The 144179-nt window shown below is 34.1% G+C and overlaps 5 protein-coding genes across 11 annotated transcripts; 2 read left to right on the plus strand and 3 right to left on the minus strand.

The window, feature by feature from the left end:
* Positions 1-4857: 4857 nt before the first annotated feature.
* Positions 4858-17232, minus strand: LOC132564469 (E3 UFM1-protein ligase 1-like). Its single transcript, XM_060229120.1, has 16 exons — positions 17156-17232; positions 15396-15668; positions 14761-14875; positions 13793-13923; positions 12850-12908; positions 11868-12014; positions 11103-11278; positions 10589-10759; positions 9952-10087; positions 9379-9625; positions 8813-8979; positions 8145-8275; positions 7154-7234; positions 6632-6723; positions 6011-6222; positions 4858-5436 (listed from the first exon to the last, which is right to left on the minus strand). The coding sequence occupies exons 1-16, from the start codon at positions 17230-17232 to the stop codon at positions 5285-5287; spliced, it is 2367 nt and encodes a 788-aa protein (XP_060085103.1). The 3' UTR covers positions 4858-5284.
* A 5329-nt stretch (positions 17233-22561) lies between these two features.
* LOC132564464 (trophoblast glycoprotein-like) lies at positions 22562-28098 on the minus strand. The gene has a single exon (XM_060229116.1). It carries the CDS (start codon positions 27845-27847, stop codon positions 26663-26665), a length of 1185 nt encoding a protein of 394 aa, XP_060085099.1. The 5' UTR covers positions 27848-28098; the 3' UTR covers positions 22562-26662.
* A 3026-nt stretch (positions 28099-31124) lies between these two features.
* Positions 31125-44305, plus strand: LOC132564471 (uncharacterized). Of its 3 annotated transcripts, none has more exons than XM_060229123.1 (8): positions 31125-31191; positions 33573-34707; positions 35160-35220; positions 35903-36090; positions 36418-37691; positions 38650-38758; positions 38988-39157; positions 40297-44305. In XM_060229123.1, the coding sequence occupies exons 2-8, from the start codon at positions 33588-33590 to the stop codon at positions 42145-42147; spliced, it is 4773 nt and encodes a 1590-aa protein (XP_060085106.1). In that variant the 5' UTR covers positions 31125-31191; positions 33573-33587; the 3' UTR covers positions 42148-44305. The 3 variants fall into 3 exon arrangements, with proteins under 3 accessions (XP_060085106.1, XP_060085108.1, XP_060085107.1); XM_060229125.1 differs by having other exon boundaries at positions 38653-38758; XM_060229124.1 differs by lacking the exon at positions 31125-31191 and adding an exon at positions 31552-31631.
* Positions 44306-47170: 2865 nt separating this feature from the next.
* Positions 47171-106966, minus strand: LOC132564461 (intermembrane lipid transfer protein VPS13D-like). Its single transcript, XM_060229114.1, has 75 exons — positions 106870-106966; positions 106129-106206; positions 105302-105414; positions 105071-105148; positions 104595-104687; positions 104130-104246; positions 103689-103814; positions 103113-103163; positions 102618-102859; positions 101463-101631; positions 101230-101331; positions 100342-100609; positions 99448-99588; positions 98846-99021; positions 98271-98434; positions 97737-97858; positions 97128-97219; positions 96805-96973; positions 96448-96577; positions 95971-96105; positions 95643-95733; positions 95187-95350; positions 94559-94671; positions 93805-93970; positions 93451-93626; positions 92619-92801; positions 89684-89835; positions 88939-89083; positions 86506-88336; positions 85993-86140; positions 84401-84569; positions 82859-83117; positions 82448-82628; positions 81248-82093; positions 80368-80607; positions 79552-79783; positions 78958-79185; positions 78082-78233; positions 77735-77833; positions 77079-77318; positions 76563-76698; positions 75849-76021; positions 74906-75105; positions 73578-73642; positions 73325-73418; positions 72562-72711; positions 72019-72154; positions 71463-71603; positions 70826-71000; positions 69965-70169; positions 69062-69260; positions 68684-68863; positions 68213-68379; positions 68033-68086; positions 67483-67626; positions 64464-64608; positions 63586-63764; positions 63131-63327; positions 62248-62404; positions 61427-61502; positions 60653-60874; positions 60435-60498; positions 59760-59920; positions 59345-59464; positions 58517-58666; positions 57930-58076; positions 57288-57436; positions 56923-57104; positions 56579-56652; positions 56108-56275; positions 55441-55644; positions 53870-54123; positions 53255-53418; positions 52736-52851; positions 47171-52196 (listed from the first exon to the last, which is right to left on the minus strand). The coding sequence occupies exons 1-75, from the start codon at positions 106964-106966 to the stop codon at positions 52107-52109; spliced, it is 13716 nt and encodes a 4571-aa protein (XP_060085097.1). The 3' UTR covers positions 47171-52106.
* Positions 106967-109372: 2406 nt separating this feature from the next.
* Positions 109373-138019, plus strand: LOC132564470 (polyphosphoinositide phosphatase-like). 5 transcript variants are annotated; one of them, XR_009554883.1, is made up of 25 exons: positions 109373-109456; positions 110443-110541; positions 110837-110966; positions 112152-112317; positions 113705-113755; positions 114165-114379; positions 115278-115406; positions 117009-117109; positions 117652-117814; positions 118144-118241; positions 118628-118761; positions 119635-119745; positions 120410-120545; positions 121349-121407; positions 122058-122224; positions 122805-122946; positions 124107-124165; positions 125111-125252; positions 125545-125619; positions 126473-126644; positions 129462-129553; positions 130547-130648; positions 131681-131961; positions 136337-136481; positions 137750-138019. XR_009554883.1 is itself a non-coding variant. In XM_060229121.1 (23 exons), exons 1-23 carry the CDS (start codon positions 109400-109402, stop codon positions 131856-131858), a joined length of 2778 nt encoding a protein of 925 aa, XP_060085104.1. In that variant the 5' UTR covers positions 109373-109399; the 3' UTR covers positions 131859-134062. The 5 variants fall into 5 exon arrangements, 1 of the variants encoding a protein (XP_060085104.1); XR_009554882.1 differs by having other exon boundaries at positions 136337-136438; XR_009554881.1 differs by lacking the exons at positions 136337-136481; positions 137750-138019 and adding an exon at positions 132413-134062.
* Positions 138020-144179: the final 6160 nt, after the last annotated feature.

A 144179-nucleotide genomic window follows, 5' to 3' on the forward strand; every position in this document is an offset into this window, starting at 1 on the left:
GACACACGCACATGGATGTTAATCCTGACATTACAGCGTTCGTTACAGTTAATTTGCTAAAGCCCTAAACGATAATGAAACGGATTAGAAAGTATGTACAAAAATGATTACTGAATACCACCAGGAAAATGGCGACGGTACTTTTTTCCTCCATTAAAAATTCTATAAATCTATGTTCTATGATACGCTACTTCCCTGTCTAAGCAACCATTAGCATTAAAATGGACCTGTTGTCTTAAAGATTGTACAAAAAGACACACAAGTTAATAGCACCTTTTAATGGTTTATAGTTATTTCAAGTAGTCAAATAATGATTTAAACTGCATCATGCAGTTTACCCTGCGTTTCTTTATCCCTAGAGTATATATCATTGTGTCATGGACAACAGTTAGAAATAGCTACTTAATCACAGTTCCCAAGTTTGATAATTTAGATAGAAGTGCTTTATTTCAACATATTGGGGATATAATTTATGTATAATTTTACAGCTGCTGATACAGACCTCTACAATTTATAAACTGGGGTTCGGCTACAGGTAAATCGGCAATGGTCTTTTACAGTCACTAAGATAGATAATCCATTAATGAAGGTAAGAAACTGAACAGGTGTTGAAAGACATCCGAAAATGATCGATATGGGTGAGGTGACACCCCAGACTGGGGTGAGTGTAATGGGGATGTCTTTTGCCTAGAAACTACAGGAGGGCTGACACATCTAAACTCTGTATGGAGAAAAACAGTGAGACTGTCATTATACTTATGGCATAATCAGACTACAAGTAAATAATTAATCTGAATTTGTTATATAATAAACAGAATCTCGAACTTGCGTCATTGCTAGATGTGTTCTTGTGGAGTTTTGAAATATATTTTGAGTATCGCCAAACTTTCTGTTTGTGAGTCGCAATCCTGATTTTTACAATTTATTTGATATGTATCTCTTCGTCACCTTTTCCTTATTTGGCATAACAAATTACTTTTTTCTTCTTATATAAAAAGTTCTCTATTTGCTGATGTCTGTGCTACTGTTTGCTAATGTCTGTGCTACTTCATGATAACATATTTTTTTAGAATCATTTGTCAAGTCGATCTCAGAAATTCTCCCATAAATTAAAGGTTTGGGTCTTTCATGTGATTATGTAAGATATGTAACAAACTTCCGAAAGTTGCTAGGGTTGACTCAGTGATATGAAACAGCTGTATGATGTTAATAAATCATTATTCAACTCTACTTTAACTAACTCTAAATTATTAAAAGGCCAAGTACTATTAACTTTCGTTTCTTTTGTACAATCTTTAAGATAACGGTTGGTAGACACTGCTGGTGTACTCCAAGTCCCCGAGGTTAACCTTCAAATAGTGGCACGGTTCTGAATATACACAAAGTACTTTGTCAAATTTTGCAGATGTCAATCCAAAACAGGCACGATTTGGAGAACACTCTGACTAAGGTTCAATAACTCTGCGTTATCAGGACGTCGTTGGGGGTCTAGAGGTAGGACTTCAGTAATAGTTTTTGCAATTATTCGTGAAGCTTTATATCATAGAAATCCCGTTACCTACTATCAATATTTCATCACTGTAAGGCGCCTGCTGGTAGTACACGATTCACATGCTTAAAAAGTTCAATTCAGGCCTGTTGCAAAATAAACTAAATAAAATTAAAGGTTTAATTTTCATAACTAATTCTTTCATTGTTTCATAAAGATGAAATTGGATTAAAAACCAAATAGTATCAGGACTTGTAAACATGTTGTCTCCAGATCAGAACATTATAAGGCGAGTACGTTCCTATTGCACCCATGCGTGGCACCGTGTTAATCAAAATTGGCGACCTAATGACGAGATGGACTGCTGACAAACCAATGGCCAAGGTAAATTCAGATAATTGTTATACTTTGTAGTCATCAAATTATTTGTCAAAAACCACTTAACATTTGTGATTCATTATTTTACACAGTCCAGGTCATATAAAAAATGAACAAAATATAAGCCTCATCTAAAGTGTTGCTAATTTCGCATGAAATGATGTTAATATCAAATGTCACTGCACACGGGACACGGCAACATATATTATGCGCGTTGGACTTTTTTTTCTAATTGGTACTGAGTTCATAACTAGTTAACCAAGGTCAGTATGTCATTCCATCTCCACCCCAACCCTGGCGGCGCCATCATCTCGTTTTTGTTGATCACGCATCAGTATATATATAGAATTGTACGAAAGCCACACATATGAATATCACCTTTTAATACAAATTTTGAGTTAGGGTAGACCAAAAACAAAGCAATTAACTGCATCATACAGCTGTTTTTTTTGTCCTAGGACTGTCAGAAATACTGATGACCTATAGTTTAAACCAAAGAGGTGACTGAGGAAAATCGCAAGAAATATCAAAATCTAGACGGGGTGGTGCACTAGACCCATAATTCGTGCGTAAATTTCATATATCTGATAATTTAAGAAGAGTAAAACTGTCTATATATAGTATCAATGTGAGTATAACTGTCTATATATAGTATCAATGTTAGGGTATAACTGTCTATATATAGTATCAATGTGAGTATAACTGTCTATATATAGTATCAATGTTTAGTATAACTGTCTATATATAGTATCAGTGTTAGGGTATAACTGTCTATATATAGTATCAATGTTAGAGTATAAGTGTCTATATATAGTATCAATGTTAGGGTATAACTGTCTATATATAGTATCAATGTGAGTATAACTGTCTATATATAGTATCAATGTTAGGGTATAACTGTCTATATATAGTATCAGTGTTAGAGTATAACTGTCTATATATAGTATCAATGTTAGGGTATAACTGTCTATATATAGTATCAATATTAGAGTATAACTGTCTATATATAATATCAATGTTAGAGTATAACTGTCTATATATAGTATCAATGTGAGTATAACTGTCTATATATAGTATCAATGTTAGAGTATAACTGTCTATATATAGTATCAGTGTTAGGGTATAACTGTCTATATATAGTATCAATGTTAGAGTATAAGTGTCTATATATAGTATCAATGTTAGGGTATAACTGTCTATATATAGTATCAATGTGAGTATAACTGTCTATATATAGTATCAATGTTAGGGTATAACTGTCTATATATAGTATCAGTGTTAGAGTATAACTGTCTATATATAGTATCAATGTTAGGGTATAACTGTCTATATATAGTATCAATATTAGAGTATAACTGTCTATATATAGTATCAATGTTAGAGTATAACTGTCTATATATAGTATCAATGTGAGTATAACTGTCTATATATAGTATCAATGTTAGGGTATAACTGTCTATATATAGTATCAGTGTTAGAGTATAACTGTCTATATATAGTATCAATGTTAGGGTATAACTGTCTATATATAGTATCAATATTAGAGTATAACTGTCTATATATAGTATCAATGTTAGAGTATAACTGTCTATATATAGTATCAATGTGAGTATAACTGTCTATATATAGTATCAATGTTAGAGTATAACTGTCTATATATAGTATATGTTAGGGTATAACTGTCTATATATAGTATCAATGTTAGAGTATAAATGTCTATATATAGTATCAATGTTAGGGTATAACTGTCTATATATAGTATCAATGTGAGTATAACTGTCCATATGTAGTATCAATGTTAGGGTATAACTGTCTATATAGTATCAATGTTAGGGTATAACTGTCTATATATAGTATGAATGTTAGGGTATAACTGTCTATAAATAGTATCAGTGTTTGGGTATAACTGTCTATATATAGTATCAATGTTAGGGTATAACTGTCTATATATAGTATCAATGTTAGGGTATAACTGTCTATATATAGTATCAATGTGAGTACAACTGTCCATATGTAGTATCAATGTTAGGGTATAACTGTCTATATATAGTATCAATGTTAGGGTATAATTGTCTATATATAGTATCAATGTTAGAGTATAACTGTCTATATATATAGTATCAGTGTGAGTATAACTGTCTATATATAGTATCAATGCGAGTATAACTGTCTATATAGTATCAATGTGAGTATAACTGTCTATATAGTATCAATGTGAGTATAACTGTCTATATATAGTATCAATGTTAGAGTATAACTGTCTATATATAGTATCAATGTTAGGGTATAACTGTCTATATATAGTATCAATGTTAGAGTATAATTGTCTATATATAGTATCAATGTTAGAGTATAACTGTCTATATATAGTATCAATGTTAGAGTATAACTGTCTATATATAGTATCAATGTTAGAGTATAACTGTCAATATATTGTAATAAACAGATACACGACAATGTAGTAATGTCATATACATTTATTTTCTGATATGATAAAAAGATGCACCCAAAAAACATGTCTGTTTTGTGCAAGGATGTTCTGGCTTCATTGAATTAATACATGCTTTCTTGACCAAGATACCTTGTGTTGGTCTTATTTGCATTTACCTGAAGCTAATTGATACAAATTTTGCCGAATATTTACAGAAATTCAAGAATATATCAGCAAATTTATGAAAATTAATGTTCATTGAAAAAATTATCATGTTTTCTTTACTAATAAGTTAATAATCTCTATTTATCCGTGAAGTAGAAATGGAACATTGTATCCTGTACCTAAACATTTCGGTTCCTTGGTTACTTCATTTCAGTTTCCTCCCAGAGTAAAACCCTTTGTGCACCACAATCTTGGCCAACAAGAGTGATTAATACAAGTTTGTATTCATTTTCCAATTGTTGTAAAATATATCAACTCTATAGAAAACTTTTAAAATCAGGAACTTATTTGAAACATCAAATCAGGCTACAAAATAAACAAACCATCCATGTATGTGCCATGTAGATCCTCCTGAATATACTGCAAAGCCTACAGATACATAAAAACAAAAAAGTCATTAACCTAAACAGGTATTGTGTCCTTTTCTTATAATAATTGCAGAAAAAATCATTTCAACACTATAGTGTCATTGAAGAAAATAAGCTTTATTTCCAGATAATTTATTCTTTCGTGTAACCTATTACATTTCTGTATACAATACTTATACATCATGTTGTCATTAGGGGTGCATAAATCATTTTCAAATACAACTTCAAAAGATTACCTCCACATATAATAAACATAAATTAAGGTGCTTTGTGCATATCTTCATTATCTTAAGGACTGTATATACTTATATGTTATCTTTATTCCCATTTGAATTCTATTAATTTTGCACAAATCCACTTTAAAACCAACACAACCATTATAAAGATAAAATTTTATGAGGTCGTATCACTCTGTGTTGTCGTTTTCTTTGCCTTTGAGGCAATGTCTTTCACTTTAGGGAGTAAATCTTGCATTTCCGTGGTTAGTTTAGCTTTCTCTTCTTCTTTATCATCACCTTGTAGTTTCAAATGTTTAACCACTAAATCTGAAAGAAGATGAACCCAAAAAAAAATCTTAAGAAGATGTGCAATGATTTTGTATTAAACTCATTCTGGTCATGATTACCTACAGTTCAACAAAATTCACATCAACAGTTAAAATCTACAAGTCAAATCTAGATATGTTAAATACCTCTGCTATGTTATTTGACCAATATTTGTAAAGAAAAAAAGAATTGATTTAAACAGACTACAACAATACAAACATAAGTGCTAGCATGCTTGGCACTGGTCACTTGTCTGATGTAGGTGACAGTGTTGTTATTGACACATTACACTTGAGACTTTTACTGGTTGTGCCATAAGTACTACTACTTTCTATGAAGGTTAACTATGTGATGATTCAAGAATTGACAGCTTGTTGAACACCAACATATTAGCATACAACTGCCTCGGAAAAATATCACAATCGGATAAAAGTTTCTTAGCGATTGTTCAGTGATAACACTCTCTCAATCACTGAAATCTCACACATAAATTTCAGAGAGATTGTATGTCATGAAGCCGACTTAACCCCTATTGAAATAAAAATAGATAACTGCCTTGCTGTTTGATACGTACCTTGAAGACTAACAAATATTTTATGTTGTTCTTCGTCCATGTGATCTTTGAGAAAGAGGATGATCTGTGGGACAGACTTGCCAGGGGCATGGATCAGACACTGGGTATAGGCCTGGAAGAGTAAGACTACAGCCAGATGGAGGGTCATGGCAGGATCTGATTCCTGATTCATCTGCTCTAGTAATACTTGTCGGTGGTTAAACACCAGCTGTCTGTAAATACCAGAAATATCAAATACAAAACTGATATACATGTATTGTAAATTGTACAAAGTAGGTAAAATTTGGTGATTTTTTCTATATTACAGATGTTATTTCATCAAAATGTTCCTATAGTAATTCATTCCTTCCCAGTTCCTTAAAATATTCCAGTAACATTCCTGGACCTGGAATATCCTTGATTTAAATCAGATTATCATATAGCCATCATTAGAGACCTGTTTGTTTATATCAAAAAAAGAAAGAACAGGTTGTCTATCTTTAGTCTTAAACTTCCAACATAAATCCTGTGGACAAAGGGATTTATAGCAGTGCATTGAGATAATATATGTTGACATGGACATGGATAGGCCTATAACCAGAATGGTCTTAATGGTGGCAAGATAATGATTTATGGTTTTACCTCTCCTTCCTTTTATCTGGTTTCTTCAAATTAATGCCTAAATATTCAGGTCCACAGAATTTGTCGAGGAGAGAAAAGAAGTCCTCAAGGCTCTGGAAATTAAGAATGTCAGAGTTGTCACATATCTGCAAGACTAACGTAAAATGTAGCAGAGAAAGTATACAAATATACCTAATCAGTGGCAGGAACTGACAATCATTTATATTATAATCATAATGCCTTAGTAAAAATACAGACAGGTAAATTCTGATAATATTCTTTCAGCTATCAAGTTTTGAACTGAAGCCTCCAGTTTATTTCAGTAAATTTGGGAATCTCCAGGTTTAAATTTTGGAACTAAACTGTAGATTTTTGAAAAGAGAATTTTATCATTTTCATATATATATATACTGTAATTCTGGTAAGGTTTTCAAGCACAAACAAGAGTAAATCGATTATCATATCCAATAATCCTCTGTTACAGTTTTGAAGTTTTAATATCTTGACAGCAATCCAACATCAGCTGTTCCACAGAAGACTTACCTTGCCGCTTAAGGAGGCATGGAACTTGACAAGCTGAGGTTGAATACTGTCTGGCAATTGGCTGATAATTTTCGCTCGAACCTAAAACAAGATGAATACATTCACATAGCTGCATTTTCATACAAATCAGATATCATTTTGTCTGTTCCATTGCCATTTACCATCAGAAAACATGATTTTTTATATCACTTTGCCAAGTTGACATCACATTCTTGAATATTCAGTTATGTTGGGAGAAGTGAGCAAGTCATTATTTGTAAATGTTCATATCAATGATTGTATATCTTTACATAGGGCTCTCATGCAATTTATAATAACTCCGTTTAAATGATGGTTGCCATGGTGACCATTTCCAATGAGATGAAGATTCTAATTTCAGACCGGTTCTAATTTCTGTAAAGACTATTTGTGGCAATTACACATCATTAGTGGAGGTCCTGTCTGAACATGACACGATTCAGAATTTACTTAATGTATCCTTTAAAACTTCAACATTTTCGCTTCTTTTCTATTCTTTTCTATTATATGAAATTTGAAAATTCTCTTACTGCCAAATCCAAGATGGTTGCCTGTCACCGGTTTTCTGATCATTTCGAAACATAAAAAATATCCATAATTATGGACAAAGGGAAACCTACATACAGAATTTGAGAGAAATCTTTCTAGTTTTTGTCAAGAAATAGTGATATTTTAGAGTCAAAATTAAAGATGGCTGCCTATATTTTTCTTAATAGACCAAAAATGATGCATGCAACCAACATATAATTTGAGAAATATCTGTTGTGAACTTCTAAAGAAATAGCAATAACAAACAAATCCAAAGACAAATGGACACAAAAAGAGAGAACAAGAAGGACATTATACATCAGACATAGGATGATTTGAATAGCCCATCATCTCATGATTGGGCTAAAAAACTAATATAACTTTTACACTAAGCAAACAATCCACATGTGTAGGTGTATTGAACATCGTTTCATCTAAAACTTACTTCAGGAGTAATTTCTGATTCATCTTGAACAGACACCATGTGATCAATCGCCAAAGTGTTGACGACCATATTGGCTATGTCACTGCAGAGGGTTTTCAGGATGTGTTTAATAAGCTGTGTCTGGCCCTCATCTACAAAAGTAATATCTTGATTAATTTACAACTACAGTTTTATATTTAAGGGTATATCATACATAATTTGAAACTGAATCTCTTTCCCAAAGACTTCACTCCTGCAATCCACTTTGGTTAAGGAAAAGATCTTGAATGAGGCTGGCTAAGTAATAGAAAATTTTACAAAGTTAAAAGGTCCACAAATGCCTTTCAGAGTACTAATGGCTGACCATCGACAGTTTTTCAGTTCAGCTTAGGCCTGTAAATAAATTTCAAGAAATACCAATTATTGTGTATGTGTGTTAAGGATGTATTGATTTCTTGTTTAATTTGGATCAATCTCAGACATTTCAACTGGTTAAAGAGAAATCAACCTCAGTTGCAAGTATTAATGAAAACAATATTTACTGGAATTTAAATATGAATGATGATAAATGATGAAGAATTTTGTGAATAGAAAATATTAACATTATATTATGAATATAAATACACAATTCAAGGTTCTTGTATGATATAATTATCTTTTTTCATTTTACTTTTTACAAATTTTCAAACCTTGAAAGAGAATGATTCCCTTTTCGAACAGTTTACAATTAGTCCAAAGACCAGACAACTTCTCTTGCAAATCTCCATGTGTCTTTTTACGACTGGCCCCTGATAGTGAACCAGACTGTGAGAGAAATATGGACTTCGCCAGCTCATGAAACTGTTTAGTTAAAGGCCTGAAAAATCAAGTTTTCTTTAAATAAGCACAAAAAGTAATATAGATGACAATTTTAATATATTTTCAATTAGAGATGAAATACAAGAAAAGATATAAAAATGCTTTGTCTTCCAAATTTCTGGAATTATTGTAAAACCAGAGAGTGAACCCCTTATCCTATTTAAACACACATGAATCTGCTGACCCTGACTTTATAATGAAAACTTAAAAAAATTCTATTTTCTATAGTTAAGGTTGTCTTTTAAACTGGTCCAATTTTCAGATTTAGTGAAAAATTGATGCAAAAAGGTTGTATTTTTTAAGGACGTCATGTCCTTTTTCACAAATTTTCAAGGCAGAACCCCTCCTAAATAATGCACTTAACAGTATTCATGTGTGATATACCGTGGATATCTACCTATGCAGATGCTGAGCTATCTCAGTAAGAAACTCGTCTGGACAATCCCGTAATTCTGTCTGCTTTCTTAAAACATCCTCCATTTCCTCTATTGCCATGAAAGAGGATTCCATTTGCTTTCCTTTTCCTCCTGTGTCGTCATCATCAGAACCCTCATGCGTGTCACCTCGTCCTCTAGCCCCTTTCTTTTTCAGTGATTTGGTTTTTACTTCACGGCCCTGTGTTCCTCCCCCACTCTTTGTACTACCTACAATAGCATTGAATACTGTCTAAAACACATACATTATATAGTACTTCACAAATTGTAACAATAAATATCATCAGTTTTTTCTAAGATAACATAGTTGCACAGAAAAACAATATCTTACTACCTAGGTTTATCTTTCTTTTGTCTCTCTTTTTTCATTTATTGAAAGGTGGGTTGGGGGAGTACTGTAAGATTTCTTTGACATAAAATTTAAATTCTTATTATCATAATATAAAGAATAAATAATGCCTGAATAATTCTCTGGATTCTAAAAACAGATGTTATGAGCTTTACACAAAAGAGTGTGAAAATTCTTTATTATTTACTTTGAGCTTTCTTCTTTCTCTGATCTTTCCTCTCCTCACGGCCAGTCCCTCCATCATCCATTCCCGACAATCGAGCAGAGGACTTTTTACCAGAATCACTGGTATCTTTGAACACATTCGGATTTTTTCGGGATTCCTACAGAACAAAATGAAGAAGTTTTCAAACATTTTTGATCCAATATTCTTTCCCCGTTAAAAACAAACAATAAAATTTCACTGGATTATCTGTCTTCAAAGAATTGAAGAAGCTTGTATAAAATGAATGACTGCTCATAAGAAGGCTGGTACTGATAGGAAATGCATAAGAAACAGATTTGACACAAGCAAATGTGCTGTATATTTGAACAAAATAAAACATTTAATTTCACACCTGTTTAATGTTGAGATTGATAAGATATGGTGAAGTACAGAAGTATAGTTTCATGTAACAAAATACTGTCATCAGCCAAAAAAAACCCTTTCTCGTAATAAGCCCGCTTAAATCTATCGCAGTTTCAATAGATATGACAACAATTTCTATATCATTGTCCAGTAATTAGTAACTTTCCTAATTTGCTAATTCAGAATTTGGGAAGTGAATACCAATTTTGACATTTCTTTCTTTTTTGATTGTGAAACTGTCAAAATCTTGCCCAACCTGTTCAGCTCTGGATGCAACAATGTCCTTGAATTTTTCAGCAAAGCCTGTGATGAATTGTTGACTGGACACTATGGTGTCACAGCTGACCACCACTGATGTTATCCGTTTTGTACACTCAGTCAACAGCTGGTTAGCATCTTTCTCACTGAATATGGACGGAAGTAGAGGCTGAAAACAAAATGTATCATCAATACTTAATTTTATGTTTTGATAAAAGAGACAAGGCTTACAGTAGTAGAAACATGTATGGATTATGTGATATACAGAATTTATTCCTGACACAGAAGCTTGTCCTTACAATACTTGACCAAGACTCCCTTGTCACCCTATGGTAATGATCCAGAACCTGGACATGAAGTTGTATATATAACCTATATAAACACTTGAGCATGAACCCAAACTTTCTGTTTGATAAAAAAAGTTGATCTTTATTGAATGTGTGATACACTTTACCATTTTTCTATCCTTGAGGATTTCTTGAGCACAGATTTGCAACTTTTGTACAACATACCATGATGTTGACCCAGGAATTGTCCTGAAGAGCTTCCTCCACACTAGCTTCGATCTGTTCCTTGATCCCTACACCAGCACAGCAGGTGCTTAGATATGTCAGAGGCTCAGATTTAAACCTTTTCTTGATGAAACTTTTAGGGTCGGAGATTCCAAGGCGAGATAAAGAATCATATTCTATAGAAAAAGAAATTTACAAAACATATATCAGACAGTTATGTCTGCTCAGTCTTAAATTTGCTTTAAAAGACGTAAATACAGTTTCTTAAATAAAAATTACTCTCTTTGGTGAGCAAAAAATTTAAAATGAAAATGTTAAGATACTTTTTATTACAATACTGAGAAAAGCAACATTTTGATAGGTTTAAATAAATAAAAAAAAAAGGACAAAATTTTGTAGCACCATTTTCAATACATGAGGCATTATGATTGTTCATGTTATGCCATCAAAATCAATTTCTGACTGGTGCAGCTCAGGAAAAAACACACTCCTGGAATAATACTCTCTAGTGACGTACATTAATAAATATAAGATTGGTGAATTCACTATATAGACAAAAACTTGTATCTACTTTTGAACATCAAACTTTAGCCCAGTGTTGGTTTTCACCCAATTGACAAAAGGGTCAACATGTGAAATAGAAAATGCAATGAAAGTTTCCCCTGGTAAATTAACAAGAACATGGCGCCGAGACAAATATCACAGGTCTATGTGATCAATATCTTTAATAAAATGTCATACAATTTTCATTTACATTCTTCTTACCTAGATAGCCATTTTGTTTGTAGAAGGAATCAACCCACTGGTTCTGAGTCTTTGTATAGATCTCAGGGATGTAAGCAGCGTTTTCCTGTCTGACTCCACTAATGGTCCCTGCCAGTCGCCCTGTACTAACTAACTCCTCCAAGATACCTACAAAAAACATGGTATTACCTTTACTTCATATGTAAAGTATAAGTGAAATGCCAAAGATCACATATGTCCACACCCAAGAGATATATAGGTGGACTTATATAGAAGTACATAAATAGAACATTTCCTACACTGATTAAGGTTAAACCTATAGCTTGTCTGGTTAAAGTACAGATTTTCAAAACACACTGTGTACTTAATGTAATGCTCTATATCTTAATCGAATTGTGTTTAGATATAAACAACATAATGAAAAATTTCAAAGATTTCTTTTCAAAAACACTAAATTGTAATGAAAAAATTATACAGTGGAATAGAATAAAAATCCTAATCATCAAAAATCGTGATACAATATCGATATGTATATAGAATAATGGGAAACAAGAACAAAATATTTGAGGGATATTTCAGTAAAACATCTATCTGCACCAGGACTTGAGGTTTTGTTTAGGGGCACCTGCCATAGAATTTAATTATTTGCTAAGAACTATAAACAGCAGTCATTTATTTACGGAGTCCACGGGTCAAGTAGATGATTTAGTGGAATATCAGTTCTTTATTTTTTATAGAGTTATATAATATTAGACAGATATAATAATAACTCATTCACATCCACAACATGTGAAGTTCCAAGTAATAGGAAATACTTATGTCATAACAGAAGGTAATTTTCTCTTTATTCACAAACTCATTAATGATTTGTTTGTTACTTAAAAACTTGATGAAAGATGTCATTTGACAACAGCACTTTCCATCAACAAGAAAAGAGACATGTACACATATCTAACGTAACTAAAGCCAATATCTCATTCACCATAAAGATACAGATACATACTGAAGAAGAGTCTGTCCTGAAATCTGTATCTATGTAGTATTGTACCGACTGTGGTTGGTCTGCAACAAAATCATCCATGTCATTATCAAACAGCACATGTGAGACATTACATATGATTTCATGTTATACATCTCAATCGCCTTAACATTACCCATTTATCACATAACACTCAACATTTTTGTATGGGTGTGGCCTTGGATAGTGATCAAGCTTTCAAATGAGAGACCATCTTATATCTATACCTTATTTATCTTGTTTAAGACATGCAAGATAAACCTTTGTCCTGTGCGTAGGAACAAAGGAGACAGAATATGATAATTTGTACCAGTGGGAATACATGTATTAGTACAAGCGCTATCTAGTATAAAACATTCAATAGAGTGTGTTATTTTTCATTTCTGTTTCTTTGCAATTCTCTTGCTTATGACTGATGAGCAACAGCCTCAATGAGTATCAATGTTCTGAGGGATATTGATATGTAAACTGTATCTTGTACAGTTTTCCATACCAGAATGAAGTCTGAAGTCTACCAGTGATGCTTCAACATTGTAAAAACACATAGAATTTTATCACTACCTTTTCTTGCAGAAAAAACAAAGCTGAAATGGTGAAATTCAAACATTAACTCCGAAATTATCATTTGCATAAACTTCATAGAAGGATTAAAATACTGTCAAAATATACATTTTGTCCTAAAAATATTGTGTTAAGCATGATTACACTAATACAGCAACAGTTTCTGTACAATGTTAATATAGCAATTAACTAGTGTGAATGCGGAAATTCATCATTGTGTTTATTTGTTAAGGGATAGGGTTATCAATATTGCGTTAAAATTTGATTGCATCAAAATCAGCAATTTGCAGTAAATGGGGAAAAAAATGTAATTTTTTTATCCTATTAAACTGATAACATTTATAAGAAACTATGACCTTGAACCAACCTTGTAATAGCACTAAATGCTCCTCTGATACGAGATTTCATTCTTGTGATGAAGGCATCAGTGAATATGACATCTGGATCATACGTATCCACTTTCCCTTTGATGATTCTACCCATTCGTTCATGTATATGCTGTAAATTATAAACAGAGAAAATAAGCTTCTGTTGGATAATGATTTATACAAAAACAGACATACAACAGACTTAATATTCTACTCTATTATGTTTATTCTGCGGTAAACCCAGACAGACAACAAATTATTCATGACTTAAAACTCTTAATTGGGGACATAGGCTTATAAATATAGGTAATGATATAAAATCTGGCCCAAGCTTTATGAATCTTCCTTAACTTTCCTATGGGCAATATTAAGTTCAGAAAAATTCCTCAAGTTAAGGAAGATTCGTGAAACTGTTTACGCTAAACATTTGATTAGTTAGAACAACATTAATTAAACATTGTTGAACCTGTTCAAATTATACAAAATTATGCTCATGAAAAAAAATTAGAGTTTAAACCTTCAGGGTCAACATTGACATTGCCCAAATAAGTTCACAACAAAATGCTTCCAGGGAAGTTGGGGGGGGGGGGGGTATAAGTTATAAAATAATTATCTTCTGAACACACATACTGTAATACAATACATGTTTATCTATTGTTTAGAAATAACAGATTTGATTTTGATCTTCATAACTTTGAATACCATGACGAAGAAACCAGCTCATAAGCATACCTACATAAAGAGGGTTGTAACTGTCACTTAGCAGAAAATTATTGTTTTTATTGAAAAAGTCTGTATGTCAGAACTACCAGTTTGTTTCAACTGATTAGAAATTTACTGTAGTTGAGAATTTTACTGACTGCAAAGTCAAATTGATTTAGGCAGGTTTATTACAAGGCTTATCATCAGATAAATATGGGAAATTTCAATATTCTCAATGCTGACAACATATGACATAAATACCAACCTCAGATAGGAAATCAGCAGGAAGATCATACAAGGTTGTCAGTTCTGCTATGGTCACATGACCTTGATCCTGGAGTTTGTCGTTCACTTCCTCAGCTAGGTTGTCAAGATAACTTCTACAAATGAAACAACAAAACAACATTTTCAGGGCTCAAATACAGGTAAATGTTTCTGGCAATAATGACCTAACATATCCAAACTTCTACCAATGCTGTACAGATGCAAGTATACAAATGTGTTGATGGGCAGAAATTGGAAGAAACATATCCAGCATTGGACAAGCAAACACACTTCCATTTTCTTATATTGTCAATGCTTTACAAAGAGAAGTATAAGAACATGTCATTTTTGAAAAAATGCCATTACTTACTTTGAAAGTTTTTTAAAATTTTATTTTTTATTAAGATTCAATTCATAAAAAGTTTCATAGTGCAAGTGTTTTCAACAAATCAGTTTAGAAAATGCTTTCAACAACTGCTCAGTCTTTTATGTTTTAGGTGTTTCTTTGCTGGGTAAGGCTTTATATGTACAAACCATTATCAGATAAAGTTGTGTACTACAGATGGTTATATAGTCCACATGGTGTGACACTTAACTCAAACATCAGGTACTTTAAAAGATTGATAAACACTGTACCTGGACACAAGCTGACCAAGGACCATCGACAAATTATGGTCATGTTTGATGATCTCGTTGACTTGGGTTTCCACATGTCTGAAGTCAACATTCAGGATTTGCTGTAGTTCTGACAAATTGATTCTTCCACCATGAACCATAACTTCATCCTTGATTTCTTTAGCCAGCTCCTGAGGAGTGAGGTATTCTTTGCCATCGATTGTATATATCACTTCAATCAAGTTCAACTCTACCAGTTTGTTAACAATCTCCACAACATTTCTTTCTGAGAGTCTAAAAAGTAAAGAGGAAAGAAGAAAAAAGCAAATTTAATCAAACAATGGATTCCTTAATTAAATATGCATTAGAGATAAACAGATTTTTATTTATGTTTTTCAGTTACCACCGGTAGTTGTTATAAGGAAACATCATTCATTATTACTATCAGCTGTTTTCAGAGTTATCCTTTGGTTAAAATATTTGTATCAGGAGTCATATTTATGGGAATGGATAATATCTCAAATTGATTATTCTGGATATTTTTGCCTGAAAAAAATGAATTTAGGTTACACCCTCTGGTTCCTTTCAGAATGAACCTAAATACACATTCAGATTAACACCAACATCATATCTGCCTTCAAACACAGAAACATGTCTAACTGAATTGGGCTAGAGCTTTAGGCTCCCAGTTTTGAGACAGTATCATCCTGGTGAGTGATCAGAATTTTTTTCACTTAAATGCATATTAGGCAACTGCCTCCCAGGGAATATACCTTACCTAATATGTTGTTTAAGAATAACAGCATGTTGTGTCATAGTTTTAAGAATTGCTTTACTATGATAAATTTGATACATGATAATCATGATTTGATATATTTGCTTAAAATCAAATATATCATTTTGTTCAAGGATATGTTTAATGTAAACACAATGTGAAATGGTTTACTGGACAGCTGATGCATGTTTTCAGTTAAGGTTTGTTAACTAACTAATGTTAATGTAAGAAAATAAGTCACATGTTTAAGATGAAACAATAGCTATAAATAACTGATTTTTTTAATAAAATGAACTAATCTTTGCTATGATTATCATTTAATAGATAGCATGATTGAATGTCTACACTGGCCTCTAGTTCACATTCACTGCTTGCAAAACAGACTTATTATGATCTACAAAATAATATATGGCCTTCTTGCACTTCATCCTGAAAATCTCCTCCCTATTGGCTTACTCACTCATACAAGCCATCACAACCCATATGCTGTCAGACACATACAAATCTTCGCTGCAGATAGCTATACCCCCACCCCCCTTTAAAATCGCTTGTCATAGCATTTCCTTGAGGGTTGGCCTAGTGGCCTCTCTATGTCGCAACTTTTATATCATAAGACAGATACATATATATAATGAACGGGGTGGACTTATTGGAATGGGAAAGTTTCAATATTACCATTATAGACCGATATCCATATTTTACATATTGCACAACAAATCATCATCATTACATTATTAAAAACATGTTTATTTTATTGTTACTATTTTCTGTCTGTCAATAGTTTTCCATCTTTGTATCCTCACATTGTTCCGGACATGTAAAATTGAAGAAATCCTGCCATGATGGTGCATGATATATAATGCGCAAGCATTTTCCTATTTATTTTTCCCAAATCATGACCGACACAATTTTTCGTAACTGTACATAATATATACTGTTGTGTGTATTGACAATTGGCAAGCGGCGAAAATAAAAATAATAAAGAGTAAATAGAACTATTTCTTACTTCTGTTTTGCACTTGTTAGTTGTGCTCGCTGAAAATCTGCTTGCAGACGTTTCACTTCTTGCCACAAGTCAGCCATGTTGACACTTTCTGCTGAAGAGTTCTGATAGGGGCAGGTAACTGCGTTCAGAACACGATGAGAAATGGGTTTCGAAGAGGATGTCGTTGTAAAGAATGATATGTGGAATTAAAATTGACGCGATGGTCGCAACCCACGATGGACATACTACGTGCCTTTGCATGACTTATTTGATACTTATTCAAACAAGAAAATCGTTATCAAATGATAGAATTTTTCACAAGATGGTAATAAATCTGTTGTAACAAGTACAATCCGACACGGTAGAATTCTTATGTGCGAACACAACCGAAAATGCATAAAATTTACAATGAAATCGTCGCAGCTTTCATTTATATAACTAATCTGTTGAAAAAAAGAATGAAATGCAAAAAAGAATAGAAAACTGATCTAAGCAGTATGAAAAATGAATGTTCCGACCGCTCCTTGCAACCAAACCAGAATCTGATCGGTTGAAGAACTAAATTGTTCATATTGCTGTCCAATGTGCTTTCTATCAAGACTGACATTTCAAGGTCTCTAAAATCTCAATTACATACATATACCACTTCTCAAGTATCTTCTTCGTAATGATTCCAGTCTAGGTACACTTTAACTACTGCGTTGGTGTGAACTAAGTAAATTGTAAAACGTATTTTAGCAGATAACAAATAAGAATTATGAAATATATTGAAATTTCGAGCTTTCTGATGTTTGAAAGGTTTATTTATATACAAACTGAGGAAAGAGTTTTTGTACAGACTGGTATATTCTTTATTAAAATTGGGAACACCAGGGAGCACGTGTAGTAGAAATGACGATATCCCAGTGCATTTTATTCTGATAAAAGAGACAAAAAAAAAAAAAAAATTAAAAATTCTTCACGTTCATTACTACTGTCAAGATATATTTGGTACTAAACATGATTAGTGAAGAACAAAATTTAATGATCGCCCAAATTTGAAGTCGGTAGTATTAATTATTCAACTTTCTCGTGTCACATTCACATACTCAAGAAAAAAGAAAGAAAATATTACAATGCACTTTATTTAAAAAAAAATGGATGAACTAGACTGTAACAGAAATGCAATGATTAACACACGACATATTTGGAAAGGACTTGGAAAGCAAGATTAGGGCCCGTATTCATGAAATCGTTGTCATGCTCAAGCATGCATTTTGTGCTCAAGCCTTATGTCTTGTTTAAGTTAAAGATTAATAAATAAGACTGATTTTGCTGAAGTTTTATAAACAATTTTGAAAGGAATTAAAGTCAAAACTATATTCAAGGTTTAGATTTGACATTTGTATTATTATATATTATTTAGGTTAATTATAAAAAGGTTTGCTTGAGCACAAAATCAATGCTTGAGCATAAGAACGGTTTCATGAATACGGGCCCTGGTGTTCCCGAAACATAAGCGTCTTTCTCAATAAAAGTCAATCCACGAAATGGAACGTTCTCAAAACGCGAACCAGATTAAAACAATGAAACTTCATTACTTATTGTCACAAAAAGGAAGAAATATATCCAAGAATATTTCCCCGTCTCTATCAATTTGCAAGCACATCTAAAATTCCTGTATTACATTCACTTTACTGTAGAAATAACTACAACATATAAACATCACTGGTTGGAGAAGCAGGCTGTCACTATACAGAAAGGGGATGTCGACATGGTTTTCACATAGCTTAATGATAAGATTAACAGACTGCAACATGTAAATAACATCGGTTTGGGAAGCAGGATATAACTACATAGAAAGGAAAATCCAGGACACGTATGGGAATCGAATGGACTGTCCCTGTTGGTTTCGTTGTGAGCAAAGGTAGGATAATCCATCGCGGAATATAAGATTCATTTTAGTAGGAAAGACCTCAGACAACCGGAATTTCGGGACCTAGTGAAGCGTGCGTTTAAAATAGCATACAATACATTCAACATAAAACTTAGGAGACCTGCAATAAAATTCAGTGCATGTTAACATCCATCATCATAGGAAAGTGAAGGTTATACATCACATGCTTTTAACAGCCCACTGCACAGAGCTAGTCTCCATTCACAGACAAACATGATCAAACGGTGTAATGGGCTGTTGTATGTGTTTCCTGTCATCTAAACATAACAGAAATGTGTGGAAGGAAAGTAAAAATTGTTCGTTTCCATTCCCGACTTCCAAACAAAACACATGATTGTGTGCAAATACACCAGCGGATAAGCCCAAGGTCCCTGGTCTGGTATACGTAGTAACTGGATGTTATCGTCATTACTAGTACAACAACACTGTATAATATCACGGAGACGCCAGTTGTATGTTACCAACTGTGTACATTAATTCTTTTTAAAAAATTAAGCAACTTTATCCCTTTACTGCTAGTGTCAAGTAGTTTTTTAAAAATTTTTTATCTTTATCCCTTTGAGGGTGTTTATTCTTATTCATTGGTTGAAACCTTGCATATTTTCTCTATTTCCTTACAGGATATGTAAATTTATGTACATGATACTGAAATGCCATAACATGTACACGGTGTAGTATGACATCCAACCAAATCACGTTTGAAGCAGTATGACATATAGAAAATGACCTAAATTGTACTTTGTGTGTCTAAACACCTAGCTGTGGATACAGTGATTTCACTTTCACTCTCTCCACCACTGGAACATATCATGGTGAAATTGCAGGTTCCATATGTGACACCTTGTGGACAAGACGAAAAGACTAATTTGATTCTATGATGTACATCAAACGAATCCCGAGGTTGCATAACGTTATATAGTAGTGGCTTTGAGGTTTGGTATCGCTCCTTTGTAATCTTCAAAGGGAACGTATCAGCTTGTGATTGGTCAGTTATTTTCTCTTGGAACCAACCAAATTACTTAGTTTGTGCCTTCCATTTTGCCATTTTTATTGTAACCCCTTGAATATCGACAATGTGTACATCTCTTTATTTGTAATCCTTCTTTCAAAATGCGTCTATACGTCACGTGATTACAGAAAACAAAGTGAATTGAGAATGTATGTGTTTTGAATGTGCGGGTCCCTATGTAGGGTAAAACACAGAATCTTTCTTCATTATTTCCTAAATGTTATTATAACGAGGGTCAATTTGCCTGTAGCCTAGTCAACCGAGCACATGGTTACTGTCAAATGCCGTTTACTTTAACTATGTACACGAACTGGACAATACAAGTGTCATGTTTGACCTTTCAATCTAATTTGTGTCCTAAGGCCGGATCGGATCAATTGTTTGTGAATAAAATAATTTGTATAGGGTCCGTATTCACAGCATTATAAAATATCTGGTAGGAAATGTGTATAAAGAGACAGCCGAAGCATATGATTTTTCAGTTTCATTCACTCCGAGTACCAAGAAGTATTTGATCGGGATCGAGTATCAACCCTAGCATAGGATTCTGACGACAGAAGTGTAAAAATCCTTATTAGAAAACAACTGTAACTTGATAGTACAACCATAAGGCAAAAACAAAAAACAAAAACAAAAAAAAGATCCATGTATGAACATCTGCTTAATAGACGACATCGATCCGTTATGTAATTCTAGAGAAATCGAAGTTATCAGGTTCTCAAAAAGCGAACCAAGTTAATACAATAAGCAAACTAGGCAAAAAGATATAACACAGGGAAATGGGATTCCTGCAATTACGCATCGATATTTTTAACACAGCGGAAACACAATATCCATGCTTTATTATCATTAGTATGAACACATTTCGAAATTAGTTTAAATATTTTATGAATATCTGGATCAATTACTTCACAGCCAACCGATCTTGGTGAAATAGATCAACCAACAGGGACTTGTCACACAGACCATGGGCTGGAAATTTATGACAAGGCCCTGTGATCATTCCAGTTTAATGGCAAGTGCGTTGTTTACTTACATATTCCATCTTCCGTGACGTGATTGTAAGTCAGCCACGATATAAACTGCCTCGTCTATTATATAGCCTCTGACGATATCCAATTACCAGCCACCCACAAAATATTATAAACTACATATGTATCCTGGGTGTATTAGAAGCATGAATTTAATAACGTGTTGCTATCGGAGCTCAGTGAGAATTCGATGAATCACACTTTTAAAATCGGAGTAAATCAAACAGTTTCCATACCCCAAGCCTTCAAGCGTGTTCCGATAAAGTTACATACAATGTGTGTCTACCTGAATCGTCACAGCAATGCGTAAGTTAGCATTCTTCTTCGTTGGAATACAGGAACTTTTGCAACGAATGAATATTTGGTGTAGTAGTCAGTTTTAATATGTGGCGTCTGTTTCGGAGAGGAACACTAACAAGACCTACATAGGCATTTTTGTTCGATATCTGACGATATTTGAAAAATATGTTAGCTGAAAATAAAAAGGAAACCCCCTCCTCTCTCTCTCTCTCGTTGAAAGAAAATGATATGGCAATGTGTATATTATAAATTTCTAACTTTTAATTCTTCTCAATGTCATCATGTGACTATTGTTATATATAAATTTGTGATGTATTATTTTGAAACAAGTCATTTATAAGTTGGTAAAACTTGGTGACTCATCCCTTTGTCATTATATGCCAATAAAATATGTTCAAACTTAACTATAGGAATGCAGACGACGTCCGTGACATCTGGTACATAAATGTTCTTTGAAAATGGCTTAACAAAGTTAAGTTCAGCAAGTATATTACATAAGACAAGTGAAAAATACAGACTGATACAGCTAGGCTAAACTTAAACTGAAGCACTCGTCAGTGATCCACGGGACCCATGAGGCAAAAACCCGTATAGATGGAGAGGTGCAGTAACCTTATACAAATTTCATTATTGGATGATTTCAAAGGAGGTGGCATTTATCAGGCAGTCGTAAATGTATTAGTTTTATTGCTATCATAAGCTTCAGCTTTCATATACGAAATACAATATACAAATATTTAGACAATACATGCATACCCAATTTTAAAATGGATTTATTACGATACGTTTTAACCCAGATTTCCAATTTGTGGCGGTTAGTGTTTCTCGTAAAGCTCTGGATGACATGCTGTAGGCCTCCCGTATGTTGTTCAGTGAAGTAACTACCAGCTACTACAAGGAAGTTCCGCCAATAATGACAATGCTGTTTAATGGACAGTAAACCCAGAAAACAAACCTGGAAAATGCATTTATCTATTTTTCTTCTCTGAGTTAATGTGATAATGATAATAAAGAAATTATTTTTCGTCACTTCAGTATGGTATGAAAGAGGATGCAATCAGAAAACATCAGGCAAATCTAAATAACTTTTTCTATGAGTTATTTGAATATACGAGTTAACTGAAATGAACAAATAAAACAGCAAGACACAATGAAAATGCATGACAGAGTTTTAATACAGTGATTGGGAAATGGTAATACAGTTGCACTGATACGTTTCACTGTAAAACTTCAATAGATTGTCACTAGTTTCTTGTTTATATATCACTAACGTTTATTAAGAAGCCAAGCCTTTATTAAATTTAACAAACTCGTTATAATGAAGTTCGATATAACGCTATATAAACATATCTCAACGAATATCAACCGTTTTCTTTACAATCTCTATGAAACGTGACAAATTCTGGAAGCAATAACGAAATCATAATGCTAACATACAAAAATGCATATATACATGTACAGTCAAACCTCTCTATAAAGGCTACTTAAGTGAGCAGATGAAACTGACCTTTATACACAAGTAGCCTTTATATAGATGTTCAGTTACTATAAAATGAATCCCATAGGAAACCAAAGAAGAGGTATATATACAGACAGGTTTGACCCTGTTTATATAAAGGAAATAACTGAACGAGATATCACCCCAAAATGGCACAAATAATAAAAAATAAATGTAATATAATATACGTGAAAAAACAATAAGATCCTCAGGTACACAACCATGGAATGAAGAATATGTGTAAAGGGAAGAATAATTTTGGTAAATACCGATTTCAATAAACAAAAACGGGCAGGTCACAAAAAAATCAAATCTATCTAAAAAGAGAAAAATAACAACTCATGTACGTTGCAATATACACTTATATACAAAACATCATTGTCTCAAAAATCATAACCATTTTTTTATTAAATATATTTCATTCGTAATGATATCGACAACTTTCCGGCAACTTTCGGATTTCATTCCCGATGATTGCCGGAAATCTTTCCCGACCCGTCATAACAACCGGTGTCATAATATGAAAAGTGATGTTGGTGCCCATAGTCAGTCCAGAATGTCCCATTGGTCATTGACTTAAGAATATATTCTTGATTACTATCACAGGCACTTTGCGCCGATCTACAACCCCATGGTCCGGTTTTCCATGGTTTCATGGGATTTGGATTTGTGCTAAGACCCTTTTAGAGTAAAGGTTAATCGTTGAAATTAATCCATAACTAACTTATAGGTATAGGCTGTCCTCATAATCCACAGCCATGAGCAAGAGGGAAATTATGTTCAGCGCACCACCGTGCTAGTCACAAAAGCTCTGCGATGCATCTGAACAAGCTCATCTTTGGTCTTGTTATAGTCCCACTCGAGTCTCTTGAACGATCAGACACATTAATGTAGCACCAATTTGACTTGGATTACCGTACCGAAAAAGAAATTCATTTCATTTTCTTCTTTGTCTAGTTCAAATTTCACCGTTTTTACACCACGGTACATGTCAGACTGCATCCTCGGCATCAGGAGAAAATCGCATTGTTAAATAATCCGCAACTGTCCGATTTCACCTGGCGCCGAGGACAGTCAGACGGCAATAGTTCGACACAATCTGACCACATTGTTATCGGATAGTCTACAGAATTACGTCGTACTTATCTTTAAATCACAATCCATGATCAAACAAAAATACGAACACGTTTGTTTAATTATTAGATCATTATGGGTATATAATATTATAGGTATGGAACTTATCTCATTTATGTACAAATAATCCAACCCCCATAAAGTACTTCACTAAACAAACACGTCCGGTCTCTCACCTGGCTATTGTTGTAGGGTTATTCGACATATGGCAGATCATTCTGAATAGGTCACGTATGTTTAAGTATTTCAAGTAGGTATACATATCTATATATAAATAACTTCAGGGATCCCGTCCTTCACAAAATACTTCACCAGCGACATGTTGGTAGAATCATGGATTTAGATGGTATAACCCACTTTGAAATGTCACAATATATAAAATGTAACATACTATTTTCGTATCGGGCTGCGGGCCAATTATTGTGTAAAATATAATACTTTGGTGTAATATTTCATTGTCACTGTAGCTAGCTGTAGACAGGTCACAGCTGAGCTCTATAATAGATAGCATGTTGGACGAGGGGTTCGGTGATATCGTGTAATTTCGAGAAAACGTCTTTTTACAACAGAATTGTTAATTTCGCTGTAGAATTTGAAGTTGCCCGAGTACCGTTTAAATCCGACACTGAAATGATACGTTATATACCAAACCACATAGACAAGTCACAATTGTATAGAATCCATGCATGCGATCCGACCCATTTTATACATATTCTTTTGTAAAGTGTCCTTCTGAAAAAAGGTCTATTAAAAGGTCTTGACATATATTCTAAACAGGTATACATGCCATGGTCTGTCGTATCAAAATTATATAACATACATACGGAATATGAGGCTGTAAATCTATGTAAACTCCCTGTTTATATAGTTATCGTCACAGATAATGGTGGTAATTCATTTTCCTACACGATGGGCTGGTATACAAACGTACAACAGCCATATCTATCGGGAAAAAACTGTGACCAGTGTGTGTGACTTTTGTCGTTAGCGGTCTGATGATGATATGGCATTAATATCACAGTGAATGCCATATTTTACACGTATAAACACCATGCCGCGAAAAATAATAGTCTGTGTTCAAGGGCGCAGTATAAACGGGACTTGGTTATCCGATTCAAAATCAAACTGATATTACACAGCATGCAATAGTGTGATGTTTAATTATAATAGTTCACAATTTTGGATTGCCCAAACCAAATCAACATCGCTTGCTTGCAGCACTAGTTTCAACCATTTATAGTAGGTATACATAATTTCCACATTCCTATCCTATGCATCAGCAAATTACTTTAATTCCGGGACATTAACTGAACAACCTTGTAAACATTTGTACATTCTGTTGCAGTATGTAATAACATTAAAACAATAGCTGAACCTTCAAACTTAACATGTATGCTTTTAAAGACCGCCTTCATTTTTTTAGTAGATCGTCAGAGTTGGTCCGACAGATTAACAGGGCTTGGCTCAGATATCTGTTTAACACGGGAATGGCTCTTTAGCAGGAGACAGTGTATTGATCTGTGTGATAGCGGGTTTCCGACAGATTTAAAGATAGTACGGTACGTAGAGTGTACGAAGAGTTTTAAATTTCGCACAGCACTATAGCCCACCCACACCTGGTGGTCTAGTCACCACCAGCAGGAATGAAAAATAACACGACCTACTTAAATGCACCTATATACCAAATAAACACTACCTGCATTTTATATACAAATACATACATACACAGGGAATGTCTCCCCAGCATTCAGGTAACTATTTTCATTTCACTGAAAACTCCAAACAATTGAACGATAAACTTGAGGAAAAGGAATAAAGATATGATCTTACTTTTTCAATATTAGACCGATCCTATCTTAGCGACATTTGATTATAAGAAGACTTTCAGAACCTGTACTCTATAGGTCTAGCATGCCATTTCCCCAACACAACATATAAAATACAAAACTGATATTTGTCGAGATATAAGCTGATTATATTAAATAATATATCAAGGATTTGTGTGAAACCACCGACACGCAACGTCTACAACACCGATTTAATCTCTCGGTTCTCTCGACATATAAAGCCAACTAATCTATTATCGAGCCCATAAATCTATCACAAAATCCTTAAACGCGACTTTTAACCACGACTCTCACGTTTACAGATTATACAAGTATTTTTCTTTTCCGACTTGATGCCGGATGTACAAATCACGTGATATAAAAATGTGTATCAAAATATACGTAACTATAAACTTTTGCATAATAATATGCTGAAAACACATTGTAGCACCACTCAAAACACTGCATTAAGTATGATCATATTCCAATAAAAACATGTTCCGTTGGGCACGTAATACTGCAAGTATCTTGGCTTAATTCACAATATATTCACATCATTCCCGCTACGAAAACGTAACATGTTGCTACCAAAAGCACTATCCTGCTATATCTGTAAATTACGTCACGGACAATGACGTGCGTTTCCATTTGACGCTTCTATCGCGTATCCACTTCTGGGAACTGCAACGACCGGAATGTTTCGCTTAAAAAAAGCATGCAGTTTATCCATCTATTAATTGTGAAGCGAGATTTTTGAATTTTGCAATGATTTCAACTAAAATAACGTCGTTTTCTCAAACATCGACGTTACTATTGTTCACTGAAGCGTAACTGAATTGCACATCTTTTGCGAAATAAGATTTTTTAAGCCCCAAATATGCCGACTTGATTGCATCACGTTTCATTATGGCAATACCCACGACAACACAGCCAATGATGGCAAGAAGAATGCCGACAACGATGACACCTGGGTTGGCCACCTGCGCAGACGCCATCGCAACGCACACCAAGTCACTGTTCGGAATATCCCACAAGTTTTTCCCAAGGTTCTGCCCATCGTGGCAAGTCATGTTTTGCTTGCCCCTGATATTAACATCAGTATTCCTGAGCCATTTGGTAAATTCCACCAAATGACAATCACAATCCCACTGATTCCCGCGAAAATCGACGGTAAATCTGTTATTGTTTTTGTAAAGTTGGTCGAACATACGAATCGAGTTCAATGACACTTTGATGAAGCTATTGTCTCTTAGATTGATAAGCTGCAGTTTCGTCAAGTTTCCGAAACAAGGATCGAACACCAATGTTCCCAAATTGTTAGAGTGCAAGTCTAAAATTCGAAGACTCTTTGTGACCTGACACAACGTTGATGTCGCGTCTGACGTAAATGTCCACAAATCGTTTTTCCCCAGGTAAATCTCCTCTAAGGCGGATAAATGTGAGTTATTAAAAACGGCAGAAAGGCGTCTCATATGACGTTTGCCAGAATAGTGGTCCTTCATTGAATCTGTCAACATAAGTGTCTTGAGATTTGGAATACCAGAGAAGATAGCGGTATGGTTCAAGTTACTTACGGTCCAGTTATTTTGAGACAGGTCCAAGTATTGTACATTTGGAACACAGTGGAACGCCTGGCCATGAATTTTTTGGATATTGTTGTGTCTTAGAACAATACTTTTTAACAAAGGGTGGCTTTTAGAGGAATCACCAGCACATTTTCCGAACGAATTTTTAAATAATTCTGTTATGTTGCCTCCGGACACCGTCAAGTGGGTCGTGGTATCCTGAATAAAGTCTGGCAATTCACTGAAAAAAGTCTGGTCGAGTCTTGTCGTCTCCAGTGGTGAACTACTGTGACAATGAATAGAGGTTTCGTTGCAATTACATTCTTCGAGTTCAGGACATGCTACCAAAATAGCCGATGCACGGTTGACAAAGCTGACCAGCAAAAGACACAAATGAAGGAGTATGGAATTCATCGTTACGGTCTGGTGGTTAGTCTATTGCTGAATGTCCAGCTACAAAAAATGCTGAAAGCTCACCTGTACATGTAACACCTGCGATTCATGAATGGGACATCCTTCACAAGTGAAATAAATAATTCCAAAACTTCTCTGAAACATTCACGTTATAAGACAATATTTCAAGTGTCGCTCGAATTTGTTGCAATTCTTTGTCTTCTTCTCCAACGTAAAATAATTCACACTGAGTCACCGCACGTCGCCCTAAGCCTCTGGAGTCAGAAACTTTAGAAACTTTGTCGAAGCGGTGCATGAGTAAAATAAATCCGAAAAAAAGGTCCGGGCCTGATAAATGTTATTTACGATATCGATGTCGTTGACGCATTCAGGCATGTGGTTTATTTGGGCAATATATTCACTGTGTTAAAAGGAGCATAATGTAAATATGTTGTAAATGGAATATTCCCATCACAGAAGACTAAAGGAAACCGCCTGCATGATTTTATACCACAGAGGCGTGACACAAATTCCTAACGCACACCCCATATCACAAGGACTTGACACGAATGCCAAACCCACGGTCGTTATATATTTGTATGTATTATCGTCACTATAATACATATACATGAACCATGGATTGGTAATTCGTGCAGAATCCACGTGTTTCGTGACAGTATAATAATAACAGATTTATTAACAGAGTTGACTGTTAGACTACTACAACTACGGGTATCGAACACAATTTCTTTACTCTTGGTTTTATTTTTTTTTATTTTTACAAAAAAAAAAAAAAAAACATTACACAAACAATCAAGCTTTCTACGAACATTATTACATGTAATATCACAACAAGTAACCAAATGCCGTTGACAACTTCAGAGGGAACACCAGGCGTGTGTTTTCTGATACGTTCTCGCGTAACACAAGTAATGAAAAGTTTTTTCACACAACGTGTCCATGTTGTTAAAGTGGCGCCGTAGTGAAAAAAATAGTGAAATGTTTTTTTTTCCAATGCGTGCACACAAAATAGAAAAAAAGGTAACTGGAACTATGAATGTCGTGCAATTTACTGCCTCTTAAAATAGTGCCCGCGGCAACTAACGACCTTTGTATAAATATTATTCAGTCATAGACCAGCATGTTCCGCTATTGATCTTTTTCAAGCGAGACGATAAATGTGTGCATGTGTATATCATCTAATGTACAATTATAGTAAAGCAAAAGTAAAAGGTCGGGTTTGACAGGTCAAATTTAGAGCCGAGTCACCAATTGAATATTAGACGGCATGAAATGATTTTCAGTTTATGGTCGATTCATTTAATCCACCGGTTTTTACAATCGATTTCAGGTAGTAAATTCAATATTGATTTAATAAACTCGTTTGTGTAGGTTTGTTTGTCGGAGTTATTGCCCCTAGAACAGCCAGGGTCTATTTGAGGGTGAGCTGGTAGCTACCTCGCTGAACTATATACGAGAGGCTCGTCACCTGTCCAAATCAGTTAATTAACGTGTTTTGTCCAAGGACGCAACACTGCCAACACGAACTGACCAATTTGTCAGCTTTCTGAGAAACACAAACCATCATTGGTAGGGAGTGTCGAACCACGCACCTCGGAGGCCAACGTTATAAGCGTCTTAGATATCGCGGCTCCTTTATTTTAAACTGACATTGCATTTCCCGAAACTTTCCGGACGGCGATTGCTAACCCGGATCGAAGGAAATATGTATTTTTATTATTCAATATGGCCGTAACGATCATTGCACGATCGCTCAATATCAAGATTATGCCTGATTTTGACATGACGGAATGTAAATCAATGTGTGTCTGACCACCTAACATCATTATGTCGATTAAATAAATGTTTGGTTTGGTAAAAATAACCTTAACTTTTGAATCGACAAAGAAGAAACATACAAGAAATTTCCTTTCCGGTCTGGTAATTCTTCAAAATGTTGACTTTCCAAAAAGCTAATGTCTTTTTCAGGCTATTGGAAAACAAATAATTGATTTAGAGAGACAATTAACTAACAAATATTACCATTTCTAATAAAAGATGACACAGTTCATGAAAAAAGACATGTGAACCAATGTGATTCAATCGTGGTCAGTACATTTCTTGAAAAAAACGTAAAAATATTTAGAAAATAAAACATTAAAATATATATACATATTTTTAAATCTAATCAAACACCTTTACCGTTATGACAAATACGCGATGTCAAAAGGTGGGTTTTTTTTTTACCAAGATGTAAGAAACTAGGTATCGGATTAAAATGAGAGCTGACGATTTCAGCTAGTTTATTATAACGCGTATTTACGTAATACGTAAACATGAATTGGTCGATATCTCCCAGAATTATCGACATTTATATGTCAATTTTTAAACGTGCTATGTAAATATATATGCTTTGATATCAAGTTTGAATCGACGCGTTATCAAGCAATCTGTTGTAAATTTTTACTCCCCTTCCCACCTCTGGAATATCAAATTACAGATCGATGTTGACAGCGTCAATTCAGCATTCCACAGCATCCATATGAGGTTAAAGATATCTTTCTTTACGTTGTAGATTAATTTCTAGTGCAGGATAGACATCTTCAAGACATACATTTCTGTTAAATTATTCCAGATATGCTACATTTCTTGATTTTCTCGATAACTATCTCATAGATTGTCTGTAAAACTGTTCACATTTTTCACTGATACTTCTTTGTACTATTTAGAAAAAAAACAAAAAGCTTTTGCACTGTCTGTGTAGAGTGGCAAGTGATGCCTATATATTTTCTCAACTCTTACGTTTTGGGTGCAGGAAATATGGGGACAGGCTACACTTCGGTACATGTATATTCCTATATAAATGTAATTCACATACATTTCATACCGAATACAAATGTCTACGTGTCGATAAAATTAAGCCTATCTCTTTTTACCATTAAAGTTACATAGTACACTACACAATCTCGTACTCGTAGTGACCGGACATTTTCAGACCGGAACTAAATACTGTGTCTATTAATTTACATTAACGCCGGTAGGAAGAAAATATTTCTCAAATATTATAATCAAACTACGTTAAACCTCATAACTGAACACGGATTAAACATCATAAGTAAGAAGTAAGGACGACCTTTAACTATAATGAAATTTAACAAAACATTTTCATTTTCTCAATAACATTTTAACCAATCATATTCGTCCTTTCACTTCACTTCACAACTAACTGAACAGCACAGCGATTCCCGCGTCACTTAATGAAGATAACAAGTTCAACGGTTAATATACCGTAATGTAGTTGGTTTAATATTTATCAGAATATAAGGAAATTCACAGACGAAAGGCTGTTAGTGAAAATTATATGGGTAGGTACTACGGCGTCTGCTTCGCAGTGTCAATCTCCTTACATGGAAAGCACAATCAGTCGTCCATATTGAATTTTCTTCCTCCCCACAGAAGATTTCCGCACCGACCAACAAGTTTACATTTCGACAAAATAGTGCTATCACTTCATTTTAAACAATTTAACCATCTTGTTACGTTCAATAAAACTTTGTTGTGGATGAGCATTGGTTTAAGCGAAAAGGCGATTTCAACTGGCTCTTTGTTGAGCGTCTGTCGCTTTTTAATGACGTAAAAATGATTGTCATACGGCCTTACTCAACGATAAACTAACGACATACACCTGATCTAACGCAAGATAATGAATCGACCAACTAACAGTCTCTTCTATCTTACGTATCACAATTATAGGTCTCCATGTACGGGTAACGTCATACCATATTTTCCAGTCGGAGGAATACGAGTAAGATTTTGTCCCTAAATATTGTATTATGAAAATTGTTTTCAAAATTCTTCTGTTGAAAACATACGCAAAGGAGCGTGCATAAAGTGTGTTCCATTCATATGTTAAAGTGTGTAAGTCCGAAGATAATACTATATCCAATTCATCCTTAGCAATAGGAATAAATTAATGACAAGTGACATCAGGGCTCATGTTAGTGGCTTCGGTATTAGCGACAGGATTTACCAGTCACAGTTGCAGGTTTATAGACCATATTCATGTTAAATAGACTGGACACAAAAAAGTTAAGTATTATAAATATGTGTCATTTTTTTCTGTCATTGAAAAAAATTGTGCTTGACACTCCTTGATCTTTGTTTTATCACCAATGTATGCAATATAACTTTTCGGGAACAATTTGCCTGTGCAACCTACAGTAAACGTGGGTAAGACCCTTTGTAACACAGGATTAAAATCAAACTGTCAGTTGTTGTTTTATTGAAAGTTGACCATGATTTTGTACTGACGGACGACAATGCTCTACCAAACTGAGCTGGACTTGAGAATGAGTACCTTATAGCAGAAACTATCAAGCATTTCCTGCCGTATGGACTGTTCTGGTTATTCATCGAACTCTAACCCAATTGACCATGTATGAAACATGTTACAGAAATGCATTATCAATCTTCCATGGCTTCCTGTCAACCTACAGGAGCTTGTTTATGCTCTTTGTCAAGAATGGCCCCATATTCCACAAATGACTATACAGCCCCCAATTCACAGCATGCCGGGCTGATGTTGTGCCATTATTAGGGCCAATGGAGGACACACTCACTATTGATAGTGTTGCTGAACCCAGTGAAGCATTTTGAATTTTCAGAGTCATTGGGACTTTATCTTTGTTTTAGAGGAATATGAACTCTGAATCATACATGATACACTTGAATGAAATTTATTTAATGTGGGTCAAAATTGTTTTCTTATTGTTTGGCTTTTCTTTTGTATCTCATATTCCAAAAGTTTTTGCCCTTTAATAAATGTATCTTTAAAAAGTAACCCCTAACTTTTTGTGCCCAGTGTAAGTAATAATAATCTTTGGACTCTATAAGGTTAATGTCTGGTTCCAACAATGGACATCAGGTAACTGTCATTTTATCAGGAAGCTTTGAACTGACCCAGTTTGGCTCATTGGTTTTTATCAAAGAAAGAGTCAACTTCAAGTGCCAGACAAATATGAGTACAAATTAAACTCTTCTTGATTACAAAGTTGTCTTTTATTATCCCTACTGTCTGATACATTATCAGGTCATGGAAAACCACAAATTTGCATGTAATAACTAAAATGGCCTATAATATATCATTTGGGATCTGGATTTGTCACTAAAATTAGCTGAAACTGTTTAAACAGTAATTGGATCATTATATTATTGAAAGTCGCATAAATTTATGTTAAATTATGTTTTACAAAAAGATGATTATTAGAAGCGCTGGGTACTCAGAAACTTGATGTAGCTTAATAACTGTACTATCTTAACATAGGCTATATAGGCTGGAAGTACTGCATCTGTTTTCATTACTTTCCCACTTGCAAATGTATTTTATATTTACAGTTGTATGATGTTTCATGACTAAATGGATGTGCCTTGGCCAAAAAAAATGAAAAAAATAAAATTTTGAAGTAATTTCGGCTAATTAATCCATACCCAGTTCGCATATAATTGCCCAGTTTGTGTATTATACATAAATGTGTAGTTTTTCCCAACCTTTATATCCTTATTATCCCCTTTTATACATATGATGGCAATGCAATATCGACTACAAAGAATTTGAATTATTTTTTTATCCATTTAAGAATCTTCCTTTCCTTTGTTTTTTTTACAGTTCAAAGCTTATAGTTGCTTTTGTTTCAGTTGATACAAAAAGTATTGCAAAAGAATAAATTTTTTTATTTTGTTTTTGAAGGGTTTGTAGTACAAGATGCCTGCCACAAGGAACCACTCACCGCAAGTCACTGGGAGGGTGACTCGAAATGCTTCTCCACGACAATCGGACCAAAGTCGTCCAGATTCTAGAACCAGGCAGGCTTCACCAAGAGGAACTGAGAAAAAAGAAACAAAGAATGTATCTCTACGAATTCAAGGGAAAGATAAAACCACAGAGATCCAGTCAAAATCATCAGTGAAGAAAAAAGACAAATCTGAACAAAATGGTAATGTCAAATTGACAAATGAAAAATCTGAGTTTAAATCAAATGATGCCAGTAAAATTCAGTCGAAAAGTGACAATAGGGCAAATACAAAAGTTCTGAAGAATGACTCGATTTCAAATACTGGCAGAACATCACGAAATCGTGGTTCACTAGAGGGTAATATAATGGTCAGACATGAGAGGGAAGAAAAAGAAGACCAGGCAACAGATGACAGAACTAAAAGGCGGTCAACAAGAAAGTCTGTAGAAGAACTTGAATTGCCGGTAGCAGCTGCAAACTCAAAAGTGATTGAACGTCCAGCAAGCAGACGGTCGATCAAAGAAGCAAAAGATGCAGATATCTTGAATCAAGTTTTGTCTGCAAAGGAAAAAGTAAACAGTGCAGCAAATAAGGAAGCTGTGTTAGAAAGACTGGACAAGGGATCGAAAGTAAGAGAAAGTGAGTTGGAAAACCAGCAGTGTGATGATGTGTCTAATCAGAGTACAAAAAGCAAGACAACAGCTAAGGTCAATAATACTCAACACAAAATAGCATCAGGGAAGAACAGGGTTCCTGAGGAACAGACGTCAGAAGCAATGGAAACTTCAACAAAATCAAAGATATCAGTATCAAATGAAAGTGACGAAGAAAATATTGGCAAGAGGAGAGGACAAAAGAGACCTAATGCTGATAACATTCCTGACAGAGAGGAAACAAAGAGAAAAAAGGTCAGTGAGGATAAAGATATAGATGGTGAAGGAAAGAAAGGGTCAGGGAAGACTACAGTTACACTGTCTGGTGATGATACATTTTCACCCAGGAGAAGTGGCAGAGGGTTGGTTCCCAACCGACGTTTTAAAGACATGGAGATGAACTTCAGTCCTGCAAGCAAACGGCGTCAAAGTGCTGGTAAGAACTTCTTTGTTGTGTGTGAACCAGTGCATTATATATATCATATAGAAAATTATTGTCGTGACTTTCATAATTTCTATTTATGATTTAACCAAGTAGCATTCTCATTATAGATTCCTTTTTTTGGAAATAAAACAATATGAAGAAGTTTATTGAGAACCAATGAATACTTATAAAGAAAATACCAACATGTCAACTTAATCTTAATCAAAATTCAATAAAACTAGGGCAAACTTTGAACAAAAGAAATATTTACATGTACAGAGACTCCTGAAAAAATTACGCAGAGAATAGGACTAAGTGTTCCAGAAGGATAAGCATCTTTTGCTCCATTGAAAACACCCTACACGTAAATCTACATATGAAATTTACACTGATCATTTCATATTGCTATTCACATGTCTCGTGCTGAGTAATTATGGTGATGTAAAAAAATGTTGTCTTTTCAGATGCAGATGCTGACAAATCAAAATCAAGATCATCAGCAAAGAAGAAAGCCAAGGACAAAGAGTAAGCTGAAATGTGATTAGTGCAATATATTTGTATTGTTTCTGACCTTTGCTGCTTTCAGTTCCTTCCATAAATCAAACATACTTCTAGTACTTTATCTAATAATATTCTGATTCAGTAGAATCTTGCTAAGCTGTTGTAGACAATACCTTTGTTTCAAAGATGATCCTAACATTCTTTGGTTTATTATCTAAAAAATGGAAACTTAGTATTGAACAGTGATCATTTAGCCTGGTAACTTTTTAACATTTTTGTGATGTTAGACTTATCAGTATTATATATATTATAAAACCATAAACGTTTGGGGGCACTAGCAGCCCTAAACATCAGCTGTGACTCAAAGTCAGGAGAATGGGCTTATATGAAAATGATATAGATTTTGTTAAGATTTCTATTGATAATTTATAGATAAAAAGATTTTGAAAGATGATTTTGAAAACAGTTTTTAATTGCTGTTTGTGTTAAAGATAAATATCTGAAATTATATTTGTACTATCCTGATGAATCTCATAGGTATGGATGGGCTTATTACCAGGCATGGACTTATTGCAAGGATAGATATAGAAATTTCATCAGAAAAAGCAAACAATTGAAGGACAGTTAAAAAGGTAGAGATTTTTATTTTTAAAATTTTGTAACATGTTACAACTGTAATGAATTATTATATGATATCTTTTCCCAGCATCAAACTTGCACCTGTAGTTTTATCAAAATCTGGAATGGACATTCACACTGACCAGTCGGAGAGGAAAGATGATCACATTAGGGCTGAAGTGGACAAGACTGACCACCAGGATGTGGTGATGGAGACGGTGGACACTAACTGGATTGAGGAAGAAGTTGTACCTGTTAACAGAGAAATTGTTATACGTATGTACATCTGTGAAATGTTTTTAAAGTTTGAATCTTTTGATTACTTCATATTGTTTAAAATACTAAATCTTTCTGAATGAAGAAAGTGTTTTAGTAATCTGTAGGAAGCGTTAAAAATCGAAAAATATAATATGTCATGTTTGATTTGAAACAAGTCTAGTAGCTCAATACATTAACTTTGAATAAAAGAAGCATTCAGAGGTAATTCTACAGAACAGCAATAAATACATATGGGCTTATTTCCAGGCATGAGTTTATTGCAAGAGAAAAATATGATGCATGCTTCCTTTATAGCTACCTAATTTGTAACATATTATGTTGTAGAGCCCATTGAGGAGGATACAAGGACTGTCACTGTGATAGTTGAACAAGACCCTACAGAGCATGCTCTCTCCAAGGAGCAAAACACTACCCTTGACAGATCAGAAGCATTTGTGAGTGAGGAAAATTTAGAAAACATTGCCCAGCAAACTATGACTCTGCTGATAAGAGAAAATGAGTTAGGCAGCTCTGGAGAAAATTTTATGGTAACCACTTTATCTGAAGACATGAATGAATCGCAGACTCCTTCCTCTGGTGAAACACATGGAGTACAAGTTGATTCAGGTATTGAGGAAATGGTCATAGAGGCTACAGTAGAAGAGACAAGTTTAGCTGCTGGTGTGGAGAAGGCTGCATTGGAGGCTACTGTGACGGAGACTACCATGGAGACTGGTGTGACAGACACTGCCATGGAGACTGGTGTGACGGACACTGCCATAGAAGATGGAGTTACAGGGACTACCATTGAGGCTACCGGGACAGAGGCTGCCATTGAGGCTAGTGTGATGGCGACTGCCATGGTGACTACAATGACAGAGACTGCCACTGAGATTTCTCAGGAGGCTACTGCAGACGTTACCACGGAAACTCCAAACAAGGAATTTGTAGCAACTGTTAGCAAAGAGACAGATGCTCATCTTGTAACTGGCAAAGAAGTACTGGTGCAAAGGAAAGAAAATGAGGATATGTCTATGACTAATAATGATAAAGCAACTGAAATAGAACAACCTGACCAAACTGTCAAGAACCTAGAAGGTTACAAACTGATACGATTGCAAGACATGGTTCAGGAATTGGGTACAAATGCTAAGGCATCTGAACTTTCAGCAACTGCTGTCACTAACTTAGATAAAGACGTTGATGAGGATATAATTCGGAAAATTTTATTATCCAATAAGACTTTCAAAGATACAGATGAAATAGAAATTCAATTCATTGGAGGTGATTCTCAGGAGGAAGTTAATGAGACAAACATATTGTCAGAGAAAATAATTTCAATGAGAAACTTAACCAAGAGTAGTAACGTATCAACAATTTCTACGCAGACACCAATTATTTCAAGTCGAGTTGCTAATCTTCCTGGAAAAGAGAAAAAAGCAGCGCAAGCATCGCCATCCAAAATCAAGACAATTCGGGTCAATATACAGCGCCCTGATGGGGTAGAGGAGACCAAAGAACTGGACACAGAGGAAGGAAAACCACAGGAGTTCGTGATTGTCCACCTCCCTGAAGGCACTAAGGTTACAAGGCCACAGGTCAAGGATGACAAGAATGAGGTAACTATCAATGTATCAAAGTCTGATTAGCTTAACATTGGTAATCTGTTATTTTTGTCTGGTTAGTTTAACATTGGAAATCTGTTATTTTTGTCTGGTTAGCTTAACATTGGTAATCTGTTATTTTTGTCAGGTTAGCTTAACATTGGTAATCTGGTATTTTTGTTTGGTTAGCTTAACATTGGTAATCTGTTATTTTTGTCTGGTTAGCTTAACATTGATAATCTGTTATTTTTGTCTGGTTAGCTTAACATTGGTAATCTGTTATTTTTGTCAGGTTAGCTTAACATTGGTAATCTGGTATTTTTGTCTGGTTAGCTTAACATTGGTAATCTGTTATTTTTGTCAGGTTAGCTTAACATACTGCCAACAGAAATTCGATTTAGGTTTCTTGTCTTCAAATGATTATTTCCAATCTCTATAAATTTGAAGTCAGTTTTGAATTTCTGAAAATAGACTTGACAAATTTTTAGTGTTACATGTTTTTAATAATCAGGCCTTGGGTTACCTTCAGTGTTTTCTTCCACATGTATTAGAAACAATATCAATGCTATGGAAATATAAAATGGTAAAACTGGTTTCATAGATGTTGTAGAAGAAGTAAATTTACATTTTACAAAATCTTACTGTTTTGTTCCTCAAAAAGTGGAATTGTGGAGAGCTATATGTTGAGAACTTGCATATATACATTAATTTTGATTTCAGATATAGCTGAAACTTTTAAAAATTTTGCATTTGTTTTATTCATGTTCATTTCACCCTCAGAGGATCGATAAAAGTATTATATAAATGAACAAATTTTCATTCCCATCTTAACTTTGCTCTTCCTGTTCATTAATGAAAAGGGCGAAATTCAAATGGAGGCAGAAATTTCCCATTAAACAGTGTTCTTATATCTATAACAAATATGTATGTAGATTTTACTTTGACTATAGAAGTGGATTTCTATTTTGACAAGGAGACTGTGCCTTTTGACCAAACAGACGATGGTACATTTATCTGTGGCATATGTGATTATACCACACCAAAGAAGGCTAACTGGTACAAACACAAGAAAAAACACATGGGTAAGCTTACAGTGTTTAAACATTGACTATCACAGCTACTTTATTGCACCAGAATCAGATTTCACAAGTCTATAACCTAGCATTAGTGCCATAGTTTCAAGTGTAAGCATTTCAAACCTCAGAAAGTCTTGATTCATTTTGTAGTGATTTATTCACAGAAGTTTGTACTGTAACTACAGACAGAAGTCTTATGCTGTAAAGGGTACTGATAACTCATTGTATATTGTAGCTCAAAAGCCTCACTCCTGTAATAAGTGTGGGTACCAAGCAGCTACCAGCAGTAACCTCAAGCGACATCTGGCCATACATGACGACATTCGTGATTTCCAGTGTGACTTCTGTTTCATGACGTTCAGACAGAAAATACATCTAGAGAGGCATGTCAAATACAGACATGAGGTTTGTTTATAATCATATTATATTGAAAGGAAGATTGGAATGATCTGATCCAAATATGATAGTATACGTGTTGACAAAATTAACTTCCTTTTATTAAACCCTTTATTTGTTGTTTAGGATATAAACTAATCACTTTGTGTTTTTGTTTATGTGTCTTTTCGCAGCAAAAAGATTTTGCATTGTGTCTTCTAAACGAGTACTTGATTATATCTTGGGGTCAAAGGTCAGGGGTCATAGATCCCATTTTAACTCTTGTAAAAAAATACATACTTTTATATAATATATATTTCCTAAATCCATGACTGAATTGTGTTGACACATGCACCATATTTTTATATCATCAAGTTCTACACCTTATTAAATTTCCATGGTGAAGATTATGATAAAATAGTCAAAGGTCACTCCTGACTGTGACCTGATAAAGTAGTCAAAGGTCACACTAGACTGTGACCTGGTAAAGTAGTCAAAGGTCACATCTGATAGTGACCTGGTACAGTAATCAAAGATCATACTTGAAGGTAACCTTGTAAAGTGGTCAAAGGTCACACTTAACAGTGACCTGGTTAAGGGTCAAAAGTCATACTTGGACAGTGACCTAGTTAGGTGGTCAAAGGTCACACTTGACTACTTTTGAAATAAAAAGTTGATGTTTAAGATATGTCATGAACTCTTACACTAGCAGATTTTGTTCCTTGTGATACCATGATATCACATAATCTGATTTTCATGGTCATCAGTATTCTTTTTTTAATCAGTCGAAGGAATATTACTGTTACTGGACAATCTCACCAACACCATGTCCTGAAGGGGTTAAGAGATATTTCCAGCTCAGTGTGTGTCTTCTAAACAGTCTTTCCAAAGTCATTGCCTTGTGTTTATATATTTTGATATTTGATTACTTCTTTATTTCACAGAGTTAATGAGAGAGAAAGGTTTTATGAATATCAATAATTTTTGTGAAATTAAAATCTTCTGAATTTATTCTTGAAGAAATTAAGAAACACAGAAACACACTGAGTGATACTTGAGTGTTAACTGATTTACGGAAGAGTGATATGAAAAATGTCCAGCTGTAGGGTACTTTTATTTGAAAATGGTTTTTATGTATTACTTTCATGTGTGTAATACTTCTGTTATAGGTAAAGAAAGTTAAGTGCCCCCTGTGTGACTATGTATGTGCCAATGAAAATCCTGATCTAAAGGTCCACATCAAGAGGAGGCATCTTCCACAGGATTCTCAGGAAGGCAGTGTCCGTGCCTTCTCTTGTGAGGAGTGTGGTGCAATGGCTGTCAACAGAAAGGATCTAAAACAGCACATGAAGTTTCACAGGAAGGGCCCAGAGCTGAAGCTGTACTGTGAACACTGTAGTTTTGTGACAGACTGTGAAAGTCGTTTGAGGCGACATATGTTTATACATACTAATGAAAAACCATTCCAATGTGGTTTGTGTGATTACCGAGGCACACAAAAAGAACATGTCCTTCGCCACATGAAGTCACAGCACCATATTGACATACAGAAGAAGGGTCGCAGCTCCGATGAGGCTTCGGTGGATGGTTCGACAGATTCCAGAGATCTTCTCCTTGACAAGAAACCATACAAGACAGACTACAGCAGCCAGGAAAAGATATTTGCATGTAACCATTGTACAATGAAATTTGCAAAACTTTTAAATCTGTATAAGCATTTACATGCACAGCACAAGGCGATACTGCCTGAACAGGGAGAAGATGAATATTTGTGTGTAGTATGTGACTACAGAACAGGAAGTAAAAAGAACTTGTTAGTCCACATGCGCAAACACAATGTGCAGGATCAAACTCCACCGTCACATGTTTACTCCTGTGTATTGTGCAGGTATATGAATCCAAAGCGCAGAAATCTTTTCCAACACATGAAAAAGAAACATAATATAGAGATTGTAATGAGAGATGATGGTTCGACAAGTTGTTTCCTCACTGACAGCAATTCCACTGTTTCGGGTAAAGATGATAGTGTCCAAAACATTCTGACTGTTGGCGATATTGTCACCACCACAACTGACGACTCACAGTTACAGATTGTGATGGATGCGTGTGAAAAGAGTGCTGTTCAGGTGCAAAATGTGATAAATATAGAGGATATAGCAAATTGTGTGTCCAACCCCCAATCTAACGGGAACAATATAATCATCTTAGAACAGGGTCAATCTAATACATTCGTACAACATGAAGCTGCTGAGGCCATTGAAGGACTCCAAGCTCTTGCAGAACAACCCGGCATCATGGAAAGCCAGGAAGTCATTGCAGACCCTGACTCTCAGGCATTAAATGTGGAAGAGGTGCAGACCTCTAAAGGTCTCGGTGAAAACATCATGGAAACAGAAATTGTTACCATGGAAACAGAAATATTAAAGTCATTTCAGCAAGAAAATGTTCCAGAAACGAAAAAAGAAAAAGAATCAGACATACAGTTATCAGAGGATCAGCTTATGAACTTGTCCTCTGGTGATTATGTTGAGATTAATGGGGAGATGTATAAGGTTGAAATATCAGCGGAGGAGGCAAATAATGGAGAGTTAGATAATAGGGTAACAGAAGGGGAGGAATTCACCCCAACTCTTGTTGAGGAATCACAAGAGCAGCACGTGGCAGTGTCAGACGAAAATGCATTCCAGGAGTTTGTTCAGCTGATGACAGAGTGTACAGATGACAGCCATACCACCTCCATAGCCAGTCATACTACAGGTACTAGTGAAGCATTGACAGATAGTCAGACAGAGAGCACAGCTTTACAGAGTGTTTCATCCGATTCCAATGCTAACAGCTCAGAGCAGGACAGTTTAACAGTTCTGGCTGAAATAACCAACGCAGCTTCAGAGGTTGAAACCGAGTTTATTACAATACAAGGCAGTGCTGTAATGGACCACACTGAGCCCTCTAATGTGATGACAGTGGTCAACAGCACTAGTGTGGATGAAGGGTCAGCAAGTGTAACAGAGAATCAATGAACTGGTGATGACATTGTTTAAATAGATTGAACAGTGGAACTCAAATGGAATACCAGTAAATTTATGTATCATTTAAAAAGCAAAAACTATTTGTAGAATAAATGATTTCATGAATTGGTTAAATAATTTTTTGTTCAAAATTGTCCTTTTATTGGATGTAAATAATGGGTGGCATGTTTTTTCCTGTTGATTACATAGTGCAGATGCAGGTTTTTAAATTTTTTTTTTCACTGAGTTTGGATGGAAATTTTGAAAGAAAATTGATGAATTGGGAAGGAATTTTCTTTAGTAAATTGGAAATTTTGGGAATTTGGCTTCATGAAAAGATTTTATTTGGGAATGGGACCCATTATTGGCCCCCAAAACCCTTGAAAAAAGCTTTGGGTGAAATTTCTTTGAAAATAATATATTTATCCGGCAATAAATCCATATCTACAAATAAGACCACCCATATTTTTTAGTGTTTGACAGGATTGATATAAATATTATTTCATGAAGCTCATTCCCTAAGTTATATATTCATACCCTAAGGTTACTGCACTGTAAAAGGGGTGTATGATATTGTATATTTATAGATATAACCGTCATTTGAAATGTTTATTCCGCCATTCAGGTTTGTGCAGTTTTGGATTTCAGGAAGTTTCATGGCAGCACCTATGCAGAAGAACGTTGAAAAAAAAAAAAAGAAAAAAAATATACATATATATATATATTTTAAATACTGATAGCTGTTTACCGTAGATATATGAAAGACAATTCCTAATGTTAGAACTAATTTTGAATTGAAGTAAAGGCGCATGTGTTGACATTATAAATGGCAATTAAATGGCCTGATGTTTTCTAGTCACAGGACATATTCTGTACAGTGAAATAATTGATCAGGATACCTGTTCTTTAAAAAAGATATTATATATACAGATATCAGACGATTCTTTCTTTCTGCCCTCAGGATGCTAACCGTTCAATTTAATTGCAATTTGTGTTTTCAATTTGAAAGTGAATTTCGGGTGTAATTTACATTATCAGTGTTAACATGAAAAGAAATCAAAATTGATAATGTTTATGTAATTAAAAGTTTTAAAACACATTTGTGAATGATTATGATTATTTCATGTTAAAGCAGGAATGTGATGAAGGATTTTAAAAAATCACCAAAAATGTTAGGAAATGTATCTGTCGTCATTGAGAACACGTAACTGCAACATCTGTTTCAACACATCCTCACTTCTTTCATTTTCAAACCGTTTCAAGATTTAACCAGAGTTATTTTTTTGTTTTCAGTTTGATTGATATGTTCCACATTTCTTGTTTTTAATGATACCAAACACCTAGAGCTACTCTTGATTTAAAACATGGTAAATTGGGGTCACTTGTAACCAACACTGCAAGAGGTCACAGACTTTACAGGTTTTCTTTTTTTTTCTTTGAATAGGTAAAAAAAAATATTTTGTATAAGAAATCAAGCTGGCCACACATCTTCTCTCATCTATTAATATTTTCTCTGGAGAAGATCCAGATCTGGCAGATGCAGAATGATTTTATGTTTCTGTGAAATCATTAATTTTTGTGAGGTTATTATTTTCATTCATTTGTCGGTACTCTTTAATCAACAAATTCGTAATGTCCAAAGAACTGTTGAAATTAATATAAGCAGATTTACTGTGCTATATTTAACCATGAAATCAAGTGTCTTCAGAATATTGATTTTTTTGTAAAAGAATGAAGATAGAGACCCACAGAAATATCTGAGATTACTAAAGGTTATTTTGGGGATTTGAAGAATGGAATATGCTCTTTATAATCTCTCTTTCATTGTGTATCATTACACTGCTCAAGTTTGTTCTTAATATATTACATTAAGAAATAACATCTGGAATTACAGAAAATCACTTCACGAGATTTTGTCTTTTGATTCATTGACTTCATAAATATTGTTAGTTTGTCAACTTTGTCTGCATTTAAAGAGAAATTAAGTTCAATATAAAGAGTGTGTAATGCTATCATGACTTATATCTAACCTAGTCCTGCTATGAGATTTATTTTTTTTGTATGTTCTTCTTTCAAGTGTTTTCCTAAGGAATTTGCGTGTTTTTTTAAAAAAATGAAACCGTTATTTATACATTAACTCATTGTTGAAAGTCAATAAAATTTAAATGAACTATGGTTGTTTTTTTTTTTTTATAACTTATATGAACATACCTCATATGAGTTCATGTTTCAGAGGTCAAGGGTCAAGGGTAGTATTACTCTTTATACAAATCATCAATTCATTCGGTGAAATTTTCCTGATAACTTCATTTCATGGGAGAGTTTTGATCAAACTTTATTTTAAGAATACTTTGTCGATGTTCCATTTCTAGGTCAAGGTCAAAGTCACCATTATACCATTTGTAGAGATTAGTCAGCCAGTTATACTCGTGGCATATAATGCCTTACAAATATTTTCTAATTTGAGATATTGATGGTTTGTATTGTAAGGTCAAAGGAGAAATTTTGTAAGAAGTTAAGAAGGAATTTGACCTCTTTGGATTCAATGTGTAACTCACAAATTTTTTGAGATTTGCATGTGATTAAATTTTATGAAGATGGTACATGATAACAAAGGACCAGGGATTACTTTAGATGTCTGTCAATCAACATGCCAGAGCTTCACATATGGACATGTGATCATATAATAGATACTTGGAATTGAAAAATGCATTGTATAATCTATAGTATTTGATCTTCATTACAAACAATAATAATCTATTCATCTACATTACACTCAGAATTAAACTGGATATGTTTGAAAGATGTTGATGCACCAAGAGAAAGCCTCACATCAAGGCTATAAGCAAATATGTGGGCTGACATTCAAGTGAAAGACATTTTTGCAGTATATCAATGTGGGTCAACACTCCAGAGGTTGTCAAGTAATTCAGACAAACTGAAAGTTCAACAACTTTAGCAAATATTGACCGACTTTGTCAGTCCCATGTCGTCTTGCATAGCTATAGACTTGAGCCATTATTGAACTGATCTGAAATATCATTGATGTAAAACAGTCTATCACATTTTGACCTGATGGTAATGTTACTTGATTGAAACTAAAAAATGACCTATTTCAAAATTTTTGCAAATCTCTTAGCTCTTGCAAATGTTGGCTTAAATCTGACAAAAATAATTTGGCAGAAATGTATCTATATTAAGCCCACCATCATCATTAATCAAAACACCCTTCGTCAGTCTGGCTATAAACAATTCTTTTATCGCTATTTCTGGAGAAGCACAAGATAAATCGCTCTCATATTTTCCAAAAAATTTCCATCCAATTACTGTCAGTGATATTTTAAGAACATAATTTCCATATACAGATTTATGTCCTTAAAACAAATACATAACCAGAAAAAACAACCCTCTTTAACCAAGGAAAAACACTTCATAACATGTATACAATTCTGAAGAACTCTCTATCTAACAGGTAAAAATCAACCATTTCTATACATTTCTTTTTGTCCAATGGTAAATGTTTATCAATATTTTTTAACATTTTGTCAAATTGTCCACATTTACCAATATTTAACACCTTGTTGTCAAACAGTCAACATTTATCAATATTTTGTAACCTTCATCAAATTGTCAACATTTACCAATAATTAATACCTTTTTGTCAAAAGGTCAACATTCATCAATATTTTATAACATTTTTTCCAAAGGTCAACATCTACACATATTTTCTATTTATCAATTATAAACCCTAAAATTGGCCTTGAACACCTACCTGGTATCCATTCTGTTTGACGAGCCAAAATTTTGAAAGTTTTTAGCACTTGTTCAAAATGCTAATGGTAAACAAAATTCATTACAACATATGTTGAATGTCTGTCGCTATCACTGTATCTTTATATGACTTTGTAGGTGACATTTGATAGACCAAACCTCTTACCACAGACACCCCATATATATAACTTTTCTTTTCTGTATGTTTTATGTAATGAAATATGGGCATAATTTCTGACTTTGACTTTTGGTCTCGTGGTATTGTATCCAGCTCAACTTTTCTCCAAATGTCGATCAGGATCTACCATGAACACAATTCTGACAAAGCATTTTTCCATTTCAACTTGTGGCTTGAACTTTTGGTCACATGACATCTTACTCGACTCAGATAAACTTTTCTTCAAAATGTTAAAAGTTTCAAGAAGTTGAGGAAACAAAATTTGATCTCTGGCCTAAAACCCTGACCTTATTAGTTTGTCATAGGACCATTCACATGAGGATTAACTCACTTCTTTTCTGATTCAAACTGATTTTCTCTCAGGAATATGCATGTGAAACATAATATCAAAAGACTTCTAAAACATATTACATGCACTAATGAATTTTCAAATTTCCAGATAATATAGCAGTGGTATTATTGTGTTAAAAACAAATTCATTTGGAGACTTCATGACTATATTTTAACTATCATCATGACAAATAAAAACACTTCAACAATTAGCCCTTGTTGTTTATTGACAATCCACATTTCAATTAAAATATGTTTCATAATTGATAATAATCACATTGGTGAATCACAGTTACGGTTTTCTGCATACAACACTGCACATACATTTAAATGTGCTTCATTTCACGACATGATGGCACATACACTGGGCAACAATGATCAAAACACAAACATGGGACTTTAGAAAACAATATTTGAACAATAGAACCTCTTAAATCTGGAGTCAGATACTCTACAAAATTTTCAGACTCATTTTGAAACATTCTGTATAACTTACAGTGCTCTTTATTATTTTTGTGAGAGGATTGTTCGATACAAGATAGAAGACAGACAAAAAATATACATGTACACCTCTCTCTTTCTCTCTTCTTCCCTCAATCCCCTCCAATGCAAATCTGAAATACATTCTCGTTTTTAATTGCATCTAAATATGAAATGTAAAAGTAATTGTTTGAACAAATTGCCCCATAGAAAGAAGAATGTCACATCACTATGATATAGCTTACAAAGTTTAAAAGTGATTCATCAACTGGATCTTTATTTGTTGGTTTGGGTTTTTTTTTGAAAAATTGGATCTTTTTCCTTCATTTCTCTTCCTTCCTCTATTTTTGCCCTTAATTATATGAAATTTAAAATTTTAAGAATGGTGAAAGTAATATTTAATTACCAAATCCAAAATGATTCCCTCTCTGCCATTTTGTTTTTCTGATCAGTTCCACAATTAAAACGGCACCACTAGGAAAAGTGCGGAACCTACACATGAAATTTGAAAAAGATCTATCAATGGACAAAGATGCAGGATGATTTGAATAGCCAACAATTTCATAATGGTGGGCTGAAAACTGAGGAAAGATATCTATGACTATAATTAAAATACTGAAACTAAACAAATGAGTAATTCTTGGAAAAGTTGTCAATCTAAAATGTCTAAGGAAAATACAGCTAGATGTGATGATGGCACAAAAATTAAAAAAGAAAAATGAGATTTCTAGACAAAACATAAATGCTGTAAAAATACTTTTTAAATTTTTCAATTAAGAAGGCTGTTCAGAAACACACAACACGAGATCACAAAGCCTATTAAGTATAAAAGGAATTGGTTGAAATATAGGAAAGAAGATCTCCAGAAAGGGCAATTACTCCTCAAAAACTCAAAATGTCTTACAGGAAAACAAATGTCATGGTTTTAACGCCCACCGAGGTTAAAAGAGATCCCTTGTAATCTAAGAGATAATCTACAGAAATAGAAGTTTATGGTAGATAGGAAAAGGAAGATGGACAACACCATAGCATATTACCTCCCTCCAAACTTTATGACATATTTCTGACAAAAAACGACCTCCATGTACAAATCTGTATTTTCCATTAAAGGATAAGAGTCATTTTTCACTTTTCCATACCCAGTAGCTAAAACTGCACAGTCAAATTATTATAATCATTATCTAAAATATCATTGGTGGGTATTATTTGTGACGATGTTTTTTTTTTCTCTAATTTATAACAAATAAGAAAAAAAATCTTGGGTTTAAACTATCCTTTTAACAGTCACATGAAAAAAATTAACATCTCTATATACTTGACAAAATGCAGCAAAATGAACACAATATCTGAGCAAGTTTCTTCCTTATGAAAATGTGAAGTTTGAACAAATACAAGAAAACACTTCTAGTAAAAAAAATGATAAAATAAGGAGAGAGAAAAAATCTGTCTGAAACAAAACAATAAAGTGTCAAGTATTGCAAGGTGGAAAGACTTGCTAGCTGGACTAGTGATTTTCATGACAATATTTCATTATTTATAAATGAATACATAAACACACTATACAATAAAAATTACAGAAATTGATTCATTCTAGCACAAAATTTTTAAAAATCACAGCGACATGCACTCCACCACACACACACCCACACTCTACCACCACACACACACCCACACTATACCACCACACAAACCCTCATAGAGCACTGGAAGAAACCTTACAGTTCATTAGAATTTCTTATTATGTATTATCACATTTGTTATTTCACAAATTACAAGATACCATGGTAACAGGTTTGGAAATTTTAGTAACAGTAGACTAGATGGTCTGACATTTCTCATCACAATAGCCACACCAGGGAATGTACATATTTTGTAAAACACAAGTTAGACAAAAGCACATTTTTTCTTGTGGTTAGGAATGAAACAATTAATTTCTAACCTATTTTTCAGTCAGTTATTTATAAAGCATCATACAGATATTTTGACAGCAATAATAGGTATGGTATTTAAATGTAACTTATAAGAGTCTTTTGTACAGATACTTCAATTTGAAATTTTTAAGAAATGACATTCATTTTCACGAACATGCTAAATCTTATATTTTTCTTTCGAGGATGATTTTAAAACAGCCTTTAAAAAATCTTTACCCGTAGGGCTGTCCTACATAAGAACTTTAAACATTAAATAAATGTAAACACAAATTTGGTTAATATTTTTGGGCTTTTTTCATTGTGTATTTGTAATCCAAGATTTTGATTTCAGATTAAGTATAAATATATATCTCCAGTGCCAATCATGTTTGAAATTTGGTAAAATATTTATTTGAAAAAGAAAAATATATACAAGGACTGAATGTTGGAAAATAATTGTTGACATCTAGCAGACATTTGATGACACAAACTTTGTGGTTATGACAACAGTGACAACAATAATTATTGATAATGACAAGCAAAGAATGCTTTACCCATAGTGAACTGAACTTGGATTTGCTTGATTTCCTGTACATAACACACTGTATAACAGGTTTAATGTGCATCTTATTTTTGCTATATTCATGACATATGATGAACAAAAGAGTTGAATCCTAAATATACGTTCATCAGATTTCAGACCTTTTATACATTGTACTTGTACATCTCACAGCTTTATACAAGTAGCACCAAAGACCATTAGACGTATTTAAAACCAACTGAATGTGAAAACTGACATTCAGTATCATAATATTAGAGCTACACATAATTAATATACTTAATGATAGAGGATTGCAAATAATTGGTTTGCAAAATTACGTCATCCGATTATTAAACAAAATTTTGTTACCCAACCTGGTATTTAGGTAAATCTTGTTATTAAGGTATTGCGAAAATAACCTGTTACATATATGATTTTTTTTCTAATATACAGGATGTATTGGATACTTCTCATAATTACATACTGCTTAAAATGTTCATATATTATTTACATCATAATTACTTGATAAGACACCATTAAGAAAAAGTTGACAATACAGTTAAAATAATGATTGTTAGGTCAATAAACAACACAATACCTAGAGAGAATGAGATACCTTCTTAAATAAAAATGAAATTTACAATGAAATAATGATCACTAGTTTGTGAATTCTAAAACGGATAAAAATGGGAAGCATGTAAAGAAGCAGTAGTACTAATACTTCAGGAACACATTAGAAAATTGATTGTTAATTGGCAAAGTCATATAATTAAAACATAATAAAACAATTTAATTGGAGATACTAAGAAACACAAGGCTCATATGGTGTCAAGCAGAAAGCAGAACATAGAGAGGTTAAAATACACAAAAGCTGCCAAAAGAAAAGTCTATATATTCATGTACGCTGGTTATACATGTATTTATATAATTGTGTTACATCAATGGGGTGTTAGGAGACATTTCAACAGAAAAAAATCACAGAAAATTGTTTCAATACATTTGTTATGACAGAATCAAACAGCTATGTGACCAAGACATGCAAGAGAAGAAAGAATAATACATTTTATTGTGTAAAATTTTAACAAAAAGCAGGTCACAACCAGAAATTTTAAGAAAAAACTTATTCCAACAGCCCAGATTTGAAAAGTGAGACTAAGGTTATTTCATTTACTGTTGTTGAGTAATAGTATGTTCTTTGATTGATCTGACATTGTTTGATCCCTACAAACAATCTATGAAAATCCTCTTAGAATCGGGTAAATGGTTTTCAGCACAATTCAGCTCTTGACAGTAGTATTATATAATCATACACATGTATATATATATTGAATGCAAATATGTGTAGGAGATTTGCCAACCTCTCCCCACCCCCTAAAAAAAAAAAAAAAAACCTCAAAAATTTGCTGACGTGACAGGAGTTGTCCACAACTAGATTGGTATGATTGTACAAAGAAAGCAGAATCAACTTTCAGCTTAGTTTTCTTTATGATACAAAAGACAACAGGAGGCACTATAACCAGAGGTAATGGATGAAGGGACAGGGCATGTGAAAAATATAATGGATGACAGGACAGATTTTGTGAATATTTAACAGATGACGGGACAGAGTATGTGAAAAAATAATGGATGACAGGACAGATTTTGTGAATATTTAACAGATGACAGGACAGATTTTGTGAATATGTAACAGATGACAGGACAGATTTTGTGAATATGTAACAGATGACAGAGCACCTTATGAAACAGCAAAGGAATGTGATTATATACACTTGTGATCTCACACAGATATACTTACTCCACGATATCATGCACCAATAGTTGCACTTCTGACAGCACAGTAAATTACAGTCAGTGTCATCCATATGTCAAAAGACTGTCACTTGTATGCAATGTATACCCTGTATATTTAGCCCACACACGCAAATCATACAAAAATAACATATAATAACATAAGTATTCAGAAATTCAGAAAACATTCAAATATTTGACCTGTTTAAAATTCTACGAAAGTCAGAAATTGGAAGCTGCAGGATTCATTGGCCAGTGACAATCACATTCACCTACTGTTGCCCAAAAAATTATCAAAATTTGTTCTGACACAAAATGTGAAAAATTTCATTAATTTGTTCATTTCTTCACAAACAAAGTGCATCTGAAAAAGCTTGGCACACTGAAAATAGAACAAGAAAAATTGATCATGAAACTGTACAAATCACCCTTAATGTTCATAAATTGTAACACAGACAGTTTTTGGTCCGGGCTATCTACCATCAGTCGCACAGACTTGTTAAGTCTGTCACTTGACTTTGATCACACAGTCGTCCATCTCATTTCATGTATAAAATGTCATGAAAATATCACATTTGGCACGTATCACATTAAATGCATCTTATACATTTAAATATCTTCCTCTCAGCAATGTCACTATAATCTATTATGCTAAATTCATGTCTCCTCTTATACATCAAATGGAATTTTTTCGATAATGACAAATATCAATTTCAAAAATATCTAAGCCTTTGTTCAGAAAATTTTTCTCCATAAGATTCTCCTTTAGTCTGATTTCAGTGGAATAAAGAGCATTTATTAATACAATTTTAATCTGATGATTTCTAGGTCAAAATTTCACTACTGGTAGCTTTTCCTCCTCCAATTTTCTTGCACTTATATCACATCAATGTTGACTGTTAATGGTTCTGATATTTGGATCCCATAATCAATGGCTTCTTTATCATATCCACAGCTGAAGTTTATCAACTGGTTATTCATCTTCCTCGCCTCTATCCCCCTCAGATAATGTGTGTCGCTGCTCATCAAATAGGTTTCTGGCATAATTAATTTGTTGAGATACCTGTAAAAAAATTGTTGAATAAATACATCTTAAGTATGTTTACTTAAGTAGTAACATTTTTTATTTTTGTTTTCTTATTTTTATCAATCTTACAGCTTTTACAGCAAAACGGAGCAGGTAGAATAGAGAAAGCAATCTATTGTCCCCAAAACCTGGAGATTTCAGTGCCTGACACTCAGCTTCCCAATATATTCTATGATTTAAAATGAGTTATTTTTATGGGTAAAATTTGACTTTTTTTAAAATAAAAAGCTTGAAGCAAGGAGGATGCATTTTTCACAGAAGTTTTAACATGAAGTTTTGTTTCCTTATTAATTTTATTTTCATTGTATCTCATTTTTTTCACTGCTTTGCCTGATCATATTTGAATGCCTCTAAAAGAACAACCAGTTCAAAATGTCTTTGTTACAGAGACTTTTGGTGAAGAAAATGCCATAAATCTGTATATAATGGGACTAGAGATCTAAACTAAATATGTAGCATTGTCTCTTCTTTTTTTTACTCAGATTATTGATTTAAGTTTGCCTAGAGTTACTTGCCCTTTGAGCCATGTGCCTTTTATCACACCGGATCTGGGGTCGTTTTTGTGCCACCCCAGATGACCTCTCGCCACCATCATCACCCTGCTTGAAAAGCTCAATGTAAAATCTGTCGTCTGTAAAAGATTGATATCCACTGTCAGGATCAGTACACTTAAGGAGGTCAGCTTTATAACAAGACAAACTTTAAAACTAAGTTTAATATAGAAGATTTTTTCTCTCAAATAAAATTCATTTGCATTTCATTTAAAATTTATCTTAATATTAACAATTTAATAGCTAAACTGATGATGTAACCTCTATAGTTGATTATTTTTGATGTTGAAACCAAATGTTTCACTTATGATAATATATACTTAAGCACTCCTGAAGGAAATTTTCCAAACCGTTTTAATTCTGATCAACATATTTCTGCTAAACTGTTTGTTTCAATCATTTCAAAAATTCTAAATACATGAAATCTTTCGTAGTTTCATATTTTTTGAGTCACACATAAATTTAGAAGAAAATTGAACTTACTGTTCTCTGTGACTTTACATTCAACAATTTCTCGATGTGAGACTTGTAGCATGATGTTGTCAGGGTGTAGACGTCCTTTCCTCAGAAAGTACACGTGCTTACTTGTGATAAGGGCCTTCAGGCCCTCCTCCTTCCCAGATCGCACTTTCTCTAAGGCAATGAAACTAAGACAGAAGGAAGATTTAAAATGCACTGACATTTCAAATGTAGGACATAGATTATTTGTATTATAGCATTAAGTTACACTCACCAATTTATTTTCATGTATGACTTGTTTTCATGAATTTCGTAATTGAATCAAACATGGTAACACTGATTGCAGTGAATGAGAAAGGGAGAAGAAGCAATGGTTATGTTTTCTTTAGCATATAATTTCATTGAAGTTAATCATTGTGAACATGTAATGTGCAAAGAGTTACAAGTCGCCAAAGATATTTGGTTTATAGTATTACCAGCATATAACATAACACTGGAAAATAATGACAAAACATGCATATGATTCATATTTTCATTAATTGAAATGCAGATTAATAAAGTACTGTATATCCCCTTTCATTTTTATGGTGAAATAATTGTTCATAAGATCTTTTTACACCTCATAACACCTTAACTTACAATTCGTCCTGATTGTTTTTGTTGAACTTGTACATGAGTTCCTGTGACCTTGCCTGAAGATCAGAGAAAGATGGCAGTAGGCCACCAGGACCATGGCAACAACGTGGCCATCGGACACGATCAGGACACTTGTGGGAACTACTGCTACTTGTGTCCTTCACAGCATTGGCTGCTCCTGAGGCTAGATCAAGGACGCCTGCAACTGGCTTGGTTACAGTTCCAATCATACCTTTGCCAAATCCTGTGAATAGGCCCTGTAAATACATCAGGTGAGAAATCCTTAGACTATTTCTATTTAAACAAAACAGGAGAGAAATTTTGATGTGACGATGTGAAGTATACAGTTCTATATACCTGTATCTGAATATATGGAAACAATTTCGCACCAGTTCAGATGTAAAAAATGAAACAGAACAGACAGCAAATGAATATTCTCATCTTGTGTCCAATCAAAATTTTCACTTTTCAAAAACAGGAGTACACAGGGGGTTTTCATGAGGATTAAGATTATCTGGAAAAATACTGACATGGCTAGAGAGGTGACCCATATTATTGCTCAGTGGATTAAGGAATACAAAAATTAACCATTGCAGTGAATGGCAAGCAAGTTCTCCAATCTGTGACGAAGAGATAACAAGACAAAACTATTACCAGGGCCATACCTGTGTGTTAGCCTACAACCGGCATTGTCACTCTCAGATTACACATAATACATATTTCTGTTGCATTCCGTCAGTGATAGAAACATGCTTATTTTAGCATGTACATTGATGTAAGCTAAATAATGTGTTTTAGTTATGAACCAGTATCAAAACAACTAATTTTTTGTAGTGTTTGAAATAATGATTTTTTGAAAAAAAAGAAAAAAAAAAAACTGCCTTAGTGTCAGTAGCAATTTGGAATTACTTTTCCATCTAAAGCAATTTTTTGTGCATAACACTTGGCACCAAAAATCAATGTAAGGTAAGCACAGTTTAAACACAAAATAGTTCAGTTTGGATAGCACAATATTCAATCAATGTCGGAGGAATAATAGAAAACTGATACTTTGCTTCGAACAGAAAGACAAATGCTCACTAAATTTTTCTTTTATTATGCTCAACAAATTACAGTACATCTTCAAGACAATGGTCTTGATCATGCATTCTCTACACATCAGGCCACAGAATTACTCAACACTTTATCATCCCATGAGATATCAAAATGATAAAATTTGGCAATAATTATAAAATATGACTCAGATAAAGTAATATGGATGGATCAAATGTAAATATATAGTCCACACCATTAGCACCAGTGAACTATAATAAAAAACATTGGTGGTCCGAACACATCGTGGTAACACACTCGTTTTCACCTAGGCATTCGAGGTTTGATTCCCAGAAGGAATGTGAAAAGGTATGGGGCCATCTGCCAGACCATGTGAGTTTTCCTTGGGTACTCTGGTTCATGCACTTCCATCAAGGTCAACAAGAGTGATTAATAGCTTGTTTTGCAATTGCTGTAAAACTAATGATTTAAAATCTTATATTTATATTTGAAAGAAACATCAAATTCTTTGCTATACTCACTTCGACTCCCTCTTCTCTCACACCTTCGTAGGTTTGAGTGACAATACTGGTTAGTCCTCCATACAGCCCGTACCCAAAGCCTTTGATACCAGCCACAAGATGGCTGCCTCCGCCTCCGCTGTGAGTACGGATCTGGTCACGTGTATCGTTGTGCTTGGTGTCCATGTTGAGTGTCCCAACACCATCAGACAGGGATGTCACAAACTGAATTACAACCATCAAAATGTTTTCAAAATTTTAAAAACACAATAAACCAAAAACGATTTATCTCCAAAAATAAAAAGGAGCATCAGTAAAGCAGAAACAAACCAAAATAGGATATTTAATGCATTAGCAATACAATAACTGATTGAATTAAGATTTCTCACGTTACTTAAATTTCTTACATAACATCTCAGGTGATTACAGTTACTCTATCAAACCTTTCCCTAAACCAATTTGTTTAATGGTTTGAAAAGGTGAACCAGGATTGTTTGTTTACAAAATACAGATGGAGCTTACTTTGCTTTATGACAAGCTTTGAATAAGCCTTCCAAGGCCTGTATGAATATTTGCAGGTCTGTCCCATTTTATACCTGAAATATTACATTTAAACTTTAGACACATGAACCTGTTCACATAAATGAACAAGTCCCTGGACATCTGTGGATGTCCACTATACACCTACCTTCGCTGCTGAGTTGGAAACCCCGTGGGTGACATTTTTTAGCAGCCCACCAACATTGCCGTCCTTGATGAGTCCAGATATTCCCTCAGTGACATCATTGAACAGTCCCAGTGGATTGCCGAGGAAGTCAACAGAACCAAGAATCTTAGCAGCCTGACTTTTTAATTCCTGTGACACAATAAGTAATTAAAAACTTATTTGTTCAACATTAAGTCAACATCTTTGGCTGTTTAGTATATAAATATAATTTCATTGTCCTGTAATAAGTCCACACCTTTTTGTTAATGTGTAAGGTAATGTGAAGACCTCTGGGCTTTTCTTGGGATAGATAAGTAAACTTCAGGAATAAGTTCTCTAAGCCCTGTTTTAATTTTCATACATGAATAGTCTAACAGCATGTTTTTTGGTATACGGAGAAGAAAGATATTTTCTACATGGCACCACCTATCTTGCAATGAGTGTAATACTTACATTAGTATAGTGGATCATGAGCTCTCTTGTCAGGAAATCTATGGTCTCAAACGGATGGTGTCTGACAAAGGGATCTGAGAAGATAAAAAAAAGGGTTAGAAAGAAGTAATGTGATCTGGTTTGCCTTATAAATATAACACTATAACTTTTTATGCAAATGAAAACAAAACGTCAGACCATGATGATTTTCACCAGTTCATAGGCAAGACATTCAATTTCAAGTTGTCAATCTGAAATGATACCCTTTTGTTCACATTGTGTTTTACAATGTGAATCCAATATAACTGCAAGGTGGATTACATAAAGAATAAATGACACCAATATTGCAGTTAACAATTTTTTACCTAGATCAACTTTGGCGTCCTCAAACTTGACAAGTGGGATTGAGGTGGCGTTTTTGATGTGCTGGAGATCCAAGGACAACTTATTGGCTGTTACCATACTGAGACTCAAACGACTCGTGTTGATCTTCAGGGTCCCAAAATAGTAACGCTTTGATTTCACTGATGTAGCAGCTACCAGAGCTCTGCATAAAACAGAAACAAAATTAAATGCGTCCAGTAAAGGGGGATATAGTGCCAAAGCCATCATGTCTTCTATCCAATGGTGGATACTTAAGATTCTGGACCGCCTTAAATGTGTTGGTTTATCCTACTACATAGCATTAATATGAACAGATTAAAAACAACCACAAGTGTAAAAAACATACTTCCTGGTATCAAATTCCCTCTGGTCTGATTTTTGGTCAACTTTTTCTTCAGTTGAGTCCGAGCTGTCTGACCCTATAAACTGGATGATTTTCCATAGCAGTCGTTCCTCAAGCTGCACACTCATCTTCTTCATTGTGATAAACAAATGCTGCAGAAGCAAAATTTTGTTGCCCATTACAATAGAATATCTTTCCTTAACCCTTGTAAACATCCTTAAAGCATAATATCACATATCAAACATTTCCTAGATTTATTTCCTTTTATTTAAAGCTGCCATGAAGCTACATGATTTGGAATATCTTTAACACCGTATGACTGGTAAATACGATATTATGGTAAAAAAATTGCTTCTTTTGAATTATCATTTCATCAAGTGTTATCAAATTTCAAATTACCTGTTAATTTTTAACTACTTTTGATGTCATGATAAATATATGCCTTTCAGAAGGATTGCAAGTTTACCTCGGCAAACACTTTCTACTTCCATATTAACAAATGAAGTTGTTCAACAATGAATTACAAAAATCAATTGCTACTATGCAGCTTCTTCCATGTAATTCAGATTATAAATTTCAGAAAAAATGAGAGTGAAATATGTTATAAAGCTGATTCAACCTGAAGCTTTGATAACAATGACCCACCTTGTAGATGTCTGCATTCCACTTTGTGTTGGGTATCTTGTGAACGGCCATGTGGAGGGCATACGTTTTGTCAGGCCCTTCCTGTTTTGAAGTTGGTGTCACATATAACATTACAGGGCGCTGGGTACCAAACAGTTGGTTATCCATCTACAAACAGAATAACAAACGTCTAAAATGAAATTATTGAATTCAAGATAAAACACATAGATTTGAAAAAAAGGGGGTCAGTTAAGATGTGGAACATAATAGGAAAAGTAAATTTACTGTATTAAATTATTCTTATATGTAAAGAAGTATGACTTTGAGGAAAAGTTGAGAAAATATGACTGAACTGGATTTCCACATGAAGGAATGTAAAACAAAATACTAATTTAGCGCTGCTTTCATTTTGTGCTCAAACCATGTCTGCTGATAACAAGTTCTTTTCCTTTCTTTGAATAGATAAATGGCACATTTCATAAGGGAAAAAACATCACTAGGAAAAAAGAACAAAACAAAACGAAAAATGATTGCTAATGAATATTATTCATATACACACCACACTTCTGAAAACTGTTTACTTTAACTTTGCATACATAGATTGTTACCTGAACACTTGCTACACTAATGTCCATTTTGATACTGGAGGGTGTGGAGCAGTAATCCATGATAATATTCCTCATAGAGATGTACAATAACTCCTCAGCATTCTTATTTACTAGGGAAATCCCTAATCCTCCCTTCAGATTCATAGAGAGCTAAAAAAAGAAATGCTGAATGTTGGTTTGGAGCAATAATATCATGTATGATATAAAATTGAAATAAGAATGATCTTAAAATATTTCCAAATATATAAGTGTAGAAAGGACTTTGTTTAATTTGTAAAAATGAAAACCTTCAAAGCAAGATATTACTGGCAGTATTTTTTTAAAAATTTCTGACGACACACATAATATTGACATCCATGACTGAAGTTTTATCAATAACTAAATACTGCTCGATATTGATTGAAACACAATATCCTAATTTTCATGAAGAATCATCTTTAAAATGTATACATTTCATTTTCATGGCAGTTGTAAAGGATGAAATCACCTATAGAAATATGATTCAAGATAAAGAGGGCAAATTCCACATTCCCTTTTCCAGTCATTTCAATGTACTTTTATGCATTTTTAACAAAAAAAGGTATACTTTGGATTTAAAGCTACTTCAAAGTATGAAATTCATTACATCATGGAGCCTAGACTCGGCTTTTGACAGAAATCTTGATTTTGATGTAGGATTTTTTTATATGAACATAATTAAACAAATCCTTTTACTGACAAAGACAGATCTGTCATAAACAACAATGACACGGCATTAGTACACTATTTTCTTTAAATGGTCATGCACCAAGCTCTCTGTCTGATTTCAATTATTGATCCAAAGTATACCTCCAAACTGGTTTTAGTTTCAAGTTGGTCTTTGATCTTTCCTTGCTTATCTTCGGCTTCTTTGATATCATACACCTCCCATCCATCATCATCAGCGGAGCCCCTCTGTTGGACGACTTGCTGCGTAACAAAATCATAAACAGTAGCATAATGTCGAGTTTGTGAAATAAAGATTGCAATGAGAAAAATTATGTAAAAATATGTTTATAAATCAAATAGGTAAAATGTAAACTGAATTTATTCTTATCTCAGCAAATAACATATTTCAACTTTGTATATATTATCTACCATGTTTATCCACAATAAGCCTAATCATATTTATATGTTGGCCTCCAGAGTTCATCACAGGATAAATATGGTACTAAAAATATTTGCCATACCCGATATAATCTGTAAAACTAAAGACCTACTCTACCTTTTTCTGTGTGTCTGTTATCTCCAACACTCTGATCGGGCCATCCATCATGACCCTGACTGAGAGGTGACCTGACCCAGGATGGAGGCGTTGGCTTGACATTTGGGCCTGTATGGGGACTGAACTGGATGGGGGACAGGGGCCTAGTACTCCTACAGCACCTGGAGACAGGAAAATGTAACACACCTTACATAAGAAAACTGAGAATTCAATGTCATGCAAATTCAAGGAACAGTTTCCAAGAGGAATTCTTTCAGTGTAGCTTTGAAAGTAACGATTGTGTAGCTGTAAATATAAATTCTTGTCATTGATGGAATAATACAAGACAGGTGTCTATGTATTATCAAACTGATGAGTAGATAACACATGCTGACTAACCTGACAACAATAAGGAATATGGAATAATGGTGATCTCTTTGACAGGTAGAAGGGATGATCACACAGCAGCACCAAAATCTACCTAACTATCTGTCAGGTTTTTCAATGAAACAACTAAACTTCAGCCTTTAATCTAATTAAGATACATACTAAGGCTATTTACAGAGAATTCAGTAAGAGCAGTAACTTATACTTTTCACCACACGATTTGTAAGCTTAGATTTTCATAGAACTTCATATACAAATTATAATCTTGTGTATTACAAAATATATTTCTTTAAAGATTCCTTGTCCTACCTTCTTGAAGAAAATCTCCGAGGGCCTGAACACAGAGCACACCACTTCCACAGCACAGCTTCCCCTACACAATAATGAATGATTCAAAACACAATTATCAATAACGTGTCAATCAGTTGTAGTGGTTACATGTTGTACCAAATAACAATTATCTCTTCTGCATCTTGTGTCAGCAGTCATTATACAAAGACGAAGAAAAGTAATGAAAAATCACTTACATCCATGAATGACCACTTCTGTGTGGATTTTCTACGTTCGTCTATCTTCCTCAGTGTGAGTAGCACCATTTTTCCGGGCTGTGGTGCAATGTCTGCGATATCCAGTACAAGACGATTGGATGAGGTTCCCTGCTTACGAGGATCCCGTGGTGGCATGGAACCCTCATGCTCCAACATTCCTTTTGTAGTCATACGCCACAGTTGGGACCTTTTCCCATTCTCCTACAGTTAAATAAATAGGCTGTTATATTAAAAACATATATAACACAAGGATTGGACTCTCAAGTTTTTAACATTAATATCAACATTAAAGTGACTTATAACTTTCAATAACTGAAATCACTGTTAAAACTCCTTTGTATCTGGTGCAAAATTACTATAATAATCCTGCAAAACGTCCAGGGAGCCTATACATTACTTCAAACTAAAAGTCAAGGGGTGGGCTTATTACAGGTTAGTTAGATTGATGATTTTACTTTAAAAAAAAAACAAATAATACATGGGCTTTTAGACAGATAACTATGGTACTTTATCCTCAATTTTTTTTCAACTATGTGATTAAATTACATCTGATCTCATTTTAGAATATATAATTGTTCCAGTACAAGATGTAGTCAAATTTTGTAAACATTGATGAAAGGCTGAAATCACACTATCATAAATATTATGCAGTGTTTGTGTTTTTTCTCTATTTTGTTGTATAATGATCTATACCTGTTGACTAATAATCAAACATTTTCCTAACTTATTTGCTTCCTTATCTTCATGACTTACCTTTTTCTTGAACACAATGTGGTTTTCATGAATACAGTCTAGCACCAAGTCTTGTTTGTTCTCATCAGGAATATTCCTACATGGAAAAGCAGGAAAAGATTAAAAAAAGGTAGAAGTCGACACATGTCAGATATCACTTCAATGAACTGGTAATGTATATTGTAAAATCATTAATTTTTGTCGAATCTATTCTAATTGAATTTGTGGGTTCTCTAAATCCATGACTTTAAAATGATAAACAGAGAAATGTTGAAATAGATTACAAATGAATAGTACAAAATCAAGTGGTAACAAAAATGTATATTTCCAGAAAACCACAAAATTTGAGCCCTATGAAAATGTATGATTTGACAATTTTGACTGTCGTAATGTAAAAAGATACTTCACAGTTCTTAAATAAGAAATATTTCTTTTTGTTTTTTTTTGACAATATATGATTTCTATACTAACAAAATAGGATAATGATACCTGTATATATTAATATAATGGGTAATAATTTAGGCAGGCATGATTGTATTGTCAGTGAAAGCAGGTTATCATTTACACTTCATTTCAGAAAGGTGTTTTCATAATCAGTTGAATTTTAATGAAGAGGAACCTAATTTCATTGATGCTGTTAACGTACATAATCAAGTAAATGTACCTACGAAACGATATTTCTTGAAAATTCACAAATTTCAAATTACATGAAAATCACAACATTTGCTAATAAAACATGAAAGATCTAGTTGCAGACCACTGTTACCATGTTACAGATCTGATGATTCCATCATTAAGAAGATTGTTATTGAGATTTCATAACAGACTTGATTTATACGCACTGGTTAAACGAAGCTGTAGCTGCCAGGTAGATGAAATTTTGATAGTAAAGCTTTTCTCCCTCCTCAAGCTTGTTCATATTGTAGGTGGCGCTAGTTCCTCCCTGTACATTTAGCGAGATAGATGGTGCAAAGGTCGGCTCGTCCCAAGCATAGGCCACTGAAGATATAAAATAAGTTGTAATGTTTCAAAAGATAATTCTTTATAGAATGTCATCTATCTATATAACAAATATCCAACAATCCTTAAATGTTTGTAAAAGATGAAGACTGTAGGCCTGTGTGTGATAGTAAGCCCACACATAATGATATCAGGTCTTCAGACATGTCAACAAAGGTTACTTGATTGTAAATAAGCCCTTTTCCTAGCCCTCAGACCCTTGACTCATGGGATGATGGATATGGTGAATCAAACTATAAATTATTCGTGTAAATTTGACTTACAAGCTGAACATTCCTTATACAATGATCAAATGAAATGTCATCATAATACCAAGAATATTATTTGATTCGTTTGGTTTAGTGTTTTTTTAATATCCTATTAAAAGCCAGGGTCATTCAACGATGTGCAAGGTTTGGATGGTGGACGAAATTCAGGGTTCCGGGAGAAAAAAGTGACCTTTAGCCAGTACATACTGGCAATTGCCCCACAGAGGTCATGAACCTACGACCTGAAGACCTAGAGATGGAGGGCTAGTGATCAAGACAGTCAGATGCCTCAACCACTTGGCCACCACAGGAACATCAATTATAATGACTTCTCACATGATTTAACATATGAGAATAGTTTTTTAGGTATCTTTCCAACATCGGTACTCAATAACTGTGTCATGTTTAGGTACATTTTTTATATCTTACACCATTGTTACCAAAAAATCAGACTCACGAGAGGTGTGTGGTTTGATGTTTGACATCAGTGTGACATCCTCTATGCCTGTCTGGTAGTATTTGATGGGTACTTCTGCCTTGTTGTCTATCCTGAAGGGTGGTGGCATCTCTTCTGCATCACCAAACACAATGAAAAAGGTTGGACCCTGCATCACTACCTCCACCTTCAGTAAGTGGGAGACATCATCTGTGGTTCTGAAAACATTATACCAGATCAACCTTTAATTCAAGTCCGCAGTAACAGGTTTTTTGTTTCGTAACTGTGAGCCTTTGTAATAGAAATTCATTACAAGGTCATTCATTCAAACATGATAACACTTCATTCAGTCATGCTATAGGCCCAATATCACAACTTTTGGAAGTTACTTTATTGAGAAAAAGCTGTTTAGATTAAAAATTGATACTAGACGATTGATATTCATATTCATAATTCATATATATTCATAAACAGACCTCATGTTAATGTGGAAGGAGTCAATGCAGTCTATCCTAAATCCGCCGGACCACCTACAGCTTGGCACATCCATTAATCGTACACACAACAGCTGGTCAAGATCCAGTCTTGGCCAATGAAATGGCAGCTTACACCCAGGCAATGCTGTCAGGTGACCATCAATACTTCTCGTTAAGGTCTGAAAAATAATTTCTGATTTAGATCATTTGAAAAATGTTTTTGCTGAAGTGATTTTTCAAGATGAGTGAGAAGAAATAATTATTCATTATCCAAATGAAATAAGAAACAAACAATTTGTCAGAACACGAAAAACACATATCCAATTACTGAAGCAGAGAATTTTGAGAGAGCTTCTTTTTAACTATTTTCCAGGACATATTTGTTAGCTAGGTTTATTGTCCCATGAACAATCCTGGACATTTTGAGGTGGAGTTTCCTTGTAGTAGCTGGTGGCTCCGAACATACATAATGCCTGTTACATACCATTCAGATCAACAATTAGTGTAAAGACCAAGGTCATAACCATGACAGTGCAGTCCTTTTTCTCAACTTCCCATGAAACACCAACTGATGTGGGTTGGGAGTGTCAAATTGTACCGTGGATCTTTACCTGAGGCTATGTAGACCAACACTCCAAAGACTGAGCTATCACAATCCCTCAAAAATGGATAAAATCACAAAACATACTTTGAATATAAAACCAAGAGAAAGTCTGATTCTTGACTTTTGGGAAAAATTAATCCTTTTTACTTTATGATGTTGACAAAACCGCATCCATTGCATGTTTCATAAAAATAATGTGTAATTCTATTTTATCATATTTTGCAGGAAAAGATCACACTATCAGCACTTTCATTTCTATTTGCTTTTGACTTACCTCCCTTTTGCTAATATGCCTCTGCACTATGGCCAAATTGTGACTGGACTGATTGTCAATTTCAAATCTTGGTGCAAAAGTCACGATATTTGTGTCTCTGTATTTCCCCTTTCCCTGTCTCACCTCTATACCTATGTTGTAAACCCTGCAAATCCAACAAAAAGAAATGTCAATTAGCACAAAGATTTTCTGATTTTTGTTTTAAACACAAATTTTCAAATTTACAACAAATTCTATGCTGACATCAATTAACCAAACTACTGTTTAATATGTCAATTGACTGTTTCGTCAAATTCAACTCTGTCATGTTAAAAGTATTAATATATTAATATATTCCCAGTCAAAAAAAAAAAATTTGAAATAGGAAATTGAACAGTAATAAATAAATTCAGAAAAATCTGTTTTATAGAGAAAAAGAAAATTAATCAATTCATATAAAATCTGGAGTTTTATCATCACAAAATTATGTTGGCCAAAATGTTCTTTGGTTAAAATCTCATAATGGTCAGTGATAAAAGTTTTAAAAACATTTTCATAACATCAATGAAAATACATCAGAGCAATCAAACATCATAAAATCATAATTTCACTGAATTTATTGAGGAGGTAATGAATTTGAAAACATAATTCGTGAAATTTTGATATGCAGGCAAATACAATGTAAGCAAAAATTTGACTATCATGCTTCAGTGATAAAATAATTACAAGAAGTTGAAATAAAAAATAATTGTAAGAGTTATTAAAAGCAGATTGAGTATTAGTATATTTGCTGATACAATATGTAAAAGTCCTTGTTTTGCACATATTGTGTAGAAGTATATCTAATGATGAAGTATGTACAAATCCTTGTTTTGTGGACACAACCAATCAATCCTAACCAATTTCCACAACAAAAAGCTTCTAATGCCCAACTCTAAAGAGTTACAGATATGAACTGGATTATTGGTAAATGTCATTTCTTTTTTTCTCAAAGATTATCAGGCTTTGACCTAGAAACACATTTCAATCAAATAACCTGCTTCTTGGACCTTTGGTTTACTAGAAGAAGTCTTTTGCAGGTTTTGACATTTTGACCCCTGTGACCTTGGATAAGGGTCAAGGTCATTTCTTTTCACAAACTTTGTCTTGCTTCATCCTAGAAACCTATAAGCCAAATATCATACTTCTGCATGTTTTGGATAGTCAGAAGTTGTTTTAAAGTTTTAACAAATTTAACCTCTGTAACCTTGAATAAGCGTCAAGGTCATTCCATTTTGCAAAGTTTTGGGCCAGGTAATATAAAAAAATCCAGCAAGGCTAGAAGCTACATGTTACTACAAAATTGGGATTAAACAGAAAGATATTGTAAGAAAATCCATGCTCTCAACACATTTACATGTAAGTGAACAGCAACATTTCCATGTACTAGGTTTGGTGTTCCAAACAGTTTTCAAGCAGTTATGCTGTCAACAAACTTTCACAAGACCATAAATGAGCGAGTAAGTTTAAATCTACACTTCACATTATTAAGCCATTTACAGTACATCAAGGAACAATATCTAGAGCTTTATGGTGGAAATTAATTCTGAAATGATCTTTACCACCTAGCAATTGATAGAAAGTTCAGCAATATGTACTCCACATTCTCTGTCCTTACAACAATACAACAAAAAGTTGCTATATGGAGTTTAAACTCCAGACAAACTTTTAAATTAAGACAAAGTTCTATAGATAAATCATACAATTACAGTGACCTACTTATGATATGTGCTATGCCATAATTCCAAGACATGTACCATTAACTACATCCAGTGATCCTAGAAATTACATAATTTTGAAGTTGTATTCAGAGCAGACTCATTCAAAGAAAAATACAGGATCACCAACTTTTAGAATGGGACGATCCACATCCTACAGTACATGAGACACATGCAGTTGTTACATAAACATTTTTCCTGGCAGCAGTCAAAGAATAAAATAGGCATCACAGTAATTTTTACTCTCCTGAAATGGCTTTGGCACATATCTTCAGGGTAAATTTTCCTAAAAGTAACCCATGAATGAAATTAACTTCCCTCATCTATTTAAGCAAACATTTTCCTTGTCGCCACACAAGAAATGTACAATCTTGCCTCATTCCATGTAACAGCAATGTTAGCAGAAAATTATATCTAGTGCTAAATAGGTTAGATCAGCCTGGCCAAAGTAGTAATGCAGTGAAACTACCGTGGTTTGGGCAACTGGTAGGTCAGATTCTGGCAAACTAACCTAATAGTGAAAATTAAGATAAAAAAGACTAAAAGTCATTAATCCACATACAAATCTCAGACAGCTGTATGATCCAATGATATTTCAATTGTTATCATAACGTTAATTTTCTTAAATCGGTCTACAATTTCAAGGGTCAAGGAGAAAATGAACAAGGTTTTATTAAGCGAGTTCTTTGCATCTAGATTCAGACTAATAAGGAAATCAATGATTACTAATTACATTTTTTTCCAATAAAAATTATTGCACACAAATGTAAATTGTAATATTAAGTTTTCTTCACATGATGTAAGTTTTTTTGGTCCAAACTTCACATTAAATAGAAATTCACATCTCTCAATTTATAAGAAATTACAACTTACAAATCAAAATTGCTACATAACTCTCAAGCCTTGTTCATAATTGTTTTAGATTTATAAATGACAAATATCAACAAAAATTGAAAAAAGAAGAAAAATGGAAAATCAATTCTAGAGAAAAAATATGCATTCTAAAAATGATATTGATGTTCTAAGATGAAGTACATTCCAAATCTAAGGTACCAGCAGAAAAAAAAATGAATAAAAAAATCAAATTAAATTTGATAATGAAACTCAACATGCAGACCAGATCACAGAAGTTTAAAGATAAACCAAGTCCAACAGTCACCCTGATGTAGTTTTTATCCTTGTAAGGACTCTTTACTCTGGTACAGCTGATACAATTCCGTGCAATGAAGCACCCGCACCTTGCTGTCCAACACCAGAGGTAAGGGAGATAACTGTGGACTTACTGGAGCGCATTAGTGATAGCAATGGTAAACCTGCGTTTGGTCTGATGTTGTAGCTCTACTAACCAATCAGGACGGTTCTGCTCTTTCGGCACCACATACAGCTTCCGCATTCCTGTACCACTCTCCAAAGAAAACCGATGACACCTAGGGATCATAAAATGTAATGGATGATTAGGAAAGACAGCATATGACAGGTTTTCTTTGCCAGTCAAATTTTTGTCATATGATTGCATTGCAAATTTTGAACTAGCAAATTACAATTGAAAAAGAATTACATTATATTTTTTTAGTTCTGAGCCTTCAAAAGCAAAAAACTATGACATGGCTAAAACTGAGATTTTCTGGAATTCATGGCGAAGTTTGCGAGTGGCTAAAATATTCTGTTATACATTGAACTTAGCTTTCTTAAATAATTATATTATATATGAGAGTAACCCTGAATGAATACAATTATTATTACAGCCTAGTCCAAAATTGGATCTATCATATCATTATCTCACTATTGTTTAAATCATAGAATTTACAATGATTTAAACACTTCTCATTTTACCAGTTAGGTATGGCATTTGGTCCATGGACAGACTTTCCGACTCTCATGGTACACCTGTAAAAATATGAAAAAATTGCTTTTTAAGTATGCTGTTTCCTGCTCTCTGAATCAAAATTGTTTTCAGTGAGAAAAAAATCAGACTTCAGGGAGTCCTGCTTTATCTTGCTTTGTCACACTTACAGATTTGACAGCTCTTTCTCATGATAGCTGAACAGCAATGGAGTAACACTGCGAGCTAACTCGTGTTCCTCAAACTGTCCTGCTGAGTCAATCTTACTGCTCTCCTGACGGAAGATTAGTGGTAATCCAGACTTGTTTACCAACCAATAGGCAGCCATGATGTACAACTGTGAGAAACAAAATAACGGTATCAGTGCCATATCACATGGCAAATCTTACTTGAAATCTGTAATCTAGTGCTTATGGTTACAATGGAACAATTATCAGTACAGTGGAATGGACGGGTAAATGACGGAATTGTTGATTGGCAATAACACATTACATAAAACCCAACATCTCACAGCATTGACCAAGACTTTTATATCACCAAGAAGTATTCTAAAGATGTTGACTATTTCTATTTAGGACAGCTTTAAGGTTGAAAAAACAATTTTTAAACCAAAAATAACTGCCAATAATTTCAGTACTCACATTAACACAGCCTCCTTTTCGGGACACAATCCGTACAAACAACTCTAACTTTCGTTTCTTACAGTCGAACAGCCTCAGTTTGACTTTGTAATAAGTTGTGTCAGGAGGGACAATCAACTCGGAACAATTAGAGAAGTTTTCAACGTAGATGCCCAGCTCCATCGCCTGACTGGGGTCAGCCTGGACAGATAAATACACATAATGATAACTCTGTTGAAGGCATTAACAATAATTATGCTTCTATTGAGGCAAATGGTGTATCTAAATGAAAAGTGTATACCACAAAAAATAATTTTTATTCTGGTCTGTTTATTAGATATTAGTCAAGGAAATTCACTTTTTGGTTTTTTGAAATTCACTAGATAGCCCTGTACTTACCGCATGTAAGGCAGCGCTCTTGCCAGGTTTTACTGTGCCCGAAATATCAGTGTCTTTTAGGTAATAGTTGAGGTCGATTGGCAGTAGGCTGTGTATGATGACGGGAGGCTTGAGCGTGATCACATGACCAGGAAGTACTGGCACTTCCTGTGTGAAGTTCTGTTCCGGGTAGTGTTCTCTCTTCACTGCAGCACAGAACCTAAAAACCACAAACCAAACATACAACTTAAAAATACATCCTTACATACAAAACATGTTCTAATGTATTATATGGAAAGTAGCCCATCCATGTGTTTTGTAGTTTTGGTAGAAGTGACAACAAATACTACATAAAGAGTCATCTTGTAAGCACAATCCATATCAATCTTAAGGTTAAGTTTGTATGATGGTATGTTTACTCCTTGTGATTATCTTAAATCGTGTTTTATTTGAATAAACCAAAACCTTAATTCATTTCAAAAAAATTGCAAACAAGCAAGCTTATACTAATCATTATTGATGAGCAGAATAGAAGTGTGAGGGACCTTATTGTGGCAGAAAACTGGAGCACCAAGGGAAAACCCACAAGGTCAGGCAGGTGACCCCATACCTTTTCATATTTATTTGAGGAATCAAACCCCAGTCACCTAAGTGAAAGGCAAGCAAGCATGTTACAACTCCGCCACCAGACCACTCAAATGACTTTCTTAAATGAGTAAGACTATGCAAATACCAGGCTTTCCCTCATCCCAGTGTTATAACTAAGTTTTAAATTTTGATATCAAAATTATGAAGATGTTAAGAAAACATTTCACAAAATGAATTCATACATTATCTTTAATTAAGACAAGACAGCAAATCTGCTGATGTATTCATATGGGTGGTTTGAAAGGCATATCATCTATAGTAACTAGCATTACACACCTGTATGTTTCTTTGACATCCGAAGTCTCACATTTCATTATTTTGTCTTTGATCTGTCCAGCAAGACCAACATGTTGCCACTGGATTGGCTGCTTACAGAACTTGATTGATGAATCACAGGGCCTCATGTACAGCTGTGACATAATGTAAGGTAGTGGGATAGGGACACTACCACGAGGGGGTATTGGAAGGATCTCAACATTTCCTGGAGTCAAAAATACAAATATTTCTCAAAAAAAGCAAATTAGATGTTCTGTGAAAAAAAGCAAACTCTGAGTTGGAAGTTGACATCTTTCAATTTAACAAAGTTAAACAAATTAAAAAGTAACTTTACTTCAAAAATCTACTGATTTTAACCTACTTTTTAAGAGAGCCCTGCATACTATTTGGTATCCTTCTGAGACCTTGAAGATGAACTTTTCTGAATGAATGTTGGTTCTTGTTTTTAGTAATTCATTTATTTATTTATTCATATATTTATTTTAACAAATGAAAGCAAGTACCTGTACTTGAAAAACAATGAGAAATAACAGGAGACAGAAGTCATGACTTTTTTTTACTTGCTACCATCCAACCCAGGACCTCTGTTTTACAAGTCTTAATTTACATTTCAACATACAAAAGAACCCTGGTCTCTTGTAGTCTATAAAGATCTCTGTGTAAATCGTTTTTAATTATTTGTCCTTACTTAGATTTAGAGTTTGAATTTATTTCATATTAGATTCTGTAGTTTTTGGGCTTTTTTCATTCAATAGGACAACAAAATTAAACATCAGGCAAAGACTATTTAATATATTGCCATAATTCCTAGGTGCATCATTATCAAATGGATATCTTTTTAGAAGATTGACAGACACCTACCCTCGTACTGTGTTCCAAGCACCATCTTCAGATCTACAGTACGGTCAAGCTTGTTGATGACCATTAGTGCTGATCGGACAGTGATCACCTTCCTGGCACTACCTTCCTGATGAACATCAAACACTATCCGCGCAATCTGTTGCTTGGCAGGATCATGGCTGGACTCAAATGTCAACTACAAAGACAAATTTTATACATACTTTTCTGCACTAAAATGTTTATGTATTTGTGTGTGTGTGCTTTTTTTTAATGCAAAATTAAGCATTAGCAACCTAAAGAAAAAAACTTTTTTCATCTTCATTCATAAAGTGAAGAGAATCTAGCACTAATGGCAGCTGGTACTGAAATTGTTTCCTAGATTATTTCCTTAGCAGTTACTCAAGATATATCACAAGGAATATACAATAAATATCCATGGTATGAGTGTAAATTTCATTAAAGCTTACACCATCAGTCACTCCTGAAGTAAACCTTGGATGACATCAATGACTTTCTAATAAATAGACAATCTAATGCAATTTTGTATCCCCTATAGACAATATCATTAAACCTGCCTCTCAATCTTAACCAATTACTTCAGTGCGTGGCTGTAACGATTTGTTCTAGGTAGAACACTATATAAATTAGGAAGACTCACCCCAGAGAGTCCTGTGGCCGACTTTCTGTCAGGCTCGGCATGTCTGAAGTACACACCTACTTTGTCCACAGTGACTGGGGTCACTCGGTGCCACCCTTCTACTTTCACTCCAAGCTGGTTGATCTGTAGCTCATGAGTTTTCTGAAACATTAAATTTACTCTTATAAACTGCTTCTAAAACACTTTCTCAAAAACGCTGATTTGACGCCTTTTAAATTTTTGTAACATTATTGCAAAATACCTTTGTAATTTGATTTTATGTTCTCTTATACTTTTTTTTCATTTTCTGGAATGTAAATGTAATCTTAGGCTTTCAGCATGGAAGATATCCTCCAGTAACGAAAAGGTAGATGGTTGGACATAAACTAAAAGATTTCAAAGATACAAAAACTTACGCTGGCTTAAGCAATGGATACAAAGCTATAGGGACTTGTCATTAACCTTGTGCATATAACTCAGAACTTTAAACCTTATGCCTGAAATTTTCCCTCTGTGAAATAAAAACATCTGCTGGCCCTGTCTGACCTTTGTTAATACTATAACTCAAAACTCAAACCTTATGTCTGATTTTCTCCTTCCTGTGAAATACAAATGACATCTGTTGGCCTGGCTTGACTTTTGTCCACTTGGAGGCATTGATATAAGCACTGCCAGACAGATGTCCCTCATTAGGCCCAGTCAGGCGGGTTATTCTGATAAAAAAAACATTGTTTACTAACTATTCTTAAATATATACCGGTAGATATCATCAGGAAACAGATTTTATTTCATATGGAAATCCTTTATAAAGATATTAAGTATGTCTTGAATATATGTTCTTTATATAGGAAACCCCGAGAATAATTTTTTTTATCATTTCTAATGATATTAAGTAAATATCTATCTAAAATATTTTTCTGTCATACAATGCCTTAAAGAATGACATGTGATTTGAGCATGAAAATTTCATTATTTTCGATTCAGTAGTTGTTCTGAGATGTGTCATTATTTTTTTCAATGTAACATGTGAAGAAACAGGATACACATGTATCCTATCTAGCATTAATCACACAAATGCTGAGGTATAGCCACTGTACCCTGTGGTAACTTGTTGACTTACTTAGATGGGTTTGTCGTGACAGTATGAAACCACAGAGGACAGCCAGTCTGGTTGTGGATGAGGAAAGGCACAAATGGTATTCGGCGCCTCTGACTAGCTGTGGAAACAGGTTCCTGTGGCGATTCGTTTGACTGTGAGATGTTGGTTGGCCTGTAATCCACAACAAAAACCATTTATCTGGAGATACTTCTTTATATTAACTGTATGGAGTTGCCAAGAAATATTACTTTCATGTTTCTTTTTGCTCTAGGATCTATCGATATCAGCAAGAATCTAAATTAACTTATAAAATTAACAACAAGAAAGATGTTTGTTTTCTGGGTTTATAACCCTGTGAACAGCCAGGATCATTTCAAGGCAGGATTTCCATGCAATTAACAGGTGGCTATCCCACTGATCAACATACAAGAGGCCCATCACATGCCATTCAGAGCAGTTAGGGTAAAGCATTTTCCCAAAGGACGAAACCACAACTGCACAGATCAGTCTGCTTTGCAGCTTTCTGAGAAACATAAACTGCCACTCTGCCACTGATAGGGACTATCGACCCATGCACCTCAGATCTTCATCTGAGGTTACATAGGTCAATGCTCTTCTGACACCTCAAAAACAAAGAAGCAGTTTACCTAAACATAAATAATGAAACATAGCATCAATATTTTCTGAAATTTAAAGACAATAAAATTTACTGCAATAACTGACTTAGGTATTCAACAAACTTTCAATGAACATGGCCGGATCTTTTGCATTTTGTACCACTCACATGTGTTTATAGTAATCTTCTGTCCATGTGACTTTGGTTTTTCTGTACTGTTCCAATAAGGCACTAGTGATGTTGATGTTCAGCATATCTTGGGCTGCAAGGGTTAGAATTCACGATCAATTTACAATTAATCTCATGTACATGGAACATTTGGCATGATATCCAAACATTATATATGGCATCTCTTACAAAATTGAAGAAAATGATTTTTACAATTAGATTGCAAGGTTTGACATTGATAAGCAGTACCTACCGTTAATCTGGAAATGTGTTGTTTCTTCATAGTTTTTCACATATTTCTTCCACTCCAAATGACACCTGTTAAACACAACATATGAGTGATACTTATTACTGCAGTATAAAAATTTATCTGGAGGAAAAAGGAAAAAGGTACCATACAATAGTTTTCATCCCCTTTAGAGGCAAAGTCAAGTATTTGTAAATACATGTACCTATTTACACAATACACGAATGTTGTGTACTTGGTAATATATATTTGCAGAGGATTACATATAAATTACAATACTAGTATTCAAATATATTGAAAATTAACATAAAAGATTAATTTAAAACATCATGAATGTATTTATGCCTTATTATCACATTATTCACCTGTTATCCAATGAATATAAAATGTTTGTATATATGTCTCTAGTGCAATATACTGTAAATTACTTATGTTTCATGTGGGATTTATTTTTGCATTTATATGTAAGGAGAGCAAATTGTAAATTCAAATATCTCGTTATTATTATGACACTCTTGAGAACATCCTTGTTATTCTAACTAGCTTTCACATACACTTCTGTAGAATCAATATTATACCTTATAATATTATTACAAACAAATCTGCTAGACATATATCAATCCCAGAGTCCAGTTTTGTTTTGGAAAGGTGCTAAACATTACAACATAAAAACTATCTATGTTACTGAATTATAAAATAAATCATAGGAAACTTATCAGATGTTACTGCCGGGATGACTACTGTATAACTAATATAAACACACTGGTAACATTAAACAAAGCACAAACGTGTCTGGCCTATTGAAGTCTTGTCATCTCAACTTACTCTCCAAACATAAAGACATCTGGAGCATTCAGGTTTGTTATTTTGTCTACATACTAGCCTGTACTCAATAGATATAGTTCACAGTATCACAGGACTGAATCACTTTTCAGGTATAGTTACATGACTCTCCTAAGTGATGGTGGCCATTTTGAAACCATCAGTTGCTGATAAGAAGCTTTTCTGAGTCCATGTCTCTAATAACTCATTACTTACAAATTCAAAGTCATTTCTACATCAGTGTTTGTGAAATCATGTATTCATGAATACGTCTGCAGAGTTTGCTAAATAAAGTGATGTACAGTACCCTAGAGGGTTATTCCTTGGCTGGACAAGTCCGAAGTTGATTGTGATGTCATGAAGCAGACAATGACATTGCACCATAAATTGACAATGGCATGCAAGATCCTACATGTATTATAATTTCAATGATAAAGTTAAATTAAGTGAAGTAGATCTGAGACTATGGAAACGATTGATACAGGTTCACAAGTCTTTTATCATGACCGTACCTCCACTGTTCTAGGAAGGGTTCCCAGCCTGACAAGGCCCGATTGTAGAAATCACCAGTCAGTGTGAAAGACGCTGTCCCCTCATGGACTTGACCAAGCTTCTGATGGAAGTTGATTGAACTTAACGCTATTTCACCCAGTGGTACATCCGAGTCCCGGCAGTCGTCGATGAAGCAGAGACAGAAACAATTGGCATTAAGCTGAAACAGACAACAAATGTAAATGTAAAATGAACATGCACATACCGGTATTTGAGGAAACTGTTAACATGGTTATTTCTGCGGAGGTGAATTTTGTGAACTCAATAGGCAACCTGTAAATGCAGAAATTACTTTTGCAATCGATCATCCTTTGCATATCTAATAACACTTTGATTTTTATGACACACATCACAAAATCATGTGCTTTGGTGAATTTACACTGCCAAATGACTTCCAGGTATTTAATATAAATTTCCGAAACATATAAATTTTCATGTTTACTGTAGAAAGCACTACAGCTGAACTGTCTACTACTAAGAGGTCCACATCTGTTGGTTCTGATTCTGCTGTGTACTGTATACTTGGAATTTTTGCCCATTTCATCCATAAACATGGAGGATGAAAATTTGTTACACTATATAACCCTTTTATATAATCATCAGAGGCAACTTTGTGTGTAATGATACAGGGTCAATAATTACCTGGGGCCTTGACACCTTTGTTGTACTGGGAAAGGAGCATGGATGGGTGGATTACTTACCTTAACGACTGTGAGGTCTAGACTTGTATACTACCCATTACCTCTGCCCTGGGAAGGGGTGGTACACCTATTTGACCCATGTAAGGTCTAGATTCTGTTACCCTGTGGGGTAGAGCATGGATAGGTGGTGCATACATGTTGACACCTGTAAGGTCTACACTCTATTGCCTCAGGGTAGGGGAGGGCTGGATGGTATACCTACCTTTACACCTGTGAGGTCTAGACTCTGCTGCCCTGGGGGCGGGGGAGGGATGGGTGTACAGTGCTTTCTTAACCACACAGCTGCTTCTTTCATTTCTCCATCTACAGCTGACCAGGCTTGCTGACAGTCCTCCTTACTAAACCCAAGTTCCTGTAGCTTCTGAATCTGGTGTTCTGATTAACACAAATATATCCACTGAATAATACAGTTCAATTAAAACAAGTTCTAACTGTAAGTGGGCACATTACATAAGTCTTCCAAACGCCCTAACAGTCTGAAGAAAATCGAAATCAGACAACATGAAAGCCTTTTATCCAATTTGGTAACTGAAGTGTTATAAGAAATCTACATACCAAATTCCATCAAAATCCAAGAATATTGAAATTCCCCCCCACGTTAGTTGCCTCTCTAGGGCAGTCATTTTGTCCAATCACAAAAACAGATGTTGCTATTGTGTTTGTAATGTCAGACAACGCCTACACCAATTTTCATCAAAATTGGACATTTATATTCTTATTGATCAGAAGCCTTTCCTTGGTGGACATTTTGTTTTATCAGAAAACGGACCTTTAACATTGTGCCCTGATGTCTGACAACACCTACTGACCTATTCTCTTGAAAATTGCAAAATACGTAAAACAAGAAAGAAATTAACTGATATTACACAAAAGTTATTTAACATTCAAAGTATATCTGTAACAAAGGGTAACCTACTGGGGTATTGATTGGGAGTCTTCTGTGAATCCCTGTTCTTGGCCTGAAGTGCTTGTTTGGGCAAGGAGTTCAATATTGCCAGAAACATCTTCATATCGTGGTAGGACAATCGGATATTCATTGCGTTGAAAGAAACCTGTGAAAGTAATTTACACAGAGGTTACATACTGTTTAGCAAGAATACACAATTATCACAAAAGGGAACCTCCAACACTAAGGAATGTTATATGTTTCATATACTGCACATTTTCCTTTGCATAAAACCATGGGTGTTAGGTAATACCCACCTTAAAATAATTATAAATTAGCTTCATATACATCTCATATCTCATTGAAGAAGTGTTGACAAACTTGTCAGGGGTAAGAGAAAAAATATTACTTAGACCACAATGAGATGATAATGGTACAACTACTTTTAAATTTTTTTGTTGCTGAATTAACAAAACATGGCAGTTTAAAATATTTCTTCTAACTTGAAATCTCACTAATTTCTGCTAAGCTCCTCAGGAACTTTACCTCAAGCACTAGAGCACGGTCCGGGGGTGGGGCTGCATCCTGTATTCCTCCAGGAGAGCTGGGTTTTGGCTCTGGAAGGGGATTGGCATTGAGGTCTATAGTAATAGTGAGAGGGTCAATGATGGACAAAGCAGTTTCCTCTTCATTCACCAAGGAGCAGGAGAACACCTCAATACTCTGTAGGCTGCACGACATCAGCTTGTCCTTGGCCTTGGGACGGAAACTCAGCACCGCTGTACTCTGACACCAAATGCATGAATGTGTTAGACAACTCAAATGTTACAAAATGAATCTTCATGATCATGCTAATGTCAGACATCTTCAGTACTATGTATACTTAACTTGTATTAAGTAAATTAGACAATGCTTGCTACTCATTGTCTCACCTTTTTCAAATTAAAAAATGTAAGTGTTTATTAGATTAATCAGCCTCAGACTGCCATCATTCAAACTCATTGCTTTAATCCACATCAAACAATTTCCACAGATTTATTATTGTATGAGAAAAAAATTGGCTTATAGGCAAAATTGCTAAATTTGGGATTTTTTCAATCCTTTCTCAGGAAAAATTGAAAGTTGGTACGATTTTTTGAAAACTGAGAAAAGTTCAAAATCAGCCAAAAGGCTGAATATTTTCTTTTGAGAGTAGTCCTTACCTTCAGTATGACAGCATTAGTATCCCAGGAAGTACTGTCCTCCACCACTACAAATTGAGTATCTGTTACATTGAGTTTAAACTCAAAAGGGACCTCCAGCTGTAACAGATCATTATTATATTACAGATAACATAAACAGCTCTACCTAATCACCAGAATATCATTGTAAGATTCTAATATTCGAGTCAAAGCAGAATTTCAAACTTCGCTTATCTCTTCAGCTCACCTCGTGGGAACAATGCTGGGAAAGAACAAATTCCAATCCAAGTTTAGAAAACTTATTTCACATCAAATTCAATTTCACATTTATAACTTATTGATATACACTGTCTATTTATAATATATACCTGTTCCACTATTGGTCCACGCTTGGTCATAATGCCTTGGGAGACTGTTAGGGGACTGTAGGCACGGGATCCAGTGGACATCGAGTCTGATAGCTGACTTTCCTCTGAAGCTCCAGAGGAGTTCTGTCTCTCCACCTCACATGCTTCTCGCTCTGAAGAGTAATTCACATAGTCCTTTTACTTATGTGAAAAATGTTATTTTTCCCTAGCTTTAGGATAGGACAGAGAAATCTATACTCGAGAAGACTCTTTAGCCTCAGGTTTGTCAGTACCTCTGACTCGGTGTCATCAGGGTTAATAACAGAACAATAAAATAACACTTGCTGGCTGTTCTATAGAATAATTAAAGGTATAGGTTGGTCGAGTACCAGGCAAATTGTGACACTAATATACTGTACAACTGGTAAAAATTTAGCATTTTTTATTTTAAGGAGAATATTTAATTCTGACCTCAAATTTTTTTTATCTGAACATAGGAGGATATCTAATTTTTGCAGTCATAGCTCCCAATAACATATTTCAATTATGTAACTGCTGATTTAGCAGACAATTACGAGGGTGACTGAAAAAGATTTGACAATGACTGATGTTTATTAAATTGAGTATCGAGTACCATGTAACAAATAATCTGTATCACATACAATTTTACGTGTTACAAACAACAGCTACTGTAAACTTAAAGATATCCTTAAATAATAGGCAACGGTTGAGTTGACTACTTCAGTAACACTTCATATCATAGATTTATTTTCCACATGTTTAATTTATTCATGGATGAATTTCTGTCAACACTTAAGTTAATGCCTAATAAAATAATGAAAAAATCATCCTTGTGAAAATGACCAGTCATATAAAAGTGTATAAAATCTATTATACCTGCAGCAAAAGGATCTTCAGGTTTGGTGAGTAGAAACTCCTGTAATGATAAGAACCAATCAAAAACACACATCAGTTTCATGTTGTGAAGTAAGACCATAAAGTGATTGGATTCCTTTGTCGCACGGTAGTGGAGCTCCATCTGGAGGCTAGTGCTGGTACTTCCAGGTTTCTGGCCATTCTGCAGGATTTTCTCAAACACATTGGGCCGCACATTGGCAGGGGCATCTTGAAAGAAACATAATGATTATTTATTCAGTGATGTCACTTGATCTTATGCACCACATATCTATTCTGAAATTAGTAAACAATAACTGAAATAACTGAAAAATCATTAAGTTATGTACTTCTTGTCAAGTAAAAAAAAAGTCACATTCTCATCCTAAAATATGAAATGATACTTGAACTTTTCATGCTAAAAAAAATTAAGTTCCAAAATTGTGAACTGAAATTGGGCCTAGGTTACTCTATGTCTATTCACCAAATAAGATTTCTAATGAAATAAATAAATTTACAATTACACAAGTTTGACATATTTCCATAATTTGACTAAAATAGAATTATCACAGAAATAATTATGTTTAATTCCCATACCCCGATATCTGGTGTCATAGGCAACAATTTCATGGGACACCAAGTCTACATCCTTAGATTGGTCAGAGTAACTATCGAAGGAGAAAGTGGACGAGATAAAATCCAGTCTGGCTACAGAGGACTCTGGACAGTCTGGCCCCTGTCCACTATGACACATCAGCAACTCTAAAGTCACATTGTTTAAGTCAATCGTCATTGACATTCCCTTCCAGACTTTACCACTCAGCACAGTCTGAAATACAAAGTGAAACAGACCTACAGCTGCAGTAAGATGTTGATATCTCAGTGTATCCTGTAATAAGCCTCAGGAGACAACAAATTCAGTAGGTCACAAGTCCTCTTCACTCCACACTTTGTCTCCATGTTTCTCTCTATGTTTGTTCTTTAACATTGTAACTAAAATAGTTTTCTTTTGTATTTAGTATACTAATTTAGAAATTTCTGCGATGCAAGAAATTTACATCAATTTATTATAGTGAAATAGACTACTAGTATAATGTACTACACATTTTGGAACCCATATTTATTTTAATTAGCAGCATTTCCTTTCATTGTTTCAATTCACAAAAGTTATTTGCAAGCAAATACCCTTTCACTAATTAGGGCATTTTCATGTTTCTACTTCAACACCAAAAGAATTTACATGTTGGAGATTTTATATATGTTTGATACTTGTTCAAAAGACAGGTGAAGAAAGCTGTGTCTTTTAGTGAGATTGAAAACATCATTGCTTTTAAAGTCTTGGAATATGACAGGATATACAACTCTCATTTATATGTGACAAGAACCACAGTAATACTAAAAGTATGAACCTACCTCAATCTTTGGGTCTTGTAGGTGTGACATCATTGGTCGTTTGAATTCCTCCAGCTTCTCACCGAGATTGTGTTCAAGAATTCCACGGATAAGTTTATACTGAACCAGATCCAGAGAACAGTGGACCGAGGATAGAGCTCCCTGGATCTGCCAGTCTGGTGCTGAGTGACTCACAAGATTTTCCAAGTTCCTCTCTATGTGTAGCTTCAGGAGAATCTTCTCTTTTAGAGCCCTAGCCCCCTATAGAAGCAAGCATATTTTATATGAACAAATACACAACATTATCAACTCCAGTGAAATTATTAATTTTGTGGGGGATTTAGTTTCATGGATGTCATGGGTACTCTTTATCCACCAATTCATGCGTTCACAAACTGTTGAAATCAGGGTAAGTAAATTTATTGAGCTATCTGTATCCATAAAACAGGCATTCTGTGAAAAAAAACCTTCAAAAATTGTCTTTACAATACCTGAGATCTATTTGCAGTTGTTGAATTTGAACATTAAAATTTCATTCTCCTGGCTCAGTATATCATATGATTTGTCAGAAACATGGGTGGGTTTTAAATTTTGGTGGTTGCTATCCATTATAATTAAAATTGAAATAGTGTTGAGAGATGAAAGCTTAAAAGTTTGATAAATTGTGGATATACAAACAGATTAATGAAGAAAATCCTCACAAAAACTATGATTTCACTGTAAACCCAACAATGTTCATAGAAACATACTAAGTAAGAACTGAAAAGAATATAGATATGATTTTATTTTTCTGTAAGCAGTTAATGCTACAATAAAGTAAGAAACAAACTGAATATCTATTAACATAATAAAAAACCTTGTTTAAGATTTCTTTAATTCTTCCTAAGTAGTTATAATTTACCTGGCGCTTGATCACACAATCTGTGAATTCCAGATCTTGATTCTGATCCATCTGGTTGTATGAAGCTTTCTCCACCCTCTCAGCAGAAAACAGATCCATGTCTGCCAGCTCCACAGCCAGTACGTCTAACAAACAGTTGTGACGTGGACTATCCAGGAAGTCTCCTCCGCTACTACAAGCTGGTGTCAGATACTCGGCAGATGTCAGCTCTGTACAGCTACTAGCAGATTCAACATTAATTGTGTTTTCCAGATTTAACCCCAAGCTTCTGGTGAATGGATTGTCCATCATCATTACTGGAGAGGTAATGTTAACACTAGATGAAGGTGAGAACATGTCTACGCTAGAGTCTTCTGGTGTTATATCTGGTGAAGAATCTGGAGGAGAAAGGTCTGTGGGATCATAAGATTCTAAGGAGCTGGGACCACTCTGCACTGTTTCTTCCGTAACATCCCCACCAAGGCTTCCATAAACACCAGCTGTCATAGGGTCAAGCATGCTTGGCTGTGGAGGGTTAAATTCATCAAACAAACTCTGAGTCATGACATGGGTCTCTGAAGGAGACGACTCACTGCTGGGAGTAGATGCAGTTGTAGCAGACTTTGATGTAGTTGCAGGCTGTGGGTTTGGATGTGTCGTTGTTGGAATGTTCTGTTCTCTCTTGACAGTCCCTGATAGTATTGTTCCTTCGTCACCATCGTACACAAAGCTGTTTCTCACTGTGAGATTTCCAAGATTCATGACAAGGATGTCAGTGGACTTAGAGCTATGGGGAATGAGGATGATTGGTGCGTTAGCTTCGATATCCAAAGTGATGCGAGCACCACGACTGGCCTTTTCTGCTACCTAGACAAATAAAAAATACAACTCATTGCTGGACCAACTTCGCAAATCTATTCATGTCTGATTCTATATATATTACTCATATCCTAAATCTTAAAGTATCTGTATTTATATTCAATCACAATAGGATTACATAAAGTCTAGTATCTACTTTCATATCTACTATTAATCATTAATTAATGTAACTCAAATCAAGTACCATAATTATCCTGCAGTAAGCTCATGTATGGTACAAAGCCTATTCCATATAATGGCTGTTAGTAGGTTATAAATCAATGCTATTTCTAAGTCAGAAGTAACAAATACAATAGGCAAAACATCCAAAATCAGGACCAGAAATAATTTATATGTTGGTACCTTTTTACCAGCTGATGCTGCCCTCATTTGTCCGAGGATATCCTGCAGCTGTAAGAAGTTCTGTATGAAGGCCACAAATTCCATCTGGAAGTGGTTGGTATGTGTGTACCGCACTGATGCCATGCGAAGTTTTAGTGAGATGTCTTCATCTCTCTCCAGGTTTGGGTCAGGTAAGCCATACCTGTTGGAAAAGAGTGAAATGTGTAACCTCATTGGTATAAGATATCAAACTTTTAACACCAATAAAGATCCGAATAAGGTAACAAAGATGTTAAGTATATGTTAAGTAAAAAAAATTTAAACAACCTGGAAATTTCTGAATATCTATACATCTCTAGGAACCAAACTTAAAACTGTCTGATATGAAGCAAGATAAAAAGAAAAAATCCATGATCTGACTACAGTACTCACTTGAAGAAATCAAACACAAGTGCCTGCTTGCCTACAGTAATGAAACGCTCCCTGTAGAGAGCACCGTGAGGAGAACAGTCCCTGAGGGAGATGTTTCCGAGCTGCCCTGACATACTGAAGTTTCCTTCCCTTGCCTGGATATGAGATGACCATTCGGAGATGTTGGCTCGGGCCAGTTCATACTCAGGTTTGTTAAACATAAGACTCAGGCTCTTCACCTTCAGATTTATCACAGAGTTCACAAACACTTTTGCTTCTTCTGTAAACAAAACAAAAGTTTCATATTCCTGAAATGTTGATCTGACAAATACAAAGCTTCCATAAAACTGCTAGGTAAACAGGTCTCAGCAAGGGTATGTAAGAATATGTATGCTCTTCTATTCATGATTTTGAATCGTTAATTAATGTAAATTGACCCTTGTATGATGCCACTCTTTCAAGCGCCGTTAATTAATTTAATTTGACATAACATGCTACCTATATCTGTTTTGGAGATTACATTTTACCTTGGCATTTTGGTGTGTTTACCTAAGACTAGGCTTCAAGATGGAGAATTTTGTAAACAAAATTAATTTGATATCAAATAATGGTAGAGAAACACAATTATCACTCAGCAGAGGTTTTACAGGGATATCAGTATTGATAAACTTTGTGCCACTAAGTAGTCAATGTGGATGATTAGCATTGATCATACAAAGTGTAGAAAGTCATAATTCTATCAAAAATAAAGTACAGCATCTTTTTGTTTTCTTTTAGTAACGTCTGTAGGTCACATTCTAAATAGAACTTGTGAAACGAATCAAAGCATTGGTAATGGAACATTGAAAAAAATAGGTCTGAGGTTAGGCCTTGTTTGTACTGTTTGAAGCAGAATATGATGTACTGTTGTAAAATCGAGTTGTGTAAATTAGCGATTAATTTTTGTTATATTACAATACTGTCAGACAGACACATTGACAGTAAGAAACGTCTGTATTTCTCTGGAGTCAAATGATAACTGCAAGCTAAACATGGGTAATCAAGAGAATCCTCAGAATTGTACTTAGGGTATACAGTAAACTACAGTTTAATTTCAAAACCTGTCAAAATCTAGATAAGTAGTTCATAAGAATGCATCTATACGTGACACTGGTAGTAAAAGTAATGTGGTGATATGTGTTTGATGTGTTATTGCAGTGTAAGTTGATCTAACATTAAAAGTCATTTAACTGAGTTTTATCCCTTACAATCTGAAGTGATGGACTACCTTAAAATACATTGTGTGTTATATATATATATATATATATAGGATTTTACATGTGTTTCGATTTGACATGTGATTTCTGAAAGATTCTAGGAAATTAAAATTTTCGTGAGCCTTTGCAGATATCAAACGGAAAGAAACTAAAGACCCATTTTATCAGATAATTATTAAAGCAAATATGGCAGAAAATGGACATTTCTGTGTCAGGCTTAAAGGTCATTTCAGGGCTATATCTACAGTTTTCATTGTCATTGTTATCGTAAAACATTTACTGGGATTTACCTTTTTTGATCCCTTACCTTCACTCGGTTTGATTTCTTGCTCTTTTGCACTGGGAGTACTTGGCTCAGAGATACTGACATCATGAACCTTTGCACCAAGTCCGAGGAAGTCGAGAAGAACAACCCAGGTTTGTTGATTTATGTTTGCTTCTAAGCAGTTGAAGTCTACATCTACAAATCTGTTGGTCTGTAAACAGAAGAGTTATAGGAGTCAGACATTGAATATTTAGGGCTTCAATTAGAGAATAAGTTGCTTTATGATTGCCTCTTCTCAGTGACAAACTTTTTCTGTTAATTATCAATTCAAATTTATATGTTACAATATATCATATACACAATCTTATAAAATATTGTTTCCTTGAAAATATATCTATTCTACACAATCAAACTATTGTTTACCTGACAATATATCCATACACAATCTTTCAAACTATTGTTTACCTGACAATATATCTATAAACAATTCTTCTAACTATTGTTTACCTGACAATATATCAAAACATAATCTTTTAAACTATTGTTTACCTGACAATATATCAATACATAATCTTTCAAACTATTGTTTACCTGACAATATATCTATAAACAATTCTTCTAACTATTGTTTACCTGACAATATATCAAAACATAATCTTTTAAACTATTGTTTACCTGACAATATATCAATACATAATCTTTCAAACTATTGTTTACCTGACAATATATCCATACATAATCTTTCAAACTATTGTTTACCTGACAATATATCAATACACAATCTTTCAAACTATTGTTTACCTGACAATATATCAATACACAATCTTTCAAACTATTGTTTACCTGACAATATATCTATAAACAATTCTTCTAACTATTGTTTACCTGACAATATATCAAAACATAATCTTTTAAACTATTGTTTACCTGACAATATATCAATACATAATCTTTCAAACTATTGTTTACCTGACAATATATCAAAACATAATCTTTTAAACTATTGTTTACCTGACAATATATCAATACATAATCTTTCAAACTATTGTTTACCTGACAATATATCAATACACAATCTTTCAAACTATTGTTTACCTGACAATATATCAATACATAATCTTTCAAACTATTGTTTACCTGACAATATATCAATACACAATCTTTCAAACTATTGTTTACCTGACAATATATCAATACATAATCTTTCAAACTATTGTTTACCTGACAATATATCCATACATAATCTTTCAAACTATTGTTTACCTGACAATATATCTATAAACAAATCTTCTAACTTCCAATTCTGTGTTTATTTTTCCTTGAACGTTTCCCTGACATTTCCCACCAAATACTCAGAAAAAATGAATGGCAACGAAAATAAATATTTGAGCTTTATACTGAGAGGACAAATCATGAAAAAATAAATTATGTCTGATACACAACTGATATTTAACAATGATACAGGTGATGATGTTTACATTTGACAGTTAATGAGAAAAAATTAATTCACACATCACATCAAAATTTTATTTTAGAATTAAAAACTGATAAAAAAAACCCCAAGGTTTCCAAAATCTAATCCTTTGTCTTTAGCCTTGTTTTTTTCATACTGAACTGAAAAGATTAACACTTACCTTATCAAACTTTGAGACATACTCTGGAGAGTGCTTGTCCACCAGAAGTAAACTAATGTGTACTAGGGTGTCGTCCCTGGTGTCACATACTGACTGTTTCCTTGACAACATGGGAGAAGGAGGTGGGGTCTTTGGATACAGCCCAGCCCTGGCAATTGGGAAGTAAATGCTGATGTCACAACGAGCTTCATCAGAATTGTAGCAAGTACTTACAGAAACAACATTTTTGAAGACTGATTTAAAAGTTAAAGGATCAGCATATAGATTCCAGCCCTAATTTTGTGAAAACAACTTATCATTATCAACATAAAAAGATATAATGATTTAGTAAATTAAATATGATTCTCAATACTGTAGTAACCTTTTTCTTAGCTATATATATGATGTTAAGCTTTATATCATGTACAGCTTTTTACACCTATGTGAATCAAACATTACTGAAAAAGATTGGTTTAAAGTGTTTAGTTTTTTCAAGTGTCATTGTACTGTGCTGTGTCTATATCATATACTTACTTTACAGGTACATGAACAGCAGATGATCTCGACTTTCTCAACATTCCAAGGGGCTCCGGGACTTGTTCAATCGAGGGGGATAGCATAGTGTGGGGAGGTAACTCTTGGTGGAAACTGGATGGAAGCGAACGGGGCATTATTGGGGTAGGAGCTATAATCATGCTGTCTGGACACGACCTGGACAGGAACTGTTTCAGATCATCCTTCTTATCATCCTTGTCTGCTGAAAAGGCTCGCGACAAAATCAGGTATCTGTGTGGCGAGTCTGGGTTCTCAAGCAAGTCTTCAACAGTTAATGACTCCAAGTGAATGTTTACATTGGAACAATAATTTGTACTTTTCTCATATTTCAAAAGGAAATTATCCAATTTCAAATCTACTAACCCTTTCTCCCCTTCACCAAAATCACCTTTCATTTCAACATTAAACACAGGTACTTCAAATTGGACTCTTTTTGTCATAGGTTTTTCAGGGGGCTGTGATATTGACCTTGTGAAAGATGTAGGTACATTTGTTGTTTCAGACAGGTCTGGAATCTCTGATTCAAGACATTCACTAGTTTTTGAACTGTCAAATGGTCCTGCCGTAATACCTGAATTCTGCTCTCTAATTAAGTGAACATTGTAAGTCATGTTATCTATAGTCTGAAGGAGCTGTTCGTACACTGCTTTGGACAATTCCACTTTAAGCGGTGTTGCGATTTTAGCCGATATGTCCAAGATGTTGCTTACTTCTTCCAAAATTACATTTTTTCGTTTACCATCCTCCTCGAACATTTCTTCACCAAAGCACCAGCCAGCCGAGCTTGTGTCTTCCTGAGGAAGAATATTCACAGGCCCTGGCTGGATATAGTCCACAATCATTTGAACTGTTGTATTATGAATTATTGTAATACCAAATTGGTCCAATGAATGCATGAATGTCTTGCTATACTGTGACAAAGACAAGTCTGTCGGAAGGTCACATTTCAGATCGACTGAACAAAGATTCATATCACGCATTTCCATCAGCATTCTGTTGCGACTGATCCCCGCTACCTCATCCTCGTCCTGTTCTTCTGTAGATAAATCACTATTGCTGATGGAAATCTGTCCAAGCTGGGCAACAAAAGCCTGTGGATTGTTAGAGGATCTAGGAACCACTATCACAGGTGATGCTAGTTGAATATTCATGAGTAAAACTCTCGTCGAAGCATTGTCTGATGATTGTTCTTCTAAATCTGGACATGAAAATGACTGTTGTTTGTTCATAGAAGCCTGCCTGTTAAGACAGGCACCAGACATCCTCTTTCCATCTGGAGACATGAAATCTCCAATCACAGTTTTACTTCCGATCACAGATGTGTCTAACTTACTGGAAATTATTTCCATGGCAACCTCTGCTGCCGCTGTTTTTATAGACTCTGCAAAAACAGACATGTATTCTTTGAATTCTGAAAAACACAAAGAAATTTCATGGAGTATTCTAGGAGAGTGGATGTATGACATGGAAGCAACATGTAGCTCAAGATTTGAAATATTCTGGTCAATTCCTGTCTCATCTTTTGTTTCATCTAAATCCATAGAAAAGTTTTGAACAGTTTTCGACCTCTGCATGCCACGAGTATAATGAAAGGACAAAGCTTTTGCATCAGATTCATTTTCTTCATCAAACATGGATTCATGGGCAGTTTTGTACATGAAGCTGGGCTGGTAACAGGAGGCTGACATGGCTGTGTTGTCCTCACTGGAGTCATAACCCACACTAAACACCTGTTGGTACTGTGGTATATCTGGTGTGATGTCCAGTACATGGAAACCTCCTAGAGACCCTGACAAATCCAAGTCTTTCCCTGCAATGTTACAAACACTCCATTTTATTATTCATTTCATTTACTGGTGTTAGGGGAGGGATGGAGGGGGGTTAGAAGGTGGGGGTGGGAAGGCAGGGGGTGGTGGGGGAGCGGCTTGAGAAGGGAAAAGAGATACAAAATATTCTGAAAAATAGATGCATATTGATGCAATAAAATACGCATTGTTCCATAGCTTCCTTGAAAAAACATCAATTTTTTGGTAACATCTAGACAATATGTGACATAAAAAAAACAGACAATAATTGTTCAATATGGTAATTTCAGAACCTTTTGAAATAAGATATATAAATAAAAAATCTCACACACTAGTCATTATCCATGTCTATTGCTGTTCTACAGCATTACCAAATAAATAACGCTGTTTTTCACATCTAAATCCTGACTTCCAATCATAATTAAACCTTTAAGCTCCTGAGCTTACTGCAAGAGCGAGGTTACAGCGATTTCATTATACTTATGTTTGACATAGAAAATACAATATTTCTCATAATTTGACGGTCAATGTTGAAGTGATTCTAAATGAAGTATACATTCTTTTCATCACTTTCACCAAAACCAGTACTTTCGCATTAATCACATACCAAGTGTTGCTTGTATTTTAGCTGATGACATTGTTGCTGTGGCTACTTTTCGTGCATGCTTGACCCCGCGGACATCCTCCAAGTGGATCAACAACAGACTAACTCGGTGGAACTCTGCTGTCACTTCCTGGTGTGGCCTAGTCCCCTGTAGTCATACCAACAGTACATCCATGTTACCTTGGATACTTCAAGATAAATTGCTTTTTATCTCAAACACACATCTAACATTAGTGGCCATTTCCTGTTGCATTTATCAAACTGAAAAACCTCCTTTGTTTATGAACAACACAGGCTAATTTCAAGTAACACAGGACTTTTGTTCACGGCCGAGGCAATCATGTGACGTTATAATAACACTATGTACTTTGATTAGATTGGTGCATTACACTGGCAGAATAGGCCAATCACATGACTAATATTATTCAATATATCCAATACAGAAGATGACTGAAGATGAATGAACGGTATTTACTGATTGGCAGATTTCCACCTACCTCATCTGTCCATACAGAAACACTGAGACTATGTGATGACAAATTAGCAGACTGCGACCTCACTAATCTGTCTATACTGAGATAATGGGACTATGTGTGATAAATTAGGAGATTTAGACTTACCTAATCTATCTGTACAGAAACATTTGGGCTCTGTGTGATCATAAAATAACAGACTTAGACCTACCTCATCTATCTGTACAGAGACATTGGAGTTATGTGTGATGATAAATCAACAGACTTAGACCTACCTCATCTGTCCGTACAGAGACATTTGGACTCTGTGTCATAACAGATGGCTGTGTCCAGGCTGGAGATGTGGAAGAGGCAGAAAATGAAGAATCCTTCTGTGGGCTGATCGTTTTACAAAAACTCAGTAGCTCCACAATGGTCTCTTGGTTACCTGAACAACAGAGGACAAAACAAGAATTATGCACAATTACATTGTATGTTTTTACCTCAAAAATACATAAAATGATATCCATATCATCTCTTTAATAGGTTTAGATATCCATACCTTAATGTAACTATACTCAAGGTTTAATTGAAATAGTATATTTGCTTTATGAGAAACTAAAAACAAACAGTCCCTGCATTCTAAATCCTAGAAGATATTTAAAGTTAATGATTGGTTTGCTGAGATTTCCTCTACATGATTTAGCTATATACACCATGTTCGGTTTTAGTATGGAAGCCAGAAAAGTAAAACTATAGTCTCAATTTTGTGACGTTAACAGTTTTGTCTTGCTTGCAACTGTAAATCTTGGATATATCAGTAAATAAACAATGCTTATATCAAATTTCCCATTGATAAATTTTAAGTTTTATCATTCTAAATCAACATACATTGCATTATCTATCACATCTAGGCTGTTGAACTGTAGGGTGATCTTACCTATAATATCTAGGTTGTTGAGCTGTATGGTGACCTTACCTATAATATCTAGGTTGTGGAGCTGTCAGGTGACCTTTCCTATAATATCTAGGTTGTGGAACTGTGGGGTGATCTTACCTCTAATATCTAAGTTGTTGAACTGTCAAGTGACCTTACCTATAATATCTAGATTGTTGAGCTGTATGACAATCTTACCTATAATATCTAGGTTGTGGGGCTGTCGGGTGACCTTACCTATAATATTTAGGTTGTTGAGCTGTCGGGTGACTTTTAAATATCTAAGTTGTTGAACTGTCGAATGACCTTACCTCTGATATCTAGTTGTGGAGCTGTAGGGTGACCTTACCTATAATATCTAGGCTGTTGAACTGTAGGGTGATCTTACCTCTGATATCTAGGCTGTTCAGCTGTAGGGTGACCTTACCTATAATATCTAGGTTGTTGAGCTGTAGGGTGATATTACCTATAATATCTAGATTGTTGAACTGTTGGGTGACCTTTCCTATAATATCTAGGTTGTGGAACTGTGGGGTGATCTTACCTATAATATCTAGGTTGTGGGGCTGTCGGGTGACCTTACCTATAATATTTAGGTTGTTGAGCTGTCGGGTGACTTTTAAATATCTAAGTTGTTGAACTGTCGAATGACCTTACCTCTGATATCTAGTTGTGGAGCTGTAGGGTGACCTTACCTATAATATCTAGGCTGTTGAACTGTAGGGTGATCTTACCTCTGATATCTAGGCTGTTTAGCTGTAGGGTGACCTTACCTATAATATCTAGATTGTTGAACTGTTGGGTGACCTTTCCTATAATATCTAGGTTGTGGAACTGTGGGGTGATCTTACCTCTGATATCTAGGTTGTGGAACTGTCGGGTGACCTTACCGCTGATATCTAGGTTGTGGAACTGTGGGGTGACCTTACCTAAAATATCTAGATTGTTGAGCTGTCAGGTGACCTTACCTATAATATCTAGATTGTTGAACTGTAGGGTGACCTTACCTATAATATCTAGATTGTGGAACTGTAGGGTGATCTTACCTATAATATCTAGATTGTGGAGCTGTCAGGTGACCTTACCTATAATATCTAGATTGTTGAACTGTAGGGTGATGTTACCTATAATATCTAGATTGTTGAACTGTCGCGTGACCTTACCTATAATATCTAGATTGTGGAACTGAAGGGTGACCTAACCTCTGAAATCCAGATTGTTGAGCTGTCAGGTGACCTTACCTATAATATCTAGATTGTTGAACTGTAGGGTGACCTTACCTATAATATCTAGATTGTTGAACTGTAGGGTGATCTTACCTATAATATCTAGATTGCTAAACTGTCGAGTGACCTTACCTGTAATATCTAGATTGTTGAACTGTCGAGTGACCTTACCTATAATATCTAGATTGTTGAACTGTCGCGTGACCTTACCTATAATATCTAGATTGTGGAACTGTAGGGTGACCTAACCTCTGAAATCCAGATTGTTGAGCTGTCAGGTGACCTTACCTATAATATCTAGATTGTTGAACTGTCGAGTGACCTTACCTATAATATCTAGATTGTTGAACTGTCGCGTGACCTTACCTATAATATCTAGATTGTGGAACTGTAGGGTGACCTAACCTCTGAAATCCAGATTGTTGAGCTGTCAGGTGACCTTACCTATAATATCTAGATTGTTGAACTGTAGGGTGTTCTTACCTATAATATCTAGATTGTTGAACTGTCGAGTGACCTTACCTATAATATCTAGATTGTTGAACTGTCGTGTGACCTTACCTATAATATCTAGATTGTGGAACTGTAGGGTGACCTAACCTCTGAAATCCAGATTGTTGAGCTGTCAGGTGACCTAACCTCTGAAATCCAGATTGTTGAACTGTCGAGTGACCTTACCTATAATATCTAGATTGTTGAACTGTCGCGTGACCTTACCTATAATATCTAGATTGTGGAACTGTAGGGTGACCTAACCTCTGAAATCCAGATTGTTGAGCTGTCAGGTGACCTTACCTATAATATCTAGATTGTTGAACTGTAGGGTGTTCTTACCTATAATATCTAGATTGTTGAACTGTCGAGTGACCTTACCTATAATATCTAGATTGTTGAACTGTCGTGTGACCTTACCTATAATATCTAGATTGTGGAACTGTAGGGTGACCTAACCTCTGAAATCCAGATTGTTGAGCTGTCAGGTGACCTAACCTCTGAAATCCAGATTGTTGAGCTGTCAGGTGACCTTACCTATAATATCTAGATTGTTGAACTGTCGAGTGACCTTACCTATAATATCTAGGTTGTTGAACTGTAGAGTGGCTATCTGTAATGCCCCCTTCCCTGTAGTATTACTCGGTGAATTCTCATTAATGAGTTCGAGGTCGATTGATATAAGTGCTTCCTCCTCAACTGTCGGTATCAATTCTGCAGACTCATTATCATCAAGGTTCAGACCAAGAGTATGGGAGCCTGAAAAAACAGCACAACACATTTCATATAGAGACAAACAGCACAACATTTCATATAGAGACAGAGATAAAAACGTAATGAACCCATCAGAGTCAGGCTGATTATATTTACATTAATATCAATATCATTTCAAGTCATATTTTTTATCAAACATTTCAAAACAAAATTCTTCAATATATTAGAAGAATTCTGTTCTTAAACTAAAATGTAATTCTTTATTTTGAGAAACCAACGATGACAATTTAGTCAGAGATTATCCTCTGACTCCGGAAAAGTCAGCATGAATACTAATTTGATTCATTACCTAACAACAGTTGGCTTTATTGTGTAGTACCATATTGAAAAATTTGAAAAGTCCCTTTTTCCCAATGTCTTTTTTCCCTGAAAAACTCCATAATTTGGAATTTTTCTAATACTGTGAAATAAATCAACTGTAACCCTCATGATGCCCACTCTTTAGGATATCACTTTCCACACCTAACTGATATCGCAGTCAAACAGATTTTGAAATTTGCAATTTTGCAGTTGGTTTGATACTTCATGGATCAACAAAATACCATATTTAACAGATTTTTTTTGATAAGTAGAATTCTCAAATAAAACAGTTTCAAGTGATCATAAGAATTAGATGTGACTTGAATCAGCTCACCAGAGTTGACGAGGGCCTGGAAGGTTTTGGAGATTGCCTCCTGCACCACTTTCAGACTAGTACTGGATGCAGACTCATTCAGGGTCTCCATAGGGGAGTGTGGGGAAGTGGGGGACATTGGGGACCCAGGTGACACTGCCTCAGAGCCGCGGATACTTCCACTCCTACTGTCTAGTCTGATAAAACAAAGAAATACCCATATCACAGTCATGTATATGTGATACAAGGAAAATCTATTTAAACTTATTCTTAATGGTCCAATATCATTTATGAGATTAATTCAACATCAGCAATGGATGGATACACAAACTGTCTGCCATCATATCTCATTTTAGTAATTCTATTGGTACTTACGTGACATTTTTATGTGAAGCTACAAGCAATTCAAAGTCTGTTCCGTATGGTTGAAGGGCATCCACAACAAGGAGGCTATGTACTGTAAGGCCAACCTTTGTATCATAGGGACGTTTTGTCAGGTTTGCGTTCACCTTAGTCACCTGCAGCTCCACGATAGGACGACCTTAATTAACAATAAATGTGAAAGAGCCTTCAAATATTTGAATTAACAGCACAAGAACACTGATTGAGAAGGAGATCTTCTTCAATCAAGTCTGATAAATTAACAGTAATGTTGACCTGTTAACTTATACATCAATAAAAATAAAAACAGTTCAATGGTTATCTTCTTCCTTTACAGGTTACTCTGCCTATACTTAAAATTTGTATCATCAACTATAATCAGTGTTAACATTGAAGTTCCATGAACAGCGTAAGGAGATATAGAACAGGGGACAATGATGCCCATTTGTTGACCTATACCAAGCACCTACCTCCCAACTTAATTTACCAAGAAAAACAACAATACAGACTCAATACCTAAACTAATCCTTCAGTTCAATACATCTGGAATAAAATAAACTGTACTTCAAAAATTCTTTGTGTATTAATTAGCTCAACAATATTAATTGCTGTTCAGTAGAACTACTAAATAAAGTCATTTCATTTTCCAGTAAGAAGCCTATCACGGATTTTGAGACTGTACTTGTCTCATGGGCTTATTGCAAGATAAATTTGGTAATAGAAGTGAGTATTGATCAATAATGCTGACCTCTACTCTGGACCTCCAAGGTCATAGCATTGATGGTAAATTTTGCCAGCATTAGTCGAGAATCTTCTAATACTTCTTTCATCTTGTCACTCATCTTCTTCTCAGATGCAGAACTGTAACAGTGACAGAAAAAACATATCACATCCTACACAGCTGTATGAATGGCTATCTGCTATACTACATACATGTTCTTTAAGGTAAATACATGGTAGGTTATACGCTCGTACACCAAAATAAACTATGTAGGTAGGAACTTTTTTGACAACACACATTCTCAAATACCAGGCCAATTAACCCAAATCTGATTTATTCCTTTCAATAATTAAGATGATATGTAACATCAGTATTAAGTTCAAGTTTGGTTCCTTTTACTTTTGAAATATTTTTTTACAAATTTTGAGACTTTGACCAAATCAAAATTTAATACTGCTAAAAAACTGAAATAGTGACAATAACTATTATTAATTATGTACCAACCTCCCTTCTTAAATGGAGGTTAGGCGGGAGTGAAATTGTATTTAATAGTGTTTCATCTATTGAATAGATGCTGTTACTAAATCAGGGCCAATCCAAATCAAAAGCTGAAATAGTAATAAATCCCTGACGAAGTAACAACAGATGTACATACCTGGAGTTAAGTGACACATTGTTGCTATGAGAGCTGAGATCTACCCCTGACATGGACTCTGTCATGGACACGCCACTGCCAGAGGATGACAAGTCAGGGCCTAGCGCGGAGGAAGCAGACGTAGGCTGACTCAGGGTCTCCACACAGCGGTGAAGGGCAAGCATCTGTAGAAACAGTATCATCTCAGATTAATTATTTTCTACAATGTACATGGATCTAAAAGCATCTCACCATCTTTATATCATGTTAAAAGTTGTAATTAAAACATATCAATCTTCCAAAACTCATTTTGCAGCAGCACCAACTTCCATGATTAAATTTTCAGAAATCTCTATCAAAATTTGGTGAAGGACGAGTGCACATCAAAAGATCACGGTTAAATATTCACAATTCACAATAAAGGTATAAAGTCTATTTCAATAATGAAAAGATTGATCAATTATAGGTCACGCTCACCTTTTGTTCATTAATATGAAGAGTAAGACAAGGCATATTTCCACTTAGTGTTGTGGTCGGCCATTCTGGATCAGGAGTGTAGATCAGACGTCTGAAAATAAATGGCATAAATATCTAACTTCTACTTCTCTAGAACAATGAATCATTTATATATTTACTAGGTAAGATATTACTAACAGTGATTTACAGCATGTAATGCAACTAATCCTGGAATAACTTTAGTAATCAACCTTTATTACTTCTTAATATTTGCTTTGTTAGGTCATACTAGATGTACAGTTTGCAAATAAAACTTCAACTAGAATTTCTTTGATATCAGGAAACATACCTCTCAAACTGGAGGTTGAGACTGAGTTTGTCAATGACATGAAAGTGAGTGGAACTGCGACTCCCACGAGTATAGCGCCAGTTATCTGACATCTTTCCAACCATCACCTGGAGATCTGATAACTCCAAATTATATCTAAAATAATAGAACAGTGATAATAAATAATGTTATCAAGGTGAGATTTTCAACAAGGACACAAATGGAAAATTCATAAAAGATTAAAGACAATGTATGATCACATTTTCAGACTCTTTCTTTAAACCCGAAATTTTGATATTTTGACAGTGTTGACATTGAATTACTGATGAGAGTGGCTATAAATAAGATATAATATCAAGATGTTCACAAAATACAAAAAGATTATAAAAAAAGTAGTGTGGTCATATCAATTCATTGAAAGTGATAGAAAAAAAACATTGTGAATGTTGAATTAATATTAATAGATTCTGTCCTAATACTTCATTACCAGCTACCTACTTGTCATAAAGTTTCTCAAACAGCGCTGATTCTGACAAGCTATGGTCTAGAGGATTACACTCTGGTTTTGCCTCTTCTACCCCACCTTCCACTTCATTAGGAGGTGTTGATAAGGGAGTCTGAAACTCGTCTGTAAAACGGAAGGAATCAACTTTACCATATCAACCACCCCTACTCATTTTCCTCTTTTGGTGAAATTATTTATCGTGACTTCGTTTTTGTGAAAATAATTTGGATCTGAAATCTTGTGAAATAAATCATTACTAAAATGATTTTTATCATTTTATGATTTCTCTTCAAGTAACTAGCTGTCATTTTTCTTTGTGAAATAAATTGGAATTTCTTGTCCAGACTCACCATCATTTTCTTCTACTGGTTTCTGATCTTGCTGTTGTGGTGACGACAACTTTTTGTTATAGACGTGCAGATGTCCCAAATCTATAACAACTACACGAGTGTCAACATCCGCTAGATTTTCTGGCACAATGATTTGTGGGGCAGAAATGTCTAATTTTATGTCCCATCTCTTTGCTTGCAACTAAAATCAAACAAAAAATAACCATTAAAGCAGAGTTTTGACTTTTCTAATAAGATAAAAACTGAATTATCACAATTAAAAACCAAATAAAAATTAATTTTAAATCAACATTATCTTTAAATGAGAACAATTTCCTGAATACCTTTTCATCTCCTTCTAATATCTGGTCAAGAGTTTGTTTCAGTTCAGCTTTAGTTTGTTCTTTCAGGAACTCATATTGGCGTCTTGCAGCAGCTAAAACAGGAAAGGTAATCTTCAGTATGCTTGAAAAACATTACTTTTTGAAGGGGATTTATTTTCATCAATTCTGTAGGTACTCATAGTCTACAAATTTATATGTCTACTAGATTAGTATAAGTAGATTGACTGAACTATGCTTAGCAACAAAAGCTATTGTCTATGAAATAGTGATTTGTTGAAAAACCACGAAAATTGTGACCCCCAGAAGTCTATGATTTCAGAGTAATTCGAAGGTTTTGTACTACAACAACTCACTGACATTTCCTATATTGATGTTTATGAGTAATGGTTATCAGCAAAACTGATAATGCTATTTTTGCCAACCATATTTCTATGTTATTTACTTTTAAAAAATTTTGAAGATCAAAATAAACAAAAGATATTTGCTACAAATAAAGATAGGGACAATAAACAATGAATTTCACATAAACTTAATATTAGGGAAAGTAAACATATTTGTCTGTAATCTATTTAGTGAGAAGCTTTGGAACCTCAAAATGCTTAAACATACCTGTAAGTCGGAGCTGTGATGAACGAGAAGTTCCCATGTTTTTGGTAGAGAAAAATTCTCGTATTTTCCTGATAGTACTTGGATTATACACAATATCCAATGGTTTGGTTTCTATTTTAACTCTGCAAAACAATACAATATATTTATCCATAACTATGTAAATATTTATACAATGATGGAATGAATAATACTTGTCTGAGGTGATGCATTCAACTGTGTAAAGAATCAAGGATTCATACTGTAATCAAATGATGATGATTTTTCTGGTGGTACAGTGGTAAGTGCAAACCCCTGATGTGGTAGGTGCAAATCCCCTGATCAGATATGAGAAGGTGTGGTGTAATCTACCTGATCCAGACAGTTTTCCTAAGGTTCTCCTGTTTCCAAACACGGTGCACTTCAAAATTTGGCAAGAGTAGTTAATATTAACTATTTAGCTTGTTTGCAACTGTAATAAAATAAATGAGGTTTTTGTTTTTTTGGAGGGATGGGGACTTGAGAAACATCCTGCTCAGAGTATTGGCTATTAGATACCTGTAGTTTGCATTGGTATTAGCAGGGTTCTTCTCATACATCAGTTGAAATATTTTCTCCTCAGGAACACTAGCAGTCGGACCTCCCTCTGGTGACTTGGGGATATGTAGAGGAGGCAAGGAAAAGCTGGAGTTGGGTGATTTTGAATGGGAGGCTAAGCGATCCTACAAAGAAACAGCAGTAATGTTCATAATTTTCTTTTCCCCTGGAGTTCTAACAACTTTTGAGTTTACAGATTCCAGTAAAGAGGGTTAGTATTGAAGATAACAATGCATAATACCAGAAAAAATATCTTTTGCAAAATTTATGACAGATTTTAGACTATGATAAACTGAAACTAAATCAAGGATTGCTAATCTTAAACTATGTGTACCAGTAATAATATATATTTGAAAATATGTGGACCTCATTTTTAACAAACGTCAGAAATATATTGAATAAAAAAGACCAATTGTTCTATTTTGACATCTTCATTCCAAATCTTTTGAGCCAAATTTTTTATAATGTAACTCCAGTGCAGTCACTTGACAGATACTGAAAATGTTGGACTTGGGGTTAAATACAGTCGTACTTACCTTAACTTGTGGTGATATCATGTTAGGAAAGCTGGTGTTTGTGATCATTTTGTCCCGTAGATATAGACCAGAGACACTGGCACCAAATTTCATGGCCTGAGTTCGCGGCCTAGATTCAAACATCATGCTAATAGTAGTACATTCCAGCTCTAACAGTGTCACCAATGGACGGCCCTCTACAACAGTGACATAAATACTTTAAAAATACAGATTTGTTCATGTTGGTTACTTACAAATTTTCCATCTCTATGGCTTTTTCTATCACTAGCTGTTGTCTTATCAACAAACGTCAGTGTTCTATAGTTGTACTATTACCCGTATATACAGTAGTAAGTCCTTCCACATCTATTGTAATTTCTGAAGAAATCTCAAAATTGTCATGTAATAACCTCTGACCCCTTTTTGGCCTGTAGTCTGAATACCTGAATACTTATACAAATTATTTGACCTGTTAATGCGTTATAATTTTTGGTTCTGTGTTCTTATTTTTTCTTATATTCTTTTCAACAATTAAATTTTACAAACACAGTATTGCATTAACATCAAACTAGCTTATAATGTGCATGATCTCCTTTTAATTTACTTACCATCTGACCTTTGACCTAATATCCCATCAGGGTTTGGACAGAGAAGCTTGAAAGAACCAGAGTCGAGGTTGAAATTGAGTCTGGCAAACACTGTGTCTTTCTTTAGGAATGTCATGTTCTCTGATGTGTCCTGTATTACATCCATCAACTCTTGTTCTGAAAACAGGAAACAACATTTACCAATTAAAACAGAAAAAAGGAAACAATATTATCAATATCATACATCATTCATTTTAGTGACTATATACATGTAATTCTTCTAGTAGTTGCACCAGTCAATATTTCAGTATTTAAGGACACAAGACTGACCAGATAGATATTGTGACATCATAATTCAGACTGACTTTGAATAAAATAGAAATGAAAGTTTCCATCAAATACTCATTGGGATCTCTATTAATATCTTTTTTATTATTAGATTAGTCACTAGGCAGCCTCGACCGAAGGCGAAACTAGTAGACAATTTAGTAAAGTACCCACTAACTGGTGACACTTGTTCTTGTTGCGATTAATCTCTAAGGTCTCATATCTATTATTTCATTAATCGCCCTGCATACCTTTGGTATTCAAGCCCAAGTGAAGCACCCCACTGAAGAAACTACTTACCTGATTTTGACGTTGGCTCTATTTTTCTTATTTAAAAAAAAAAAAAATATATATATATATATATATATATATATACAAAAAAAAATTGAAAACAGACATTAAACATCTAATTTGTTCATACCTTTTGACAAAATGCCTTGCAAAAATCACATCTGATAGTAATTTTGTGTTATTTTACAAGATGATTTAGGAAAACTATCACGCATGATAAAATAATAAACGATCTGATTTAAAGTTCAGCCTGGTCAAACATATAAACCTCTATACATGGATTAGTAAATCTCATATACCAAATAACCATACCTAACTGAGATTCAGTTTTGGCTAAACTCTCTGTTGTCTTTGCCAGTTTGGAAGGAGGCTCTTCTGAGCTGTCATCCAAGTTTTCCTTTCTGTCTTGTGACTGGTTTGTATCTGCTTTAGCTGCTCCATCCTCAGCCCCAGGGTCTGAAGTTCCGTACCATCCGCCCCACCCTGGGAACCAACGCTGCAACACACCCTTCTGTTCTTGTGGTTTTTCTTCAGAGGTCACAACCACTGGGGCAGGACTCACCTCTTTTGCAACAACCACCTTAATATATAAATTTGAAAAAAATCTTAACTCTGTATTATGAATCTACTGCAATTACTAGTTTTGCTTCCAAGTTACTTGACACTAAACAGCAATTTTTCACTTGTTAATATCTGATGGTAAAAATTTGAAACTAAAATGCTTTAAGTGGAAACAACACTAAAAAACAAAAAGACTACAACCAACTTTAAGTGTAACAAAACCGTAAACATAGGGTCTATGGGAATTACTCTTATATTTCTAGACTGACTGATCAAGTATATAATCTATGTTTACTTAATTAATTGCCTGATTGATTTAAATGCCTCAAAGTTCCAATTTCATTTACTGTTAAGGCTGAATGACAAGGGGTCTGTTTATGTGGACAAACCAGTTCATAGTCACTATAATGTTACATTTCAGGCATAAACAAGGACGGAATCGCATATGTCCCCACCTTTGTCACATGGACCATGAAACAACATTACATTCTCTTGGCCCAATGATTTCTTCAGCTTATCTGGACTAGAAGCATTTTGAAAAAAAAATACAACAGGCATTTGTCAGACTTCAAAGAAATTAGATGTTGGCTTTATCAAATCAAGTTTTTATCATTAAAACAGTTTTAATACAATGCAAACCTGCTCAAGTTTTCCTTCTCTTTTAGCCCGCAGAAAGGTAACCTCTCTCAAAATCTTCAGTTCTTCATACGACCATTCTTCGTCCATCTTGCTTTTGTGTGTCTGAAAGATGTTGAAATTAGTTATTAACAGAGTAATTTTGAATGTGATATAGTTTAAAATATTTGTAATTAAAGGGAAAATTTGTATCGCAGGATGTGATCCATTTTATTTAAGAGTAACAGAAAACATACGAGATGATCAAGGTCCAGGATCTCTCCGGCCAGGAAGGACATATAAGCATGGTGATATTTGATCACATCCTTCACGCGTTGTATCAGGTATGCTTTGGTCTGGTGCTTGTTTCTTTCTTGAATAATGTGCAGGTTGACCTGGATGGCATAGTTCCACCACAGCTTACAACTGAAAGTTGACACCATATCAGTTATTAATCCTTTTTGAAAAATGAACAAATTTAATTGGTAATAAATGCAGCATATACAATACCTTTGCAGATATATTTCTAGTTACCCAGAGTACTGTTTCTATTCAAAACATTGGACAATATTGTAATGCCATGTTTATACAGCAGTAAACCAAGGGACGAACATACAAATTCTGATTCAAAGTTAAGAGATGGGCTTATAGCAGGACATTGAACAAAAAATTGTTATACAATTACAGAACATCATTAACTATGGGTGGGCTTATAATCAGGTGTGGACTTATTGCCAGATAATAAGGTAATTTTTAGCGCCGTTATGAGAAAAATCTGCATTGCTATATCATTAAAATTTGCTGATATTGTTGCCATAATATCACAATTCTTGTCAAATAAAATCTGGACGCAAAACTTTGAACCAATGTTCGGTTTTCAATACCAATTTAAGAATCTGATACACAACTGATGCTTGCTGTGACAACACTATCACTTTACCAGAATAAATATACATATTTTGAGGTGACATGGTTTGTTTTCCATGCCATAATAATGTCTGATAGATATTTAGCTGGCTTTTTTAATGTAGCTTAACCTAAACCTTGTCATCTGGGTGGGAGCATGCGGACATTACAATATCCTAATAACCTAATTTAACGACCATGTAACGGGGATATTTCTTAATCTATTTTTAAGACATACTATACTTTATTGAATGTTCCAAGACACAGATTTATGCATTAAACAAATTGAAAGGCCAGATGTAATCAGTATGAATTAATAAACAGATATTTTAATCCAGCCCTAGTGCTTATTTTGTCTATACTAAGCATATTTTTACCAAGAAATAGAACATTTATATTTATTGCTGGTGGTGATATCTCAAACCTGAAAATTTTCCATATCATTATCATCTTACGTCTGTAATCATGATTAACAATTGTCATGAAATCGTGACTGTGACACTTACTTGTTTTTGACCCCTACAACAGGGCGCCACTGTCTGTGCTTGAGTCGACGGTCGTGACGCTCTAGCTCTTTAAGCCATTGTATGACACATCTATACTGACTCTCACTGAGACAAAAGGCCATTTTCTCAAGATTCATGTCTAGGGCAATACGAGGCAGACTAGGTGAGCGCAGTGGCAGTACTGATGTATTTCTCTTCAGGCGAGTCTGGGCACTGATGGGTGCCAGAATGTATTCATGATCCTGTGAATGAGCATACATGATGAAAATAACATGAATTTGAGTGTATAATTATTTTCATTCCAGCTGTCATATCTAAACCTTTACAATTTTTGTTTTTTCTGTTATTTTAACATGGTTTATGTCAGAATGTTTTTCAAGATACATAAACATGATAACAGCTGATTTGCTACAAAAGACTTATTTCCTCGACACCATGTTGGTTTTTAAGAGAATATGACATTGCTTTATCCCATTGTTACATATAGTATCCTACCTTAAATAGGCCTGTTGAGTTGCTCATATACATGTCAGGGTGTAAGGCATCCTGTTGATATCAACAATCATAAAGATATTAACACCGATCAGACTAAATGAAGAATATCCTTGTCTAAACAGGATCTTTTAGACACAAGCTACAATGCAGTAAAAATCCAATAACATAGGGTATGTCTTAATCAGTATAACACCTATTTCCTCACTTGATGGGAGAATATTACGATATTTTACCGACTATTCCAGTAAAACTTCTATTTCAACCCAAGACTCCAGTTTTTTAAGCAGTACAACCCATAGAGTTTGATAAAAAAAAATCCATGTTATTGTAATTGCTGACAATTACGTTAACATATTTAATATTGTATCAACATATTTAATAAAATAGATCATTTTTGGAGTCCTATAAAAACTGCAATAGAGGCCTTTAAAAGACTACTTCTCTGAAATTTTTCTTAATCACATTAAGATTTGTTTCTTTAGAAATAAATATTTTTTAACAGTACCCAGTACATTAGATATAATAATTAAAATGGCTTTTTCAGAATTTAAAGATCAAAAACCAGCAAGAACTCACCGCCAGTTCAGAGATTGGAAGACTGCCAAGCATTTTAGCATCTGTATCAAGGTAGCAGGAGAAATTTTGTAGATCTACAAGTTTGTACACCATATCTGCCAAGCTGGTACTCACAAACTTAGGGGTCTATGGATACAAAATATTAAACTGACAACAAATTTGAACACTATATCTTCAAGTTTGGTACTCACAAACTTAGGGGTCTATGAATACAAAAAGCATTCAGTAAAAAGAAAAGGAAAATTGACAGTCAGATTTAAATAAAGGATAAAGATATGTTTACATTTGTGATGACCCTGTTTTGAGGGCAATATTTTTTACATGCAACAAAAACATAACATCCTTGTTCCATTAAACATTCAAAAACAATAAACATTGATAGGAATGAAATATGAATTATTGTGCATGTAAATATTCTAATATTGCTTTCATAAAACGTACCCCTTCTTCATCTGTACTCTGAGCACTCAAACTTTTAATGGTGACACCAAATGCAAATGGACAATTTGGTACCAGCTCATCATCTTCATAGCGGATATGTACATCTTTTATTTTCAACTAGAAAATAAATTGTGAGACAAATTTTCTGAAGTATTTAAAAAGAAAAGGAAAGCTTAATGGATTATTTTTTCAATCTTTAAAATTAGAGTTCTGATAAGATGGATTGATGATAAGGACTAGCATTTCAATATATATAATCCAGGGTCAAATGTACCATATTTATCAAGCAATAGGCCAATGCCAGGTAGTAAGCCTACCTACATTTTACAGTTTTAGTAAAATATTTCTAAAATGTTTTCACAATGCCAACAATTATCATCCTGAAAGCTCATCCCCTTCCTTTGAGTTAAAGGGTTTATTTTTGACCTCTGAGCTTATTAGGAGATACATCACACTCAACACTACCTGTAGGTTCTCCAGAATATTAGTGGCCAGTGACGTTCCGTAGGAGAACCAGGATGCACCATATCCTTCTGCTGCCTTCTCTACTTTTAGCACCTGTCAACATCATTAAAGGAAACCTGTTATCACTTCCACATATCGACATCATGCAATTTTTCTTATAAAACGTGACCCAATGAAATCACCTCTAATACCCCTGATATGTGAATAATGTAGACCTATGAAACCGTTAATATTTTCAACATACCCGGTAATCAGCTATTTATTGGACAAGAGGTTGATTTTGATAGCTTATTTGTTACTGTATTTTAAAATAAAATACAAATTTTATTTCTAACCCTGTTGGGAATAGTATTAATATCTTACCAGCCCCTGTGGCATATGGTCTTATCAGTCATGTGAATGGTTTAAACATTTTACCGGCCCATGACATATTAAAGTCATATTTTCTAATATTCAAGAATTTTTCTCACTCCTACCTGCCATTTTTTTTCTAAAGCTTCAAGCATGCTAGCCTTCTTGGCTTGTTCAGCTTTCTTGACTTTTTCTTCATCATACTTAAAGTAGAAAATAAAGACAATGATTTAAAAACACTGATACAGAGATACACATGGCAAAAATTTAGTCTTACAAAAATTACCAATCATCATAAAAATAGTATGAAAATCAGCATGTGTGGATTGCTGAATGTTTTCTTAATGAGTTCATACCTCTGATTGTTTCAAAGGACCAGCCAGCAGGTAAAGCTTTTCCATCGACACAACCCATGGCTCACTCCTCAGACGACTTATTGGTATCTGTAGTGTTATTTTACCAATGAAACCTGTAAATATTGCAATTTAAACCTGAACATGTTGTAACTTTTTTAAAATAAGTCCAAATTTTAGTCAAGCATGCCTTAGTGACCACCTGAATAATGCGACTTCCTGTCATATGTGACTTATATTTTACATCCAAATGTTAATTACTATATAAATAACCTGAATTAAGTGACAACCTATTTGATGCGACCAGTGACCATCTTTTCTGTGTCCCGAACACAAAAAAAAAACCAACCTTTTTCAGCAACTTTCTAAAAGTATCATGGTTTCCATAAACGTCAATACCATTTTCCTGTGCGAAACACTAAGATAATCACGTAATAACAATCTCATGTCCCGTAAGTTGTGCTACCCAAGCAGTTTATTTACAAATGAAATAATGTAATTTTTTAGTTCCTCTGTAAATGTATCAATCTGCATGGAAATATTGTATATCACAAATGCATCACTTCAAAACTGTTAAAATGCTTCTATTGTTTAATATCAGCAATAAGCCCATGTGTGATAACAGACCCACCCATATAATTTACCGTTAGAAAAACTACAGATTTATACTACCTGTACTTCCTTGTCTGTGCCTGTAATAATCCCATCCCTGACTTTAATTTTGAGGTAATATGTTGGCACATTGGGCCTACTGCAGGATAAATGTATGACAAAGCAGGTAAAATTCAAAAGAGATCATTTCTGTAACTAATAACACATAATTTTCTCACCAGATTTGACCTGAAGTGGGAGGTCAAAATTCTTTAATGCATCTTTTTTCAATGGAAGGTTCTCAAGTTCCACGGCACCTGAAAAAGAATTCATTATACTATTTCAAATACATCTGCATTTCTAATTAAGTATGATGTTAAATTTTTCTGATCCAGGAAGAAATAAGAAAACTGATATGTAAAGTACCACCCTGTAAAACAGTGGTGACCTTTTGATTGCATGAATGCTGAAATGAATATTTAAATTAAAGATATTTTACACAGATTTTTTGCAATATATTTTCTTTCAGTTGCTCAGTAAAATATATCACAGCCAGTTTTTAAAACTTTGACATTTCTCTGATAACACTGTCAGGAACGCAAATGTGTAGTCATCAAAATATCACACATCAATTTTTCACTGCTAGTAAAAACATTTAACTAACTATACTGTTAACTTACTATACTGTTATGAAGGTAACAGCAGTAGGGAAGTCATCAAAACATCTAATCAGTAACAAAAAGTTATCTAATCACATTGCCAATTCTAGGAAAATTGCTGATAATTTAAAAAGGAAATTTAATTAATTTATCAGTAGAGTATATCAAAAAACATAAATTATTTCAGTAAGAAACCCAATACCTGAAGTATACTTAGCCTCTATAATACATGAAGTCATGATGAGAATTTGATCTATATACTAATTTGAACACGGGATAATTTCACATTATCCTATATCTGAAAATACTCTAAAATCATACCCTGTAGGAGGCCAATAGACAGCTGTGTAGTGTTGAGGTTCTCCACATATTCCCCTATATAGGTATTCAATATCCATGCTGCTAAACCCTCAAGCATGGTGGTAGTTGGCTCTTCTTAATGGATCAATATGGTTTATCTGAAATGAATCTATGCTTAAGTAAAATGTATTTTGATGATAAATGTTGTATTTTTCTGACTTTTTGTAATACATGAGTTATCTGCTCTTGTGAGCAGGTATTGATTTCTGTCATTAGTTTGCACGAGAATAACATCATAAATTTGTGAAAAAAAAACATGTAATTTTCTAACACAAACCAATGGTGTAACAATCAATACCTGCTTACAGGAGCAGACAGCTACATTACCTGGTATGCTGAAACATGTTAACATGAAAGTCTGGTGAAGATCCTCCTCGGATGTTATTTGGTCATCAATACTTATTGCTATTAGATATGAATAAATTTTCACTACCTCAAATGATAATGACTTTTCTAGTACATCTAATTATTAAGAGTGTAGATGTTGAGAGTACAGGACACCTTACTAGCACTAACTAGTGGGAATGTTCCTTTAGATGAGCTATAGATTATCCAAAAACTGATTTGGTTACAGTTTTGGTTTTGTTGACCACTCCAAGGGTAGAAGCTAGAGGAGACTGAGATGCTTTTCTGGAGATATTGAATCGGGGTTGTTGGCTTTGAGGTCAAAGACTTGTGAAAGAGGGACTGAAGTATAAGTTGAAAGTACATGTCGCCACAAGGCTAGTAAGAATTTCCCTGAAGTCAAGCAATAGACTGTCCAGCTAGAGACCTAATGGTAGTAAGTTCAAACCCTAATGTTGGCAGGGTGATTTTCATTATTCCTTCCTGTGACAAGAGCATATGGGTGATTTTCATTATTCCTTCCTGTGACAAGAGCATATGGCCCTTTGCATTTGTTTTCTCTTTCTTTTTCCACATACCTGGTATGTGAACACATATCAACTTCATTCAGACTGTGGTTCAACTTATGACAATTTTGCAACTAAATTTTGTTGCTGTGATGATCATGAAAATATCATTTTATGAATAACACCTGAGATATTAGCATGAAATATCAAATTTTTGGTATCATTCTCTAGAATGACATAAAGAAATGAAGAAAAAATGATTATACTGGATGAACAGATTATATCCATGTTTCAATTTTAAATGTTGAATATGTTATTCATTAATATAGTTATATATAATCATAATGAATTTGAAGTTGAAGGTGTGTTCTAAGAGTTAATCTTCAAATAATTGCCATAAGTATAAATTCTGCCAGAATGTTCAGGTACCTTTCTTTTATCCAAAAAAGGATTAAATGATTTTGTATATATATAGATAATACAAGAGAAATATTACTAAAATTTAAACTCATTTTATAATTACAATATTTGACACATGTTTCAAATTAAAATTTTAACTTGTACTTAATATTCTGCCGGGTTGAGCTACTTTAATGTGTTAGCTTTCTACCCAAGAATCATCACATGTCGCATGGATTCGATAAACTGTGCCCATCGAGGATTACATATTATGTGAACAAGATAATATATTGATGATATGTTCCAGTATATATAAAAATAAAATAAATAAATAAATAAGTAAATAAACAAACAAACAAAAAACATATTACAATCACACGTAAAATACCGAGGTCAATCATTCATCATTGACAACCTGTCTTGGACAGTCTGTTGCGGAAGTCTTATACGTTAGTGTTCATCGGTAAAAAGTGCGAGTGCGACATATAGCTGCACCTGTGCAGTTTGCCTGAGGGAGTCTGGGTCGGCTACATACCCACCTGTGCTGCAGCAAGAATGAATATTTTTGACGGACATTTATCACAATTAATCAACCATTTCCGCAAAGTCTTAAACTAGTCATTCGTGAAAAGTGTAACTTACATTTATATTTCGTCATATTTGCTTGGCTGTCGTATACATGGTATCTACGCATGACCATTCATAGACTAGTGATCCATTTTCAGTTTGCACACACAACATGACCTTCCAAAATTTAAGGGGAAGTAATTGGTGCGATTCGTCACAACAAAACGTTCGAGCGACTGAATAAGAATTCCGGAAAAGAGAACGACAAACTTCAAAACGATTTTAAAACCATAGTCTGTCAAGATCACTCCCTTAGTAAGAGAAACGAAATAGACTGTGTTTTATTTGCCATGAAAGAACTTTTAAAAATATCACTAGACCTTTTTTCCATTCTGAGGAAATGGGTTTAAAATTGACGCAACAAGCTAAAATTTTTGTACCATGACTACATATTCTCTCTCATAAATCACCCATTTCCCACATAAATCCCTCCTTTCCCATGAAACCAAATGTCGACTGATCATAAATAACCTGGCGTAGTCCGGACTTGAGGTCCAGATTGACTTTCTTTCATAAAACTAGTATGAACATTTATCAGTATCAACTAGACGTTTGATGTCACAGGACAGACGATTTTTGTTTTCATGAAGTTGTTTTAACTCGAGGATGTAAATATGGAATGCCCCATCATTTCTCGGATTCAGAAAGTCATTCTCTATGAAACAAAAGCAGTAAGCAGACAATTAGCCTATCAAAATAAGTCTGACGGGCTTAGCATATCTGAGAAATTTGTATCAGTATCACATTTTAGGACTCAAACTGTCAAAAATATAACGTTTCCAATGCAACAAGCACTACATCAGGCAGATGTAGACCGAGTAGGCAATTATATGGAATTATGTATGCATAAATATTCAAGTAATATGAGAAAAAATTGAAAGGGTACCAATACAAGTAATTAGATAGATGCTGAAGTTACTAACACAATTATTGTTTTGTGAGGTTCCCTTACAGATCATCTCCGCACCATCATTTGATATAATCAGCACCATATGTACAACCACACATCTGAAGTACACGACAAGAAGTAGAGAAAACAGTCCGTGGATAATCAAAGTCATCAAAATCTCATCAAGAATGGAGTCAGATAATATCACAACTCACTTCCAGACAAAACGTTAACCTTTCCAGACATAACATGCAACATCATATGAAGTTTCTCAAACATGAAATACAAAAGCAAACCCAGAAAAGGTTTTTGGTCCTTTATCAAAAGTAGCAAAACAGAAATTATTGGCATTTTACCATTGCAAGTATCAAAATGGCACAATATATTACAGCCAATTCAACCTAGTGTCCATTATCATCACCACTACAATTTACTCATATTTGTGAACAGTCTACAAACCTTGAAATGCAAAAAGTAACTTGCCAAACATCACTTTCGCAGGATCTGGTATATTCAAACTTCACAACATTAACCAATCAAAGCAATACGCCTAGATAAAACTTCACGAAACTTGTTGGAACAAATTTACTGTGGCATACCTCCTATCAACATAGACATTTTCAACACCTTCACTACAAACAGGTTGTGTCCTTTCAGACTGGAGAACACATATTATTCCATGTACAAAAATGCACCAAAACAATCCTCAAAACTGCTTTAACTGTACATTCACTATATATTTTTGTTTTTTAATGTTTTGTTTTATAGAGGTTCTATGTTGTGGGTTCCAACAAGACAGAAACATGTTATCGTGTCTTAAAAGTGGACAGGACAGAGCCAAGAGAACTGGTCATTCAGGATGACAAGGTATATGTAAAAGGCTGCTGTTCTGTATATAGAGGTTTTGAATTTTGTTTAGTTTATTCCATATAAAAATAACACATTATATTACATGTGTTGCTAGATCATTACAAACTTATGAGGCTTTCAGGCCATGTCTTTTTCAAGTAGTTAAGATGATCTGAGAAGCTGTAAACTTTTTACATTGACTTTCTTCTCTGTTTAATGAATGTTTGGGGTAGAAAATCCAAAAGATGGAAGAATTTTTAAATGTATTTGAGTTTGTATAAAAGTTGGGGTTTTTTTTTGTCTTTTTTTGAAGGCGGAATATTCAATGGTCCAGATCCGTAATTTACTGACAATGATTAAACATGGAAACATTAACAAGGACTCTAAGCTCAAAGCTGGAGACTCACCTCTCGCCAAGTCAGTCTCCGCTTTTGGTATATTTGGTAAGTATAAATTAGAGTATGAATTACTTTTAGAATAATGATGACTATGAGATTTTTAAGAAAGGCCTTTGTAGTACTTCATCTCAGAAAAGGAATATCCTGGTGAAGGTATTATCTGTCAAGAATTAAAAAAAAAAAATTAAAGATATATATATATATAAAACAAGATAAGATATTTGTTGGCAAAATAAATTGGTCATGCTGCTCAATGATGCTTTAAAGCTGTTTTTGTGTCGACTGCAGAGCTGGGTGACACTTGGGGATCACTTTGTCCGTCGTTACGTGGTGTCCGTACAAAAATTTTCCGGACTTTGTTTGGTTATGCTTTGAGCTATCAAAATGAAATTTAGTATATGGCTTCTTGTTGGAAGGGTACAGAGTAAGTTTAATTTCCGGCTGTCTGTGACCCTTCTTGGCAGAGTAATGCCCCTTTGGACTTAGAAAATTCTCTGGGAATATTCTTTTCTGGACTTTCTTTGGTTATGATTTGAGTTATAGAAATGAGATTTGGTATATGGCTTCTTGTTGTGTCACCTGCAGAGCTGATGGACACTTAGGGATCACTTTGTCCGTCATTATGCGGCGGAGGCGGCAGAGTCTGTATGAAAGTTTTCCAGACTTTTTTCAGTGATGCTTTGAATTATCAAGTATATGGCTTCTTGTTGGATAGGTACAGATCAAGTTCGATTTCCGGCTGTCTGTGACCCTTCTTGGCAGAGCTATGCCCCTTTGAACTTAGAAAAGTTTTCAGGAATATTGCTTTGTGCAGTTTTCCCTTTATGCTTCGAGTTATAGAAATGAAATTTGGTATTACAACTTTATGGTTGAAGGTTGCACATCCAGTTTGATTTCTGGGTGACTGTGACACTTTATGCAGGCGACACATACAGTTCTGAGGAACTCTTGTTTACTAAAACATCATAGAAGACATACTGTTCTCCAAATACATGCATGTATTTTGATGAGTTAAAGAGAGAGCATGCACATGATTGTATGTAAATTTTATGAAAAAGGTTGCTTCTGTTTGAATGGAAATTTTCCTTGCAAGGGTTCATCATTGAGTAAATCAAATACAGAGAATGGTTTAATAATATGTGTACTAAATGTGAAAGGTGATTCCGATGTTCCTTGCTGATTTTGTATTTTAATAATTGGCTAGGTAATAAAATAATTGTATCTTTACAGGTTTCGTGCGATTTCTAGAAGGATACTACATCGTGTTGATAACAAAGCGTCGGAAGGCAGCAGTACTAGGCCCACACATCATTTATAAGATTGAAGATACAGCCATGATTTACATCCCAAACGATAACATGCGCTCGTCTAGTTATAGCTACTCAGAGGAACAAAGGTAAGTCTAGAAGGTTGTGAATAGTGTCAGAATTACACAACAGCATTATCATGTTAGTCTTCAGTTAAGTATTACCGTAATACAACCCACTTACATAAGGGGAGAAGGATATATAGTAATTACTTAATTACTATATCTGTATGTGTGCCTCCCTGATATCCGTGTGCACTAGATATCTCATGAACACTTAAACAGACATGGTTCATATTTATATCATAGCATCATATCACCAAGGTTAAATTTCAAGGGTAACTTTTGACCACTCTCACTTAGGGGTTGGGGTGGTGGTGGTAGGGTACAGTGGACCTACGATAATCTGGACGCTGATAGTCAGGAAAACTCCATTCCACATGGAAATGTTGGGGAACAGGGTTCTGGAATGTTATTAAATTTACTCACCAGTCTGGAAATTTGAATTCTGGCTCCGGAAATACTTTTTAGGAACAGAATGGACCTTTCATAGTTATATTCCTGCAGTAGTCTGGATATTTATTGTTACCACATGAAGAATATTTGTTGTGTTCAATCAGCTGTGCTAGAGGTGTATAGCATACCATTAGAAACTGTGTCATCAGAGGTACTGCTGCCACATCGTTGCCCAAGATGGTCACCAGTGGAACTTGTGTCAAAGTTAACAGTACTTCTATATAGGACAGAGTCAATTGATTGTAAAGAAAAAGTCTTGGTCTGGTTTAGTTTCCAATCATTTGGCAATTAATCTGGAATTATTTAATATTTCTGTACATGGCAATTTCTCTTTGGAAAGTATTTCATATGATGTTGAATATCATAGTAACCAGGATATAAAGTTATTTAAACATTATTTGTTTGTGAAATTATATAAAGAAAAATCTAACACTTGAGATATAAATGATAGAAATTCAATTTTATTAGACTATTATTAACATTGTGGCCATCATCCCTCTATTATTCTGCATATTTAATGTAGATTTTCATGTATTCAGCCGATTGATGCATATGAAGGTTAATTGAGAGAAAAACAATTTTTGTTCATTCTTCAAGTTACAGTATTTTGCGTTCAAATCAATGAGTCACTTGCGCACACATATATCTTTGTAGATATGGGTATGACGTTGTTAATTTTACCAACTCACTTCAACTTGATTCTAAAAATAGGAAGTTAAAATTTACTTATACAATGTAAGATACATGTTTTTGTAAATATTTGTATGCACAGTAAATGCAACATAGACATTCTAAAAGCAACCAATAGCATCATACTGACAACTTTATTGCCATATAATCAAGGGTGATAACTCCATGTATATTGTTTTCCTTTGGTTACATTGTATTACATTTGTTAGATTGTACAATATAATAGTAAATCAACTTTGTAAGATGAAGTATCTGTTGTCTCTTTTTTCAGATATTTGAAGATGTTTCAGAGCATTGACCTCTCAAGCAATTTTTACTTCAGGTTTGTTTAATCTTAATGAAGTTCCATTTTAGCCCATATTAAAGTACAATTTATAGTGAATCACAATTTTTTTCCTTTTAAAAACTTCATACTCAGTATTAGCATTTCATGCTGATGTACATGAAATTCTTATGTTAGGTTTAAATTAGATTAAATGAATGTAAATTTTAAAATGGTAACAGTTGGAGATAAGAAAATGTGCTGGTGAAATGAAAATATTTGTTTGAGTATTTTTGAAATCAGATAAGTTAATCTTAGACTAATTTTTTTTCCCGAGGGACTCATCCAAATTCTGAGAACCCACCCTATATCTTCAGACTGATAAAATTTTTGGAAATGTTGTTCTTGACTTGCTTGAAAAATCTTACAAAATTTGATAAGATAAAAAGTATAAAATTATGTATTCCAGTTATAGCTACGATCTGACCCACACACTTCAATATAATATGACCACTGTGATCGACCCCGTAACCTTAGGTCAACCAGATTGTAGTGAATCTACGCCGCCCTTGAAGGTATGGGGACAGTCTGGGTCAGAATCAGGTCAAACTTCAGCAGTAGAAGAGAAGGGCCCCCCTGGCACTGAGCAGTCTTCCAAGACAACAGTCACAGTTAAAAAACATGGTACGTGTTCATTGACTCTGCAAGCATTTCATTACAAGTACATTTATTGGTGTTAATATTAAATGCTCAAATTTATATTCAGAAGTTTCAACTGCATGATAATCAGTGACGATTCCTCAATACTGTAAAATTGTGTATTTTCATCATGGAGTTCGAATATCCTGGTTTTTCAAAAAAATACTTTTTTGTGGGAACTTATTTCATGGATGAATATAGCTCATTAAATCTACTTAAACTCTTATTTTCAAGGTTCAAGAAAATATGACTTAGTGGATTAAAAATTATCACAAAATCAATGAAAGTAAATCTCCCACAAAATTAATGATTTGGCAGTAAGTAATTGGATATGAATTGATCCAATATTGTGTGGTACTTTCACTTAGCTGAAACACTGCATTATACAGTACATTAAACTTCTTATTTTAGTTAAATGTCAAGGCATATTTGATCTTAGTTACAATAATTTTTACAATGTCAACTTCACTTTTGCAAAATTTTAAGTCCAAATCAATAGAGGAATTTTCATTTCAGTAAGTTTTGTTTACTTTATGATCAATTATTAGGTTTATTATATTAAATTAGCATTTATTTACAGATCAATACATAGTAATATTTTTCCCTATCATCAGAATGGTATTGAACACATGATTTCATATCGGGCATCCGCTGAATGCATGGTAGATGTTCAAAATGGAATTTTTGGGATGGAGGCAGGGTTGGGAGGGGGGTAGTTATTGCATTGCATACTTGCTTGATGATAGAATAAACACATAAAGATTTTTTTTCAAAGAAAAGGTAATCAGTTCAAGGAATCTTACATTTAAACATTTTGTTATTATACAAATATATTCATAGCCATTACTGAAATAATTTCTAATTCTTATCCCTTTTACAAAAGTGGTCTGTGGTGTGCGTGCTGTACCAGAGGAGAAATATGTTTGGAATCACTTCCTTCAGCGAAACTGTAAAGACACAATCCATAGAGACTGGATCATCCTTGTCACACATGGTTTTGTAGATCAGCGAAGTATCCTTTCTGAACTAAGTAAAACTAAGCTTATCTTGAGAAGAAAGTATTTCTACTTGTCACCTCTCATATCTAAATTCCTTACATATGGCAACAAGTCAGTTTTCATCTGATCAATAACTATATCCGAATTTTAACTTAAGGGTGAAAAATTGAAACAGATTCCTCTGTTGATTAAAGAGACCAAAATGTATCTTTCTCCTATAGCTTACTGACTAGAACAAATATGATCAGTTTTCAAAAGTATAAAGTATTAGTGTGTTCAAAACAGACTAAAATGACAGATGAACTTTTGGTTTGAATTTATGATTAGTGTTGTGTTTTTCCCGCTGTTAACCCAGATTGTTGGCATTTCTACTTGGGCATTTACATATGATAATAGAAGTTAGATGTAAATCTAGATGGTAGATGCATGTCTCATCTGGTGGGGGTTGGAAATGGAGCTTTGTTTGTGTTTGTTTGTTTATTTGTTTGTGCTAGTCTTGGTTTGTTTGCAAGGACTATCTTCCCTGAACAGCCAGAGGTCATTTTGAAATGAGGTCTCCTTTTCATACTTACATTTCCAGTGTGTATTCTCTGTACACACAAATGTAAGGTCTGGTGCATGGGAAACTGAACTGCTGTACAATTTGAGTAAAAATTTTTGCATTTTGTGAATTTATTTTATATAAACTAAAGACACTCAACACAATATGTGAATTGATATGTAATATTTAAAATGTCTTACTAATGAAAAGACAATGTTATTGTGGAACTGTTTTTGTTTACTTCCTGTAGTTGATATCTGTTCCTGCCACATAGGAATCAGCTGTTTTGTTTTTCAAAGTGTTGAGTTATTTTGTCAGTGCGTGTATCATCAAATATTATTTTGCTCAGCATAAATTAAAAGAAAAGGTTTTAAAATGATAAGAAAAGATTTTTTTTTTCTTCTCCTTTACTAGTATGTTAACTACATATTACATATTATATTTCAACATAACATGCTAATGCACATCACTTAAAATATCTAAAGAAAAGCAGTTTACATACCAGTAAATTTACGTCATTTAAAATATATCAATTATTTTTTAAGTCAATGTCGGCTACATCACCGAACATCTTGTGAAAGGTCTGCAATGATGTTATTTACCAACTGTGCTATCATTCATGGCCGCCCTCATGCTGATGTCATGGTCTGTAGTATGAAAATTAAAGTGACTGAAAGCTGTTCTCTCCTTCCATTTCGCAAATGTTCCTTAGGAATACCTCTTACACTTCCCAGCATGACGATACTTGCTTGTACAGCTGGGTAGACTGGAGATATCAAGGGGAAGTTTCTTGCTTAGTGACAACAGCTGAATGCTGCCAGTACTGCTTGAACATTTAACACAACCTTTCTTATGGGTTGTTTTTTTTATAGTAAAACCTTTCCTATTAGGCCTCTGATCTTAATGATATCAAGCTGAAAGTAAAACTGGAATCCATTGCTGCTAAAAAACATTAAGTAAAATCATATAAAATTGAGCCATAGTGTAATCCAAATTCATTGGATCATTCTTGTTGTCAGATTAGAAAGTTTTCCTTGTATGTATCAGTTTACTGTGGCCCTTGACGTTTCACCAGATATTTGTGTTTATGGCAAACCTTTATACCTGACCTTGATTGCCAGAAGGTCAAACCAATTTGCTGGAACAAGATTTTTAAAAAGAGGAGCTAATTGCATGGTACAGTTTAACATTTGACATTGATCTCATCCTGTTGATGGAGATGAGAAATATATTGTTCTGTTGCCATCGTAATGTATAGCTGTTTATTTTCATGGGTCAAAACTTCCACAATTTTCTTTTAAAACAATCAAATATTTTAAAGAATTAAAATTTCACAATCTGGATATGAAAGGACATCATAAATGTCTCAATAGTTCAAGGATTAAATATTTGCAATTAGATTAATATACATGTACTGAGAAAAAATGAAAGTATTATCCCCTCAAAACAACTGGCTGTACACTACTGAGTAATATTCATGTTAAAAGAGGAGAGAGAGAGGGGGGGGGGGAGCTGTGAAATTGTTCTCATAGATAAATGTTACAATTAACCTGTAAGATTTATGTCATTTGATTTTATCATTAAAGATATTCAAAATGACTTTAAGAGTATGACATACACATTTCTTATACTTTACATATATATCAGAATTTGCCTGTTCATATCTAAAAAAGAAAACATGGCGGTCAATCAATATATATGATTTTGTACTTTTGTAGGGAGAAGTAGCCAATGAGGTGGAGACAGAACAGATCCTCCATGATGCTTCCATCACTTTCCTAGAGAGAGCTAACATCACATCATTTGTCCAGATGAGGGGCTCTGTGCCCCTCTACTGGTCACAGGATGTGTCCAAGATGGTCCCCAAACCACCAATCATGAGTAAGTACACTCTATATTTACATTGTATGTAATAGAAATAATATTTGAGTTCATTTTTACACTTATGTCAAACTTGGAAAATAAAAAGAGGTTGAGGAATCCAACATCCTGTGAGTGGTACTAGTTGGTAGATGTATCGGTAGAAGAATCCTAGGTGGATCCGAAGGATTCTAGCAGAGCTCCATAGACGAGATAGGTACTAACCACTAAATAAAGGATGGAGCATCATGTCAAACTTCTGTGAGAGCTAGATTACTGATAATCCTGTGAGGAAGCTTATTTGTCTTTTATTGCAAATGAACATACTAAATACAATTTGTATTTTCTAGTTGACCAGATAGACCCCTACGCTGGTGTAGCAGGCAGACATTTTAATGAGGTACTGAAACGGTACGGAGCCCCTGTAATTGTCCTCAATCTAGTCAAGGTAAGTTGGGTTTAGTATTTTAGCATTGGCTTCTCAACTGAAAATGATCCAATAGAATCAACTCAGACATCTGCGTACACCACAGGATACTGCCAATCTTATTTTACATGATCTTCTGGCATCTTCATGAATCTTTTCAATTATTCACTTTTCCAATTTTAGGGATTTGTTTTTGAATGTATTGCAACATTTCACAGTAAAGCTGATATCAGTTTAGAATTTCAAAGTATTTACAAATATTATCTAAAGAAACATTTTTTTTTGTTTAAAAAAAAGTGTTTTGCAAATTCTGATATAGTTCTGCTATCTGTTAAATGTGGCTTGAGCTGTTAAAATTTTGTAGATTGCTAGAAACTGAGAGTACCTTCTTATTTTGTTCTGTGTAGAAAAAGGAGAAGAAGCGACATGAGAGCATCCTCACAGGAGAATATAAGAAGGCTGTCAATTATCTCAACCAGTTCCTGCCTCCAGAACATGCACTCAAATACATCAGTTTTGACATGGCTCACATTAGTAAAAAGTAAGGGATTTTCGTAAACTTACTTAAAAAAAAAAATACAACAAACAGTGATATTTATTTTATCCTTGGATAGGTCCATTGAAAGATGTTCCCGAGGTGATTGGTTGTAATTTTGTGGTGCGATTACGCAACAGATGATTATTTGTGAAAGTGATATCTATATTTTGTCCTGTAGTTTCTGTGATATAAACTGTGAATGAACCCTCTTTTCACATGTAATTTTACCTTGTTTTTTGTTTTGTATTGTTGTGATTGAAACAATTTTGTAAAATTTAAATCATGAATCAAGACAAGGATAACAAACCATGATTGTTTTATGTTCTGATATAGTCTGTTTCGGTAAAGTTATGCATCATGATTTTTAGGACAAGGATAATGAACATTGATTTTTTTGTGGTATGACATAGTCTGTTTTGCCAAAAATTGCAGTTGTGAACTTATTATGATGTTGAAATTGTGAAAGTCAGTAACTGCGAAAGAAAATTTGTTTGTGGTAGTCAATCTTCATTACTTTATTAAAGCTTACATAACCAGAAACTTTAAAAAAAAACCTGAAAATATCTGATTTGTTGCTGATTTCAAAATGACAAGGGGCGTACTGTGTCAGAAAAAAAAATCAAAACAGTTGGAACTTAGACCCACAAAGCAATTGGTGGAATTAAGTCTTAAAGTAGAAACTTCCCAATAATGCAGATGACATAAAACTGTAAATGTTTATCACGAATTCGTAACCATAGTTAAACTTTACGATAAAAGTTTTAATGAATTAAAAATCATTTAAACATGGTCTAGTGTATAAAAAAAATCTAATGCTTTCAATTAAGTGTGAAGAAGACATAATGTTCTCATGGTTTAAATTCATCATTTTAACAGTAAGGATGTGCTGCAACGGATGGTGAGCTTAGCAGGGAAGTGTGTGAAGCTGTGTGGATTGTTTGTACACAAGTCTAAGAAGGTTGGAGACGAGTTCTGGCAATCTAGTAGGTGAGGAAAAAGTTACTGGTCAATGTTAGCATTGCTCAGAATTCTATGATTTGTAGACTGATTTATTATATTTGGGACATGTAATGATAATTTTTTTAAGCCAAGGTCATTTTCCTTGTAATTATATGTAGGTGAAATGAATATATCTTATTAGTGTCAAGGTTACAATACTTAATTGTTTTCTAACATGAAGGTCTTGGTCATACATATATCATATTTATCTGGCAATGAGTTCACATTTGGTTTTAAGCCCACTGGGATCTATTTTATTTTACCAGAAATGCAGCAAAAGCTGTATCAAAGTTTTGCCCCAAAGGTTAATTGCAGGATAATCAGATAGCACATCCATGATTTTGGTCATACTTTCATTTGTTTTTAAGGATATGTTAGGTGAAATATGGGATTTAGAGAAGCATTATCTTAATCTGTAAGTCAAAATCGTGTAATTCATCATTTTTGTGTGATAAGGTTTATTGATTTTGTAGGTCAAGGTCATGATAGAATATATTTGAAAGTCAAGGACATACTACTGTGAAGATTTGCTAATTTTAAAGCTGGAATAAGGTCTTGTCAGAAGCTTAGGAAATATTCATACAAAAGAGCTCTCATTTTACTTCAGCTTGTTTATATTGTCTTCTTGTAATGTACGAATGGTTGTTTGTAGTTTGCGAGGATTACGAGGGCTAAAGACAGAATATGGCAGTAAACAGACTGGTGTGGCCCGCACCAACTGTGTGGATTGTCTTGACAGGACCAACACAGCACAGTTTGCCCTTGGAAAATATGCCCTAGCTTATCAGGTAAGATCTGATACATGACTTGTTCAGATTACTTCTTGACATTTCTGCTCCCATAGGGTCAAAAACATGATACACCTATTGTCACTCTATTCATCTGTTCATCTTGAACTGGCCCTTCACCTGTTCGTCTGTGATTAGTTGGTTGGCATATGGCTGTATCAGTCTTTTTCTATGGCTGCAATTTGATGAAATCTCACACAGTTGTAAAGACTTGAAACATCTCCCAATGCATTTGTTTTCCGAAAATACTTGAAACCAAGTTCAATTGCTAAAAATAATAGGAGGTGACTTATGATTGCTATATAGCTCACATTTCATGCAAATTTTTGTTTTTTTTTAATTTTTCATTAATTATGCTGATGTAAATCAGAATTAAAGATGTCATGAGTTCTAGTCACAGAGATCAAATTTTGTTTTGTTCTATAAATATATTTTGACTCAATTCTAATAGATGGTTACTGAATCTCTTATAAGTATTAAGTCGCAAAATTCTGAGGAAGTGATTGATATATGAGGTATTCGCATATGTAATGTACACAGTGCTAATCATTTGTGTCATTTGGCTACTTGATAACATTTTCAGACTGAGTCATGCATGTTGGTAGTATCTAATACACACACAAGCGGAAGTTTTGAAAAATATTGACATTATTTTCTTATTCTTTGACCAAAGAATATGGTGATTTTAAATGACTGAAATCTTTATTTAATTTATGAAATTTTTATTTTTCAGTGTAAACTTATGAATAATTATCAGTTGAAGTGTTGTGAAGTTTGCTCATAGGATTTAATTCTATTTTCAGCTTTACATTCTGGGAGTTTTGAAAGAACCTAAGTTAGAATTTGATACAATCTGTACGAGGTAAGTACTTGTATTTATTTTAAATACTGTAGTTGAAAGTAACACTTCAATACTAATGGTACAGGACAACTTTCATTCATTGGTTAATATTTTTGGAAACTCGGAGTCAAATCTTTCAAATCTTTTATTGGAAATATGTATAAATACCCCGGTAAGTCTTTATGATCTGAAATTATTGAGAGTAAGATATATTCAAAGCCCTTGGATTCTTGTTAAATCTGAATTTCTGGTACTTAAGCTTAAGTAGAAGTACAGTAAAATCTTTGTCTCAGGGAGTCAGACATGGTCTCTCTGGGTTTCAAAGCATAGTTATGATGGGTTTTTCTTCAAACTATAACTCTTGATGTCTCGAAATTCAAGTAATAAGTCAAACCTGAAGCAATTTAAGATACTAGTCAAACCCATAATTCTAAAAAAGTCACACACATAATTTTTGGGCTCAATTCTCAAGTCAAACCAATGGCACTGGAAAGCAATCCCTGAATTTTTGAAAGTCAAACACACATAACATTTGGTTTATGTTGAGGAGTCAATCTAGCACTATATATCTTGGAAACTAGTTTCTTTACATTTGTCAACAATGACTCATGAGTAACTGTTGATGCTACAGCCTTGCTCTTCTGTAGTAAAGTAGATTTGTTGTGTTACAGAATGTTAGAACAATTATATGAGGACCAGGGAGACACAATAGCTTTACAGTATGGAGGCTCTCAACTTGTCCATCGGATCGAGGGCTATCGGAAAACAGCTCCATGGACTTCTCATTCCAAAGACATAATGAACACTATTTCTCGTTATTATAGCAATACATTTGCAGGTAAGACTTACTGAAAGTTATGTATTGTATCCATATGTGGCACATATATCAAAGGGCAATTTTTTTCCATGATAAAGAAACATTATAGATTTACTATATGGTGGCTCACAACTGTCCATTGTATCGAGGACTATCATGAAGCAGCTCCATGAGCTACTTATTCTAAAGACATAGTGAACACTATTTAGCTGTATAATAGCAATTTTTGCTGGTAAGACTTACTGAAAGTTCCTTATTATATCTGTGTGTGGCAGATTTGAGTTAGGGCCAACACACATATTCTCTGTAATATATACAATTTTGAGATGTTAAGTGGAAATCTTAAAATAGTGAAATATTGATGTGACCACGCATATACACCATGAAGTGTAGCAATACACCGTTTATTTAACTGTAAAAATATCAGAGGTGTTTGACTGAGTAAGATATAGTATGATTATTATAGATATTTATGATTAATAACTTTGTTCTAGTATCTAAGCGAGAAAATGTAGTGGAGAATTTGTCAGTCTGATACCTTAAAGTTAAGTAATATTTTTATGTTTGTATTCCTGTTTGCTTCTTTTGTCTTCCTTGTTAGATCTTGAAAAACAGCAGGCCACCAATGTTTTCCTTGGTGTGTTTGAGCCAGTGGAAGGGAAACCAAACATCTGGGAATTACCAACAGATTTCTATCTCCACAATAAAGATTTTGGGGCCAAACTCACTCGGATAAGAAGGAGGTAGAATCTAACAGAATGATAAGACTATACTTAAAATAGCAAAAATGATAAGAACAATCTTCAGACATAGTATTACATTATTGTATATGATATCAATCTTGATAATAAACAAGGAGGAAGGAATTTGAATGATAGCAGATATATGTCTTTTTGTGCAGATTGTCTTTCTGAAGTTTTGTCAGATTCTTGATATGATGGTTGCAGAATGGTAAAATGTCATGTCATTTGAGACATTTCTGATTCTCCTAAATAATTCTCCTAAATAATTCTCCTAAATAAGGCAATTATTTTGATATTTAAAAAAAATGTTTATCTTTCTTGCTATTCAATCCTTAAAAATGTTATTTTATTAAGAATTTAAATTGTGTGCTTTGAGGTTAAATCAGATAATAAATAAGTACATATATGGCAATAAGCCCATGCATGATAATATGTCCACCCAGATCTATTGATTGCTGTTAAACAGAGTTACTTTTTTGTTGTCCTGTATTAAATCCACCTTTTTGTGTGTTAGGAGTAAGATTATTCTCAGAAATCAATTTCATTAATATCAGGTCACGCAACCATTCATGATGTCATAAACTCACACATCAAAAAGGACACAAAAGAGATTCACAACTTTCATTGTGTTAATTGTTCATAAAATATCATATTTTAACAAAATTATTGTTGTTATTACATTTGTATCATTTGTATGTGACTTTTCCAAATTATCTTAACAATATACAACCAGACATTGAAACTATGCAGTGGTGATTTGCTGTCAAATTATTGTGCATTACTCCGATTCCTGCTTGTTCAACATGTACTGATGCCATCTATAAATTTTATGTTGAGATCATCATGGTTATGTTTGCTAACTACTACAGTGATATATATTTTAAGTTTGACGTGTGAAAGTTATTTGACCTCAATCCTTGACATAATTTATGAAATCTTACACTGGTAAATTATTCATAATTTGAAAAATCCAGTTATCTAATGAAAGAGTATCATGATTTAAAGTGTTATGTTTTCAAAAGGAGATCTTTTGGCTTAAAGTTTTCAAAAAGTGCATACTCCACCCTTGAAAACTCCTGGAAAACTCCTTGAAAACGTTGGTAAATATGATTTTCCTTAAACTGGAACTTCAGTACAGTTATGATAATTTTGATTGACAGTTACTCTCAGTGGTGGGAGATGCCAGTTTACAGAAGTTTACCATTGCCATGGAAACAAGGTAATGGCTTTTTCCATGTTATTTGTCTACTATTTCCTACTATAAAAAGTCATGATTCAGAAGTTTAAGCAGGGATAAATGTAATACCTTTAAGGAATAATATTTTGTGGGACAAATACCAGTGTTTGAAAAAGTGTACACTTGTACTTTGTATCATTGCTATATGTTTCTGGCAGAAGCCCTTGTGTGGTAACCCTCATACATTTTAAACCACTCCTCCCAATTTATTGAGGAATCAATATTTATGAACAATTTTTTTTTCTCTTGTCCTATTATAATCCCTTTGGTTCAGAGTTTGTATGTTGGTCCCCTGGGGTTCTGAAATATGCCCACATCCTGACTTTAATTCAGAGTTTGTATGTTTGTCCCCTGGGGTTCTATAAAAAGCCCACATCCTGACTTTAATTCAGAGGTTGTATGTTGGTCCCCTGGGGTTCTGTAATAAGACCACATCCTGACTTTAATTCAGAGTTTGTATGTTTGTCCCCTGGGGTTCTATAAAAAGCCCACATCCTGACTTTAATTCAGAGGTTGTATGTTGGTCCCCTGGGGTTCTGTAATAAGACCACATCCTGACTTTAATTCAGAGTTTGTATGTTGGTCCCCTGGGGTTCTGTAATAAGACCTCATCCTGACTTTAATTCAGAGTTTGTATGTTGGTCCCCTGGGGTTCTGTAATAAGACCACATCCTGACTTTAATTCAGAGGTTGTATGTTGGTCCCCTGGGGTTCTGTAATAAGACCACATCCTGACTTTGGTTCAGAGTTTAGGTTTTGGTCCTCTGACTCCATTTTTTAATTGCAAAATAAATATGTTACTTGTAGTAGTTGTCTTGCTGAAGTCAGAGAATCCAGAATAGGAAGTAATTGTTGTCATTTAGTGCTATAGTGTTTTTTTTAATGTTTCTGTGATACTTGAGCTTTAATGTTCAATCTATGACTCAGCGTCCAAACCAAAGACATGTGAGATAGAGCATGTGGATGCGATGGAGGAAAAGGTGAACCTGTTCGAGGAATACTACCGTACAACAGAACTCACGTTCTTCCAAGATATCTTCACACATTCCCTCTATCCTACATTCTCCAAGTAAGTTAAATTTTTTGATGCCATGATTATTGTAAAAAAAAGATTCATACTGTAATATATATATTTTGTAGTACATTAATGTTCTACTTGATTCAAAATTTTTAAAAAAAAATAGTCGAAAACACTTTTTGTATACACAAATAATAGACAGCTTATGAGGAGACATTTTCTATTTGGGAAGGTTTCTTTTTTATCATTACTTTGTCAAAAAACAATTACTGATTAAAGGAATGGTAGCTGTTAACTGGCTACTGTGTAAATTATCTGTGTAAATTGTATGTATATTTTACAGGGATGTAAAGCCTCGGACAGCCAAGGTAGAGAGTCCCTTCACCAGGAGAGTTCAGCCTGACAGAGAGAATGCTGTGTAAGTTGGGATCCTAGTCTGATCATTGTTCATTTTCTCTTATAATATTTTCAAATTCGGTCAGGTGCATCGTTAGGTCATAAAAGTTCAACTGTAAAATCTTTGTTTTTACTGATGGAATAAAAGAGCCTCTGTTGGTGAAGAGTCGACGTAAATCATAAAGACCCTTTCGTTTCTGATTGTGTAAAATACTTTGTCCAAATTTGATAAAATTTACTTTAATAGAGAACTCACTGGAATGTACAAAGTTTTAACCAATTTGTTGAATACCGCGGAGCCAAAGGGCAATACTGGCAGTAGGGAATATATTGATTCAGTGTGGAGATTGACAGATTTATAAAGTACAGAATATGTGATGGATAGTGTTATGTCATTTATCATAATATTCCCACTGCACTGAAGTTAAAACTGTTATTTATCAAAAAAACAAAAATATCCTTTAATTGTTATAAAACTTGATGCATATATTTTTTATATTTTTGTTTTTAAATATGTTATTCAGACAAATATGACACAATTTTGTTTTAAAGGCAGACAAGAAGTATGTAAATGAATGCTTTTAACCTTCATTCACTGTAAACTATGATTTTATCATACACAAATTCACATTATTTTACATCATTCATAATGTCTAAATTAATAGAACTTGTTTCCTTTTCCTTTATTTTCTTGGATTTTTGTCATTTTTTGTAGACAATATCCTGTCGTCATTGTTAAAGTACAGATACATGCTTAAAATAGCACGATGTGTAAAATATTTTGTCTACAAAATATCAAGTGTTAGAAAACATTTCTATACTTTATTTAGACTTAGTAATGAGTCACTGTGAATCATCTCTACTTGCTGCTACAGCCAGGAAGCTAACCCCAATATCAGTGGGAAAGACTCCACTTCTTCCACCACCTCAACAGGATCCGAGTCAAGTGAAAGCAGTTCTGACGAGGTGGAGTTACTCAACATTGATATCTCCAGCTCGCAGTCTGACTCCTCTGCTGACTGTGATGATATTCTAGAGGGATCTCGTGTTAGTATCAAAACATGTGCTCTATTATTTTGTTTCACTAAAAACTCAGGAAAAAATGAATGTTTATATAAAATATAATTCTAACAAGGACTTAAGCAAAAAGAGCGTTTCAACACCTGAAGGCTGAACAGGCTAGTTTTTCCTGGAGCAAAGACTACTTGGAAACATAGAAATATATACCACATAGTAAAAAACTGCTAAATGATGCAGCCTCCATGATATGATTCTGTAAAATTCTATTAGCATCAATAATGTAAATCTTGCAAATATTTTTTAGTTTTTCTCACATAAGACTATGGCATTCTATTAGTTTCTGTCACATAATGTTGTGACAATCTTATAGCTTTTATATAAGGTTGTGACATTCCTTTAGTTTGTCTTGCATAATACTGTGACATTATATTTGCTTCTGTTTCTAAGGTCACAAAATTCTTTTAGCCTTCAGTACATATACTGTATTAGCATTCATGCCATAAGTTTGTAGTATTCTGTTAGCTTCAGTTACACAAGCTGTATGATTCTATAATCTTCTATCACACAAGCTGTATGATTCTATAATCTTCTATCACACAAGTTGTATGATTCTATAATCTTCTATCACACAAGCTGTGAGATTCTATAATCTTCTATCACACAAGTATGATTCTATAATCTTCTATCACACAAGCTGTATGATTCTATAATCTTCTATCACACAAGCTGTATGATTCTATAATCTTCTATCACACAAGCTGTGAGATTCTATAATCTTCTATCACACAAGTAAGATTCTATAATCTTCTATCACACAAGCTGTGAGATTCTATAATCTTCTATCACACAAGCTGTGAGATTCTATAATCTTCTATCACACAAGCTGATTCTATAATCTTCTATCACACAAGCTGTATGATTCTATAATCTTCTATCACACAAGCTGTATGATTCTATAATCTTCTATCACACAAGTTGTATGATTCTATAATCTTCTATCACACAAGCTGTATGATTCTATAATCTTCTATCACACAAGTTGTATGATTCTATAATCTTCTATCACACAAGTTGTATGATTCTATAATCTTCTATCACACAAGCTGTATGATTCTGTAATCTTCTATCACACAAGTATGATTCTATAATCTTCTATCACACAAGCTGTATGATTCTATAATCTTCTATCACACAAGCTGTGAGATTCTATAATCTTCTATCACACAAGTATGATTCTATAATCTTCTATCACACAAGTTGTAAGATTCTATAATCTTCTATCACACAAGCTGTATGATTCTATAATCTTCTATCACACAAGTTGTATGATTCTGTAATCTTCTATCACACAAGTTGTAAGATTCTATAATCTTCTATCACACAAGCTGTATGATTCTATAATCTTCTATCACACAAGCTGTAAGATTCTATAATCTTCTATCACACAAGTAAGATTCTGTAATCTTCTATCACACAAGCTGTATGATTCTATAATCTTCTATCACACAAGTTGTATGATTCTGTAATCTTCTATCACACAAGTTGTAATCTTCTATCACACAAGTATGATTCTATAATCTTCTATCACACAAGCTGTATGATTCTATAATCTTCTATCACACAAGCTGTGAGATTCTATAATCTTCTATCACACAAGCTGTATGATTCTATAATCTTCTATCACACAAGCTGTATGATTCTATAATCTTCTATCACACAAGTTGTAAGATTCTATAATCTTCTATCACACAAGTAAGATTCTATAATCTTCTATCACACAAGTTGTAAGATTCTATAATCTTCTATCACACAAGTTGTATGATTCTATAATCTTCTATCACACAAGCTCTATAATCTTCTATCACACAAGCTGTATGATTCTATAATCTTCTATCACACAAGTTGTAAGATTCTATAATCTTCTATCACACAAGTTGTAAGATTCTATACGCTTCAGTCACTTAAACTGTATAAGATTATATTGACTTAAGTCCGATAAGCTGTAAGATTATTTTAGCCTCAGTCACACAAACTGTAAGATTCTATAATATTTGGTCACACAAACTGTAAGATTCTATCAGATTTGGTCACACAAGCTGTAAGATTCTATCAGATTTGGTCACACAAGATTCAGGATTCTTTCAGATTTGGTCACACAAGCTGTAAGATTCTATCAGATTTGGTCACACGAGCTGTAAAATTTGATCAATTTGGTCACACAAGCTGTAAAATTTTATCAATTTGGTCATACAAGCTGTAAGATTTTATTATCATCAGTCATACAAGCTGTAAGATTTTATTATCATCAGTCATACAAGCTGTAAGATTTTATTATCATCAGTCATACAAGCTGTAAGATTTTATTATCATCAGTCATACAAGCTGTAAAATTTTATCAATTTGGTCATACAAGCTGTAAGATTTTATTATCATCAGTCATACAAGCTGTAAGATTTTATTATCATCAGTCATACAAGCTGTAAGATTTTATTATCATCAGTCATACAAGCTGTAAGATTTTATTATCATCAGTCATACAAGCTGTAAGATTTTATTATCATCAGTCATACAAGCTGTAAGATTTTATTATCATCAGTCATACAAGCTGTAAAATTTTATCAATTTGGTCATACAAGCTGTAAGATTTTATTATCATCAGTCATACAAGCTGTAAGATTCCATTACGTTTGGTCAAATAAGCTGTAAGATTCTTTAAATATCTAAGAAATAAAGCTTCTGTCACATGAGTTTCAATACTTTTCATTGCCTTGCATGCAAATTGAAAATAGTTTTGTTTTTAGACTTTAGGTTCATTTGTAATGTATAAGATGATGATCATTGTAGAAGCTGCAGGAGAAGCTCGGACAGGATACAAAAAGTGACTATGGGATCGATCTGGGAGAACCACGCACATATGACATGAATAAGTATAAAAGGTACTGGTATTGTTTTAGGAAAGAATGATTAAATATATACATGTAGTCTCCCATATACATGTATGAGGAAGTGCAAGTTGTATTTCTTAGAAATGACCTGGTATGACAGGGTAATGTCCTATGTAGGTAGATACAAGATATTTTGTTTACTGGCTGTATTCCTAATATAGCCAGGGTCATTATGGGATGGGGTCTACTTGTTGTGTCTGAAGGCTACCTTGCAAAAAAAAACATTTTAGATGTCTACCTCATAAAAATGTCGCCAGATCACTGAGGTTTGTTAATGAGAATACCCGGCAATGGAAGGAGTCACACAAACAGAAAACCTGTCAACCAACCAACCAAATACATCATACTACATAGAGTAACTGGGGTGAAGTGTCTTGCCCAAAAACACAACCATGACGGAACACAGGGCACTTGTTCTAGGCTTTCTGAGAAAGACACACCATTTCAAGACGAAATCAAGCCACCAACTTTGCACTGTCACCTGATGTTGCAGAGCCTGATACTCTACCAACTGAAATACAAGAGTAAGAAAAATATGAGAAAGCTTCGAATGTAATACTTTTGTTAAAAACAAGAAGAAGAAAAACTCCAGCCAGTTTGTTAACATAGATAATTTATCTTTTACTTATGCACACTATTATCACTCAGGAAGCTGAGAAACCAACCATTCGGTACTGTTGTTGTTTCCTTGGGCAAGACACTTTATTACAATTACTTTGGATGATGGTTGATTGGCATCTCATATCTTGTTCAAGGCAGTAGGCACCAGTAAATACAAGGAAACTTGGCCTCAATATGACCCATGCTGTTCACAGATCGATAAATCTAACAAATTGAAAATCCTAGAGCTCAATTTATCACTTTATAATTTAACATCATCCTGGTATAACAAAATACCATCAAGGTGCATTTTTGATTCATTAACAATATGGTCATTTTTTATTTTGCAACTTTGATAAGAGTTTAATGTATTCTTCCTGGCAGATATGTAAATCTTGGTCGTGCATGCTTGAGCAAAGCAGACCTGCTGGACACTGGCTACTGGAACAGGGACTGGACCAGTCAGTGTAACAGAGTTATGGACATGTAAGTTTTTATTGATGAGGATGTAGATATCTAAGTTTTATGTGATAGACAATGTCATCCACTTACTGTAAAATTGTTCATTTGGAGGGAATCTGTTTTTTGTTAATTTGGAAGTTGGAAGAAAATTGTGAAAAAAATTAGATTAAACTGCCCATATTGACAATAATTTGCATTGTTAACCTATAGGTTTTTGTTCACTGCTTTGGTGATTCTCCTATGTATATTAATTGTTTTGGAAATTTGATTTCAAATTCAAATAAAAAAATTCCTTGGTTATGTTTAAAAATACTCAGATGAACTAGAACAATGCCATGGCTGTATGATGTGTTATACAAACATTTTCCACATTGAATGGATCTTAAATGGAAACTAAGATTCTCTGCACAAGAAGTCAATGTTGATTAAACAGTTAGATGTTGATGGCTTTACGATCATCAATAAGAATTTTCACATATGCATTTACAAGGATTAATCAACACTTTTACTATAACCAACATCAAGGATATTAATTTGGTTAGTGTAAAGAGAAAACAAACCTGATTCTTGATAGACTGTGGAGGAAAATCCATCCCCTTTACTTTAAGATTTTGATGAAAACAGCAAAAATTTGAACTTTCTAAGCAACATTTATGATATTGTATCAGCATTATTTGGGCCTTCATTAATGATGTGTTTCCTGTCTTTGTGTAATTTGAAAAAAATGGTTAATTAAATTGATGAAAAAAAATTTGATCAATAGTAAGCATAATGATTTTCATTAACACCCCCAATGCTTAATTAGGGGGTAGTGGGCACATAGTGTTGTTCCTGTTTGTCTGTCACACTGTAAATTGTTACATATCAGTATGATCATGTCTTGAAAACCTCTAAACAGGCTTTGGTCATATTTACACCAAGGTATCATTACATCATGTTCTACACCTGATCAGAAGCTGATTTGCATAGGAGCTAGAGCATTCTCTTCTTACAGCATATTTTCTAATTTAATATGTATGTTTGAAGTGCTGTCACATGTTATCTTTGTTGATATAGAGACGTTGCCAGTGTGTTCAAGCTGGGAAGTAGTTATGAAGTGGAACCACCACCAGTGAACAAACAAGATCAGCTGCTGTATCAGAAATATGTCATGTGTGGAAAGAAGGGTGCAACAAATCCTTCAAAGGACCAACTGCGATTTTACAAACGTTACATTTCCAAGAATTTGCGATGAACCAGTCTTCAAAAATTCTTCATAATCACACTGCCAAGATTTTCATCAAAATTCAATACACTCAAATTACAGAAAAATGGGATTCATTATATACAGCAAACAGGTATATTTACCATATTAGGTAATAAGGTGATTGTTAATTGTTAGATTTTTTCATTCCATCATTTTTTCACAAACCATAAATGTTTGCAAAACTATTTTAAGAAATTTAACTCATCATTTGATTTCTGAAATATATTTAAAACTTTCAGTTTAGAAATTCTAGCACTTGAGCTTGAGGACTAGAACTGCATCAGATTTGATAGAAGATATCCATACCTTCATGATAATAATGTTCAGTTGCAGATCTAAGTTCGGAGAGAGGATGGACAATTTAAATCTAAATTGGAAATAAGAGGCATTTTTTCTGTCAAAATAAGAATTACGTGCTATGTGTTTTTTTCCACATGTACTTCTTGGTCACTTTAAGCTAAGTGAAGCATCTCTGTGATTTAGTGATGTCATCAGAAATGGAAATTCAGTCACATATCCGATACTCATGTCAATCATTTCAGGTGAGCGAATTTGAGGTCGGATTTGTGGATATTTCAAAGAAAATTACTGGTTTTTCACCGGTGAGTTTTTCTGTAGATCTTAGAGTATGAACACATTTCAAGCCTTCTATGTACTTGTTTGGTGACAGGTCATCAACATAGCATAGCTAGCGAAAAATTATTCTCAAGGGGTCCGAAACTAATGTGCCAAGGACATGCTGATCAAGAGCAAAATCATTTGATAAGGTGACCGAAAGTGTTTTCTTATTTAATTTAAGCATTTTTATTCATCTGTACATTCTATTTGATCTCAACATTATAATTCATCAAAACAATATGTGTTCAAGTTTCATACAAATATTTGTGGACCAAAATATTTGCTTGTTTGATTTATAAAATATATGAACTATTGTTGCTATTCTATGTCCGGTAAGTGATGATATAGTTAATCATTCTGATTGACAGATAATTGCCAATGGTAGCGTTTTCTTGTCATATGTAATTGTTTAATTCCAGCTTATTGCCAAATTTCAGCTAATTGTTTCTTGTGTTCATCATTGGGTGTACATCCTTTTTGATACAAATAACTAAAATGAACATAACTAGTATTCTGTTATTAATGAGAATGATATCTACTATAGAAACCAAGTATTAAAATTGTTTGATGTTCATCTTCAGAAAGAAGGATATAACTAATCTGCCCAACTACCAAGTTCAAATATTTTTTTTTATTTCTTTCCTACTGATCAAATCCATGAATGTCAACAACCCCAATAAAGGTTTTCCTTTCAAAATATACTTTTCATATTTGATTTTACGTGTATAATGATAAAATTTGAATTTTTACGATGAAATATATGCATTTGATATGTTAAAGTATAGCTTAATACTTCAGATTTTTATGGAGTAATACATAAACACTCCTAATTTTTCATGTCAGCATGTCTTTTGTTAGGACAGATGTTTCCTCATAGATTGCTGATATGTTGACTGAATATATGCCATGTTGTACCAATAATTTATTGTGTTGAGGGTTAAACAGAATGAACTGTTAACTGATACAAAATATATATTATTATGATATTATTTATAAAACTCCAATCAAACATTTTGACAGGCCACAGTATGATTCAGCATTGTTCCTCTGTCTGTCATAAAGTTTTATTTGTATGCAGATCTCCTCCAATGGTTAGACTTAATCACCAGGACATCAAGTTTGTTTTTAAAACTGCAGTTTGATTCAATTGTATTTAGAAGAGTTTTGATCCTTGTTTTAGGTCATACATAATGTTGTTCAGAGATCTCACTCAATCATTTTTCAAATTTGATTATGATTAGTTTTTAGAGGAGTTATTGCCCTTTGATTTTAGTTTTTCAGTTTTCAACCAGTTTATTTGAAACTTAGAGGGTTTTATTACAATGGCATGAAAATGTAGTTTTGACTGGCATTTGGCCTTGGGAAACATCTCAATGGAATGCTTCCAACACTTCTCTGAAATAGTTTTGCTATTTACTGATATGTCATGAAAGTACTGTATAATGGCTTTGGTATTGATAAATGATGTGTAACTAAATTATTGAAAGGGATCAGTGCAATGTGATTATTTAATATCTAAATGTTACATATTCCTGTATATTAAAACCCAAATGGGTGCTCTGCTGATAGTGAAAGATTGCTTATGTTGTAATTAAATAAACAACTCTTAAATATATACTAATCCAGAAGTCCCTTAAATTAAGACAAAGGTTGGTTTTGCTAAAAAATATTCTTTTATTGTTTAGGTATCTTAAAAAGACTGATGTTTAAGTGTAAAAATGTATATAAATGTTATAATGATCTCAGAAATGTGTACTAATATAATATTAGATGTATACATTGAATGCTGAATGACCCCCCACCCCCCACCCCCACCCCCAAGTCCATGCAGCTGCCCTCAAATCCCCAACCCCAAAACCGCTTGCTTCCCTTCCCACAGAAAGGTCAGTAGGCAATTTAAGGAGTATATATTTTCATCCCTTGTAACTGTCCCACTTGATTGATGACGGCGGACAAAAAAATGAAAAAAAATTTTTTTTTGAGAAAAGTTTTATATGTAAATGACAATGAATAAAAGCATACAATTATAGAAAGATGTTTTCTTCAAATTCTTTATCATCACATATATATCATTATACAAAAACAATAATTTACAAATGAATATTTCTGTAACAATGCATTTTCATTTTTGTTTTGATAAGAAATTTGCTTTAGTTTAACACATATTGAAAACCAACAAATATTTAAAATGTTGACGGAAATCTTCTGGAAAATATCAGTATATTTCATAAGGTGTACTAAAGCCACTTTGCCAAAGAAAGTTTTTTTCTCACATTTTAAAATATTACGATGGCAGATAATTATTTATTAACTTAATGGGATGAATAATAATTGAAAGTGTTACTTTTCTGTATCGACTTGCATTCAACAATTTATAACCTTGTACATTTAAAAAAAGAAAAAAAAATTAGCACATGCTTCAATTGACATGCAATCTTCAAAATGGGAAAGAGAAAAAAATAGTTTAAAGGCACTTTAGAGCTGTGAATTGTCCATCTATCAAACTGCAGTCAAATGAGAAGCTATTATTTACTTATAGAATTAAAAACGCCAAAATCACAGTCAAAGTTGTAAATGGGAGTTTTCGAAATTATTCTTGTAACTGATTAGAACAAAGTAACCACCTATATCATTGAAATAAACTGAAAAGGTGTCATGATTACTGAATAAACAAAAATACAATATAAAATAAGAAATTGATTAAAACAAGAGGCCCAGAGGGCCTGTATTGCTCACCTGGATCTTTATCACCAACTGTACAATATCTGTGCATATGTTCCACAGTAGATGCTTAAAGCGATATGATAAATTACTCAATATGGGTTCTGTCCCTTAGTGGTCAGCCCCCTCATCTGTGCAATGTTGAATTTAGACTTTCTTATGATGTTTCCAGTTAAATTTAATTGATAGCTTTCTTTGAAATCAAGGAAAGAAGATGGTCAAACAATATAGCAGAAAAACTCTTAGTTATAACTGGATGGATGACCCAGGACAGCAGAAGCTTACTTGCCCTTTAGATCATTGTTTACAAACACAGATACAACTCATTTTAGACTTGTACAAGTCAACAATATATAGCAACAATTAAATGTAAAGACAGGAAACATTAAACTACATTTGATTATTAACCATAATCCTAACTCAAAACCAATAATAAGGCCTTTCATGCATGTCATTAGTCAGTTAAGCCCTGCCCACTGGAGATCTACTGATAACAGTTTACTGTAGACCTATAAACACTGCATAGCAAATGACTTCAACTTAGAATTTCTACTATAATTATGAAGAATCTTACATCAAAACGAAGCTCTTGCAATTTCCTTTCCGATCATGTTTTCTTTATTTTAATGCCGTGAATAGAACATAAGCAATTGGCTCACATGTAATTTTTTCACTGTGTAACATTACTTATCCCAAGCATAGCATTACTTATCCCAAACCCTCCAGACCTCCAGTGGACGTGGCCCAATCTATTTTTTTGGGAACAGTGTGATGCCACTGTGAAAGGTCTTTATAATTTTGTACAAATCATGCCAAGAAAACTCCCAGCCAAATATGTCCCATTCATTAAGTCAGGAAGGTTCTACATATTTGTGTATATGCCTTTACTGTCAATATCACTATCCTAGATGTTTTGGATAATCTGAAAATTTCATTTAAAGGTTTAACACATTTGACCCCTGTGACCTTGACTATGGGTCAAGGTCATTTCTTTTTGCAAACTTTCTTGGACTTCATAAAAGGAACATACTGACCAAATATAATGATTCTAGGTGTTCCGGTATTTTGGAAGAAGTCGTTTAAATGTTTTAACACATTTGATAACTCTACGCTTTTCGGTATTTCAGAAGAAGTTGTTTAAATGAAAAGTTGACGGACACAGGACGGACAGACGACGGACAGGCAGACGACGGACACCACGCTATGGCATAAGCTCAATTGGCCCTTTGGTAAATCTTTTTTCACTGAAGAATCCAACAGATGGAAATTAAGGTCAATGCAGTACTCCAATGATACCTTTCTACTCTTACATTATAATTATCTAAAAAGAAATCCAAAAACCGTTTTTCCTTTGCTAAACATTAATCTGTGAATAAGGATTAGCAAATTTGATAATATGAAATATACCACAAATCACAATTTGATACAAAATTCTAAAAATTACTTACTGTAAACCGAAGCACATTATATGTACCAGATATGTATAAAAATACTTTAAATCATCATTTGCTGATTATTATGTGTTGCCTTTTGTTATTTATGTCCTATAATGAAGCTTATATGATACGCAAATCATCATTCGAACTAGTGATCAACTATATGCATACTAAAAAAATTGGAAACATGAACAAGTATGTGCACCATTTAAAGTACATTTTAAAAGATGAAAAGAGGAAAAAGGAGGAAGATTTTTGAACTTGTATGGAAACACGATGTCCCTAACATAGACAACACTTGTACTGGTATGGAAACACGATGTCCCTGACATAGACGACACTTGTACTGGTATGGAAACACGACGTCCCTGACATAGACGACACTTGTACTGGTATGGAAACACGATGTCCCTGACATAGACGACACTTGTACTGGTATGGAAACACGATGTCCCTGACATAGACGACACTTGTACTGGTATGGAAACACGATGTCCCTGACATAGACGACACTTGTACTGGTATGGACATAGAACACGATGTCCCTGACATAGACGACACTTGTACTGGTATGGAAACACGATGTCCCTGACATAGACGACACTTGTACTGGTATGGAAACACGATGTCCCTGACATAGACGACACTTGTACTGGTATGGAAACACGACGTCCCTGACATAGACGACACTTGTACTGGTATGGAAACACGACGTCCCTGACAAAGACGACACTTGTACTGGTATGGAAACACGACGTCCCTGACATAGACGACACTTGTACTGGTATGGAAACACGATGTCCCTGACATAGACGACACTTGTACTGGTATGGAAACACGACGTCCATGACATAGACGACACTTGTACTGGTATGGAAACACGATGTCCCTGACATAGACGACACTTGTACTGGTATGGAAACACGACATCCCTGACATAGACGACACTTGTACTTGTGATTCTGCGGTCATTCTGCGGTCATTCACTAGTTATTGGAAGGCATGATTCATCAGAATAGGAACAATATGTGTGAAACATTGTCTCTGATTTGTGACTTTCACTGTCTTCTTTAATGATGTAAATTCCTTTGTTTTTTTTCACAGATCTCCATCAGTCTGAACCGTGTCAGCTTGCACTTCCCATACGCTTCTTTATCAGGATAAAGCTCACATCTCTGAAGCTGCCTCTACTCAACCGCCTACTTGCCTTCCACAAAGGGGTGGGGTGGGGGTCAGTCAGCAGTATGTTTTTACATTCTGTAATCATCCCATCTGATTGATGCCAGATGGCAGTAATTGAAAACCATCATTTTGGGGAGAAAGTTTAATAATGATGACAATGGCAATTGCAGTGATGAATAAAAATACACGATTATTTTTCAAAAAATGTTTTGTTAAGGTTAGTTATAATGTATATATATATATATAATATGAATATTTCTGAAACAGTTGATTAATGATATGCAAAAAGCTTTAATGTAACACATGTTGAGAAATAACAAGATTTAAAAAATGTTGACAAAAATTACAAATAAGGTTAAATGGAGAGTAAGCTTACAATGATACTGTAGTGTACAATTAGTTCTATCAATCACTAAATTCTATGCGTTTCCTTGAGGCACGATATATATATTTCCCTAAATTACACAATTCTTTTACATTATTGGTGCTCAGTAGTATCGTTAACTCAAAAACATTTAGACTTCTGTGATAGAATTGTTTGATATATTTACGTCTCAGATTTTGGTAAAAAGGACATTTTAGGATAAAGTGAAATTCGTCCTCTACATCACCAGAGGTATAACGAGTACATGATCTCTTTTGACGAAAAACATTTTTCCGTCTACCGACTTCAATATTCAAATTATGTGACGACAATCTGAAACAAATAATAGGACGTTTGTACTTTGTTTCTATAGATTTACATAAATTAAAATGGATACAAAAATTATCAACAAGGTGCTGATACAAAAAACCCTTAGGTGACCTTGGTATATTTGCTAACATGCTCTGTCTACAATTGTCAAAAAATCTTTGTTCTATAATTTTAAAAGCAACATTAACAGGTAAATTGTTTTCAAACATATATTCCAACCCAAGACCAGATAATTCCTGTTTGATATTAGCAACCCAGACATCGCTTAGATTAACACACTCATCATAACATGATTTTAATATACAGTTTTCACTCTGTTTCAACTTCAACCAGAATTTAAGAATCTGTAATTTTTCCGAACTCCTAACAACTTTTTACAAAAATTAGGGTGTACTTTTTCTACATCGGGTGATTTGTGAAATCCCCTAATCTCAGAAGCATAACATAAAATGCTTTTTACATACGAGTCAAAAACAGCACATTGGGTTTCAATATTTAAACAATGGTTACGCAATTTTGACATCAAAGAAAACAAAGCTTTTCTACCCTGACCTGCAACATGATTTTGAGTTTTAAGAAATTTGCCATTGTAGTTAAACAGCATTCCTAGATAGTTGAATTCCTCCACTATATCTAAATGTTGATTGTTAAAATACCACACCTCATTATTTTTAAGTCTCTCACCATTTCTGTAAACAACTAGTTTAGATTTGTCAATATTAACTTCTAGATCCCATTCCTTTGAATAATTATATAAACAATTTAGCATTGATTGTAATAATTCCGGAGTTTCTGACATCAGAACCATATCGTCGGTGTACATAAGTAGAAAATATTGACCAGTTGCAGTTCAAGACTTGGACAATTATTACTTATAAAGATAATTTCAAAATCATTTACATACAAAGAAAATAAAATCGTAGACAGAACTTCTCCCTGCAAAAGACCAGCACCATTACAGAAGTGTTCACTTAAAACTCCATTAAACTTTACACAAGACTTGACTTTACAATATAAAGTATTCAAAATTTGAAGGATTATACAACGGATTCCAGTTTTAATAAGTTTACTCCACAATTTGCTTCTGTCAATAAAATCAAAAACTTCGCAGAAATCAATAAAACAACAATATAGCCTTTTTTGTTTTTTACGTCCTATTAATAAGTGTTTGTAGGACAAAAATAGCATCAACAGTCGATAGACCAGATCGAAATCCAATCTGAGCATCAGTTAAAATATTATATTCTTTCTCCCAAGATAAAGTTATGTTATTCAAAATGTTTATAAAAAGCTTTCCAAAACAACTAATGAGAGAAATACCACGATAATTGTTAGGGTCATTAATATCACCTTTCTTGTAAATTGGAATAATGCAAGCTTCTGACCAGGATTCCGGGAAGAAGCTGGATTTAAAAATAGAATTGAATAAATTGTATAGACATGGCATAAGACTATCTTTGCCATTAACAATAAGTTCATTTACAATTTGATCTTCACTACAGCTTTTATTAGCTTTCAAACTATTGATAGCCTTTGAGATTTCATCTCTATAGTAATAACCTTGTCGAGTTCATCCTATACAGATTCTTCATAGTTTTCTACATTAACATTTGAGTTTACATCAGTTACGTCATATGTACAAAGATGCAGTTTGTTTGTTAAACTTGTAGATATGTTTTCCATACGTCTCTTTTTGGAGAAAAGTTTATAAAATTGTTTGGGATTTGACCTGTAACTGTAACATGTCACCTTCATGCTGCCTATACTGACGTTTCAATCGCTGTTCTAATTTTGTATATCTGCGTTTCGAACCGACAAGATTTGCATAATTAGTATTTGATTTGCATTTATTAAAAATACGAAGAGCACATTTGTACAACTTTTTACATTCATCAGTAACCCAATGTTTATTCTCTGAGACTTGTTGCTGCCTAGAAAATGTCCTGAACAGCACTGAATCATATGAAATAAACTTTGAAGTAGCCAAATTAATTGATTATAGAACAATAAAAAAAAAGATAAAAAAAAATAAATAAGTAAAAATAAGTTAAGGTCAAGAATGGTGACGGAGATTAAGGGTAATGTAGAACTCCCATGGTACTTTTCTACCCTTACGTCACAACCATCTAAACCATTTAGATATCATAAAAAAGTGTCTTCCTTTAATCAACATTAACACGTGGACACTGATAACCAAAAGGGAATAAAATGCAAGAATGGCCTCAAATTCGAATCTGTTCGATACGACATTTGCAAAGTGATAAATGTACTGAATATTTTTTGTTGCAAAAAGAAAAAAAGGTTTGAAAAGAAATTACTTTTTTGTTATCTATGCAATGTAATGATTTTTTATGATGTGTGTATTATCATTTAAACTTGCGACTAACTATATACAGACTTAATTACAATACCTTGTAAGTGGTGAAAACAGTAAAAAGGAAGAGCAAGTTCCTTGTTGTATGGAAACACGATGTCCCTGACATAGACGACGAGTGTACTGGTGATTCAGTGACTGGTTCGTCACCAGTCATTGGAAAGCATGGCTCATCAGAACCGGAACAATATTTGTGAAACATTGCCTGAAATTTGCGCCTCTCACTGTCTCCTTTCAGGATCTGGAATCCTTGTTCTGTGATTTGTTCACAGATTTCCATCGGTCTGAACTGTGTCAGCTTGTACATCCCATACTCTTCTTTGTCAGGATAAAAATCAGCTATCATGCACATTATTTCATGTTCTGTTGGAACAATATTCAAGGACGCCATGATCGGATCTGACATCAACAGGCCAGCAATGTCTTTAACTATTGCTTCTGGGTTTTCTTCTTCTTCGAGGTCGACATGATATCTTATATTGATTTCCAGTAAATTCTCTTTCCGTCGTAAGAGTATGTCCTGAAGCTGAGACGTCTGCAGTGTACCCGAGTGGCACTGGTGTCTTATTACGTCAATAGGGTAATGATCATACACGTGCTTTTCTGGAGGTGTTACAGATCCAAGGACACAAAGGAGCTGCTTAATTGGCCAGCTAGCCTCTCTCTGGATATCGTCTAAATTCAACTGATTTCTTACATTTTGACAGATAATACTGATGGAAGCGTCCTTTATCAAGCCTTTTCGCAATTCTTTCCTTAGGTGATCATTGAAAAAAACTGGACTTAGGTTCATTCTGACTAAACTTTCTCTATTTCTTGAAGAGATTGCCTGTTTTTTAAGCTGGTCAAATCTTTCATCTGTTAAAGTATCACAGCTATGCCTTGGTCTAAAGTCCGACAAGTCATAGAACCCGTACTGTTGCAATTGTGGAAATTTATTGGCAACAATACACAATACTTCTTTTTCGTCTGGAAATCCACCGACTGATTCCATGTACTCATCAGATGAGAGTGAATTTGATAACATGTCGGCTATTAATGCCGGACGCTGTTTCGTGCTATGCTCTACATAAGACCGTATTTTTTCCTGTACAAATGCATTCTTTCTTTGCAAAAGAACAGTGTCCATAGAGAAATTGCCTTCGATACAATAACTTCTTATTTCGTTCATGTTGTAGTGGTCATAGTCACTGTAGCTAGGATGGAACATGGCTAGACTACACAGAACGTCCTTTAGTGGCCACTCATCTCTTCCATTTGTAGTTAATGATTCAACATTGAGATTGCGTGTTATGTTCAATATGCTGGTATTAGCGTAAGAATGTTTTTTTACCATATCAAATACTGCATTTTCTGTTTTAGCCCAAGACTCCATTTCTGTCAGGTTAAAGAGATCATCATTCAAGATTTCCAATAACTGATTTTGTTTCTTATGTATATTAGCTTTGTCAATATCACTAAGTAAGACGGATGAAACGTTGCGATATAACCTTATTTTGATCTGTGATTCTGTGAGGTTGTCAATTTCTGATTCTCGATTGATTAATAACATTTCGTCAAACAAGTCTAATATTTCCACAAAAGCTTCAGTCAAATTTCTAAACTGATCGATAAACAAATCTAATTCTGACGTACAGTTCAATTGCAATTCATTGCCATTTGTAGTCATATTGTTCAATTCCTGAAAATGATTTTTGTACTGGTTTATAACAGTTCTCATCTCGTCCTCAAGCTCTCTATATTGTTTTTGCTGTGTGTACATGGCAAAGGCGCCTAGAGCCGATTCTAATACACCAACAGACAATCGTCCTAACACCGATCGAACAGAATATTTACTTAAATGTCCCCGACTCCATCTTCCATGTTTGAAATTGACTAATCTATGTTTTACAGATAATGCTTTACGTCCAATAATTCTAAATTTCTTTCCTATAGTTTGTACGGGCGATAAAACACTCTTTGATGCCGAAGCGATGCTTTTTCCAATTACTACTCTTGTGCCAAATTTTAAAGATTTGCCTCGCATTTTAACTCTTTCAAGAAATTTCTCTGGTTTACCAAACTTTGAAACGTTGGAATTGTAGCTTTTCAGTGATTCCTTTACAATTTTTACAACTGTTTTGATTGCCTTTACGAAAACAATATTCACTATGGCTTGTGTCAAACGAGATCTTCTTACGTCATTTATTTCGTCCTCCATCTTTGTGGCTACCGTCTCAATGGTCTTAAATACATCATGAAAACATTTTACGGTATCGTTGATTTCAGCGCAACGACGGCTCAAATCATCTACATACTGCAATTCATGAATGGAACCGAACGATTTTGATATTCTTTCGACATGATGAATTATTTTACTAGTATGGTGTTTGATGCTGTATGCCTTAGAGTAACACTCGTCAAGCATGTTGTGGGTATTTTTCAACTCCTCAGTTTTCTTTTGTATGAGATTTTGCACGTCCTTTAATTCATCTCTTAGTGTGCAGATTTCCTGTGTTGGACATTCTGAGAAAATAACATGAAATCAACCAATAAAATTCTTAGTATTCTGATATTTGATTTGAAACCATAAATCACAATTTTTTATGTCATTCATAAAACGAAGTAAGTAGTCTCTTTGAAATGCGTATTAAGTGAAAGGAATAAAATAAAACAAAACATGTATAAACAAAGTATGCAGATGCTCATACACCTATATTCTCATCTTCTGATCTTAATCCACTGAAGGAGGTAATTTTTAAAGTGGTTTATGTACACAAGCTTACGTGGTACACAGTGACGTTTGACTTCGGACCTTAACCAATTACCACTAAAATCATATGTAGCCCCTAGTACGGTGAAGCTATGGTATGAATATGAAGTATAACCGAATGGGTTCATGGTCAAGGGTGACCTTTAAGCTTAACCGATGATTATCAATCTCTTATCATTTGTAGATTTGATTTGGTCTGATGATGTAAGGTGTAAATATGAATTAAATTTGTCCAGTGATTTATGAAATATCTTGTCCACAAGGTTTGGCATACATGGACGCACGCATGCAAGCAATATATATCCCTGCATTGCCTAAGTGGAGGTATTACTGCATCATCAATGACACAAGCATTGTAGGTTTTTAGTGACCGTATGATTGCTACTATCAAAACATGAATGTTGCGTTCTTTCCTTTGTTCATTAAATTATAGTTTTTTTTTAAAATAAAAAGGACAAAGAATATGAACTACAAAGACAGAACATTTTGATATTTAATTTACTATCCCTACACACTAGTATTTACTCTTTAC

The sequence above is a fragment of the Ylistrum balloti genome, unplaced genomic scaffold (genome assembly GCF_031769215.1).
Source record: "Ylistrum balloti isolate Yb309-2 unplaced genomic scaffold, AGI_CSIRO_Ybal_v1 Utg372288, whole genome shotgun sequence".
In the NCBI taxonomy this organism is placed as follows: domain Eukaryota; kingdom Metazoa; phylum Mollusca; class Bivalvia; order Pectinida; family Pectinidae; genus Ylistrum; species Ylistrum balloti.

Bases quoted from the DNA above. Each gene is read 5' to 3' on its own strand.
- LOC132564470 (XM_060229121.1), top strand. From the start codon at position 109,400: ATGGAATGCCCCATCATTTCTCGGATTCAGAAAGTCATTCTCTATGAA. The intron at 122,225-122,804 runs GTAAGACTTACT...CTTCCTTGTTAG, and splicing joins TTATAGCAATACATTTGCAG to ATCTTGAAAAACAGCAGGCC. The intron at 125,253-125,544 runs GTAAGTTAAATT...TATATTTTACAG, and splicing joins CTCTATCCTACATTCTCCAA to GGATGTAAAGCCTCGGACAG.
- LOC132564469 (XM_060229120.1), bottom strand. From the start codon at position 17,232: ATGGCTGACTTGTGGCAAGAAGTGAAACGTCTGCAAGCAGATTTTCAG. The intron at 10,760-11,102 runs GTATGTTGTACA...TTTTGTTTTCAG, and splicing joins ATTCCTGGGTCAACATCATG to CCTCTACTTCCGTCCATATT. The intron at 5,437-6,010 runs GTACGTATCAAA...ATCTTCTTTCAG, and splicing joins AATATTTGTTAGTCTTCAAG to ATTTAGTGGTTAAACATTTG.
- LOC132564471 (XM_060229123.1), top strand. From the start codon at position 33,588: ATGCCTGCCACAAGGAACCACTCACCGCAAGTCACTGGGAGGGTGACT. The intron at 36,091-36,417 runs GTATGTACATCT...ATTATGTTGTAG, and splicing joins TAACAGAGAAATTGTTATAC to AGCCCATTGAGGAGGATACA. The intron at 38,759-38,987 runs GTAAGCTTACAG...TGTATATTGTAG, and splicing joins ACACAAGAAAAAACACATGG to CTCAAAAGCCTCACTCCTGT.
- LOC132564461 (XM_060229114.1), bottom strand. From the start codon at position 106,966: ATGCTTGAGGGTTTAGCAGCATGGATATTGAATACCTATATAGGGGAA. The intron at 63,328-63,585 runs GTCTGTTTATGA...TAATGTTTTCAG, and splicing joins TCCTTCCACATTAACATGAG to AACCACAGATGATGTCTCCC. The intron at 52,852-53,254 runs GTAAGTTCAATT...AATCTTTTACAG, and splicing joins ATGTAAAGTCACAGAGAACA to ACGACAGATTTTACATTGAG.
- LOC132564464 (XM_060229116.1), bottom strand. From the start codon at position 27,847: ATGAATTCCATACTCCTTCATTTGTGTCTTTTGCTGGTCAGCTTTGTC.